The 115,470-nt window shown below is 33.1% G+C and overlaps 15 protein-coding genes and 1 pseudogene across 26 annotated transcripts in view; 9 read left to right on the top strand and 7 right to left on the bottom strand.

Annotated features, from left to right (window-relative positions):
* The first annotated feature begins 8,722 nt into the window (after positions 1–8,722).
* On the top strand, positions 8,723–10,144 carry LOC110623992 (lectin-like protein At1g53070). The gene has a single exon (XM_021769029.2). It carries the CDS (start codon positions 8,938–8,940, stop codon positions 9,967–9,969), a length of 1,032 nt encoding a protein of 343 aa, XP_021624721.1. The 5' UTR covers positions 8,723–8,937; the 3' UTR covers positions 9,970–10,144.
* Positions 10,145–27,522: 17,378 nt separating this feature from the next.
* Positions 27,523–31,374, top strand: LOC110624966 (proline transporter 2). Of its 2 annotated transcripts, XM_021770444.2 has the most exons (8): positions 27,523–27,633; positions 27,796–28,046; positions 28,459–28,683; positions 28,823–28,917; positions 29,080–29,269; positions 29,653–29,777; positions 30,572–30,787; positions 30,874–31,374. In XM_021770444.2, exons 2-8 carry the CDS (start codon positions 27,950–27,952, stop codon positions 31,249–31,251), a joined length of 1,326 nt encoding a protein of 441 aa, XP_021626136.1. In that variant the 5' UTR covers positions 27,523–27,633; positions 27,796–27,949; the 3' UTR covers positions 31,252–31,374. The 2 variants fall into 2 exon arrangements, with proteins under 2 accessions (XP_021626136.1, XP_043817177.1); XM_043961242.1 differs by having other exon boundaries at positions 27,541–28,046.
* Positions 31,375–33,393: 2,019 nt separating this feature from the next.
* On the bottom strand, positions 33,394–37,207 carry LOC122724899 (probable sugar phosphate/phosphate translocator At3g11320). The gene is made up of 4 exons (XM_043960986.1): positions 36,401–37,207; positions 35,880–35,983; positions 35,526–35,754; positions 33,394–33,948 (listed from the first exon to the last, which is right to left on the bottom strand). Exons 1-4 carry the CDS (start codon positions 36,839–36,841, stop codon positions 33,802–33,804), a joined length of 921 nt encoding a protein of 306 aa, XP_043816921.1. The 5' UTR covers positions 36,842–37,207; the 3' UTR covers positions 33,394–33,801.
* Positions 37,208–41,632: 4,425 nt separating this feature from the next.
* LOC110624957 (60S ribosomal protein L35a-1) lies at positions 41,633–43,107 on the bottom strand. Its single transcript, XM_043960987.1, has 5 exons — positions 42,959–43,107; positions 42,785–42,820; positions 42,109–42,337; positions 41,975–42,017; positions 41,633–41,813 (listed from the first exon to the last, which is right to left on the bottom strand). Exons 1-4 carry the CDS (start codon positions 42,988–42,990, stop codon positions 41,976–41,978), a joined length of 339 nt encoding a protein of 112 aa, XP_043816922.1. The 5' UTR covers positions 42,991–43,107; the 3' UTR covers positions 41,633–41,813; position 41,975.
* A 1,270-nt stretch (positions 43,108–44,377) lies between these two features.
* On the bottom strand, positions 44,378–48,954 carry LOC110625347 (syntaxin-81). Of its 2 annotated transcripts, none has more exons than XM_021770967.2 (8): positions 48,730–48,954; positions 48,236–48,346; positions 47,819–47,902; positions 47,534–47,638; positions 46,960–47,103; positions 45,798–46,040; positions 45,512–45,643; positions 44,378–44,690 (listed from the first exon to the last, which is right to left on the bottom strand). In XM_021770967.2, exons 2-8 carry the CDS (start codon positions 48,311–48,313, stop codon positions 44,547–44,549), a joined length of 930 nt encoding a protein of 309 aa, XP_021626659.1. In that variant the 5' UTR covers positions 48,314–48,346; positions 48,730–48,954; the 3' UTR covers positions 44,378–44,546. The 2 variants fall into 2 exon arrangements, with proteins under 2 accessions (XP_021626659.1, XP_021626660.1); XM_021770968.2 differs by having other exon boundaries at positions 48,236–48,324.
* Positions 48,955–49,469: 515 nt separating this feature from the next.
* LOC110624750 (immediate early response 3-interacting protein 1) lies at positions 49,470–52,018 on the top strand. Of its 2 annotated transcripts, XM_021770034.2 has the most exons (3): positions 49,472–49,735; positions 50,441–50,689; positions 51,692–52,018. In XM_021770034.2, exon 2 carries the CDS (start codon positions 50,446–50,448, stop codon positions 50,677–50,679), a length of 234 nt encoding a protein of 77 aa, XP_021625726.1. In that variant the 5' UTR covers positions 49,472–49,735; positions 50,441–50,445; the 3' UTR covers positions 50,680–50,689; positions 51,692–52,018. The 2 variants fall into 2 exon arrangements, with proteins under 2 accessions (XP_043817019.1, XP_021625726.1); XM_043961084.1 differs by lacking the exon at positions 51,692–52,018 and having other exon boundaries at positions 49,470–49,735; positions 50,441–50,870.
* Positions 52,019–53,201: 1,183 nt separating this feature from the next.
* On the top strand, positions 53,202–55,048 carry LOC110624749 (aspartyl protease family protein At5g10770). Its single transcript, XM_021770033.2, has 2 exons — positions 53,202–53,426; positions 53,525–55,048. The coding sequence occupies exons 1-2, from the start codon at positions 53,366–53,368 to the stop codon at positions 54,808–54,810; spliced, it is 1,347 nt and encodes a 448-aa protein (XP_021625725.1). The 5' UTR covers positions 53,202–53,365; the 3' UTR covers positions 54,811–55,048.
* Positions 55,049–55,489: 441 nt separating this feature from the next.
* Positions 55,490–59,755, bottom strand: LOC110625139 (LIM domain-containing protein WLIM2b). Of its 2 annotated transcripts, none has more exons than XM_021770685.2 (6): positions 59,613–59,755; positions 58,768–58,965; positions 58,039–58,138; positions 57,912–57,946; positions 57,696–57,785; positions 55,490–55,943 (listed from the first exon to the last, which is right to left on the bottom strand). In XM_021770685.2, exons 2-6 carry the CDS (start codon positions 58,900–58,902, stop codon positions 55,734–55,736), a joined length of 570 nt encoding a protein of 189 aa, XP_021626377.1. In that variant the 5' UTR covers positions 58,903–58,965; positions 59,613–59,755; the 3' UTR covers positions 55,490–55,733. The 2 variants fall into 2 exon arrangements, with proteins under 2 accessions (XP_021626377.1, XP_021626376.1); XM_021770684.1 differs by having other exon boundaries at positions 59,348–59,714.
* Positions 59,756–65,376: 5,621 nt separating this feature from the next.
* Positions 65,377–69,286, top strand: LOC110624457 (uncharacterized protein At2g39910). 2 transcript variants are annotated; one of them, XM_021769615.2, is made up of 8 exons: positions 65,377–65,533; positions 65,613–66,153; positions 66,260–66,346; positions 66,967–67,061; positions 67,707–67,902; positions 68,203–68,267; positions 68,724–68,825; positions 68,926–69,286. In XM_021769615.2, the coding sequence occupies exons 1-8, from the start codon at positions 65,454–65,456 to the stop codon at positions 69,023–69,025; spliced, it is 1,266 nt and encodes a 421-aa protein (XP_021625307.1). In that variant the 5' UTR covers positions 65,377–65,453; the 3' UTR covers positions 69,026–69,286. The 2 variants fall into 2 exon arrangements, with proteins under 2 accessions (XP_021625307.1, XP_021625304.1); XM_021769612.2 differs by having other exon boundaries at positions 66,871–67,061.
* A 1,762-nt stretch (positions 69,287–71,048) lies between these two features.
* LOC110624458 (uncharacterized protein At2g39920) lies at positions 71,049–75,152 on the bottom strand. Of its 5 annotated transcripts, XM_021769618.2 has the most exons (7): positions 75,012–75,131; positions 74,757–74,795; positions 74,343–74,444; positions 73,746–73,903; positions 72,939–73,386; positions 72,335–72,535; positions 71,049–71,481 (listed from the first exon to the last, which is right to left on the bottom strand). In XM_021769618.2, exons 4-7 carry the CDS (start codon positions 73,813–73,815, stop codon positions 71,268–71,270), a joined length of 933 nt encoding a protein of 310 aa, XP_021625310.1. In that variant the 5' UTR covers positions 73,816–73,903; positions 74,343–74,444; positions 74,757–74,795; positions 75,012–75,131; the 3' UTR covers positions 71,049–71,267. The 5 variants fall into 5 exon arrangements, with proteins under 5 accessions (XP_021625310.1, XP_043816846.1, XP_021625309.1 ...); XM_043960911.1 differs by having other exon boundaries at positions 74,757–75,147; XM_021769617.2 differs by lacking the exon at positions 74,757–74,795 and having other exon boundaries at positions 74,796–75,147.
* A 459-nt stretch (positions 75,153–75,611) lies between these two features.
* Positions 75,612–80,967, top strand: LOC110624737 (annotated as a pseudogene). The gene is made up of 10 exons (XR_006352278.1): positions 75,612–75,927; positions 76,028–76,162; positions 77,646–77,861; positions 78,006–78,188; positions 78,475–78,696; positions 79,126–79,242; positions 79,332–79,475; positions 79,861–79,962; positions 80,112–80,170; positions 80,359–80,967. The product of XR_006352278.1 is annotated as an adenylosuccinate lyase-like (transcript).
* A 582-nt stretch (positions 80,968–81,549) lies between these two features.
* On the top strand, positions 81,550–84,733 carry LOC110624738 (sedoheptulose-1,7-bisphosphatase, chloroplastic). The gene is made up of 8 exons (XM_021770011.2): positions 81,550–81,819; positions 82,131–82,250; positions 82,339–82,524; positions 82,913–82,994; positions 83,107–83,328; positions 83,877–83,977; positions 84,095–84,166; positions 84,264–84,733. Exons 1-8 carry the CDS (start codon positions 81,718–81,720, stop codon positions 84,546–84,548), a joined length of 1,170 nt encoding a protein of 389 aa, XP_021625703.1. The 5' UTR covers positions 81,550–81,717; the 3' UTR covers positions 84,549–84,733.
* A 153-nt stretch (positions 84,734–84,886) lies between these two features.
* LOC110624050 (transcription factor DIVARICATA) lies at positions 84,887–86,980 on the top strand. Its single transcript, XM_021769110.2, has 2 exons — positions 84,887–86,115; positions 86,246–86,980. Exons 1-2 carry the CDS (start codon positions 85,733–85,735, stop codon positions 86,703–86,705), a joined length of 843 nt encoding a protein of 280 aa, XP_021624802.1. The 5' UTR covers positions 84,887–85,732; the 3' UTR covers positions 86,706–86,980.
* Positions 86,981–90,513: 3,533 nt separating this feature from the next.
* On the top strand, positions 90,514–93,400 carry LOC122724903. Of its 2 annotated transcripts, none has more exons than XM_043961012.1 (2): positions 90,514–90,978; positions 93,288–93,400. In XM_043961012.1, the coding sequence occupies exons 1-2, from the start codon at positions 90,529–90,531 to the stop codon at positions 93,342–93,344; spliced, it is 507 nt and encodes a 168-aa protein (XP_043816947.1). In that variant the 5' UTR covers positions 90,514–90,528; the 3' UTR covers positions 93,345–93,400. The 2 variants fall into 2 exon arrangements, with proteins under 2 accessions (XP_043816947.1, XP_043816948.1); XM_043961013.1 differs by lacking the exon at positions 93,288–93,400 and adding an exon at positions 91,179–91,460.
* Positions 93,401–93,472: 72 nt separating this feature from the next.
* Positions 93,473–97,860, bottom strand: LOC110624754 (coronatine-insensitive protein 1). The gene is made up of 3 exons (XM_021770040.2): positions 96,770–97,860; positions 95,110–95,581; positions 93,473–94,647 (listed from the first exon to the last, which is right to left on the bottom strand). The coding sequence occupies exons 1-3, from the start codon at positions 97,267–97,269 to the stop codon at positions 93,832–93,834; spliced, it is 1,788 nt and encodes a 595-aa protein (XP_021625732.1). The 5' UTR covers positions 97,270–97,860; the 3' UTR covers positions 93,473–93,831.
* A 12,758-nt stretch (positions 97,861–110,618) lies between these two features.
* LOC110624400 overlaps positions 110,619–115,470 on the bottom strand; it is a 5,399-nt gene continuing 547 nt past the window's right edge. Inside the window, exons 1-4 of the mRNA XM_021769517.2 lie at positions 115,428–115,470; positions 115,048–115,163; positions 112,426–112,669; positions 110,619–112,099 (exon numbers count right to left, since the gene is read on the bottom strand). The exon at positions 115,428–115,470 is cut by the window's right edge and continues 547 nt beyond it. Of these exons, the coding sequence (XP_021625209.1) occupies positions 110,795–112,099; positions 112,426–112,669; positions 115,048–115,163; positions 115,428–115,470 (1,708 nt within the window). The 3' untranslated portion in view covers positions 110,619–110,794. The remainder of the gene's footprint in view (positions 112,100–112,425; positions 112,670–115,047; positions 115,164–115,427) is intronic.

Raw genomic sequence — 115,470 nt, 5'->3', positions numbered from 1 at the left:
ATCTTAAGTGGCAACTTGCGATGTGGGTTTTCCATCCAATGGTTGATATTACGTAGTTTTGATGTTGCTGTTGTAGCTAACACGCATCTGATATATGTGCATTCAGCCAATAAAATTTTAACTTATTTATCATTTATTTTATCAATAATGACTGATTATATAGTTTCACTTGGAGTTTACAAGCTTGGGACTAGCTTGATATGCCTCTCTTACCTTTTCTAGATAGAAACCAAAAATATGTGATATGTATATATACAATAGAAAAAATAAGATATCATTGAAAGGTAAAAATTTATTAGAATTTATTTTATTATTGGAAATTTGAATTTAAGGTTATAAATTTTATAAGGAATTGAAGGTATAAAAAACAAATCATGAATTTTTACTATAGATTTGATAAGTTGAAAATGTGATTCAATTCAAGGAAAAAAAAATCCGAACACCTCAAATATCAATTTTATATTAAGACTCGTAATTCTCTAAATTGGACGAGTTTTGGCATAAAATTATCGTTATTAAACACGATCTATTGTATTTTTATTACACCTGTAATTACAGTATTATTAATCTATTAGTTATTAATATCTCTTATCAAATAACTAATCACATTATCGCCGATTTATCAAAAAATTATATATTTATTTCTACATTCTTATAATATAAAAAAGGGAATAATCACAAAATCAAATATATACTATTTTTTAATATAAATATTCTCACTTTTATATTCATTTTATTTTTTAAATTTAAATTATTGACTTAGCGTTGAAGTGGCTGAATTAGCCCATTTCCATTCAAACCACATTATCATTTTAGTTCCTGTAACATCAAAAATATTATATCGTATGGTATCACATGTACATCAAAGACATAAAATTATGTCCTTAGTTTGAGGCTACGCACCCATTTTTTTTTAATTATTAACTCCTTTAGTTTTTATTATAATAAATTTATTGAATTTAATTAAAGCACACATGGGAAGTACTTTTTTTTCCTGTTTCTCATTCAATCGCAATGATCATATCTTTGTTCCCAAGCATACTTATATTTTAGCACTCTCCCAAATTTATAAGGCTTTGTTTGTAAAGAAATGGATTAAATTCTCATATTTTTTTAAGTTAAAAGAATTAAAATTTTTTATTATATTTTAAATTAAATATAAATATTAAAAAATTAATTAAATTAAATTTTTATAAATCTACAATTTCCTGTTTTGGTGGCACTCTTTTAATCATTATTGGAAGTTCTGTCTTTTCAGCGATTCTCCACCGTTGACTCCTCACCAAAAATATTATAATTCCACCATTTTAATTTTCACAAAATTAAATTATTTTTTTTCAAAATTGCAATGAGTCAAGATATATATATATCACAATTTAATTTTTTACAAATTATATATAGTTTTATATCATAAAAATAAATATTTTAAAATATAAAAATTAAAAATTTAAATTCACAAATTCACTCTACGTGAAAAAAGATTAATCAAACTTAGTATGGAAAAAATTATTACTAATAAAATATCATTATTCCATGAATTTGGGATTAACAACCTCAATCAAGTGATGAAATTATGGCACATTACCTTTTTTAAATCACTTTCACCTACAAGAAAATGACTAAATTTTTTAAAAAAAAAATCACTTGAGTGTGTTATTTATTTATTTTGGTCAACTTAATGTTATAATTTTAAAAATGATTTAAATATACTTAATTAAATTTATTAATTTAATAATATTTAATTTAATTATTCATGTTTTTAAGAAGTTAATTTTTTTTTATTACAATAGTGTATTAATAAAAAAATCTCCACAACTTCATTTATTTATTTTATAATATTATTTTTTATAATAAAATATTTAAAAATAAAACAAATATTAACATAATTTTACGACGAAGAAAATTCATATTTATAATTTTATTTTGTTTATAGTGAAAATTAAGAAGATTACTTTACATCAACAATTATTATTTTGTTGAGCAGTATTCGGTTCAAATCGAAAAATCAACCAAATTGAATTAATTTTAAAATTTAGTTTGATTTTTTATTCAATTTAATTTGATTTAATTTTTAATTTTAAAATTTTCGATTATTTCGATTTGGTTCGATTTTGATAAAAAATTAAAAAAATCGAACCGAACCGATTAATGATAATAATATGTTATTTTCAATAATATAGAGAAATTAAATTATATTAAGATTAAAATATTTTAACTAAATTTTAAAATATTAAAAATAAAGTGTAAAAAATAAAAAAAAATTATTAAAAATCGAAATTGATCAAATCGAACTGAATCAGACCGGTTCAATTTGATTAGATTTCTGACCAAAATCGAATTGCCTCCATTGAATGGAAAACATGTGAAAGGATTTGAAAATCTCAGTCATATTAATAAATGAAGGAGGTTAAGTTCCATACTCTTCATTCCCTTCATACCCACAAAAAACAAAAAAAAAAAAAAAATCAACTAAACTATACCTAATTATTATTATTTTTTAAATAGAAGTTCTTATGATGACAGCTCTTTTCCAGTAAAATCACCTAGTTTGTAATTTCATGGCAGATTTTATTTAATCTTTATATGAACGAATGACAGCTAACATTTTGTTTGTTGCTAATAGTGAGAATCAAACCTATTTTTGCATGCATGTGAGCCTATATCTTCTAGGCCCTAATTTGAATGGAACCTATTTAATCAATTTTCTTTTTTTTTTTTATCTAGAAATTATTGAATATAATAATTATATAAATCACAAATTTAAGTTTTGAAAACATGGGTGCTTGAATTAATTTCTATGCTTGATTTATTTGAATTCAACTAGGTTTGAAGACCACTATTAAGCATTTTTACGTTTTGGTAAAAAAAAACCATTTTTTCTCTTTTTCTATGCAAATATTAATCATAATAAAAAAATTTAAATTTTAAAAATAAACAATAATATTTTAAAATTCAAAAAATATGATTCACGGATAAATTTGACCTAAAAAGATCAGGTTTCTTTCATTTTATTTCTGTTTTTTTTATCGGCTAGTGATGTCTAACCGTTTCACTGCTACTGTAACAGCCCGCTTACCGGACCATCACCGGCACTAGGATTCAGATCGGCTTAAGGCCGCCGGGACCCGTAGTAAGTCTACTGTCAACTCCGTGTACCTGATAAAGCTACAGAGTCATTTTTTTCTGTCATTACGTACAGCCAGACGACCATTTAATTCTCTCAATGTGCATGCTGTAAAGCTATTTGGCGTAGAGAGGAAAATTCGACGGTCATCAAAAATAACTTCCTCAGCAGTATTTCATATACAAAAATAAATCTAAAAACGTTCTAAAATATTAAAAACTAATAAAGAAATTAGTGATTGTCCATCTTTGACCATGCTTGATATAAGCCTAAAATTCCTAAATCTTGGAATGTTTTTGGATCCACTAAAGATATAGTTTTAGTTCAATCCTATGATCATATCATTGACCTCAAAAACAAATAATAAATAATAAAATCAATGTAAATTTCTTTTTTTTTTTAATAAAAAGGGAAATTGGGAAAGTATTTCTTGTGAAATAAGCATAAAAAAGGGGTTTGGTGTAAGAAAGGGAACATGGAATGGACCACATGACCTTCACAAAAATAATCAAACAACAAAATAAAAAACAATAAATATTGCCACCCAACTTGTTGGGGGCTATTTCTCATAAGAGATAGATGACCCACTTCTGCAAAAAATAAACCCTTTTTCATGTGTCTTGTTTGTTAGAGTAAATAAATATCTTTTAAAAAAAAAAACATTTCCTATATCCAAAGGCATAATAATTAATACAATTTCAAATACTATTAGAAAAAAAAGTTAAATTCATTTTTTATATTTAACAAAACCCATAATTTAATTAATTTCTAATATTTTAATAATAAATAATTAAATTTCTAAAACTTTATTCTATTAACAAAATAGTTACAATAAATTAGGGTTCTTTTAATATTTTAAGGAGGTTAAGAAATTTGAAATTTTAGTCATTGAAAGAGCACTCAAAGTCTCTTTTATATTGAAGCCTCTCCTTCATCTCACTTTACTCTATAATAAAGAGAAGATAGAGAAAGAAGCAAAGGACATGTTCTTGCTGTTCCAGTTCTACTCCTGCAACTATAGGAGACATCCAAAGGGATCGCATTGATCCTAAAACTCTTCTCTTTCATAATTTAATCTCTCTTTTGGATCATGCTATCCCTTTGGATTCCTCCTTTGGTAGCTTCTATAAACATGCACCAGTCTCTTATCATGCACCACCACCACCAACTCGTTGCCATGTATCAGATGGCGAAAACTCGCCGGAGAACAACCCAGTTTTCAAGTGTATGGAGAGAAGATAATGCAAATATTGATAGATCAGTAAGTCCTTTGCCTTTGTTTTTTTATATGATCTTTATTTTCTTTTTTAAACTAAACAGATGATTTTATTGATATTTGAATGAAACCTGCAATTTGAAAACTAAAATCCCATGTGAATTCATTGGATCTGATCTTAGTTACAGTATGCAATTTCTCCTAAGAAATGGAGAGAGATCAGTTCCAAAAGGTGAAACAAAGGATTTATGCATAATTCCATATTTTAGAAACTTGCATAATTTATGTATTTTTGAGGAAATATCTGCACAAATAGGATCCTCAGCTGATCTTCTTTTTCATTTTTCTTTAATTTTTTTAAATATTTACAGAAGAAAGAATATAGGTGGAATTAATATTTTATCTTTGGTGGAAGTTCTTGGCACTTATTTCACTCACCTACACTTTGCACTACACCTTATTTTCTGTGAAACCTGCAAATGAAGCAGCAGCTCTTGGGAATTTTTAGTGTGATTTTTTTTTTAAAATTTTTTTAATGCATAAACACACATTTTGTCTCTTTCAAATGGGTTTGGGGAGTTTTCTTTGAATGAATCAAATGGAAGCTAATAACTATTTGATAAAACAGTGACCCCATTTAAACAGGCTTTGATAAGAATTCAATTCTCCCATTTCTGGAAACTTTTTTTATCATTACATACTTCCAACAAATTGATTTCACCTTTCCCAAAAGCAGCCTTTTTTTCTGTTCATAAAAATGACTTAAAATACACAAATTAATTGCAGAAAAAATGCAAGTTTTTATAGGTTTCTGTGATTATGGTACTTTCTGCTTGCTTAATTAGCCATCCCTAAAAAGCTATGAAAGTTTGGTTAAGAGGTTAGAGCCATGGCTCATGGCTGGTGTGGCCATGGGGTCAAAGGTCCAATAAATAACATGGGTTTTTGAGGACTTTAATTAGAATCCAAGGCAATGAAAGATGATAACTAAAGGACTTGTTTTTTCCACTTTGGGTCTCAGACTGAGTGTCCCATGGGCAAAAGAATCATCCTATATAAAATAAATAAATAAAGAAGAAGAAGAAGAAGAAGTCCTTTAAAGATTTGCCCTAATTTTCAAATAAAAGAGTCCCTCCCTTTATGATGCATTTTTTTTAGCTAGCACATGACACCAACACCAATAATCTCTCTTACCCATTTGATGATCACTCTTTTATCACATGGCCTCAACCTTTGAGCATGCATAATCCTACTTTTTATCACCAATCCCTAGCATTTCATGCATATCTTATTCAATAATTAGAACCCAAATCACTAAGCTTATGATAATAATTAATGGTAAAGCTTCTAATCTTGTTACTTTTTCATATGCAAATTGTTAAAAAAAGAATTCCATGGAGATATTATCATCATGCAAATCTTAAATTTCACATTCATTACTTACCGGATGATCTTAGAATCTCTCTCTACCTATACTCTTACAGATGTTGTATTATGAATAGGTATCCGATTTTTATCAGTTTTTTAAGTTAGGTATATGAAAAAGATTTAAATATTCTATATATTAAATTTTTTAAAGATTTCTATATAATAATATTATGTAGTAGGCAGGCCTAACATCTAGGTATATGATTTTTAACTTTTAAAGTTGTAAATAGAAAATATGCAGTCTAATTCTTCAACGAAATGAATGGAAATATATAAAAGAGAAGAGATAGGATTGTAATTAAGGCTGAGAGGTAAGAATTTTTTGGACAGACGACAGTACAAAATGTCTTCAAACGTGAAAATATGCAGTCCTTAATGTCTCCTTCTTGGACAACATTGGCTCTATCAAGGACACATAAACTGCCTAAAACGTTAAAAAAAATAGTTTATAAATATACAAATTAAAAAAATTAGTGTAGATGATTTTGATTTTCCAAGTCCTTATCAAATTGGAATTGGATGCTCCTTGTCTGGGGACCCATTTTTCTTTTGTGAAAATCATTCATAGAATTAATGGAATCAAAGAGGATTATATTGAGATTTATTAGAAAGTTTGAGCTTTTCCTTTTTCTAGTAAAACTGAGAGATTAATCATGGAAAGTTTTTTTTTTTTTTTTTTTTTTTTGCATAATCATGAAAAGGGTTTTGTCATGTAATTAATTCACCTAATTTTATCATTATAGATTTTTAACATTATATTTCATGATTTTTTGCTAATTAAAATTATGATACTAAAAACTTTATAAAAAAAAATAGTACAAATTATGTCATTTGTAATCCTAACTGAAATCTTCATGAAGTTATTTCCTAAGCTCTTTATAAATTAATAAAATTAATTTGCTCATAAAAAAGGCTTGATTGAAAAAGGGAATAACTAGGGCCACCCAAAAATGATTGAAGTTATTGTTCAACAAATATCCCAGAAGTTATGGTGGTTTTGCATCTTTGTTGGTCCAAGTAATGAGAAAAACATATACTGTTCACTGACTTTTATTTTTTATTTTCTAAAAAATTTCTCACTTCGAATCTATCCTCCAATATTTAAAATTCATCTAACATTTAAAATTCATTAATTCAAATTTCCGTTAGATAAATTTATCAAAAAAATAAAGTATATTCTTATAAATTTTAAGTCCTCTCTACTTAAACTTTAAACTTAAAATATCTCGTTAAAGAAAAAAATATCGTATCATTTCATCTCATTTATTAGAATTTTATTCCAACATAGTTAATATATATATGGAATCTTCTCTACCATTATTTTGCATTTGACAATAACTTTTCCATTGTCACCCACATATCCATTTCTATTAAGCACACAAGTGATGATTTTGTGGGAGCTAGCAAATTCATGGCCAGGGAATTAGAAGCCCCACACCTAAACTTCTAACTTGGTTTCCATTTCCCCCCTTTTTTTTCTTTTCTTTTCCCTCTCTTATTTGTATATATAATTAATACGAAAGTTAGTTATAAGCAATTAAGACTAAGTAAAATTATTACTTAATACGTAATATGGAAAAACTTATTAATTAATCTTTCGATTTTGAAAATGCATTAAACGTGAAAAATTTATTAATTGATCTCTCAATTTTAAAAATAAATTAAAATATATTTGATATTTTAAAAAGTCCACTAATTAGTCTTTCTATTAATTTTAACCATTTACTATGTGGTTTTAAAAAAATTATTAATTAATTTTTCATATTTTTAAAAAATATACTAATTAGTTTCCTTTATATTTTGAATATTTTAAAATTTTTATACTACGTAATAGTTCAAATTAAAAGAAGACTGACTAATATATATTTTTTTAAATAAAATTAATATATTTTTTAAAATATTTTTAATATATTTTTTAAAATAAAAAAACTAATTAATGATTTCTCCGTATTATATTCCTTATAATTAACTAGAGCTGCAATAATTTTTTATTTTTTAGGGTTTCAATAGAATTAATTAAGACCATATGTGTTCAACCTACCAAAGCTTATAGTCTAGCTATGGTAGAATAAAAATTATGGAAGGGTATGAAATAAAATATAAAAGAAGTTTAATTAACTTGGCCATATAAAAATAATTGAAGTAACTGTTAAAAAAAATTTATTGATATTCATGTTAAATTAATTTTAAAATATAATGAATGTCTGAATCTAAATATAAATATTAAATTTATAATTCATTAATTTTTTATTTAGTAAAAAGTTAAATTTGCTGAATAACAAATTAGTAGGCTAAATACAAGAGATAATCATTTTTGTTCATATCATAAAAATGAATAACATTAAAATAGATGAAGAGATTTTGAGTTTCCTATTCTCGATACTTTAAAAGTGAAGAAAAATTAATTTAATTATTGGCATATTTATTATTTTTTTAAACATTTATTTTTATAAACTTTTTATTTGAAAGTTAAAAATTTAATATAATTTCTGAAATTTAAGCCTTTACTTTTTTAACAATAAATAATTTAATTTTTAAATTTTTATTTTATTAATAAAAAAGTTATTATATTATATTTATCATTAGTCAATTATTAATAGACTAAAATTAAATAGATTAAATTTTAAAAATTAATTATTATAAATATTAAGATTATGAAGATTAAATTGTTATAAAAATAAAATTTAAATTATTAAATGATTATAATCTAATAATAAATTTTAACAAATTTTGTTAATAAAATAAAATTTTAAAAATTAAATTATTTCTTATTAAAATGGTAGCAACAAAACTGTGAATTTTGTTATATTTAAGAGAATATATTATAAAGAATGTAAAATGAGGATTTTAAACTAATTTTCACATTGATTAGTATTATATTTTTTAAAATAACTTTCAGAAATTTTTTACTTCACTTTCATGCAAGGTGACATGAAGCAAGAATTCTCATACTTCTCCGTATGATAGCGATTCCGAGAGAATTTTTGTGAATCCAGTAAAATTAGGCCCAAAAGCTTTGGCCCAACTCTAATTTCTTCTGTATCTGAGTAGGGCTCGAAATTTAGCCAGCTTTCTTCGCCAGAGAACCCTTAAAAATGGAGTCTTTATCAAAATTTGAATCACAACATCACTTGTAACTTTGCTCATTCTCAAACATTTCCTTCTAATCATGGCTACATTACACGTTTTCAGGTCTGCAATATCTTTTCAATTCCTGATTTTCCATCTTCTAACCCTATATTCCATTTTTGGCTATTCATTTGAGGTCCTAATCACCGGCAACCCCAAATTCGATCCCCAAATAGCTCTCCTTGGCGACGCCAGGATCTCCGATGATGGCTCTCGTGTGCAACTCACGAGCCCTCATGCCTCAAGTTCTGGTCTTCTCTTATGCAAGGATCGCTTCAAATTTTTTGGTTCCAGTCGTAAGAAAACGTCGTCGTTTTCCACGGAGTTTGAGTTCTCTTTTACCGGTAATGGGGATAATCTCTCTCTTGTTATGGGTCCCAATAATTTTGCATCTGAATTTCTGGGTCAAGGTCCGTTTGAGGTTTCAAGTGAGAAAGGGTATCTGGGTATTGAATTTGGTGCTTCAATGGATGGCAATGTAGGTGATTCTAATACTACTCTTGTATCTGTTAGTGTTAATAATGAACTGTTCACACATTCTGTGACGAATAGTGGAGAGTCATTGAAGTCTTGGATTGACTATGATCCTAGTTCCAAAAGATTAGAGATTAGGTTAAGTAAATCAAGTGGTAAAAGGCCATATAATCCCATTATTGCATATTCAATCGATCTGTCAAAAATGTGGGAAGCCAATGAGGTCCATGTGGCCTTAGGCTCAAGAAATGGTGGCAACTTATCAGATACATTTTATGTGTATTCGTGGAGATTTAGGTTGAGGAACTTTCCAAATTGGATGCATTCCTTACCAGTTGATCCACATGGATCTGTGGATAAAGGTAATGAAAGTTTAAGGGTGCACAGTAGAACATTTTGTCCTTTTACTGTTCTTGCTGGGATGATTTTTGCAACTGGATGTGGAGCATTGCTGGCATTTATGGTACTATTTGTGTGGGCAATATTTGCCAATAAGCACACTGTGTTTCCAATTGAAGGTAATGTGCAGCCAGTGGATTTCAGGTACGAAAAGATCAGTGTAGTTGTGGAGAAAGGTGGGAAAGTGGTTAAGAATTAGAATATATGAACTTTCTGTTATGAATTTATTTGGCAAGAGTTTTTGTAGTATATGAAGTTCTGTTATGAAGTATTATGTTGTTTGTATTTTTATCCTTGTGGTACTGACTGATCTAATGAATCATAGAGTTCCTTGTGTGCACCTGACATGTATGCAATGAACTCTTTTTGTATCAGCTTAATTTGATCATTAGTTCACATGTACATATCTTACTATTCTTTTTAATTTATCTACTTCTATTATTATTACAAGGCACTTTATCAGATAAGTTTCTGCTTGATTATCCAAAACCAGATAAGCTTGAAATGGAGCTGCAGCTGGTTTGCTATGAAGAGTGTTCATGGTGTTAGGCATTTTGTGGATAAGGAATTTGATTGTTTTCCTAGAAAATAGTTAGAATCCTGGCTTTAGTAGTGTCTTCTTCTCTCCTTCCCTTGTCTATTTACTTACTTTTCTTGAAGATGCAGAATGGAAGAAAATGATCCACACAATGAATTCAAACTAGTTCAGAACAAAAACGTAGTTGACTGGTTAAAGCTCTGTTATCTACGACATTGTTTACTAATCTAAATATTGCTTATTGTGCTCTAAATTTTATAAAATAACTTGCAAGTATGTATTTGGCCTTTCAATTTTCTGAAAGCTTAAAGCATCAAAGTCATTAACAGTATGGCCACTTTGTGCTTTATTGTTATTTTTTTTATAAATTCAAGTGTTGAATAGGTTTTGATTATAATTAAAATCTTCAATAGAATATAAGGTACAAGAATGTATTTGGCCTTCCGATTTTTCAAAGGCTTGAAGCATCAAAATCATAAACTAATGCAGGTCTTTCCTTGCACCTTTGATTTAGAGGATCTGGGTTCTTTCTTGATGTAAACAAGTGATGCTCTTGAATTGTTATCAGATGGGCCTAGCTGTATGGATTTCTGTAGTCAATTTGGCTGTGGTTGATTTCTAATATAGCTTAATTTCTAGTGGTTGGATTCAAGAAATTTCTCTCCCTAGATATTGGAAGTAAAACATAAGACAACTCCAACAAGTGAAGTTCGGGAACAAGGTTGAGATTTGGAGTTCAATCCTCACTCTCTATAGTTAGCCTTTGAACTTTAAATTCTGTAAGTATTGTAATAAAATAAGGCTTATTGTACAAAAAAGTGAAACCTTTATCACCTTTTATATTTATATCTTAATCTTAAAATTTTAAATAATAAAATTAATTATTTTACATTTACTTTAATTTTAATCATTTATCTTTGCACTCACATATTTAGATTCTGCACATTCGATTTCCAGTCCTCCTTTTCAAAAAAAAAATCATTTATCTTTATCAATTTTAACAAAAAAAAAAAAAAATTAGTTCACGTGATCATACCAAAAGAAAGGATAAGGATAAAAGGATAAGGATACCAAAAAAAAGAGAGAAGAAGACACTAAAGGAAGAAAATTTTGTATAACCAAAGCTTGCTTTATTAATATCAATTTTGGTTCAAAGTTCCTAGAAAATAGTTAGAATGTCTTGCTTTATTAATATTAATTCTGACCAAAAATTTGTAGTATAATTAATTTATATTTATATTAAAATAACATTTTTTTAAACTTATTATAATTATAATTAAAAGGATTAAATTGAATTTAAAAAGATTAAATTGAATCTAGAAAAGTTTATGGCAATTTGTAATATAGTATTTAAAGTTTTAAATTAATAAATATATAATTTTTTAATTTAAATTTTATATTAAAAGTATATTTATTTTATATTTATTAAATAAATATTTATTAAATAAATATTTATTATAAATAAATATTTATTATAAATAATTTTTTATTATATAAAATATAATATATAAATATTATATATTAAAGTATTTTATTAAAAATTTACGTTGACCATTATAAATTATTATTTACTTATTTTTAACATATAAAAAATAAATTATATTTTATATTAATAATATTAAATAAAATAAAATATTATATTAAATAAAATGAAATGTGATATGTTTTAGTATTGAAAATTATTTTCTTTACAATTTTTATTAAAATTTAAATATATTAATTGTATTTTTAATAAATTATTTAAGATATTTAATATTTTTATTTTGTATATTTATATTTTATTTTTATTGTAATTTCACCTTTTATTTTTATTTTTTATTAATTAAAGTCTATATTTTTAATATTTAACCAAATATACTTACCGTTGATTTTACTGTTTAATACTTATAAAATTATCAATTTACTATTTTTTATTATTAAATATATTTAAAATTATTATTTATATTATATTTATTTTTTTAATTTTTATTAATAATTTTATAATAATAATAATAATTTATCTTAATCTTATAATAACTAAAATCATTATCATCTATTTTTCTTAATTTATTTCATATGCTTATTATTTAGTATTACCTTTAAAACTATTATTAAGAAAATAATTTTATTAAATATATTAGTATAAAGTATTAAAAAAATAATTTAAAATAATATTTAATATAATATAATTTAAAAATATTAAAAATAAAAAAATATTTTTTTTAAAAATATTTTTTCTTAAATTATTCTTTTTAACTCTGAAGTATAATACTAACTCATCTCTTTTTTTTAAATTATACTAAATAAATGAATTTTAAAAAATTAATAATATATAAATTAAATATTCAATTATCTAGCCTTATTTAATTAAATATGTAAAAAAATATTAATTGATTTGAAATTATAAATTTAGTTTTTATTTTTCTATTTCCTAAAAAAATTATTAATAAAATAAATAATTATCAAAAATTATATAATTTTACTTTTATTGTAATTTTATTTTAAAATTTTAAATTATTAATAATTTTCACTTTTAAAATTACTGACATGTTATGCTGATATAGTATTTACATAGCGAATAATAAGATATTTTCATTAGTTTTTATAGCTGAAGGTATAATTGAAATAATTTTAAAAAATTATATTTTAATTAATAAAAAAATAATAAATATTTAAATTTATTTATTCAATTGACCACAAAATAATAATAATAAAATCAGTGGCTAAGGTTGTTTTTGATGTTTGAATGGTATTACGTTGTTTTGCTTGCTTCACAGGAGAAGACAACCACCACCTCACCGATGTAGGCCTCCCGCCCACCAAATTCTAAGATTTTTATTTTTTGACGTCTACATCATTTTTTTGAAATCTTTTAATAATGTTAAATGATCAAATTTAAAAAATGCACTCACTTCCACAACTTGGATATCTTCTGAAATTTATAAGCAGAAAGTTAGAGATTTTATTTTTTTTAAAAAATAAATAAAAATTTTAAAAAAATTATATTAAAAATTAAAAATTTTAATTATAAATAAAATAATTATTAAAAAATAAATTTAATTTAATTTTTATACAATTTTTACTCCAAATAAAAGATATGTTATTAATTTATCTTAAAAAGAACTATGAGGCGTTGATTTTTTTAATAAAAATTAAATATAAACATTCATTTAATATTATATATTTATCCAAACATATCAAATATGTAAAATTAGTTAATGCAATAGCAAAAATAATCATGCAACCGTTAATCTCTAATTAAAATTAATTGAAAATTTTTAAATATCGTATAAATTTTAATCGCTAAAAACATAAAGAGATAAAAAAAATTAATTTAAATATTTTTTTCTTATATATTTTACGTATGTTTTAAATAGTAAGAGAAATATATTGCATAATAGTTGAGAATCCGATATAAATTTTTTTTTTAAAGTTTGAATCCAACAATTATGCAAATCCCTGCTGGCTATTTGAAATCCAACTTAGACAACTCCAACAAGTAAAGTTGATTGGTAAATTGCGTTTGATGTTTGAATTGGTATTAGGTTAGCCGCTATTGCTTTGTCTTGGCTTGCTTCAGCAAGAAGACAACCACCGCTTCATCCGACGTAGGCCTCCCACCCACCAACGTCGGAGATTTTTTTGGCCTGTCATGCCTTTTACACAAATCTTTCTGACCCCAGAAATCTCTTTTCAATACTAAATCATCACATTAACTTTTCTTTCAAAAAAAAAACTCATCTTGGATACCTCTGTTTAATTTTGTATATAAATAAATATTTTTAAAAAGTTATTTATTTAGTCTTAATAATTTTTTAAAAATAACATTAGTTACTCTATGAAAATAGCTAAGTTTTTTACGTAAAATTTGTTTATTTCATTTATATTTTTTATTTAGAAATTAATATTGGTATGTATGCTATTATTAATCTTTCTTTAAATTAATAATATGGCTGATTTTCTTTTATATATATTTTAATAAAAATTATATTGCACTAATATTAAAATAAATGTTTAAGCATAAAGTCATAAATTAAATCACTTTTTGTATTTGAAGATTAATTTCCTTTTCCACTTAATAAAGTTGATTTATGATTAAATGTCGTTTTATTGTCACCACTCAATATAAACATTATGAATATAGATGTTAAGAACTGAACTTTAATTACAATCTTCATGCAATTTGCAATTTTTCAATAAAATTCCACTAAATCTCAAATTGGAATCCTTTTTTTCTTTTTATATTTATTTTTTTTTTTAAGAAAAAGGAAAAAGAGTAAAATTCTTTAGAAAGTGGAATGGTCAAAGACAAATATCTCCATTACAAAACATCAACCCACTAAACACCTCATATAATGGGTTTTGGGAATCTATTTGTAGAGCCATAAAGGAAAAGGGAAAAAGAAAAAGTTTCTTCACCTTTGCTTTTTAAAACTTCTATTATTATTTTAAAATTGTGATAATTTGTAATATATTCCCTACTTAATTACCCAATTTTAAAACCTAAAATTCCAAATACATAAGACTATATTTGAATGGGACAAAAAACTTGATTATGATTCTATGATTTCAGAATCAATAAAATTTCTAGTCTAAATACAATATTTAACCATAGATATATCTTATTTAATCTCATTAAATTTTGTAGACCACTGAATTAAAATATCTTAGTTTCAATAATGTGATCATACTTTAATTATTTCTCTTTTTGTAATCATATTTTATTTTTTTAATAGAATTATTACTGATCTAGATATTAAAATTTTATCCATCAAAATAGATTCTATTTTATATAAAGTTATAAGATTACGATTAATATCTAAATTTGAAATCACTGTTTATATATATATATATATAGATGTTGTCTAAATAAAAAATTATCAACAAAAGTGTTCTACTTCGTTGTAGATTCTTATTTAAAACTTTCAATGTTTGATGATACCATATGAATTGTTATAAACATGTATAATGTATGACTTCAATAACAAAAGTTGTATAAAGAGATTGAAGTAGACTACTGTGATAAAAAAAAATTATTTTTAAAGAAATTCAATTTAAAACTATTATATTTTAAGTTTTAACGTCTGTCCGTAGAGTTAGTGCGATATTAATTTGATAAAATTTTATTGTGATAAAAGAAAATAAATAATTAAAATATTTAATTTGAGATAAATAATTTTTCAGAATTTTTTTTTTAAAACCAGTGTGGCTTTGGAGAAATTGCACTTTTTTTAGTGGCCTTGTCGGGTTGTTGAATGGAAACTTTTTTGTTTAGAATAAAATTCGATCAAATAAAAATTAATTAAATCAATTAATAAAAGGATTTTTTTTTTTAACAAAAGCTCTCAAGACACTGATAGAGCCTTTATTTGTTTGTTGAAAAATATTTTTTTTTAAAAAATAATTTTTAATGCGTAGAGTATTCAAAAGATTTAGTTAATAAAAAAATTTTTTAGTTAAAGTAAAAAAATAAATAATTTTAAAAAAGAAAGTGTTGGTAGAAAACAACTTAATGAGATAACTTATTTTTTATTTTTTAATTTTAATTTAAAAAATAAAATTTATTAATAAATTGATATATAAAGATTTTAATAAAAATATGAAGATGTGAAAAATAATTTTTTCTCAAAAGAGAGTAAGCCATTTTCTTATTTTTTTAATTTTTTAAATATTTCAAATGTCAAAAAATATGAATATTTTTTGAACAAAATAAAATGTCATTTTTTATATTTTGAAAATTTTATTATGATCTCAATACGTAAATTTATTAATATATATATTTTATATATATAATATTTTTTAATATTTTTTAAATATAAATTATTTAAAAAAAATGAAGTTTAAGACATAATAATTACTATTGTATTAATAAATTTAGGTATTAATAATTTTATAATTTTAATATATTATACTGCTATTTAAATTTTAAAATATAAAATGTATATATATATATATATATAAGTCCACCATAATAAAATATTAAACAAAAACTTCCTCCCATTGACAAATAATTCAATAATTGCATATCTTTTCCTTTGGTTATTAAATGAATTTAGTGGATTTTTTATAAGAAAGCAAAAGCAGACACCAATAACTAGGGTTTTCTTTTAAATATCCAATAATATATTCCTAGGAACAACAGCAATTGCAAAATTTCTTATATTTTGTTTGGTTAGCTTATCAGACCTAATACAAATCTGAAATGAAATTCCAACTTTTACAATGAAAAAGACAAAGCTATTTTATTAATTGTTGAAAATGGACATTTTTATTTCACGGAAAACAAGAAGAAGAATCCTTATCACTGTCCACTTGCAAATCAATTCTTTTGCTTTTCAATGATGATTTGACATCGAGAATGAGGTGAGATTTAGGTGAATTTGCTCTCTCTTTTATTTTATTTTTTTTTTATATTACTCAATCGTGTATAACTGTGATTTTATTAGTTACATGATTTTATTAGTTACATGACACATGTTGCTATCATATAAAAACACCCGTACAGCATATGTATACATTCATTATCGCCAAATAACTATTTTGTAATACCCGGCTAGACTTCGGTATCGGAATTCCTACCGTCCGGTGGAATCTCGGATGTCGGAGACCTCTAGAAGGGTAGAATCATGTTTTAAAAAAAAAAAAAAAAAATGTTTTAAGGTATTTTATGATTTTAAGTATGAAATTAAATGAGTTTTTACATGAAAAGTCCTTGGAGGAAAAACCCAGGTTCGACCGCCGAAAGTCAAGTTCGGCCGCCGAACATGCATGCGTTTTGGAGGCACGTTAGGCCCCCGAAAGCATGAGTGAGGGAAGTCAAGGTTCGGCCGCCGAACCTCATGTTCGGCCGCCGAACATTTGCATGGTTGCGGAGGCACATTCGGCCCCCGAACGTGGTCTGGCCAGCCACTATAAAAGGGTCCCTTAGCCTAAAATGGGCGAGCTTTTTCTCCCCATTTCGGCCAAGGTGAGCTTTCCGCCGTCTCTCACCCATTTTTGATAATCTTCCTCTAAATCTTTCGAGATTTTCACTTGTTTTCACTTGGTTGTGAAGATTTAAGCTTTTGAAACAAGTTTTGGAGCTTTGGGAACTCAGGAGCTCATTTCCGTGGATCTCCAAGTTTAGGTCGTCTCCCTCTCGATCTTCAAGAGGTAAGAGCCAATCTTAAGCTCCTTATGTGTTCTAAATAAGTTTTATGCAAGATCTAAGGGTAGAAATGCATGCTAGGGTATATGTTGAGTTATGGGTATATATTGATGTTTTGAACAATGTGTGTTGTTTGAGTATGTTTGAAGTGTTGTAGATGGGGTATATGCATGTTTGAGGCCCCTAGGAACTTGTATGCATGCTTTGGTTAAAAAATATGCATGTTTGGAAGGTTTGGAGGCGAAATGTGCAAAGGGAGCCAAGTTTCTGCCTTTTGGCAGAAACCAGGTTCGGCAGCCGAAGGTACTTTCGGCCGCCGAACATGGCTGGGGAGGCAGGCCTTTCGGCTGCCGAAGTTGCCCCCGAAAAGAGACTTTCGTCTCTGTCTGGCACTTTCGGCCGCCGAAGGTGCCGCCGAACCTAGCTGAGTTTCGTCTCTGTCCAGGACTTTCGGCCGCCGAAGGTGCCGCCGAAAGTGCCCTGTTCAGCCATTTCATGCATATTTTCTGTGATGTTTTCATGATGTTTTAGAGGGTTTTTGGGGAGTATATTAGAGTCATGTTTATATATGTTTGGTCCCTCATTTGAGTCCACCTGTGTAGGTTCGGACCCGAGGAACCGAGGACCCCAGCAGTGAGTTCAGCTGCTTCGGTATTGTCAAAGTCAGCCAGAAGTGAGTGGAACTAAACTCAATCTTTTAAATTAAATGTTTTATCATGTTTCATGCATCATGATTATGTAATAGGATGATTGCATTAGTTTACACGAATATGCCGCATTGCATAAATTGTTGTTGTTGTGGGTGAATGTTGGATGACCCAATTGGTCCAAGACAGGAAGACCAGGACCCCATGCTACGGCCTGGCACAGAGTAAGAAAGACCAGGCCCCAGTCTACAGGCCTGGCACAGAGTAAAACACAGTTATGGGACTCGAAGACCAGGAGCCCAGAGGAGGCCCTGGAAAATGGTAAGTAATGTATGTATGACAGGAAGACCAGGACCCCATGCTACGGCCTGGCACAGAGTTAACTTGGACTATTTGGTGACAAGTTCACCCAACCCTTATGTGAATTGGTTGTGTTATGATGCATTTCATAGAGCATAGTGTTAACGTGTTTTAATAGCTCTGCTCACTGGGCTTTTAGCTCATCCCTCTCCCTTTTCCCCAGGCTTACAGGTACAGGATATAGTACGGGAGTTCGGATAGAGTGAAGAAGTCATGCTTATGTAATAGATAGCAATGGACATGATCAAATTGTAATGTAAAAGTACAGTATAGTTATGTAATGAGTTTTATGGATGTTAGTGTGTGCTTGACCATAGACTGTTGTATCCCTTTTATACATGATCTTAGAGATTTTGTTGATGATTATATAAACCAACTCAACAGATGTATGTTACCCATTGAGGGCATAGATGAGATCCCACAGAGGGATCAAAGTTATGTTAATGTTATGCACAGGTTGAGTTTGGTTGATGTTCAATGGAAAGAAAAGTTTTAATTTTTATGCATGTTGTTGATCATGTATGGGATTATACAGGTTTACAGGTTTTATGTTAGGCTTGCTACGGGTCCCGGCGGCCTTAAGTCGACCCGGATCCTAGCGCCGGTAGCGGTCCGATTTTCGAGTCGTTACAGAATGGTATCAGAGCCCTAGGTTCATATGGTCGGACCTAGAGTGTCGGGCTCATAGAGGTTATAGAAGGTCAAGCACAATAGGAAAAGATCATGTCCACTAGGATAGGATGTGGAGTCCTGTCTTGCATGATGATGTGAAATGCCATGATTTTATGCATGTGCATTAATGATATGCTATGATATGTGATGTATGTGATGAGGGTTCATGTGTGCCCACATGAACCATATGATGCTAATGTTGCTTGTGATGTGTACTGTTTTTCAGAAAACAGGATGAGAGGAACCCGTCGATCAGCAAGATTGACTGGAGTACCACCTGAGGATGAGGGCATGAGCGCCCGTCCTCCAGCATTGCCTAGGGCAATGTCTAGTAGGTCCAATAGAGAAAGAGCAGCAAGAGACCCTAGAAGGTCTTTGGATCTGGGTAGAAGCAGATCAGTCAGAGGGACAGTTCAGGGAGGAGCGTCAGAGGATATGGGGGATGACATGGACATAGAACAGAGGAGGGATGGCAGTTTGGGAGTCAGTATGTCAGAAGAAGGGATGGGAGAGTCCCAAGGAGGCACTCAGGCCTCAGAATTTGTCCAGCCACCTCACTACCCACATTTCTCACCACATCCCGGGTATTCGATGGGAGGTACATCGGATTACCCTAGTTTCACCCCTTATCCCACACAGATGCCATACCCACCATACTACCCACCATACTCTCAGTATCCAATGTATCCACCTCCACCCTACTATCCAAATCCAGCAAACCCTACCTCAGAAAATGTTGCACCACCTCCACCACCTGCAGAACCAGCAGCCCCAGTTGCTCAACCATCTAGACCTAGCTTAGCCAGTGGGAGCAAGGTTAAGATGACCGACTATATGAAGCTGGGTGCTCCCCAGTTTGAGACCGGTGATGATCCGTTCGTGTACTTGGAGCGGGTCAAGGCAATTACAGATGAGATAGGGGCGGATGACAGTAGAGCCATTCAGATGGCCGGGTTCACGCTTAAGTGCAAGAAGGCACGAGAGTGGTTCAAAAATTATGTGAACCCGAGAGTGGACAGCATGACTTGGGAAGAGTTTGCAAACGAGTTTGCAGGATGGGCATTCCCTGATAGTTCAAGGGAATTGAAGATGATAGAATTCGAGCAGTTGAGGCAGACTGATGACATGAGTGTAGACGAATATACCGACAGGTTTATGGAGTTGCTGCCATTTGCAGGGCAAGACCTTAGCACAGACCAGAAGAAGTCGAGGAGGTATATCATGAAGCTCCATCCCAGGTATTCCTCCTTGGTACAGTCAGCAGATAGAGAGAGTTTTCACGCCATAGTAGACATGGCTAGGAGAATGGAGGCTAGTGCCATCATTCAGGGGACAGTTAAGCAGTCAGTGGCACAGTCTTCCGGTTCTAAAACTCCGGGTGGGGGAAAATTAGATCCCTCTACCCTGAGTGCAGCAGCTTCAGGCAGTAAAAGATGGAGTAAACCCAAGGGTAAGAAGAACAAGTTCTGGAGTAAAGTCAAGTCCAGTCTGGGATTTGGGAGTGGCTCAAGCTCTGGTGTGGATAATGCAATTTGTGCAAGGTGTGGTAGGCCACACAAGGGAGTATGTCGGTTTGGGACGAACACCTGCTTCAGATGTGGTCAGGAGGGGCATATAGCTCGAGACTGTCCAAGAGCGGCCCCAATGGCTCAGTCCCAGCAGACAGCTTCAGGCAGTGTAGCGCAGCCAGCAGCTCCAGCCATGACTCAGGCCAGTGGCAGAGGCAGAGGGAGAGGGGCAGCCTCTTCTTCAGCGGGTTTTAGAGGTGAAGTTCCATCAGCCCCGGCACGGATCTTCACAATGACACAGCAAGAGGCAGATGCATCTAACACTGTGGTGGCAGGTAACTTAATTATTGGTTGTTCAGATGTATATGCCTTGATGGACCCTGGTGCATCTCATTCATTTATTGCTCCGAGAGCCGTCCAGAGGTTGGGGTTGATGATCTCTGAGTTAGAGTGTCCTCTCTGGGTCAGTGGACCCAAGTGTGATCCATCAGTGGCAGAGTCAGTCTGTCAGTGTAGTCCAGTTTTTGTTGAGGGGAGATGCATGTCCGCCGACCTTGTGGTTCTAGATTTGACAGATTTTGACGTCATTCTAGGGATGGACTGGTTATCTACCCATGGTGCTACCTTGGACTGCAGGGACAAGGTAGTCAGGTTCAGAGGTCAGGATGGATCAGAGGTTGTCTTCAGAGGAGACAGGAGGGGTACACCCAGAGGTATGATCTCAGCTCTTCAGGCTCGTAGGTTGCTTAGGAGGGGATGTCAGGGGTATTTGGCTCATGTGAGAGAGCTTAATAGTCAGGTTAGAGAGCCCGCCTCGGTGCCAGTGGTTAGAGAGTTCTTAGATGTGTTCCCGGACGAGCTGCCAGGTTTACCACCTGCTAGGGAGATAGAGTTCGAGATTGAACTGATGCCTGGAACCCGACCGATCTCTATCCCTCCCTACAGGATGGCGCCGGCAGAATTGAAGGAGTTGAAGGAACAGTTACAGGAACTGGTAGACAAGGGCTTCATCCGACCGAGTACCTCACCTTGGGGTGCTCCAGTTTTGTTTGTGAGAAAGAAGGATGGGTCCCTTAGACTTTGTATCGACTACAGGCAGTTGAACAAAGTCACTACCAAGAACAAGTACCCCTTGCCAAGGATCGACGATCTATTTGACCAGCTAGCAGGAGCGGGTTGTTTCTCCAAAATAGATCTGAGATCGGGGTACCATCAGTTGAGGATCAGGGAAGAGGACGTACCAAAGACAGCTTTCAGGACCAGATATGGGCATTTTGAGTTCCTTGTGATGCCGTTCGGGTTAACTAACGCCCCTGCAGCATTTATGGATCTCATGAATAGAGTGTTTAGCCAGTACCTGGATCACTTCGTTATTGTCTTCATAGATGATATCTTGGTGTATTCCAGGAATGCAGAGGAGCATGCCCATCATCTGCGATTGGTACTACAGACCTTGAGGGAACATGGCTTGTATGCCAAGTTCTCTAAATGTGAGTTCTGGCTGAGGAGCATTTCGTTCTTGGGGCATGTCGTGTCAGAGAATGGTATTGAGGTAGATCCCAAGAAGACAGAGACTGTGGCTAACTGGCCTAGACCCACTTCAGTGACAGAGATCAGGAGTTTCTTGGGTTTGGCAGGTTACTACAGGAGGTTCGTACAGGACTTCTCAAAGATAGCAGCTCCTCTAACCAGACTAACCAGGAAGAATCAGAAGTTTCTGTGGACCGACCAGTGCGAGGAGAGTTTTGAAGAGCTCAAGAAGAGGTTGACTTCAGCACCAGTTTTAGCTCTGCCATCTAGTGGTGAGGACTTTACAGTCTTTTGTGATGCGTCCCGAGTGGGACTGGGTTGTGTGCTTATGCAGAATGAGAAGGTGATTGCTTATGCTTCTAGGCAACTGAAGAAGCACGAGTTGAATTACCCCACACATGACCTTGAGATGGCAGCAGTAATCTTTGCACTCAAGATGTGGAGGCACTACCTCTATGGGGTAAAATGTGAGATCTTCACAGATCATAAAAGCCTGCAGTACATCCTGAGTCAAAGAGATTTGAATTTGAGACAGAGGAGATGGGTAGAGTTGCTGAGTGACTATGATTGCAAGATTCAGTATCATCCGGGTAAGGCGAATGTCGTAGCAGACGCCCTAAGCCGGAAGTCACTAGGCAGTCTATCCCACATCACGGCAGAGAGGAGACCGGTGGTGAAGGAGTTTTATAAGCTCATTGAGGAAGGTCTACAGTTGGAGTTGTCTGGTACAGGTGCCTTGGTTGCTCAGATGAAAGTGACACCCGTGTTTCTGGAGCAGGTGGCTCAGAAACAGCATGAGGACCCAGAGTTAGTAAAGATTGCCAGGACTGTTCAGTCGGGCAAAGACAGCGAGTTCAGATTCGACAACAAAGGGATCCTCCGCTATGGGAGTCGTTTATGTGTACCAGATGACATAGGGCTAAAAGGAGACATTATGAGAGAGGCTCATAATGCTAGATACAGCGTTCACCCCGGAGCCACCAAGATGTATCAGGATCTAAAGAAGGTTTACTGGTGGCCAGCTATGAAGAAAGAAGTGGCACAGTTTGTGTCAGCCTGCGAAGTTTGTCAGAGGGTGAAACTGGAACATCAGAAGCCGGCTGGAATGCTTAACCCGCTACCTATTCCAGAGTGGAAATGGGAGAATATAGCTATGGACTTCGTAGTGGGGTTACCGGCGACGTCCAACAGATTGGACTCCATATGGGTGATTGTGGACAGACTCACCAAATCTGCTCACTTCATCCCTGTCAGGAGTGGCTATTCTGTGGACAAGTTGGCGCAGGTGTACGTAGATGAGATAGTCAGACTGCATGGGGTTCCTGTTTCCATAGTGTCAGATAGAGGGCCCCAGTTCACCTCCAGGTTTTGGCGGAGTCTGCAGGATGCCATGGGTACCAGGTTGGATTTCAGTACTGCCTTCCATCCACAGACAGACGGACAGTCAGAGAGGACCATCCAGACCATAGAAGATATGCTGAGAATGTGTGTGCTGGACTTTGGCGGTTCTTGGAGGCAGCATCTACCTTTGGTGGAGTTCGTCTACAATAACAGCCATCATGCTAGCATCGGGATGGCTCCATATGAAGCTTTATATGGAAGGAAGTGCAGATCACCTGTTTGCTGGGAAGAGGTAGGAGAGAGGTCCTTAGCAGGACCCGAGCTAGTAGAGATCACCAGCAGGGTGGTGCCCATGATCAGAGAAAGAATCAAGACAGCTGCAAGCAGACAGAAGAGTTATGCAGACATCCGCAGAAGATTAGTAGAGTTTCAGGAGGGGGATCTGGTATTGCTTAAGGTGTCTCCAATGAAGGGAGTGGTTCGCTTCGGAAAGAAAGGTAAACTAGCCCCACGATACATCGGACCCTTTGAAATCTTGCAAAAGATTGGGAATGTATCGTACAAGCTGGATTTACCTGCTTCAATGGAGAGAATCCATCCGGTTTTCCATGTTTCTATGTTGAGAAAGTTCGTGTCAGATCCGGGCAAGGTTCTTAGTGAGCCTGATGTGGAGATCCAAGAGGATCTCACCTATGTTGAGCAGCCAGTACGGATCCTAGACACCCAGATCAGGAAGCTGAGGAACAAGGAAATCCTGATGGTGAAAGTCCTTTGGAACCACCACAATATTGAGGAGTGTACCTGGGAGACACGGGAGTCTATGCTCCAGCAGTACCCTCATCTCTTTTAAGGTTAGATCTTTATGTGTTTATGTATGTATGTTATGTTGATTGCTATGCATGTACTAGTTGAGGAACATTCGGGGACGAATGTTCTTAAGGGGGGGAGAATGTAATACCCGGCTAGACTCCGGTATCGGAATTCCTACCGTCCGGTGGAATCTCGGATGTCGGAGACCTCTAGAAGGGTAGAATCATGTTTTAAAAAAAAAAAAAAAAATGTTTTAAGGTGTTTTATGATTTTAAGTATGAAATTAAATGAGTTTTTACATGAAAAGTCCTTGGAGGAAAAACCCAGGTTCGGCCGCCGAAAGTCAAGTTCGGCCGCCGAATATGCATGCGTTTTGGAGGCACGTTAGGCCCCCGAAAGCATGAGTGAGGGAAGTCAAGGTTCGGCCGCCGAACCTCATGTTCGGCCGCCGAACATTTGCATGGTTGCGGAGGCACATTCGGCCCCCGAACGTGGTCTGGCCAGCCACTATAAAAGGGTCCCTTAGCCGAAAATGGGCGAGCTTTTTCTCCCCATTTCGGCCAAGGTGAGCTTTCCGCCGTCTCTCACCCATTTTTTATAATCTTCCTCTAAATCTTTCGAGATTTTCACTTGTTTTCACTTGGTTGTGAAGATTTAAGCTTTTGAAACAAGTTTTGGAGCTTTGGGAACTCAGGAGCTCATTTCCGTGGATCTCCAAGTTTAGGTCGTCTCCCTCTCGTTCTTCAAGAGGTAAGAGCCGATCTTAAGCTCCTTATGTGTTCTAAATAAGTTTTATGCAAGATCTAAGGGTAGAAATGCATGCTAGGGTATATGTTGAGTTATGGGTATATATTGATGTTTTGAACAATGTGTGTTGTTTGAGTATGTTTGAAGTGTTGTAGATGGGGTATATGCATGTTTGAGGCCCCTAGGAACTTGTATGCATGCTTTGGTTAAAAAATATGCATGTTTGGAAGGTTTGGAGGCGAAATGTGCAAAGGGAGCCAAGTTTCTGCCCTTTGGCAGAAACCAGGTTCGGCAGCCGAAGGTACTTTCGGCCGCCGAACATGGCTGGGGAGGCAGGCCTTTCGGCTGCCGAAGTTGCCCCCGAAAAGAGACTTTCGTCTCTGTCTGGCACTTTCGGCCGCCGAAGGTGCCGCCGAAAGTGCCCTGTTCAGCCATTTCATGCATATTTTCTGTGATGTTTTCATGATGTTTTAGAGGGTTTTTGGGGAGTATATTAGAGTCATGTTTATATATGTTTGGTCCCTCATTTGAGTCCACCTGTGTAGGTTCGGACCCGAGGAACCGAGGACCCCAGCAGTGAGTTCAGCTGCTTCGGTATTGTCAAAGTCAGCCAGAAGTGAGTGGAACTAAACTCAATCTTTTAAATTAAATGTTTTATCATGTTTCATGCATCATGATTATGTAATAGGATGATTGCATTAGTTTACACGAATATGCCGCATTGCATAAATTGTTGTTGTTGTGGGTGAATGTTGGATGACCCAATTGGTCCAAGACAGGAAGACCAGGACCCCATGCTACGGCCTGGCACAGAGTAAGAAAGACCAGGCCCCAGTCTACAGGCCTGGCACAGAGTAAAACACAGTTATGGGACTCGAAGACCAGGAGCCCAGAGGAGGCCCTGGAAAATGGTAAGTAATGTATGTATGACAGGAAGACCAGGACCCCATGCTACGGCCTGGCACAGAGTTAACTTGGACTATTTGGTGACAAGTTCACCCAACCCTTATGTGAATTGGTTGTGTTATGATGCATTTCATAGAGCATAGTGTTAACGTGTTTTAATAGCTCTGCTCACTGGGCTTTTAGCTCATCCCTCTCCCTTTTCCCCAGGCTTACAGGTACAGGATATAGTACGGGAGTTCGGATAGAGTGAAGAAGTCATGCTTATGTAATAGATAGCAATGGACATGATCAAATTGTAATGTAAAAGTACAGTATAGTTATGTAATGAGTTTTATGGATGTTAGTGTGTGCTTGACCATAGACTGTTGTATCCCTTTTATACATGATCTTAGAGATTTTGTTGATGATTATATAAACCAACTCAACAGATGTATGTTACCCATTGAGGGCATAGATGAGATCCCACAGAGGGATCAAAGTTATGTTAATGTTATGCACAGGTTGAGTTTGGTTGATGTTCAATGGAAAGAAAAGTTTTAATTTTTATGCATGTTGTTGATCATGTATGGGATTATACAGGTTTACAGGTTTTATGTTAGGCTTGCTACGGGTCCCGGCGGCCTTAAGTCGACCCGAATCCTAGCGCCGGTAGCGGTCCGATTTTCGGGTCGTTACATATTTAATTTTCGTTTAATGTTTATATTAATAAGGTCGTAGTATAATTAATCTTACTCTCCTATTTCGATCATGTCAGATGAACTAGATTCTTCTCTGACCCTTCAACCATAAATTGTATTGTGTGTTAATGAGTCAATTTGCATAATTAATTCTAATAGATTTTAAACCTCACTCTTTTATGAGGCTCGATTTCGGTCTAAGTGCGAATGACCCAACAATCATATATATATATCATGAAAATTAATAATTAAATTAAATTTTTATAAAATTATAATTTCTGAATAGGATTATACTCCATTATTGTATTTAATTCATATTTCTCATACTAATTTTTTTAAGTAGAAAATCTTTGAAGTGTAATAATTTTAAATATTTTAAATTAATAGAAAAAGGTTTATTCATTTTAAAAAATTTTATTGGGAGCATGTAGTCTGACGTGGAAAATAGCTTAATTATAAATAAAATAGACTCTACAATTTAAAATTAATAAATTATTGCAATTTAAATAGTATATAAATTAATAATATAAAAAAAAATTTTATGGTTACTCCAATCATTGGAGCTGTGATTTCCCAAGATTTTTTTTTATTTTTTAAAATGCAGAAAATATTTAAAAAAGAACATATTCTAATCAAGTAGCAATAAACAAAAAAGAAGGGCACTTGTCATTTGCTTATTGGTTATTGATTCATTATCCTTCCCCTCCATTCATTCTAAGACCCCACCAACTCTCCATTCCCATTGTATAGCATAGCAAAAATTTAAAATTAAAATATTATAAAGTTAATATTTTTATTATTTAATTATGATATTAATTTTTTAAATAAATTTAAGTATGAAAAGGAAATTATTTTTTATTTTTTAAATTATAAATATATATATATATTTTTTTTGCTTAAGATCTAAAAAAGATTTGGGTTGGGTGTTTGTAATGAAGAAAGACTTGCAGAGGGAGAAATAAGAACACTTCAAATTGAAAATCCCAACAAGTGTTCCAACTGTAAGAGGTTTCCAATTTCAATACAAACCGACCAATCTGACACCCACAAAAATCTATGCATTAATGATTTTTATTATTTAATTTCTTTTTTCAAAAAAGGCAACTGCTTTTGATTCCTGGCTGTAATTTTCTTCTGAATCTGATTCTTGGCTGTAACTTCAGTTCTTTTTCCCCTGGAGAAGTATATAAGGGAAGCAATAAGCTGGCTCAGAGGCAAATCATTATTGAGGAAGCGAGCGTATCGCTTTTAGTAGGAGAAACTGGAGAAGGAAGAGAGAACTACTACTACTCCAACCACAACCAACAGCTGAGATTAATGGATGGGAATAGAGAGGATTCTTCGCCCAGAAAGGTTCACGATGAGGAAAAATTGGCTGTTGAGATTCCTGAGACTGCTCATCAGATTAGCAGTGGTTTGTTTTGTTTCTCATTTCTCTTCATTTGATTATTCTTCTTGTTTTCATGTATTATTGTGGTTTGGCAGGTATTTCTGTTTGGGATTTCCATTTCTGATTTAGGGTCTTGACAGATATAAAGAATCTCATAGACAAAAGTGTGTATGAATGTTTTTAATGATATGGGATTCTTGTAAAATGATGTTTTTGTTAATACTCATTTTTCATTGATCATATTAATGCTGAAACAACCTTAATTTGGGTTGGAAATTGAGTGTTTTGGTTGGCCTTTGAATTTCTAGATTCAGACAACGGAATTTGTCAAATGTTTCCCAACAGTGTGTTTGGGTAATTTTATTTCCTTTAGCAGAGTTTGATGTTTATTAAGTTGTTGTTTGCTTAAGCTCATTTTTATTTATGCAATTTACAGATTCATGGTTTCAAGTGGGATTTGTGCTCACAACTGGTGTTAACAGTGCCTATGTACTGGGATATTCTGGGACCATAATGGTTCCTCTGGGTTGGATATTTGGTGTAGTTGGTTTGATTCTAGCTGCTGCAATATCATTGTATGCAAATTCTCTTGTTGCCAAGCTTCATGAGTTTGGGGGGAAGAGACACATCAGATACAGAGATCTTGCAGGATATATCTATGGTGAGCGAAGACGAAATCTAAAAATATAAACAGCTATAAATCGATTACATTCAACTCTATAACATGTAATCAATTATTGGATTTTATATTTCATTGATTATTTAGCCTGCCTATGGTTGATAGAAACTTTTACTTCTAGGTAAGGAAGCTTATTCTATTACGTGGGGATTGCAATACGTTAATCTTTTCATGATTAACACTGGATACATTATTTTGGCTGGTCAGGCTCTTAAGGTGAGATCACATTGGGAAAATTTGCTGCCTTTTCCTGCAATGGAAGGACAGAAACTGTATGCTAAAAGTTTGTATGAGAGGCTAATCAAGTATTTTCATTTGGTTATTTTTTCCTTCGACAAAACCCAGTCCTTTGCTGATTCTATGTATTGGTTTATGCAGGCTGTCTATGTTCTTTTTAGGGATGACAATGAAATGAAGCTCCCATACTGTATTGCCATTGCTGGTGTTGTATGTGCTTTGTTTGCCATTTCGATTCCCCATTTGTCAGCTCTAAGAATTTGGCTGGGAGTTTCGACAGTCCTTAGTCTGATATATATCATTGTAGCAATTGTTCTTTCGCTTAGAGATGGTAAGTCAATACGCTGAAAATTATTGTACTGGAGTAATTTGAATTTTACGTGCATATTTCATTTTTTGAGATCTATCCTTGATGAAGAATTGGAGGATTTTTACCAAAGCCTTCTCAGTACTTGGGATTAAAATAGAAAATGGCATCTCTTGAATGAGCTAATACTTTATGCAATAATTATTCTGTGAACCTCGCATGCCTGTATCTCTTATTCGTAATCAATAATGTCAAAGGGATAGTTACCATTCTAAGATAATTGTAATCAATGACAAAATATGACACAAATTTGCTGATTCTTCCAATACTTCAAACTTGGCCGTGGATGTTATGTTTCCATTATTAGTATTGTGCTGAATTTGAAATTGATAACTATTCTACTGTAGGCCTCAAAGCACCACCGAGGGATTATAGCATTCAAGGAACCTCAACATCTAAGATATTTACAACAACTGGGGCTGTTGCTAATCTTGTTTTTGCATTTAACACAGGAATGCTTCCAGAGATACAGGTATGAGAGAAATTGGAATCATTTGAGTTCTTACTGATCTTGAGCAAGTTCTCAACCTGTCTAACAGCAAAATAATGGATTATAAGCAATTATTGTTGAATAGTTACACATCTGGCTTCTGTTTACTTTCTTGAATTCAGACGCACTGATAATACTCCCCTTTTATGTATTGTCTTCGACAACAACTTTGTTTGCTGGCACAATTCTGATTACTCCCAATGAAGTGCTTATGATGCTACTTCCTGAAAGACATTGGTTGATAATGTGGGAATAATCAAGGATGCCTGAACTGACCTATACATGCACCCACACACACAGGAAAATGGGGACACCAACATAAGTATGGCTGGAAAGTTACTCTGGCATGGAACCTTTGATCCTGGAACCTTTGATGGTTCAAACAGCAACATGAACTCGGTAAAGTGGAGGAATGAAACCAATTCAATGAATGAAGTGCTTGGTGGGTGTGAATGGTGAAGAATGCCGTTGGGGGATGCTAAAAACAGATAAAGTAAAGAAGAGAAGAAAATGAACACATTTAGATGCTCTGACTATCAATAAATCTTTATTGTTCTTACAGATGAACAACTTGTTGTCTTTTACGTTTAGATGCTCTTTAAAATAATAGAAGTTTCCCCCCTTCTTTTTCTGAAGCTCTCCTTAGGGCTTTAGACTAGACCAAGAATTAGGTCTGATGTCTCCAAGCTGATATGGGGCTTGATTATTTATCTTTGGCTAGTTGTTTTCTCTGTATGCTTTCAACTGCATGACCATTGCTGATAAATTTACAACAGGCAACAATAAGGCGACCGGTTGTTAGTAACATGATGAAGGCACTCTACTTTCAATTCATAATTGGAAGTTTGCCGTTGTTTGCTGTCACTTGGATTGGTTATTGGGCCTATGGAAATTCAACAACTACCTATTTGCTTAGCAGCGTTAGTGGTCCGGTTTGGGTGAAGGCTATGGCCAACATTTCTGCATTCCTGCAATCTGTCATTGCTCTGCATGTAAATTCCTAAACACTAATTCTTCTGGAAATCCTTTTATAACTTGCTTCCAAAAATCTTAATTTAACTCTTGCTTCTTGCTGCAGATCTTTGCAAGTCCAATGTATGAGTACTTAGATACCAAATTTGGGATTATAGGCAGTCCATTAGCGATTCGCAACTTGTCGTTCCGATTAGGCGTAAGAGGTGGCTACTTAAGCATTAACACATTAGTGTCAGCTCTTCTGCCCTTCCTTGGAGATTTTGAGAGCCTCACTGGGGCCATCAGCACCTTCCCCCTTACATTTATCTTAGCTAATCACATGTACCTGAGAGCAAAAGAGAACAAATTGACCAATTTGCAAAAGCAATGGCATTGGCTCAATGTTTGTTTCTTTGGCTGCATGTCTCTTGCAGCAGCAGTTGCAGCTCTCAGGCTTATTGCTGTAGATTCCAAGACTTACCATGTCTTTGCAGATTTATGATGATTTTGGGGGGGATCAAATAAATCCCTTCTTCAGAAAATGTGTCCACTGTGATTTCTTCTTCTATTTGGCTTTAGCTTGTAGCTTTAAGCATAGAATAAAAATTGAGAATTTTAATATTTAGTCCCCAAGCTTTATCACAAATAATGAGTCGGTCCTTGTATTTTGCAATTAGTTATAATTTCATCTATCTCTCCTCTCTTCCAAAAGTGAGAGATATAGAAAAAAGGAGAGAGACAGAGAAAGAGGAAGAGATAAAAGAGATGAATGGAGGGATGAAATTGTAACTAATTACAAAAACAAGGGACATATAATAATAAATAATTACAATATTTAAGGATTTGGTAGTAATTTAACTTTCAACTAACTGAAAATTGAGGGAAGGACTTAAATATATAATAAAAATAAAACTGGAGGATTAAATAGTCTAATTTTTAAATAGTAATAACACTTAATTAAAGAACAAAAAGGCAAGTTTCTCAATAAAATATTGTGATTGTCAATCATTCTCTTCTTCAATAAGCAATCCATGAAATAAGTAAGAAAGCTTAGTCTTGTTTTTATTATATTTATATATTTAGTCTAATATATTTTTTAGGTAAATTAGTCTTTGAATAAATTAGTCATTGAATTTTAAAATAATAAATGGATCCGTTCTTATATTTTTAAAATTTAATACTTAAATTTATCCATAAACGATCCATTCAAATGGGAGGTCCTTCCATTAATAATTCAATTAGTCAACAAGCCAAAAGAATAATAAACATATCAAACACTTAAAATATCCTCGTATGAACACTTAAATGATAATGGATAAAACATTTTATATTGCGTAAATTATATTTTATCCTTTGAGTTTTAAGTAATTGACTTATTAATTCTTGTATTTTTAAAATTGAATCTTTAAATCTCCTATATTCCATTCATTTACGATTACAGTTTTTTTTTCCATTATATATATTAGTTTAAAGTTAATGGGTAGTCAATTTTTAAAAGTATAACGGTTGAAATTGTAAATATTTTTAAAATTTTTAAATTATCGAGTATTAAAATATTTTAATGAATGAAAATTGAAAAATTAAAAAATTGAAAGTGTTAAAAATTAATTGAATATAATAATTTAGATAAAAGTTAATAACTTTAAATGTTTAAATGAAAAATAAAATATCAAAATGTTTAAATTTTAATAAATGAGAGAGAAAGTGGATGAAACATGAATTTATTAATATTTTTAATTTAAAAAGGTAAAATAAAAACATTTTCACTTTTAATTATAAATGATTAAAATTATTGGAATTTATACGGAATTATTATAGAGAAAATGGATGAAATCTGAAAGTTTTGAAAGTATTATGTTTGAAATTGTAAATATTTTTTAAAACTTTTAAAATTATTAAGTATTGAAATATTTTAATTGAAGAATAAAAGCATTACAAATTAATTGAATATAATAATCTAAATAAATAAAAGGTAATGAATGTTTTAGCGTTGTTTCAAATGAAAAATAAAATATTTAAATATTTAAATTTTAATAAATGAGAAAAAATAGATAAAATTTCAACTCTTTAATATTTTTAATTAAAAATAATAATAAAAATATATTCATGCTTTTAGTTGTAATAAATGAATGAAAATATTAAAATTTAATCAGAATTATTATAAAAAAATTTAAATATTTAATTTTAAAAATATAAAATTTAATTCATTAATTATAAGATTAATGTATAATTTATTCATTTAAAAAAAAAGATATTTTTATATTTTTAACAGTAAAAATAAATAGAATTACTTTTTATTTGAACAAAATAATTATAAAGTAATTTCTCAGTTTCAAAAATATAAAAATTAATCCATTAATTATATTAAAAACTCTGAAACTAAAATATAATTTATCCTATTTTTAGTTATTTTTAAAAGTATCCTTTCATGAATAAAAGAAAAAAAAACAATAACATAAAAATATATGGAGTAAATAGTCATCTAACTCTTTAATAAATTAGATTCTATAGCGAGTACAGATCATAGAGTTAAACCACAGCAATGAATATAAGCAAGCAATAAAATGATAATAAATTGATGCAAAATAAATAAGAAATAGAGCAAAGCATCAATCGCTGAAATTATAAGATAATACAGATGGCATTAAAATAATTTTGACCCTTTTTTCCATTAATTAATCAATATGAAAAATATCAATAACAAACTGATTCTATAGAGAGCCAATTCTACAATCATTTCTTCAAAGAATTAACCAAAAAAAAAAAAAAAGATAAAATGAAATTCCTCTACAACCCCTATCTGGGACTAGTAGAGATAAATCAGTCGCTTATTTGAGTTTTCTACTTCTTGCTAATCCTGAACTTGTTGCTGATACAAATGGAAACCAATCTCCAGGTTTCACTGTAAAAAAAATAGAATTTAGAGGGCAAAATCCACAGCACCATTCACAGCCCAAACTCCCTGCCTAAGAAGGTCGCTTCATTCCTGGCACTGATGGAAACAAAATATATATTTGGAAATTTGCACCTTGTGCTTTCAGAGATTTACCCATCATTTGCTCCGTTTCTTGGCTTCACTGTATAGGATGACTCCAAAGACTGTAAGCGTGTAACCAAGCATTCCGGTAACGGAAACTGGATTTCTGAAAATTAAAATAGAAACCACAACAGCCACAGCCCCTTTTGCATTTCCTAGAACCTGGAAGATCAGCAACACTTTTAATCATAATGCTAAAGCTGGCCTTGTAAACGAATTAACTTATAGATGATGGGAAAAAAATGCAGAGTTGTCAAAAATAAAAAAGGAACATAGGAAACAGATATCTATGTAGTGACAGCAAGTAATTCAGTTGAACTTGAGACTTTAAGGTAAAGATAGTTTGTATATACCTTTTCAACTAGACAGACATTGCTCTACATTCTAAGTAGCAAGAAATTCATAAGCACCAAAGATAACCAATAACTAGTTTGATATCATAGTCGCAACATGATACATTCATTTCTAAAAGTGATTTGAAAATTTTCCATAGGCAGCAAAAGAGACCCCATGACATTATAACTTTGCTCAACTGGCAAATATTTGGTCATGCTCTTATTCTATCCTTCCCTTCAACTTATGATAAAACGAGTTCCAGTGGTACAGAAACATTAGCATTTTGTTTTGCACTTTCACAGTCTGTTGGTGCTACCTAGGGCTTCCCAAACAAAATTGGTTCATCTTTCCATCTCATCTTCCAATGGACCAGTCAGTAGAGTTCATCAAACAATAACTAACTTTTACTCATAGCTATAACCAGTCTAGTCCAACAAGCTAATACCATAAAGACAACTTTTGTCATTGTCATTACATTCCTCTTCCATCTACAGTAAAATTCAACTTTAAGTCTGCAACAATCCCAAATTCATAAACAAAATGATCACTTGGTCAAATCAATAATTCCTGATTGGGTATGGTGCACTGTTCATAATTAGATCTTGAACCAAAGTACCAGGAAAGAATGAAAGATAGAAACACCGAATGAGGGAAAACCATAGGGAATAAAATCAGAAGTCTTGCAAATTTTTGAGGAGAGAAGTAGGATCACAACAGACAAGGACAAAGAAGCAACTGAAATTGCTGGCTGATAAGAACAGCTGAAAATACATAATAATAACAATGATTGTTGATCAAATGCAATTTTTTTTATCCCTAAAAGTAGTAATAAACATGCTACATCATATCCCACAAGTCACAACATTCAATAAGCTTCAGCAGATGAGTTGTTAGTCAGGTTTACCAAATAAAATCCTCTAGGACAATAGGACGTGTTCCATCAAAATGACTCCAATGACATCAAAAACAGTTGTGATACTAAATTTTCAATTGACTAAAGCACTTCATACTCTCTGGATTGTTCCTTGTCTCATTACCTTAATAACACCAATATGACTGACAACATGCAAAAATCATGTCCAATCCTTATAATCCATAAATGCTTCCTTCAAAGAGTTCAAAACTTTTGAAGAAGCCCAAGAAACTGTCTATTCCATAAGCAGCAAATGGGGAAAAAATGTAACAAAAAAGTTCTTCAAATTTATCTTAGATTCTTCCAATTTCATGCTTCACCATAGATGAATTAAATGCCCTAAAAAAGGCACTCTGCCTTCTTTTTCAGGTAGAGCGAAATCACTGCTTTCTTAAAGACCAATATTCAAAGCACAAATAAATAATATAATCCTATGGCATCATCATGCATTTGGAGGAAAAAAAATCACGTCTATGAGAACAAGCAATACCTGCAATGTCAGAGCACTGGTGTGTTTTGTGACCAAAAAATTGGTCAAATTTACAAAATATGCTAGCGCTGAGTTGAATAGCAGGTACCAGACAATCTTGACATCGTCTCTGGCAAGGGCCAGTGTAATACCAACCACATTTTTTTCCATAATAAGAGTTGCTGGGAGTAAAAAGACAACAGCTATAGGAGCCATATATAGAAGGAGGTTCATAGAATTCAGCTTCTCCCTAGAAAAAGGTTACAAGCTTTTCAGCATTCATTTTGATTTTCAAATCATTTAAAAGCATAGAAGAATTTAAATCATTTCCAATTGAAAGAATGATACAGAAAACAAAACACCAAAGATCCTTACCCCTCAGAAGAGAGCAAAATCCCTTGCAACACTGATTTGAGTGCCCTTGCAGCCGTAGCAGAAATGCACATTATAAACCCAAATAGATGAAAACTTGGTTCACCCTATGGCCAGAGAAAATAGCTGAGTAAGTGTTTAGTTCCAGTGAATCATCTGAACGGAAAAAAACACTAAACAGATCTCATTAAGGAGCCTTGAATCCTACATTTCACTTCAACTCCAGCTGCTAGACAAAACAAGTCACTTTTTTCTTCCTTACATGTTTTTATTTGTAATCTCACGGGCATTACCAAATCCCATTAACAAATCAAATTGGAACTAGTTCTCTGATATCTTCGCCAACTAATAGAAATACATAGGAAATGCAATTCAAAACAACTATAATTCAAACCAATCCTTTGTTAAAAATCTACTAATTTAACACCAATAAAAGTAAACCCATTTCCACAATTCACATCACAGAAAATCTAAAAACACCAATAACTTAAAAATGGGAAAAAATAATGAACGTGAACACATACCCCACTGGCAATAATTACTCCAGTAACGACGGGAATCAAGGTGACATAAGTAAGCCAAGCTTCCCTCTTAAGGGTCATCAAATAAGCGAAAACAGCAGTAAAAAACGGTGTCGTAGCACCAACAGCCTGATTGAAAGAAACGGGAAGGAACCTCAAAGAAATGTTACCAAACACAACGGATACACAGAAGACGAGACTCAAGGCAGCGATCTTGAAGAATTGAAGGCGAGAGCGAATTGTCTGCATAGGTACCATCTTCATCCATGCAATGGCGATATAGCTAAGCAAACTACAAGCAGTCATATGACACATGGTAAGGAAGATCGGGTACTTGAACCCGTAATTGCTTAGCAAGTACTTGTTCAGTAACAGAACCCCGATATTCGAGGAGTACCAGGAGGACACTAGACCGATCGTGAACAACCGGGATGGGGTCTTCATGGTGGATTTTGGTCAATAACAGCCGGCGTGGATTATGTTTTCTGATCGGACGGCCAAAAATTGAAGAGGTAGGAGAATTTATGTGAGGTGAGGTGAACTGGGTTGGTACGGATCTGGAAACAGAGATGAATTAACAGAGATTAGAGGATCTTCCATGAATCTGTGACATAGAGAACAGAGTTTGAAACAGAGAGAGAGGACAAGTTGGAGGGAAAAACGAAAGCAAAAGGAAGGATTGGGAAGGAATGCAAGTTTCCTGGAAATATAGAGGAAAGAAAATGGAGGAGACGGGGAGGAAGAGGAGGAGGAAGGAGGTCGTAAACGCGTGACGGAGAAAGTAGGCTGTTTTTTTTTTTTTTTTTTTTTTGTATAAATTGTTTTTATTTTTTTATTTAATTTATATTGATTTGTTATTTATTTGGATAAAAAGTCAAATTGACCTAATTTATTGATAGCATGGTTTAATTAATACAAATAAATTACCATTTAGTCTTTAAAATTAATGAATTAGATCAATTTAATACAAATTTTAATTTACTCTGAATTATATAAAAACTCCAATTTAATCATTTTTCTCTATATCCTTTATTTGTCAACTTTTCTTATTTTGGCAAAAAAAAATCTTTTCTAATTTAGAAGAGTTTAAATTAATCTAAAGGGAGAATAATGGATTGCCCAAAATACTCATAATTAAATTCTCTATTTACAATTTTTTTTCTTTATTTAAATTGGTTAAAAACTATAATTTATAAAAAAATATTTAATTGGATAGCTTAGTTAGATTATTTTCTTATTTAAATTAAACTCTATTCTATTAATAATTATCTATTCGAAAAAATTTTATAATTAATTTTAGTTTTATTTATTAATAAAATTCGCTGTTAATAATTTTCAATACTTATATTTTGTTTAATAATTAAATTTATATCAACTAATTTTAACATATTATTTTTTTAATTTATAATAACTAAAGTTATAATAGCATTCAGATAAAATATTAAAATAAAAAATTATTAAACTTTTAATAAAATTAAAATTTTATGAGCAACAATTTTTTATTATCTTAAAAAAGAAAATCTTTATAAATAAAGAGACTAATAATAAAAATTATATATGCCAAAAAAATTATCCATAACTTTCAATTTATAAATAATTAAAGTAAAAAAAAAATACTTTTATGTAAAATAAAAATAAAAATTATTAATTTTAAAATTTTTATTATATTAGAATAAAATTAATTAGGATAAATGATTCACTTTATTTCTTAATTTATGAAATTTTCTACATTCTTCATATAAGATTATAAATGTCTTGAATTACTTAACTTTATATTTAATATTTATTAATTAAAAGTACTAATAGTTTAAAATTCAATCTCTCTATTTTTTACATAAAATATTATTATTGCTAATAGATAATAATAAATTAAATTTATTAGTTGAACTTAACAAAAATAATTAACAATATCATCTTATTTATTAAAAGATGATAATAACATATCCAGTAATTTTATTAACAATAATAATAATAATAATTAAATATGAAATAAATTATTAACAAACATTTTTTAATATTAAATAATTTAAATAAGTATTATTAATAAATATTTTAGTATTAAATATATTAAAAATTAGTAAAAATACATATAAAAATAAAAATTAATATTATTTTAAAATTCTTAAAATACAGATGGGAAAAAATGTTTTTCTCATAGCTTTCAAAATTTATACTTAGTTAATATAATTTGTGAATTTTAAGGGCTAAATTGGTAAAGAAATTTTGATTGGTAGATATTAAATGTAACTCCTAATTTGGATGGTTAAGTCTATTTTATTTTATAATAAACTAATATTTTTAATAATATAATAATATAATATTTGTTTCATTTTTTATATTTATATTAAAATATATGTTCTATTTCAAATATAGATTAAATAAATAAATTTATAAACTATTTATTATTAAATATATCTATTTTTTATTTGACACTTATAAACATTTTAATCAAACATATAATTATTTAAATTTTTAAAAATTTATAAATTTCAAATAACTTATAAATATTAAGTACTGTCAATTTTAATAAATCAAACCAAAATTAAAAAAAAAACTTATAATATCAAATATCAATAGAAAAATGAGTTATATTATCACATTTCACTTATAAAAAAATCATTATGAGTGTTATAATTTCAAAATAATTAAATATATGTTCTATTTTATATTATTAAAGAATTCATCTAATAGGTAATACGTGAAAAATGAAAAACTTAAACTCTAAAAAAAAATATTTTAAGAAGAGAGGAAAAAAAAACTTTAGAAACCCTAATATTGAAAAATATAATCCATACCTGTAATAGATTTGAAATTTATTTAGTTATTTTTTTTTTGAAAAAAAAAAAAGAAACCACCTGTGAATTTTGATGGGAAAATTCAAGGATGGCCATTAATAAAAAGAGAGAGAGAATGAATGGGCAGTAACCTAAAATTTTATGTTCCATTTCAATGGTAGTTGGGAATCAATTCTCCTTATTCTAGTCAACTTTTGTAGAATTTCAAACGAAGCCTTTCAAATATATATATATATTTATTTTTATAAAATTTATATTATTTTAAAAAAAATTATATGCTTAAATAAATTCTTTCCAAACCGAACAATTAAATAAAAATAAAATTTCATTAAAAATTCTTAAAAGTTTTAGATTCAAACAGAGGTAAGTCTCCACAAATTAGAATGGAAAAAAAAAATCTCTGAGCTCATCAACTTCTTTTCAAAATTCAAATATAAACTTAAATTGATTTTTTTAATTAAATGAAATATTGAATTCTATATTTAATTTAATAATAAATATTTTGTTAAATATGACTGTTTTAGATTTAAAAATAAAATGTTTGATAAAAATGTGAAGAATGCTGAATAAAAGATGCGTCGGTGGAGCGGAGGAATGAAGAATGAGGAGACGTGAAGGCCAATTATTTTCACATCCTAATTCCACTCATCCTGTACTATTTTCTTACTATAATTTGTCGCAATCAATACACAATTTAATATCCAAGTTAACATCGTGGCTTACCAAGTCTCAATATCAAAACATACCCATTTCTTCAAACCTCCAAAATTTAATGCATGCTTGATTTAATCGATAGCTTATAACTAATAGGATTTAATTATATAAAAATATATATTATATAATTTATTTATTATTAAAATATACATATTATCAATAATTTATTATATCATCCGCTATCAGTTAATAAAAAAAATCTGATAAAACATCTATCAGCTATTAACTACTTATTTAAAAAAATTATCAAATACTTAAATAGACTATTTAAAACTCATTAGGTAAATCAAATCCCCTCTTCACCGATAATAAAGAACCTCAATCTCCTTCAAAGCCACAACCTTATCTTTTAAGGAAAAAGACATCTAAACGGGTTTATATAAATTATTATTAATAAATAATTAATTAAATTTATAAATATCACATAAAAATCTTAAAACATAACATTAATTCATGGGTTGATCCATCTAAGACCCGCAAGCCCCCATACCATTGCTCTGCCTTCAGTCAGCGGTGACCACACGAAAAGGCGTCCACATGCAAGTACACGTCGTCGCTCAACCAGTCGCAGTCATGAAAAGGCCAACTGGCACCCTAAGATTAGCAATCAGGGAAACGGTCACGTTGGCTCGTTGAAAAGTGGTCTCAACGAAGGCTGCGTGGCGGTAGAATTTGAATGCACTGTTGCATCAATTTTTTTCTTTTTCAAGTGGATATTATTTATTGTGATTAATTTATTTACCAAGCCCATTCCGATGAGTAAATTAATTTCCCATGATTATTACTCGGACATGCCAATGGCAACCGCAGAACTCCAAAATCGAAGTCCAATTTTCATAATTCATTTACCCTCGTGTACTATAAATAATTTTGTAAAAAAAAATTATATAAATTTTTAATTTTATAAAAAATAATTTAAATAAATTCTTACAAAATTATTTATAATTTCATTTTCATACATATAAAAAATTTTTAATTTAAAATATTTTAAAGTTTTGTATTTCAAATAAAAATTTTACTAAAAAAAATTTTAATTCTTACGAATTAAGAAAATCCTCACAAGAAATGGGCCAAATGAGTTTATATATGAATTCAATTCTGTAGAAAAAAATCAAATCCTCATCATCAGCCCAAACCGGGGAATTCTTTTTCCAATTATTATGGTAAAGTGAAAAATAAAAAAAAAGTACTTTCATTTGTAGTTTAAGATCTTTTGCACATTAATTAAGAGAATAAATATAGTAAATTTTAATAAAAATAAAGATAAAAATAATATATATACCCTTCAATTAAAATTCCTATACAAATATGATGAATTTAATAAATATTTTAAAAATATCCTACAAGGTCACTTCTTTGAAAATATTTAAAAAAATAAAACTAGCGTCTATAAGAACACTATATTGAAACACACAATGGATCTCCGAAGTAATATACAAAATTGAGGTGTTCCCTTCAACATCAATGCCACATAAATGAACCCTAAAGGCCAATATGATATTTATTTCCAAAGGTATATATTACCTGTAATAAACACACTAAAGCTTGCAAGACTTTTCACAGGCAAACACAACGTCGAAACATACTAATAAATTATGGGTATTAACAAAATAAATCAAAAACCTAGCAGCAGGTGATGGGAAAATTGCTTGCCTGGAAAGAAGACCAAAAGGATAATAGGACTGAAAATATAGCTCAAAAAACTCAGTATGCTCGACAACAGAAGTGTAAAAAAATCCTGACTCAGATTAATAAGGAGGCAAAGTTATGTTCATCCAGCATTGTAAACATGCAATAATAACTCACTCAAAACTGAAAACCACATAACTAGTTTAAACTTAGCTTATAAAACAAGCAACACATAGATTGCTCCATCAGCAATGAACCAAATCTGCAATCTTGTGACACTGCAATGACCAACAAGAGACAAGATTCAGAACCACAGCACAAATATTGAACCTAAAAAGAGGAATGCTAAACAATAGAAACCAAAGTACAACATCTGCAACCGACCAAAGTACAACAGCTAAAACCAACCAAAGTACTATGGACAGAGAGTGAACTATACCTTATATGTTACTGGGGTACATGAAGACTCTAACCCTAGCTCCCTGCAATGATCCATAATACATTTTAGTAAGAGAACCTGACAATCAGAAGTCATGGGAAACCAATCACACGGGCTGTTATTTTCTACAATACCATTGATATTGGAGGCAGATTTGACTTGAACTTGGCTCGTACGACACCACTGTTACCATGAGGCCTGGTGACCTTGCCCCAAATGCAGCGATAGTGTGATCCATTCTTCTTTACCTTGGCCTTGTAGATATAAGCCATGCGCTTTCCAGCATACCAGGCAACCTCTTCCTTGGTATTCACTCCTTCAATCTGGATTAATGATGTGTTTGGGAACTGGTTTGACTTGGACCTAATAACAAATTAAGCATTTTTAATCCTAAAACAACTCACAGACAAAGTCCCAAATCCTCAATTACATTTCTAAAAACAGTGGCCCATTTAAAATAGGAGATGCATGAAATTATCATTTCCTTTCTTCAGGACTCCAAGTCACACCAAAGAATCAAGTTGCTACCTATGGAAGTTAAATTTCGTATGCTCAAATTAGTTCTCAGAAAAATTAAAACAAATATTACAAGCTCAATGCACACAACGTACTTGTATTTGAAATCCTCCTAAATAAAACTCAAGTAACTATCAATAAAAATAAAAACATGAACTGACCAACTTCTAAAAATTTCCATTTAAGATTATTAATTTCATTTCGTTCTTTTTCTATTCATCTCTCCCAAAAACCAGAAATCACAGGCAACACCATCAATAACTTGAATAAATAGAAAATAGAAAGCTTTAATACCTCTTGTATCCGAGGATGGTCCCTCTCACGTACAGTCTACAAACCAGAAAGATCAAAGAAAGGAGAAATTAAAACAAAAAATTAGTTCATAGCTGGAGATTTTCAGTTCAAGTAATGGAAAATTCAGAGCAAGGGCTTTAGAGAAGACAAAAGATAAAGAGATCAATGAAAGACCTGACTCGCTCTCCTTGGCGTCCCTTCACCATTTTCGCCCAAGCTCTCTCTCGCTGAAAGTGGCTACACTAGAGGAGCTGCGAGAAAGATAGCTGCAACCCTAATCGGGTGGATCTTTGCTTATATAGAAAGAAGAAAAAGTTTGCAAGTTATAGAGGGTAGCGAGTGGACTCAAAGCCCAACTATACTACATTGTAATTGGGATCGTATTAAGCCCATTGTAACTTTTCAATAATAAGTTTTCGGCTCAACGCTGGTGTGGGGGCTTCCATTTCTTCTATCAAAGCTCGGCCGTTGCTATTAAATTTAAAAAAAATAATATTTTAAATGTAATAATTATAAATACTTAAAATTAATTTAAACTTACTTTTAATATAATTTAATCATAATATAGTAAGCTAATAAGACAGTTTTTATCAAATTATTTTTTTCAACGATAATTAGAATGATACTTTTATTAAAAAAATGGTTTTTTTTGACCTTCTAATCTTAATGCCTAATAAACTATAAAGGTATATATATATATAATATTATCAAATTATAAAACATAATATCACATATTATAAAAATATTATTTTTTAAATTTTAGTTGGTTGAATATGTAAATTAATTTATTATTTTTTTTTTAAAATAGAGATTAAAAATTAAAAGAGTAAAATCTGAAATCTCTCTCAAACTTATTAAGATGCACGGATGAGAATTTTTTTTAATATATTACTTTTTATCGAAGCACATTTTTTTTTTCTTGAGAAAGAATTAAAAAAAATAAACTACACAACTGAACTTATTTATAAAATATATAATTTAATTTATATTAAAATAATATTTTACAATATTAAGTGGTTAAAAAAAATTCAAAAGTCCTCTCAATACGGTTAATTAATATTTAAAAAAAATATATAAACAAATATCACATAATTTTATTAATTTTTAATTTAATCTGTAATTTAATTTATATTAAAATAATATTTTATAATATAAATAATTTTAAAAAATAGTAAAATAATAAGATTAATTAGTTCATAATTCGATTTATATTATATTATAAAGTATAAACGATTTCTAAAAATAATCGTTCGCTAAAAGTTCCACTACCGCGAGATAGTAACTGTTTATATTTTTTTTTTTCCTTTTTCCTTTTTTTCCCTTTCATATTGATATAAAAAAGAATGGTTCAATGCTTAACCATTTGAAAGCTGATTTTATCGAATCATCGATTAATTTTCATCCACTCTTTCTGCTTCTTTCCTTGTGTAAGAGAAAACAGAACTGAGAATTGGCATTAAAGCAAATGTCAAGTAAATCGAATATTCATCCTCCACATAAAATTCAAACTATCCTCTCAGAAAACGACCGTTGGCATAACAACATGTTCACTGAAAAAAATGCTCAGTTGAATGAGATTCAAAGCAACCAGAATTTGCTAAGACCAAGTCATTGCGTCAAAATTACTAGAAAATGCCAAGACCAATTTGCTCCAATTTCAATCTATCTTCACTCCTCTCTTTTTTTTTTTTTTTTCGTCAGTAGAACAATAAGGGAAAGCACTAGTCTAAATGTACATGATATGGGATGATACAAGATCCCTTTAACTATACCAATCAAGAAAGAGGATTGAAAAAGTAAGAACAAACAGAAAAAGCAAGAGAAAGGTCCTGCTACTGCTATTCCGCTGTATAGCTTGAGACAACTCTTTATTACCAAGCTCAACATTCTTCGTGGCTTCAACTGCCTGTTGTAAGAAACACAACACAATAAAAAAATGGAATTTAACAAGGAATTTTTTTTTAAGCATTGAAAATCTGATTATGGAGAGTTAAATGAACAAGACAGACTATAAAGTTAATCTCTGAACAGCAGCAGAATTTGCATGTCAAAGTAAACTTTGATTTAAAGCAATAAATGGAGGAATGAGAAAATTGGTAACTGTTTAAAAGAATCTAAAACATTAATGGAAAAGCAGAGAGGGCCCTAATCTGCTGCCACTAGGCATTACAACCCCATTTATATGGCTCCCCTCCTAGTGTCACCATATATACTCAAATCCTAAATCAATAGGATTAAATTTTCTTAGCACAGGCAGGCCTTATCATATCTTATACTCACCAAAGTGCATGCTTGGTAATTGGTAGAATCTAATGGAACGTAATGTAATGAAATGCACCTCTACTTTATTCTTCTAGTAGCTTTTTGTTTTGCTGCATTCTTGAATTCCATAAAAATTAAGGTATTGCAGTAACAGATAGGCATTCATCTGAAATGACTGCATACTACCTCTGGTAACTTGAGTCCATAATGAGTTAGTACATAGAGACTTGAATTGTCTAAATAGCTGGATGCAATGATGTAGAAGCAGAGAAACTTAAATGGGATTGATGGATTTTTACAACGAAAATGACATTCTGCTCATAATACATGGACAAATGTAATGATGCTGCAGTCAGCAGGTTATAAAGATAAAAAGATTAAATTATATGAGGTTAGTAGCATTGCAGAAATGCTAGCAAGATAACAGATGGCAGCAAATATAACCATGCTGGATAAATTCCTAACCTGTTCATAAAGAAGCTCTATCTGCTGTGCTTGTTGTAGAACATGTGTGGACATTAGATGATTCAATGCAGACATCTCCACCATTTTAGTTTCAGTTTGTTGAACCGCATCTAGAAGACTGCTCAACTCTACCTGCATCACAAATAAAGCAGCAGTCAACTTCAACAAGCTGCTCAAAGACCAAGTGTATGGAGGACAAGGTGACAGAAAGATAACACAAACCTCACCAAACAACAAACATTTGCTTCTACATCATAACACAAACCTCACCAAATATGCAGTTTACCTGAAGTGCACGAGTTTCATCATCCAATAATTGCTGCTGAACTCTAAGAGGCTCTGATTGAATTTCATCAGGTTTCCCAAGCTCTGAATTGTTCATTTTAGATGAATCTGTGGAACTTGGATTTGCAACTCGGTTAGGTTTTCTTCTTGGCATCCTTTTATTAATAGCATCTTGGAACCGTATGGCTCTTAGTTGATCAAACTGTGCTGTTACTGAATGGAGTTTCTCGCTTAGAATCAAAACCTGCATATACAAAGTACCATAAAAGTAAATTAAACCGGCGAAAAATGCCTTTCATTTCACTCCAAAAATAGGTGATGTTATGCTGTAATTTTAAAATGCAAGGTTATGTGAATAGCCAGTCCCGAATCAGCAAAGGTAAAATTTACCTCAGGAAAGACTAACAAAGACAAGTAACTATGATGAAAAGAATAGGGTTTGCATCAGAAAACACATAGAAGCAAAAGATATTCCCTTCAGTTAATGACTACACTAGCAATCATGATTCAATTAATGATTACACAAACATTCACAATGGAACTAGGAACTGTAGTTAAAACTGGGTTATAAGACATTTGCATATAATAGTTACTTTTATAGCAAGTCAAGCCCTGTTCTTTGAGTATAAAACTAAATATCCAGTTAAGAAAAATATTTGCCAAGCCACTCCAAGTGTGAATGCCCTTAAGGTAGCATCAAAATGGTATGCCTCAGATTTCCAATATCCACCCTCACCCTCTGCCCCCAAAACAAAAGCGCCCCCCCCAAAAAACAAAAAAAAAAAGTGCAGTAATTCACTACACAGGTGATGGCCTAATGATTCAGAATAAGGATGAAGCACAAACCTTAATTTAAATTTTAGCCAAAACAATTATAATCAAACAGCATAATAACATTTATTCATGCATTTATCTGTTTTACTAATATATTCACAAATTACGATCAAAAGCCAGAAGACAACAATTGAATTTTATTCTTACTACAGTTGACATATAGAAGATCATACTTATACAAAATAACAATCTTCATTCATACTCAGTTATCATAGTAAAGGGAGAAAAAAGGGACGATTTGCCAAGGCAGACAAACATTCCAGCACTTGACCAGTATATTTTATAAAGTTGATAAGCATAATAAAAAAAAATTAAGAAATGCATCTTACCACCCCATGCTTGTGTGCTACAGTATCAGTATTGGCAATGTGGCCTCTAATGCCAAGCCAACCCTTAGTGTTTGCTTCTTCATCATTTATGCTATTTTTAAGAAAATCAATTTGTTCTTTACATGCTTTGATAAATGCCATAACCTGCAAATATTGACATAGCAGAAAATGCATTTGCAAATATCAACATAAAGGGACAAAAAGGCCAAATCAAAAACTATAAACTCAGTAAAAGTAAACAAAAGTTAGCAAATTGCTAGCAAGCACAAATCTTCAGAGAAGGAAGCAAACCTTTTTTGCATTCACTCTGGGCTTGTAAGAATCAACCCAGGGAATATGTGAAACCAGAAATTGCAATTCCCTAAGCTATCACCCAAATAGGGGCTAACATGATAATTCCAGGCAATAAAGGATTGGAAAATTTAAAAACCAAGACAGAGGGCAAAAATGGTCACATACAGATCATTTACTTCTATTATCAAACTGAATTAAACATTAACAGTCATTTCTCATCTGGCACATCAATGATGTCTACAAACACAATAGCCCAGAAAGGATATGTTCCAGAACTTACTTCATGTTCAATACTATCCCTCTCCTGTTCAGTTGTTCGGTGGAGATCCACATAATCTTTCCGATGCTTTATTATAAACTGTTGCAAGGTTCCAATGCTTTCGAGCTAAAAACCAGATGACAGAAAAATCCATATATTAATGATGCACAATTTCTTTCAAAAGTCAAAAATAATAGAACTTTTTTCAAAAAAGAAAAAATAACACAAACACAGACAGAAAGTTGATTATGATGTTCACCAATCACTTCTAGCAATCAGAAAGGAATTATGGCACCAGCAACATACCGTTGTTATTGCAGCCTTGGTAAAAGGTAAGTGCTGTCGAGGTTTATGAATAATGAAAGATGCCAAAATGGCTGCCAATTTTGACTGTCAAAGGACATCATACCACACAGAAAAACAGAAATCAGGAACAACAGATGAAATCACTTCAGTATTTAGAAATATCTGTTTACATGCAACAACACACACACATGAATGATTTGTAAATGTCTATAAACAAAAATGTAAGGTAACCTAATTTCCAAAACAAAATATTAGGAGAGGAATGATGACTGCAAAAAGGCAAAAATCAACTGCAGAGGTTTTTTTTTCTTTCTTTTTAGCTTACAGATTCTGTATCTAAAAGAAACCAGTATATTAAACCTACAATTTCACATGCAACACAGTTTGAATTCAAAGAGAGAAAAAGAAAAAGATTACCTCATTGTACCCCAAAGAAACAGCAGCCTGCCTCACTGCATCTTTAAAATCCTCAGTCCTATCCCTGACTTTTGTCATTGTTTCACCATCTAACAGTAAAGACCATCACAACTGATTTTCCATTCAAATAAAATAAATAAATAAAATTTAAAAGAAAATAAACAAGTTAAGCAGCGCAAGAATAAAGGTGAAATCATAGACAAAAAAATTGATAGCAAAAACCATAAGATCTGCTGAAATGAATTTTGAATTGCCAGAGGAATTGAACTTCAAACATATGTCAATTTCAACCTAAAATCAAGGATATGCAAATGCAAATGGCACTTGAAAATATCTACTTTGTAAATTTACGCAGGAAGGGACCTACAAATGACTTCGTCTTAGATACAGAGGCAGAACTGGGCAATATATGGCATCAAATGATCAATAAAATAAACATTACTCGTATATTTGCCAACGAATAAGAAGCACATGAAGGAGAAGCAAAAACATACCTGATCTTTGGAATTGATGGGAGGATTTTGATATACAGAACAACCAAACTTAGCTTTGTTTCATAATTTCTGTTTTTTGCTGCTGCTGCGTTTCTCTCGGCCACCGGATCTTCTATATATTATTAGGGTACTCCTAAGAGAAGATTACAGAATGCAGATGGGAATCTTGGAAAGAGTACCGTGGAGAGCTCTCCAGTAGGGTCATGTACACGGGTAGGAAGCCCCGAAAATAGGCTATTGGCAAAATTAAAATAATCAAATTGATTTAAATTAAAATTTTAATTAAAAATTAGTATAAACTATCCAGATAAATTTAATTATTATTACTTAAATAAAATTTAATTATTATTAATTGAATAAAATTAATTTTATTTAATTTTATATATTTTAATTAATAATTTATAGAAAAAATATTTTTATTAATAATTTTAATTTAAAAAATTTTATATTTTTAACAACACATTTTAATTTTAATTTTAAATAAAATATATAAAAAAATTTATAAATATTATTATAAAATATATATTTTTATATTAAATTAATTATTTATATAAACGAATTAATATTGTAAATATTTTATAAATAAAATTTAAATTCAATTTAAATTTATTATATTATTATTTTTAAAATTTAAATTTATTCTAAATCTAATTATAATTAATTAAATCTATTTTATTAAAAATCATACCTAAAAATATCTTACCAATCGTCATCCCTAATATCGAGTCTCAACAATGTGGGAGAGAGAGTCTCGGGGATCCAAAATCAAATTCTGTCAGATTGATTTGGTTGTTTCGGTTCAATCTGAATTGTGAAAGCCGGGTCCAAATTGTATGGGTTGGCCCAAACCTGAATTTAAGAAAGGGCCCATCTACTTAGCTGGAAAGTGAATCTGGCGGTTGCTTAAACAAAGACTTCAACTTTGACACTCAGATTCCGGTTCTCGTTCGCCGCTACACTTGCTCCCGTTAACTCTTCTGCAATTCTAGTAGCAGCAACTCTGCAGGTTGATTATATTCAAGCAACTTGATTTCCAAGTTTCTGTCTTTTTTTTTCCTTCTTTGGTTTGATCTAGTTTGTCTCTAATTTTCCTATAGTTTCTTTTACTTGGCATCACTAGTAATGTTCTCCCTTAACCTTAAATCTGATTTTTCGACTCCTTCATTCTATGCTTTCTTAATGTTTGACAAAGTTTAATCTTAGAAACTTGAAAAATCTAAAATGGGTATCTGTTACTTGAATGATCCATGCATATTTCTGATTTCTTTTCAATTTTCATGTCCTTTTCCTTGGATTTTATATATAATTCAATGTTCGTTATTGTGCTTTTCTGGAAAGCAGACACTATTGCTTGGCGATTTGCTCTTTTATGCCAGTTCATTGGAAATGGGTTGTTGATACTAGCTTTAGTTCGGTCATTCTATTGAAGATCCTGTTTAAATGATATAGCTTAGTCTTTTATGCCAGTTTATTGGAAGGGTCGTTGATTCCAGCTTTAGTTCGGTCATTCTCTTGAAGGTTATGTTTAAATGATACAGCTTGGTTATGAGACAATATGAATAATACCTAATAAGTGCATTTCTTATTAGTGTCTTGTTTTAAATCACAATGAAAGGAAAACATTGCTAAATCATATATAAGATTTATTGATTTCTAAGAGGTGATACAATAGAACTACACATTGTTAATTAGGGAGTTGCTTATCATGCAGGGAACATGGGTTTATGGACATTACTGGAGGGCTGTCTTCTTCTTACAAATGCCCTAGCAATATTAAATGAGGACCGGTTCCTTGCACCAAGAGGTTGGAGCTTCTCTGAGCTATCGGGAGGTCGAACAAAGTCTTTCAAGGGGCAGATTATGGGGCTTATTTATGCAACCCAGTACATGAGAGTTCCTCTTATTATACTGAATGTCATTTGCATTGTTGTAAAGCTAGTGGCTGGATGATGCCACTAAGGTAATAAATGACCATATGGTTATATGTTTATATCTATTCAATGATTGGTTATGCTTTGTCTGAATGGTAACATGTCAAAGTGTTAATGGAGAACAGAGAGGGTAACCTTCCCTAGAAATGGGACCGAGTGCTTATATGCTTTGTTTTGAGTTATGTTATTAGCTTGCTGTTGTTTGACAAAGATCGGATGGTAGATGAAAGGATCATTACTAGTTAATATTAACTGTGAAATGCTATTTAGCTGCATAAACATATATATAGACATTTGTCACATGTTAATATGCTCGTCTCCTAGATATGGTCTCATGTGGTACGAGGATTCAACCATGATATTGCAAATGACACTGTGACAAGAATCTTTTTCCCTCTTGATCTTCCCCTCTGGCCTGCCTGTGGAACCCCCAAGTTGAGAATCTATTGCAAGGGTGTTTACACCTTGTTCTAACGTATGCATGCATGTACGCGTTAATCAACCGCAAGGATGGTCAACATTAAAATAAGAGAATGTGCAAATGAAAATGGCATTTGAAAAATCAATTTTGTAAAATTTGATTACAAAGGGAACTGCAGAGTACTCTGCTCAAAATAAAGATAGAACTCGGCAACTAAAGGAACATATAAAATCAATCATAAAAACTTGCCAAGCTGATGGCTGAATGGCTATGTCTCTATCTTTCATTCCCAGATACAGATAAGGAACTAGTTCATAGGTTTCCATTCCTCATCCTGTGTTGTCTAATCTTAAATTGCTTTTGGTTCAAGAGTTGTGGAATGCATGTTTGTGTATCAGACATTTTTTTCCCCCTAGTTTGATTTAATTTGCTGTAGTTTTTATTATCATTCTTATGGAGTTTTCATCTTCCCTTTTGTCTACTATATTTTAACTTGCATTGGATAAATGTATGTTTCTTTTTTATTGAAAAAATGGGGCATTTGTTGGCAGTCTGACTAATCAAGTTTTTTTTTTTATTTTTAATGATTCTGATGCTTCATTTGCTGCAGGCGGGATTCATTTAGTTGCTCCTGACTAATAGGACTCAGCAAAATGAATATTCTTTCGAGTGATTTATCTAGACTGCAGTTGCTCCTGACTAATAGGAGTCATTTAGTTGCTCCTGACTAATAGGAGTCAGCAGGCAGAAGCACAGAAAATTCACGAAAGACTGCAGTTGAAAATCTCTGTTGTGTGATTTATCTAATTTAAGGTTGTATCCCCTAGCATTAAAAGCATGATCAGTTTTGCAGATGAGAATATCATATTTGGGAAAAAATTTTATAACATGGTGTTTGTTTTCTATAGAAGTTCTTGAAATCGAGCTTATATACGACAATTTTGCTGTTCTGCTAATCTAAATATTACGCCAGCGTTCTCGACCATTGCTGAGTTGTGTTGGAAATGGCTTTACTTGAGAAACATACTTTTTCCTTAATGATTCAGCAAAGGTGTACATGAATGAATTGTGTTGGAAATGGCTTATCTGCAGACTGTATTTGCAGGTTGAAAGGTTCATGATAACTAATGGATGTAGGAAGTAGATTCAAAATCAAATTTAAGACTTGTTCGACCTTAATATTTTCATAATCTACTCGTTAACTTTTAATTACTACTGTTTTAAAGCAATTAAACTTATGTGAAAGAAAGATTAGTTTTCTAGAATGATGAGTGTTAATCTTTGACTTATAAAGCATTTCTCTCTTTCTTTCTTTCCTCCCTACTTGATAGAGACAAATGCCAATGAGAATTAAACAGCTTGCTTGCAAGGTTTATGGCCGTGGTCCCAGTGAGTAGAAATTTATATTTTACAATTTTCATGAAGTGGGTCTCTTTTCATCAATTCCTATTGTTAGTCCCCCACCACCATCCAAATCATTTGGCCCACTGCTTTTGGCATTGCAGTGTGAGAATGATCCCTTCACTTTCACTGCCATAAGAATGATGCCCCCATTTTTGTATTGCACGGTGGTTTGGAACCCACATCTCATAAATTATTGTCTGTTGATTCAAACATCACACTAAGGAAAGATTCCATATGTGGAGCCACTCTTGCCCAACTCAAGATAGTCATATTTGTGGCATCTACCAATCTGATATCTATTTCGAATTTGATACTAGCTAGTTTTAGTTGTTATCAAGTGTTTTTTATTATTTAATTTATGTAGTATTGAAAAATTTATTAATTAATTTATTAATTTTATAAAAATATTTAGTAATTAATTTTTATATTAAGGATATTTAGTTTTTATTTGTGAAGCCACTTGTGTAAAGCTCAAAATGGGTATATATGATATTTATGAGTTTAGTATTTGAGTTCAAACCTGAGATTTCACACTTTATCACTCCTTCTATTGAGCTGAAGTTCCTATTATTGGTTGTGTATTGTTAATTTGATTCTGGAAAAATGGAAAAATAAGGGAAATAAGTAAGTATTATTGGAAACAATCTCTGATGGAAAAAGATCCAACATGTCACATATATGATAGTTATAAATGCACCACCCATCTCCTCAACTTATTCAATGACTCAGTTGGTTGGCAGATTGTGACATTTTCCAAATAATAATTTCTCCTCCACAATTTAACATCTCTATGAGCTTCTGGGTTTCTTTATATAATCTACACAGACCATAAGCAAGAAAAAAAAGAAAAAAGAAAAAAGGAAAAGAAATCCCTACAGAGATGGAGCTGGCTTGGTTTCTTGCTTTCTGTCTCCTTGCAACATCACTGGCTGAACTTCAAGGCATGTAAAATTTTCTCTTTTCTGCAAGCTTTAAAGTTCTGTGTTAGCAGAAATATTTATTTCAACAGGCTTTTGTATAATAAATGAACATTTTGCAGAATCTAAATCTAGCATACAGCTCAACTTGTATCATGTGCATGGGCCTGGCTCCTCTCTATCTCCCAATTCTTCCATTTCTCTCAGTGATTTACTCTCCCGTGATCAACAACGTGTCAAGTTTCTCAGAACCAGGCTACTGAACCGTGGGGTACAGATTGGCTCCACCCCACATAACAAATCGGGCAATCTCCTGGAACCAAACTCTGCCAGTGTCCCATTGAGCCCTGGTCTGTCCATTGGCTCTGGTAACTACTATGTGAAGCTAGGTCTTGGTTCCCCTCCCAAATACTACGCCATGATCTTCGACACAGGCAGCTCGCTCTCGTGGCTTCAGTGTCAGCCTTGTGTTGTTTACTGCCATAGCCAAGTCGACCCTGTGTTCGAGCCCTCTGCGTCTAAGACCTACAAGAGATTATCGTGTAGAACCCCTGAGTGCTCTTCTCTCAAGGCTGCCACTTTGAATGACCCCATTTGTGCTGCTAGTGGTGCGTGTGTTTATACAGCCAGCTATGGTGATGCATCGTATTCAATGGGCTACTTGAGTCAAGATCTTCTGACGTTAACGCCATCGCAGAGCTTACCATATTTCACGTACGGCTGTGGGGAAGACAACGAGGGATTGTTCGGAAGAGCTGCTGGTATTGTCGGGCTAGCTCGTGACAAGCTATCAATGTTAGCTCAGTTGTCGACGAAGTTTGGTTACGCCTTCTCCTACTGCCTTCCGACCGCCACTTCTGGTTCTCCCGGTGGTGGTTTCTTGTCCATTGGAAGCATTCCTCCTTCGTCATATAAGTTCACTCCCATGATAAGAAATCCCCAGAATCCCAGCTTATATTTTCTGAGGATAGCTGCAATCACCGTCGGTGGTCGGCCTCTGGGTGTCGCCGCTGGTGGGTATCAGGTTCCCACGATAATAGACTCTGGAACTGTTATTACACGACTGCCAGTGTCCATTTATGCTCCATTGAAGGATGCTTTCGTGAAGATCATGGGGTCCAAGGGATATGAACAAGCTCCTGCGTATTCAATACTCGATACATGCTTCAAGGGAAGCTTGAAGAGCTTGGCGGCGACGCCGGAGATTCAGATGATTTTTCAAGGAGGTGCAGGGCTTTCTCTTGGAGCTCAGAATATCTTGATTGAAGCTGATAAGGGGGTGACATGTTTGGCTTTTGCAAGAACTAATCAAATTGCAATTATTGGAAATCATCAGCAACAAACATATAATATTGCCTATGATGTCTCCTCGTCGAGAATTGGGTTTGCTCCTGGCGGCTGCCATTGATGATCGGCTGCTAATCCTCATACCTTTGAAGATTGAGAAGATGTGGCTACATGGCGCTCTCTTGATTTATTTTTAATTTATTGTTTTAAGAAATAATGTGAAAATATTGAAAAAAATAATAATATGAATTAAAAATAAATGTGAAGAATAATTAAAAAATAAGAAGTGAACAAAATGTATATAAATAAATTCTTAGAAAATGAAGATTATCTTTAATGAGAATTATTCTTTTAATTAATTTAAAGTTTTAATTTAAACTTTATTATTTTGTTTTGTAGAAAATATTTTTACTTCAAAAAATAATAATATTTTTCTAAATTTTGAGAATTTTATTAACACAATTATATATAAATATATTAATATATTTTATTTTTTAAATTACAACTAAATAATGAAAATTAAGTTAGCATAAATTTTTATCAATATGTATTGATATTTCAGCTTAATGAACTTGAATATTGAAACATTTATGGAATTAAAAGAAAAAAAAGAAAGATCTAAATTGAGTATCTATAATAAATATATAAGGATGAAATTTAGCATTAACCCAATAAAACTCTTATAATAATTATATTTTTGAGAAAATTCTGACCTACCACATGAATTTCAATGACTTCATAAACAACATATAATCTACAAGAAAATCAAGAAGTTATACCATGCCTATTGTGACAGTCCATAACAGAAAATGAAGCAGCATTGTAACTTCCACATTTGCATATAAAACTCCTCCAGAGTTCATTTTACAATTTGTGAGAATCCTATCCATCAATCAAACACAAGAACATGCCCAAGAAACTGAACCAAAAAAACAAAAAAGAGGCAAGTTTTGCCAATTCCTCAGAATGGAATTCGGATCCGAAAGGAAAGCACACTGAAATAGTAAAGAGACACACATGGATATCAAATTTTGGACAAGGTATTCAGGCTTCTGGCACAGAAGCTGCAGCTCGTTTCATCGATGCAGACTTGATAAGATGATTGTAGCTTCCTTTCTCCTTGAAAAGTTGGGAGAAATGATGTTTGCAATACAAGACACCCTCAAGGGCTGCATAATTTGATGGGGATAAGGAACAGCCACCATGAGAACATTTGAAGCATGACTTGTGATAGGCCTGGCTCTCCACTGTTACCTGTAGTTTTAAGGTAGAACAAACCCACATTAGAATTACAAATTACATTTTTCAGATAGCATCCAACGGGAACTCACTAGAAAGACGAATATATAGACATATATATGTACGTATGTATGTGTATGATGTCAAATGAGTTTGAGATAAGCCACCATTTCTTTCATGCTGGGAATAATTCGCCCACAAACAAAAAATTGATTAACAAACAATATTTCTTCATTGAAAGCAACATTCTCTCCCAGTTTCAAGGAAAATTACTTTACAGTTTTGAATAAAAGTCATTTGCTGGACTTCTACAAATTCATAAAAGGAGAAATTCATTAAATGTTCTATAATCCATTACTCATCAAACCACAGCAGCCTGCCATGGACTATGATTAGTTATTGTTGATAGCTATTAAGCTGAAATTCACCATTTATTATGTAGTTAATCATCTACTCAAATCGATTCAAACCAACAACAAAATTGATATAAATCCAAAGTTCTCATAGTAATTTTTGTTGAAGGAAAAGAATTCTACTTTAATCTAATTAAAATGCCAGGAATTGATTTCTAGGTGGTTTTCATTATTATAACATAACTAAATAATAGAAAACATTTAGATGGTTTAAATGTTGTTCGAAGAAAATATTTCCGAACAAAATATTTCTGTTAAACAAATAACAATTTGAAAAAACAAATCAGAAAAAAAATATACAATTTGTTAAACCAAACTGCAGCTTTTTATGTAAATATTCCATTCTACAAAAGGCATCCCCAATGAACAAAGCTCCTCAGTTTGTGATAGGGAAGGGTTGTCTTCCCTGGTTTCCACATAAAACATGTGACCGGAAGAGCAGCCTTACTGTTGTGCCAAGGTTTGCTCTCTGCAGATTGGATTCTGCGACCCTAAAATTCAATCCTAACTTTAGCATAAGGAATTTAAAGCGATCTAGTTCACTTCATAGGATGCCTACATCTTAAAAGGGACAAATGAACCATGAGAATCTACTAGGAAGAGGACTGTGATATTAACAACCCCTCCAACCAAGGCAGAGAACAGGGGCTTACACTACAAGCAGCGATCTACCAAATAGTTGAACAACTTAAACAGTCAGTTAAGTTCTAATTGAAGTGTGCCCTTAAACTATAGGAGATGCATTTATGTTTTTCCAGATCTTTTAAGCAAGTTAACATGATCTTTCCTTTTTTAAATAACTAGGTAGCCCTCAATCAATGGGCTTAAATTGTAAAGGATATGCATGTTGTTATTGTCATTAGGAGATGTATTATTCAATCTTCCTGTTGCCAAAAGTTGCTAAATCCATTTCTTCCCTTGCCCATCCAGCTGCACACTGACACACAGCTCCCAAGTCCCAACCCCACAAAAAAAAAAAAAGAAAAAGCAACTGATTAAACAATTAAACCAAAAAAAAAAAACCTTAAAGAGACTGATTCATGAAGTAGTCTTCTCTCCAAATTAGCAATATCAATATGTGGGACCAAATTTTTCTCATGATAGTGTTAAGCATTAAGATATATGCATATTTGTACATAGCCCTGTATATGTTTGTGTTGCCCAAACATGTGATCTCTCAAATAAGCCCTACATATTTTGTCCTCAATTGTTATTCTTAGTTAGACTTCATAAGCTAGCAATTCAAGAGAAAGCCTCACTCAACCAGAGAAAATCTTGAAGTAGTGAAAACTTTCACGCAACTATACATGCACAATATCAGAGAATATAAATTTAAATCTTAAACAAATCATACCTTCTCAAGTGGATAAGCTGTTTTACCACAAGTTGCACATTTTTCTTGTGTCCCAGAAAACATGCTAGCAGCTTTACTAGGTGACCTTGTCTGAAACCAGAAAAAGCTATTGAGGATTAAATTCCAAGCAACATATCACAACCCATGTGCAGAAATACACTAATCATATATAATCAATTAATTATATAAATGTATGAGTGTTTGAGGAATGTTTACCAGTTCAGGAGTCAACTTCTCAGCTGACTTTGCAGCTGTTCAAAATGAAATTACTTGCAATTAAACAAGTTACAACGATAATGATTTTTTAATCAATTAAAAAATTTAGCCTAGCAAAGGTACTTACGTGATTGAAAATTCTTGTTGAAATTACCCGTCTCCTTGAAAAGCTGCTCAAAGTGAGGCTTACAGTAGAGTACACCTTCCATTGAGGAATAATTGCTTAACTGAAAAAATATGATTCACAGAATCTAATAAGCTAAAAAACGGACGCACATTATATAAATCATCCGTTAGAATCTGAGTATATAATATCAACAGTTCCTTATAACAAAAAAAAGGTTCCAAAAACTTGGAAAAATGCTATGAACTCTAATGTTGATAAAGCCATTTATCAATTATAAACAACTCTTCCTGAAGTTGATCTCTCAATGGTTTATGAGAAATTAAAGAGGAAAAGAAATCAGATCCAATCATGAATCACTTTCACTAGCGTACTAGGTTCTAGTAGCTTGCTGAACAACCAACCATATCACCAATGTAAATGACCCCAGAAAAAGAAGAGAAGTAGGATATTTCCCTTACTCTTTATTCAATTCAAACTGTTTTATTTTGTTAAACCCCATCTATTATTTATTTTATATTTATATAATAAAAAAGTTATATCGAAATAATAGCACTAAAAATAATTATATTTAAATAATATATAACTAAACAATTATATAAATAAATATATAACTACTTAACTATTTAAACTGAAGAAGAAGAATGTGGAAGTTGATATGGACTATGTTCACCATTACAATAACAAGAAAGCAGAAAATTAAGCTAAGACAAAGATTAAGATTGTTAGTACCTTTAAAGTGCCTTTGCAGTGAAAGCACTTAAAGCAAGACTTGTGATAAGGAACACCATCTGCGGATAGAAGTTCCATGGGATATACAGTCTTCTCACAGGCCTTGCATTTCTGCTGGGTACCAGTAAAAGACATACTAGCTTATTAACAACACTACACGTCTTAGATCTGACTGTTCTTTTACCTCTCCAAGATCGCCTGCAAATATTAAAACCCATATCAGTTTTACTATAACATTTTTCTCGAATACCTCCAAAAAAAATTCTCAAACGATATTCATTCTTCCAGTACATCAAATTAAAAAAACCAAGAGAGAAAACTAGCAAAAGTTGTGGATTTTGCGTTGAAATTGATATTATTTGGGATTCGAAGATAAAGTGTAAAGATCAAGATAAAGTTTAGCTATCAATCTAAGAACCCAAAAGGGAAAAAATGTAAGCCGTAAAATTGAAAATAAATTAGCTAAATCCCAAATAGTCGATCTAATGAGAGCTAAAAACACACAAACAAAAATGGGTTAAGATCTGAAAATATATTTTAAAAAATGAGATTAAAAAACCTTAATTGAAAGAGTGCATACCCAAATGGAAGAAGAAGAGGAAGAAAACTTGAGCTGAAACAGTCGATCTGGGAGTCAATGGAATAGAAAGAGACCCAAAAAGAAATTAAAAAGAAAGAGTCGTAGAGGGCTTAAACAGTCTTCAAAGGAGAGGAAAACGGAAACGGAAGTACAGAGATATATATAGAGAGGAGAGGAGATTGAAAACTTCTTGCAACGAAGGTGGATGATGATCTGAGATAGAAATGTATAAGTATTTTGGGTGGGAGGAATTGGGGTCCACAACCTTAACCAAAATTACTATTTGTATGCGCTGTCTGGTTCAAGGATAGCGAAGCTTTGTTCTTCTCTGTGTCTGTTTGGTTTGAATTTTCCACCTTCAGTCCTCGCTGTTCTCTAAAACCTCCCCCCGCTTATTGGAATATGGAAACCGCGGATTTATTTTTTTTAATTACGAAAATCTTTCTGGTTAATACTATTATTCATAAGCTTTTTTCGAAATTATTATTCATATGAAAATTTTTACAAGTATTCAGTTAATTTGTACATTGACCTAATAAAAAATTAAAATTTCATATTAATATATAAGTTAACTATATTTTAGATTTTTTTTTTCATTTTAAATTATATGTCTATATTATATTAATCGGATATATACATTTGGACATATGAAATAATTTTCTTTATTTTAAGTTAATATTTATATTTTAAAAATTATTTGTTCCTCACCTTTAATTTGTTCATATTTTCATTTTGATAAAAATCTAACAATTATACAATCTAAAAATTAAATACAAAAAAAATTAATACAAAATTAATGTGATTCTGTCTAAAATTTTATTACTTTTATGTGAGTTTTCGAATATTAATATACCAAAAAATACTTTAATTGTATCGCCGGAAATTTTTAATGATTTATGTTTAAAGGATGTTTAGAGAAATTTTTAATGATTTATGTTTAAAGGATGTTAAGAGATGAGAAAGAATGAAGAGTATTTTTATCAAATTATTTTATGCAGGGGTTTAGACAGTCTCTTGAGCAGTATTCTTGCCAAATTATTCTATACAGAAGTTTGATTTTGAATGATTATAAATTTTTATTAGACTTTGATATTTCTATTAGATGAATTCATCGTAATACTACTCTAATTATTTATATTTTAACTAGAGATCTATTACATATAATCGTGTCTCTGTTTGGGATGATATCACTATTTATATATATTAAAAAAATATTTAATAATTATATGTTAAAAAATATAAAAATAAAATAATTTTAAAAAAATTTACAACTATAAATATACTATAAAGTTATTAATATATTATTAAACATCATATCTTAACATATATATTTAGTGAATAATAATTAAAAAGTCCCTCTCTAAGTATTTTAGGGAGAAAATCTTTTCACTATTGGATTTAATGTAAATAAATTTTTGTTTTGTTTTCATATTAGTGGTAGTTATTTTAAGAGCATTTTGATAGAAAATTCGGGTTATTGGAGGACTTTAGTTGACATGTTTCTTTTTTTATATATAGTTGTTTTCTTCTTTTATGCATAGAGACGATGATTCTCAAAAAAATGCTTCATTTCATCTAAGTCTATTAGCATTCACAATGATGAGGTAAGCTTAGAAAGACATGGGGGTTGCCAAAAAACACACACTCTTCCAACTTCCACAATTATCATTGTTAGCTTGAAACTATCTTGTATGTTTAATTGGTAATTTTTTCGAATTTAGGTCTTGTTTAATTGGGAGTAAATAGACTAAAGATGTGACACTTCCCACTAAGTGAAAAAACTCTTTTATTTAATTCGTATTTTAAGTTAATTTTTACAAACTACTTTTCTCATATAAGAAAAAGTAATTTATTTAGATAAAATTTGGTACACTTTTCTATTTAAATTATATTAAATTTATCAATTTATCTCTTAATTTATTACGTTTAAAATCATATTACAAACCTTATTGACTTTTATCACTAAAAAATAATTTTACTTTTTAATAAGTTAATTTATATACAATACAATTGTATTATACTTTCCAACAAATAAATTTCTTGAGAGCATATTTCTTAAAAAATATATTTTCTAACGAATAGAAGATTTTAAACCAAACAAGAATTTAGTTTTATTTTTTATGGCAATAATTGATGCGAGCAAGATAGACGGACCAATGCAAATCCGACCACTAAGCGGCAACAAGCGTTTTGACTATAATTTTGACTATAAATATCAGAATCGCTATTAAAACTCTAATTCAAAAAATTCGTTCAGAAATTTATAAAATAGCCTATTATAAGACCTAAAAACGGCTCTGAAATTTTTATCAATATTTTTTAAATTTTTTATATATTTATTTTAAACCGCCGTCATATTTTATGAGAAAACTTATTTACCATTCAAAACTAAATACTTTTTTCTTAAACTTATTTAAGGTTTACATTTCTAACACTTTTAAAGTTGCGTGAATAATAATATAGGATTGATGGGTTTTCAAGCTGAAATTAAATTGATTTTCTTATGTGCTTTGTCTGTATATTTTTTCTTACGGGCTTTATTATATATAATAGAGCCTCCACAACTATCAGATTTCTAAAGTATCTCAAAATTTAATTGTAATAAACAAATTTAATATTAAAATTACTAACAATTTTTGAAATCCCTTGATATCAATCAGTAATTACTAATAGATTTTAAAATATGTTCGATAAATTAGTAACAAATTTTTAATATCGTCAATAATTTGTACAAAAACTAATTGGTTTTAAAATTTTTTGGGGTTTACTAAGTGAATTTTCAAAATTATTTGGTAATTTAAAACATTTTTTTTCACTTATAAATTATGAATGGATTTAAAAATATATTGATAAATTTAATAGGAAAATTCTTACTTTTCTATTTTAATCTCACATTTTTTCCATTATCATTATATTTCCATATTTGGTAATTTATTAAAGTACTTTTGAAATTGTTGATAATCTTTTTTCAAGAATTAGCAATAAATTTACTAAATTCATTGGTAATTTAGGTTTCTATATTTATAAATACCATTTTTTTTTCTTTAACCATTTTATTCTTATCTATGTAGCTTTCATTTTATATTATTTTCTTACTTTTTTTTCTCTTATTTGTTATATTTTTATTAATTTTTTTATCAACTTTCTCTTGTTATCTTAATTTTAAAACTTTCTTTGATTTTCAATTATTTCTTTTCTTTTCTTTTCTTTTCCTTGCTTTTGATTTTTTTTTCTTTTTTTTATTATTTATATTTTTCTATTATCTATTCCTTTTTCCCCTTTTCTTTTTCCATCATTTTTTTTTAATTTTTGTCTTTTCTCACTAAGTTTTTTTTTTTTTAATGTGCTTGCATCTTCTTCTCCTGTTGCATCATTTCTTATATTTTCTTTCTTTTTCTCATTTTCTCTCATTTTTTTATCATTTTTTATTTTTAATTTTTCTCTCATTTCATTTCATCATTTTTTATTATTTTTTAATATATCATTTTTCACTTTTAAAATGTAATTCTAATAATTAGTAGATATAAAATAAAAACACATTTATAATACGAAAATAACTTTAAATCTTAAAGTAATCTAAAATATTTATAGAACTTAGTATTTAATTGAATATAATTTTATTTTTTAATTTTTTTATGAGTTATGGGCTTTTTTTAAGGTGTATAACAATTATGCAGCATATGAGTTACATCCCAAATGAATCTAATATTATATTCACTATGTTCTATAATTTTTATATATTTTTTATATATATTAAAAAAATAAATTTTTTATTATTAACTTTTCAATTATACTGTAGAACTAATATTCAAATTCTTTAAAATAGTTATAATTTTTTAATAAAAATAAGAGAGAGATTAGACAACCTATAGATGACATGTCAGATGATCAAACTCAAACTTATAATGTGGTGTGACGACCTATTGACGGGGTGTTTTGCTAAAGGAAAGACCTGCAAGAAGAAGGGCCAACTTGTCTAATGGAAACAAGGCTGAGTAGGCCTGATAAGAAAAGGGCTGAATGTCCAGGATGCTCGCAGGACTAGTAGAACCCAGATGCTCATCAAGCCATGCCCGGTGTTTAGAAAAGTTTGGATACTTAGAAGCTTGTAAAGCAATAAGGAATCCAAAAGGAAAGAGATCTGGTCAAATAGTCCAGAAGGGAAAGAAGTAGAGAGGCCTCGGATCAGATTCTAAAAAAAGTGATGTAGGAGAAGACTGTTTTTGGGATCTGGAGACTTCTAGATAAACTTTACTTGAAATAATTTTTACCTAACAAAATGTACCTGATGTAGAGTGTCTCAGACTGCAAGATGGAAGAGGAAAAGACCATTGAGGAGAACTTAGATGTTTTCGGGTTTGATTCAATAAAAAAATCAATAAACTGAGATGGGTTCAATGGGGAGTAAATACATGAAATGAGAGTTAATGAACTAGATTTAGAGTTCATACAAATTAAGATTTCTTGAGAGAACAAAAATGGTGAATTCACTGAATTAAGAAATATTTTCAAATTTACGTTGTGTCCAATCTATATCGAAGTGGGTCTTAATTTAAAAAGACTGATCAAATGACAAATATGTGGCTCGAGAAACTCAAATACTTTATATATTATCCGTATTGTTAAAAAAAAAATCTATTAAGATAATATTATATATAATTGAGAATTAATAATGTGGCAATTGCATATTACTTTTTGATGCGAAATAAAATGAAAAATAAAGATTAAAAGCAACAAAGAAAATTTCTATTAGATTCAAGTTATATGATTTTAAATTTAAATTAAATTTAATAAGAAATACAGTTATTTTAATTTCAATTTTATATATGAATGAATTTAACAAGTTAAACTTTATAAATAATTAATTTAAAAGATAGTATATGATTTTTGCATAAACTATGTAAAAACTATATATATATATATACAAAATAAAATTAAAAAAAAAAAAATCAAAGTGAGTGGACCAATGCAGAGGACGACTGTAATTTTGACCAATGCTTAAATTGCAAGCTACCAGGGAATGCACTTGAAGCCCAATGATGAAGAAGAAAAGAAGAAGCTTTTTATTACATCTAAGCACGTAAATTATTTGGTCGACCATATTACTGTACACTGCTCATTTTTGTCTTTTTTTAAAGTGATTTTTCTTTATTCAAAGTAATTTCTCACTGTTCTATTTATTAAAAAATAAAAAAAGTTTGTTAGATCGTCTTCAATTTTTGTTAAAACGGTGGCTAACAAATCGTAGCTTTTAAACTTGAAAGCAAACACTCTTTTTGCTGCAGGATTATGGCAGTATTAATTCTAGATACAACGAAATTTGAATATTTCATACAATGATTTTTACAATTTTTTTTTAAGAATTTTTTTATTGAGAATGGAAATGAAAAGAAAGAAAAGGAAAGAATTAAAATTTTCATGAACTTTATCGTTTATGTATATGAATAATGGCAGTTTTTAAACTTTTGCTTGGCACCTGATAAATAAATTGTGAAATTATATGCTTTTTAATATAAATCAGGATTTAGTTACTTGTAATTATAAAAAAATTATTATTTAATCTCTTTAATATAAAAAAATTTATTAATTAATATTTTAATTTTAAAAAATAAATTAAAACGTTACTATATTTTAAAAAATTTACTTGTTAATTTTTTCGTTAAAGAAATTTAAAAAATCTTTAATATATAAGGATTAATTAATAAATTTTTTAAAAATTTAAAGAATTAATTAATAAATTTTTTAAAATTATAAAAAATAAATAATAAAATAATTAATAGCAAAATTAATGAAATAATTAATTAATAGATTTTTTAAACATTCAATCGAGCGGATTAATAGCAAAAATATGATTTTAAAAAATTCTATTTAAAAAATTTTGGCTGGGGCTATTTTGAGCCCAAATTCAACTTTTTTGACTAATTTGTACTAAAAATAAGCTAAATTCTACCATTTTCAGTAAATATAAGGGTGAAAATGAATATTTTCTCTTTTGTTTTTCCCTTTTTTTTGTTACTGGGCCGCTCTGGCCCGGCCGGCGTCTGTAGCGTCTTGATGGAATTGATTGTCGTTTAGCCATCGTTAAAAACCATGAAACCGTTCAAATATGAAAAATCAACCGGGCGTTGTAATTGAGAGCCATAAAATGTCAAATTCGCTCTCAGTTCTCCATAATCATCTAACTCAGTAAGCTCCTTCTCTGTTTCTATGGAAATTCTATGTCCGCAGTGCTCTTTTTTACTGAAAATTTTCTCTTCTAATTCAGGTTATCGGATGCCATACTGGACCTTCTCTCCACAGTAAACTACACACCTCGAGAAGGCTCCAATGTCTCTACCAAATCCATGCTTGAATCTCTTCTCTCTAGCCAAAACTTTAAGCCTAACCCTGAAATCACTGAAACCCAATTCCACAATTCAATCAAGGACTTCGCTTTAGCTTGTGCCTTACTGTCCTCCTCTCAGACTTCGACCCATGAATTGCTTTTGTGGATACCCAATGAACTCTCGGTCATGGCTACCGAGGGATTTAAGGAATTTTCGAGGATGTATTTCGGGAGTGTTTGTGGGAGTAGAAATGAGAAGAGAGTTTGTGAATTGTTGGGTTTGGATTGTGGTTTGTTGAGTGAAGAGAAGAGGTTGGTGGTGGTGTTGATGCCTGAGGTTTTGCCTGAGTTGAAAGGGAGTATTAAGGAGAGTTGTATTGATAAGGGCACTGATGGGGATGAGGTTTCTGCTGCCTCAGCTCGGGCTCCGGTTGGATTTGCCATTGTGGCTGCCTGTCAGTGTAGATGGTTTGTTAGTCAGGTTTGAAAGATATGGGATTTTTTTTTTCCGTTTGATATTTTGTGCTTTGGGTGTGTATTTAATTGGTGTTCTTGATAAGCCTGATTCAGTTCTTATTTTTTGGTAGGTTGATTATCCACATTTGGGAAAAGTGTCTAATTTGGTGATTCCTTGTGGGTTGACTGCTCTTGATCACTGGTCACCGGAGGTGAAAGTATGTGTTTTGCTTCAATGCAATCTCTTCTTACTGTACATAATTGCTTGTCTTTAGTTGTTTTAATTACTTTTATAATTGATATAGATTGTTAGCTGTTTGATATCATGCGCATGTTCTATATTTTGGTTTTCAGTCCAAGTGCCTACCACGTGGATTTCTTTTGCCTGATTTGATGTTAACATTATTCTTTATTGATGCGTTGAGGATTCTATTTAGCTGTAGAGTGACTGCTCTACATCTGCTTGATTGAATGAGAACGTACATGTGTACAAAGGATTGGATGGGGACAATGAATTGGAGGGGAAGTAGATTTTGTCTCTGGTTAAAAGCACGATGTGTTTTCCCAAGCCATTTCAAAATATTTCTCTTCCCGTAGTTGCTATTACAATCAAGCTGTAAAATCCTCCCTTCAACTGTATTGGGATTTATGAGAAAGTATGACATTGAGGGGATGTAGAACTATTAAAAAAATATTTTAGTAGTATGGTTGGGAAATGCTCTTTTTATCCTTGATTTTTCAGGGACAGGGCATGATTAGCTTCATACATCTTGCAAAAAATTTGAATGCTGCTGAGTTCGGTGTTTATGAGGATGTGATTCTTGATGCATGCTGCCAGAATATTGCTTCTGCTGATGAGATATGGTATCAAGTAGTTGAGATGTCGGTACTTCTTGTGACATGTATCCAGCAAAGCAATCCTCGTAGTCCATGGTATGCATCTTCTCCACTTGATTTTTTCCTGCTTTTTTTTTTAATGGTTAGATTTTTCCAACAATTAACTTGTGAATTACCATCTATCATTGTATCTAAAAGCTGCGAAGGTACGAGTTCTGAAGAAACATGGATGATATAATGATGGATAGTTATATTTTCGCAGGAAGGTTGCAGATAAGGTTAGGGCATGAATTAAATTCGGACTATGGTTTAAATAATAAGAAATAGATATTAGATTGCAAAAGGAGGAGATGCATATTATTATTCCTTGCTCGAATTTGTGGAGCAGGCTTGTTTTGCTTGCTCTTTTTTCTTAGTCTTGATTTTTCTTTTTAAATGTTTCATATGTAATTTACCAGGTTCCTCTATTATTACTGGGTGGATTTTGCAGTTTTGGCCAATATGTAGTTGTGATAAAATTAGATAATTGTAGTTGTTTGGCTCAGTTGTTTAAATTTAACTTTCCATGTTAAGTTTGTTGGAATAGGGGGGTGCACCTTGTTAGTTGCTATAGTGATTCCTACTGATATGATAAGCTATACTTCTGTTTTTAGCTTGCTTACTGTTTTTCCAAGTACATCACATTTGCATCATGCAGCCATGTTGCTTGTTCATAATTCCTTCTGTTTACCCTTTATGTAGGTTTGAGAGGATGCTCAATGAGATGTTAAGTCACTTGGAACGCCAACCAAGAAATAAGGATCGCCGCGTTGCATGGCTTACATTTATAGAACCACTTCTCCATTCTGTTGGTCTTGTGTTATTAGCTCATTTTAGGCGGATTTTTCCTCTTTTCTTTCAGTGGATGCATGCTGATGACGATGAAACTGTTCTACTGGTAAGAATTGTTGCATGTCTTGAACTTCTTATTTATTAACCATTGATTGAAAATTTAGTATGTATTGTATGCTTTTTAATGTTCGTCTCAGATAAATATTCCATAGTCATTGCTTGAGCTCTTAGATGAACTCTGGTTCTTTTTGTCTACTCTATGTTGCTTTGATTCCTCTTTGTGGGCTTTTGTTCAGCACTGTGTACCATTGAATTAGTTTGTTTACTTTTGATGCAGAATTGTTTGAAAATTTCATGACCATTGCTTTAAGGATGTATGGTAATACCAATTTTGCCCTTGGTGCAGGTTCTTAAAAGGGTCCAAACGATTATAAGGCTAACATGGATAAGGAGCACACCTTATGTTGAAAGGTAACCTATTACTGTTTTACCTAATCCTAGGCGGCATTTGAAAATCTTGGCTTTCATACTGTTGTTGTAAAATTCAGAAGCATAATAATTTACAGGATTATTTTGGAATGGCCTGTGCTTTACTTAATCTACTTCAAAAACTAAATTTTGTTTTAGTCCGCTAAGCCTTTCTGTTGGACCATTTGCAGTCACTTTAGCGAAGGTAACAAGTTATTTTCCTTGATGTTTCTTCTAACAAACCTCAGTACTTTTAAGATTCAATGGATAGATCCCATAATCACATACCAGAAGTTTTTTCTTTTTCTTCTTCCACTTCAGTTTGTGGCTAATTTTTGCCTTGAGCATATGATAACCTGGGCTTCTGTTCAAAACTGAATCTCAAGTCTAAGCATATAATTTTCTATGAAATTAAGCTACTTCCAGGTTTCAATTTCATTCTTCACATCATTACTTCAGATTGGTGGATGAACTCGTTGTGCTATACAAGGAAGCGGCATTGAAAAAAGCTCGAGAAGAAATTAGAAAACATGTTCTTGAGATCCTGGTCTTGCTCCATCAGTAAGGACCACTTTATTTCTTCCCTACTTCTGTACACAGTTTAATTTACCCTTTGATTTATCTTTATCTATTTATTTATTTTTTCCTTTGTAATTCCAAGCTGCAAGGGCCTGCAATTTGAAGCAACCTGGGAAAAGCACAGGGATGATCCAAATTTGACAACCCTTAGTTCCTCATTGAGGGAAATATATTGTGAATAATGTTGCTGGCCATGCAGAACTGTTGCAGAGTTATCGCTTAAAGTGCATCTGCTTGTTCAATATCGTGTTACTCAATTTTGAAGGGGGAAAAAAGTAGACAAGATTGAATATTTTCTCTTGTTTTTCCATGATGTTCAATCCTGTCTAATCCCACAAAACCTTAGTAAGCAGTGTTTTGTATCTTGTTCCTCAATTACAGTTTTTTTAACTAAATTCAGCACATATTTTAAAATTATTACTAACCTTTGCTCTATATGGTCATTTTTATCCATCCATGAAATTATTTTTCTCACCTTGTTCGTTGGTCCGTTCATCGAAGGGCAAAGGGCTTTGTTTAGCAATTTCTATTGTACCAGGAAATGAATCAGGTCAGCTAGAATTGCTCCATTTCAAGGCCAAAATAACTGATGACCCTCTTGGATTTATGCACTTACTGAATGCTAGCACTCATTTTTGCCTGTTGCATGGTGTGACATGTGACCTCCAGCACCAACTAGTTGTGAGCTTGGACCTGAGTCCCTCATAGCTTGCTGGTCCATATCACCCCACCCCCATTGGAAATGTTCTGGGTATTATAGCTCAAAACAATAGCATTGCTCAATAAAATCTTCATGAATCGACTATTTACCTAGATTGGAGTGTTGAATATGTAACTTTCCTAGATTTAACTATATACACTTATCGTTGGATTCAGTTCAGAAGTGCAAATATTCCTTTTTGGTTTATTACAAAGTTACAGGAACCAATGAGTTAAAAAAAATTATTGGTACTGAAGTCGTCTTTAGGAGTTAAAACAATTATATCAAAAAAATTACAGGAGATGTATGTTTTTTTAGAAAACCTGCACACACCTCTAAGTGTTAAGCATTTCTAATAATAATCTTGTGACTTGAAATTTTGTGCTCCTTGACAAATGCCACCACCAATTTGCGGCTTGTAGGAATGAACTTCACCAACTTTGAAGGGATTTTGCCTGTATGCATAGGCATCTTCTCAGTCACCTACAGCAAGTAATTACAGGATATTTGGGAACATTCCAGCTGAGATCGACAATCTTGTTAAACTTCCGAGACTCGAATTGCAGGATTACCAACTTTCAGGTAACATCAACCCTGCAACTGGAAAGCTCCAAAAGCTAGTGTATTTGCGGTTACAACTAAACAATTTCTTTGGTTAAATCCCTTATTCTTTTGGCAACTTGAAGCTGTTAAACCTCTCAGATTTTACACAGATATATAAGGGATTTACCTTTTTAGAGACTTATATTGATAAGGGAAATATATAGACTACATATAATAGCAAAATGATTCTTCATATGCTGAATATATATATATATATATATAATGCTATTCAACTGAAAGTAGTGAGGGATATTCTTTCGAGTTCTAGAGTGGTGATGAATGTAGGTATTCTTGTTACAGGCTGAAGGAACTCCAGTTAGTTGACAAATTGGATTTTGCATGGGAAGAACCAATCATAGTCAGAACCTCCTATTCATTTCACTACTGAGATTGCCCGGTTCAATCCTTTATATTTTCAGTGTTTTTTTACATGGCTGAATCTTGTAGCAAAGTGTTCTTCTTACCTAAAGTTGAGGCATGCAAGTGTGTGGACAATGGATTCAGTGTATCTCGATTCTCGACCACTTTCAACTTCTTTTGCTTCATAAAACCACTGAGATAATTGGCTACGGGAAACGATAAAACAAGCGAAAACGGCATCCAGCCGTGAGTACCCATGGCCGGCTGTCTGGACTGGTTTCGAGCCAAGATCACTAGTTTCAAATCGAGTATCAAACTGAAGAGTTTGCACTCCGGTATAATTTGATCAAATCTAGTGATTTAAATTCTTTTTATTTTCTCTTTCTGGATCGGACATCAAATGATTTACAAGTCTTAAATATCACGAACTTAGATGAATAGCAACAACAGATCTATGTAGCCAATCCCAACTAGCTTGGGATGCAATATCTGCCAGGAATAGCAATGGCATGCAAGCAGTTTTAAATTGAAACCCAGAGCTGTGATTTAACAATGAAAAGGAAATGTCAAAAAATATATTGCACATTATATGAATGATAATTGTGATTAACTCAATCAAACCAATCATATCAATATCTATATACACAAAATACTCGAGCAGAACCCAAGTAGTCCAGATAGACGCTGAGCTGATATTACAGAGAAACTTTAAAACTACTTATGCATGAATGACAAATCAAGGTTCTAACAAAAGAACCTGATCATTTTGGTGCATACAAGATCTCCATCGGATGATGATCGAGAAAATAACACATCGGATTAGGAAGCTTAAAAATGCGCTGTCCTGAAAAGGGGCCTGTAAATACATCCATCTGGCTGCTAATTACACCTGAGACACGAAAGCCCTTTTTCTGCATTATCATTCTTCGTCTCAAAATATATTCACGACTATCCATTTCCATGTCATCATTCAATCTGCAAGAATGATAATAATCTTAATCAACTTACAAGTATGGTGTTCTTGCCCAAATATGCAGAGCAGGAAATGGTATTAAAAATGGATACATAGCAAGCAATAGAAAGGCAGTCATTAAAACAAAAATGATTGTGTTTTATGGGTTTTTCCAGACTTTGGGATTTGGGTATAGGGGATGATATGAACCTGGTGATGAGAACAAGGAAAAGACAACCAAGAATTATCTCTAATCAATTATTAATTAGAAAGTGTAATAGAGAAAAATAGAGAACTTATACGAATAGGAAAACAATGTAGATCCTAGAATAATATCAAAACTTTAATCTTCATACATTAGAAGGCTCAAAGCCTTGAACCCTAAATATATATATATATATGTTTGAGAAGAAACAACTTTCAAATGCCCTTTTCTTGGCTGCATTACCTAGTCATATCAAAAGAAGAAATTAATATGATATAGCCAACCATATGTGAAAGCCCAAACAATGGATCTTTTGGAACAGCATAATCATGCGAGGAGCCGACAACCAAAGAAAATTGCCAAAGATCATGATAATATCTAAAGAAATATTCCATTCTTCAATTATGGTATTGCTCATTTTCAATGGCTTGCAAATAAAAAAAACTATTGAAAAATTTTCTATGTTGCTAATTAGAAAACCATTGCCGAAGCACAAACTCACTATAGATTCTTTACGTTTCAACTATATTTTAGCCCCATCACTGCATGTAGCAAATATCAGCTAGATCAAACCCCTAGTATTTTGCCATAGCCCTATTATTACAATATCCAAATTGCCAATAAAGAAATCATGCACTAGATGGAGAGAGAGAGGCACAGGGAAAGAATACCTCATAATCACTGAATACCAATTTCTGTATCCTGCAGAAATAAGGTGCTCTATGGTGGCATTTTGTAGCGTCTCTGGCTTTCTTGATAACAAAATGAAAGACCACCCTTTAGCTTGAAGTTCTGTATATAATCTTAGAAAAATCATTTCCTTCAAATGTTTTGCTTCTTCAAAGCAATACTTACAGCCATACTGATTTAGTCTGTATCAAACAGCAAGAGGATTATTTTTTTCTTCATCTAAAAAAGATCAGTCAGATAATAATAGGAATACAACAGTAAAGTAAGTCCAAATAAAGCTATACATATATATATAGAAAATGTTCCTGTCATCTACAATATTATTTAACATTTGCAGAGTAAATGTTCTCCCCAAAAAAGCATTGACAACTGTCATTGAGTTTATGATTATTAATTACTATTTAAAGAAAGACATAGGCCTTCCAGCCAAGGATGAGCTAACTTGAACAGTCACTTTTGAAGCAAAACATAAAAGTTGAGAAACTGCTTTGGTGATTGAATATGTTAAACACATTAACAACTTTGCTATAAGATGAGAGTGAAATAAACAGCCAGGCATTATTATGAAGGTAATAAGGAAATTACCGGTTCATCAAGGGATGGTCGTATTGAGGATTTGAAGGAAGAATGTCATCTATGTCCATCAATACCACATCTAGACCATCATCTAATGGAACAAAACTGTCAAAGTATTTCTCAACCAATTGCATAGTACTGTTTAATTCTCTCTCATATTGACCTCCTTTGATGTGCTCAATAGCAAGACTCCTGCAAATTGAAGGGAAATCCTCCAGTCCCAAGTTGTTGAACTCTGCATGCAGAGCAAAAATCTTGCAGTAATTGTAATCATCATTTGGTTTTTGAATCTCAATAACACCTTTACTTCTATTCTCACAGGTTTGCAACATTACTGTTAAAGCAATCAGCAGAGTGATGAATAGAACTCCAACAGTTACAAGAGCACCAATGAAGATTGTTGCAGCAAAAGAAGTCATGTAGAACCCTGACTCTATCACATAATGGCTTCCCACCTCTGCAATAAAGGACCAGATTATAATTCCTAGTATAAGATTTCTTACAGAAAATCTGAGAAGAGATACTCTGATCTTATGACTTGACGCAGTAAAAGTACAATTAAGATGGCCACAGTATCCCGTCGAGTTATATTACATACAAGTAGACCAAAGTTCAATTAATCGGCCAGAATCAATCTATAATTTTTTCAGCAACAAGTCTGGCAGTTGAAATATAATAAAGAAACTTGTGATCACAACTGCATGATGGTGTACTTCACTATAATATTTTCAAGTTTCCAATCTAAGTTTCATAAAATCTGTCCACTAGCTACGCATCAGCAATTTGATAGCTTCAGAATTAATAAGGTGTCCTTACCAGATCCTCCTCTACTTGAGAGACTCCGAGCAGAGAACTCCCTCTCCATTTGATGTGCATAAGCTGACATTGTATTGATCTAACCAGAAATTACCAGCTCAAGTAATATGGTGCAAATAAAAATCTCCAGTCCCCTTCCGAAACGATAGATGGATCACCTAAAAGGGCAAAAAGTAAAATTCACCAGTAAATAACCCACAATTTAGCCATACCAGCTCAAGTAATATGGTGCAAATAAAAATCTCTAGTCCCCTTCCAAATTGATAGATGGCTCAAAGAACAAAAATTAAATTCACTAACACAATTTCTGCAATTTAGCCATGTCACCTTTCACATAAAACAAAACCAAGGCAAAACCTTGTAATGAGATTGAAATTCAAAACTTGTATTAAATTTCAAAACTTTCAAGCTGACGCATCAGCCCTATCGCAGCTACTAGTACTGCATTTTCTCACTTATTTTACGATCAAATTCATTCAAACACACAAGAAAGGGGGTAAGTCACCATTATGTTCTTAAACACTCTTCAGCGATTAATTTTCCAAGATCTGCATATTCCAGTTCTCGACAACAGCTAAAGTTGACATAAAAAGTTACTCATTAAAGCCTACTCCTTAGTTCTGCTTCTGCTGACCAACCCAACGTCCAACAAGATCCAAATCTAGCTAGCCCGCAAAGAATTCGATCAGCTTTCACAATCTATTATCAACAGATCAGCCAATCATCCACCAAGTATAAAAAAGCGAAAGAGTATCCACAAATCTCGCAATGATCAATCCATTTATACCGTTAAAATTATGCAAATCAGTTCAGAGAATCAACCCAGATTGATTAACAAACCCAAGGAAAAAAAAAGTTAAAAAACTAAGCAGGGAGACCAACTCAACAGAAAAGGGCATTGACGAAACGAAAAGAGACTGAAATTCGCATATTAAAAAGCTGCAAAACTCAGTCGGAAAAAATAAACAGAAAAAGATAACCAATCAGCACTGAACAAGATGAAATTTTTACCATTATCGAGGCTCCCGGAGATAGAGAAAGAAACAGTACCTGAGTGAGACATGAAAGAGATCATAATATCAGGAATTGGGTAAGAGAGAAACACACAAAAGAGCACTGCAATGCCAGGAGACAACTAACTCTCCATCAACTTTTTGTTGTCTTTTTCTGGAGGAAATTTCTCGTTTCTTTTCGAAGAAGATAATAAAAAGAAAATGAAAGAGACACCCGATATTTTGGTGAAGTTGTGGGTTTGTGGACCTGTACCGGGTTCCTTAATCGACGATGTCTGAAGCAGACACCATCTTCATCTACGATTGCTATGGCGGGGCGGACGCCAGAGCCAGCCAGCTTATTTCAATGATAGCTGACAAGTGCCTACACAGGAATTTTCATACATTTTCTAAACCAGCATTATTGGGTTTAGGTTTCTCTTTAAAGAAAAAATATTTATTTAATGGGTAAATTACCATCAAGTCCTCATATTTATTAAAATGAATTATTTAGTACTTACTTTTTTTAAAACATTTTTAGTACTTACTTTTTAAAATTCAATTAAAAATCTCAATTTTTTTCATTTTTTTAAAAATACTTTTAATTCTTCTATAAAAAGTCATTTTTTTATTTTTTAAAGAATATATAAATAGATATTGGAGAGGCTTAATTTTAAAAATAAAATTAAATAGTTTAATTTTATCAATAGTTTAAAAATAAAATTCTTAGCTAGATTTCAAATTTTCTTACTATTAAATCTCAATAGCAAAACAATTAAAATAACAATTAAATCTAAAACGTAAATGGGCTACATGGGCCCAATTGTGTAAGCCAAATCCAGTAGAACAGCCCAAAGATTCCATAGCGTCAAATTAGGTTCTCATCGGAGAAGAGCGAGGAAGTGAATAGACCGGGAAGCACCAACACTCCACACTTGAGCTTCGGCTCTAGTCTGTACTCTTCTGCTCTGCTCTTTTGCTTGTTCATGGAGTTTACGGCTGCTGCTTCTTCTTTGTCTTCTAGGGTTTTAAATAGCACTACCCAGTTCTCATGTTTTACAGCACCCAGACTTCAAAAATCAAGCTTTTATATTCCTTCTAATTCTTCACTTCATTTCTCTGCACCATTTTTTGGCGGAGATTTCTCTTGCAGATGCACTATCAAAGACACCGTTACTTCTATCCCTAAGGTCTATATCAACTCCATTTCCCCGCAGTTCTTCCTTTTTTTCCCTTAGTATTTGTTTAGTTTAAATATTTGATCGGTGATTTTCTGTTTTGATGATGAAGATGGCTACGCATGATTTTGAACTTTCGAATTTGACGGCGCTGTCGCCTTTGGACGGTCGGTATTGGGGTAAAGTGAAGGACTTGTCGCCTTACTTGAGTGAATACGGGCTAATTTATTTTCGGGTTCTGGTTGAGGTACTTTTTCCCCACGAATTTTAATGGTTATTTAGCTTGATTTTGTTTGGTGTGTAATTTATTTCTATCAGAAAGGAAGTGCCTTGATAATCTAAAGTAAGCTTGTTATGAAATTTAGTATTTTCTCATGCACATGATTTTGGGGGTGTGGCGAATTAAAAAGATACCAACTCTGTACTTCATTTGGGATAATGATCGTCTTGGGAGCTTCCATTTAAGATTGGTATTGCGAAGTCTTGAATCTTGTTGTTGGGTATCACAATTCATAGCTAGAACTTTAAGTGTTTAAAGTACAATAGCCTATTGGCTTGAATCAATTCATAGTATGATAGTAAGTTCTTGATAAAGGTTGTCAGCTATTGTACGGTGAGGTGCATAATGTCCCTGGTTGAATGGGATTGTGAAAGAACAGTTTTTTTTGGTTAAGCAAGATATTTTATTCCAAACCAAAGTAAAAACAAGATGCCACAAGATACAACTATCCAACCGTAACAACTCCTCAAAATACCCTGTACATAAAGCGATACATTAGATAAGACTCGATTCAGTTATAAGGGGTTGTTTATCAGTTAACAGCATTTCTCTCTATCTAAATGAAATAAACTGCAGTGTCGAAAGCCATTCTCCTACACACAGACAATTATGTTTCAACACCATTTAGGCATGGTTGGCAAATAGAGTTATCGATAATTCTCTATCTCATCAATCTTGTTTTAACAACTAACTCGTTTATCAAAGCTAACTATGTAATAAAACTATACCTTGGAACAACAAACTTACCGAAATCAATCGACACCGGTTCATCTTATTATTTGGCTCCCTTATTGCCTTCCAAGCACTAGCAATAGAGAACTTACCTGAGGGAGTTGGCTTTCATAAAATGGCACTGACCTGGTTATCAATAATTCTGTAGTTCCTCACCTCCTCCCAAGCTGCCTCAATAACCATGTTACTAGGATCAGGTTGCCTCTGATCTCCTTGCCTCCATAAAGAATAGTTTTTTATTCCACAGTGAATGGATAATAATTATTAATTATTTATAGGCTTTCCAATGAAAGTTATATTCTTTGACTAATTGAGAGTGAGCTGACAAATGACAATTAGTTCAAATTTGATAACTAGAGGCTTTCCTGGTACATAAATATCTGCAGCAAAATGTCTAAAGGGACAGCTACATGTCATGGGTATGAGCTGTTCTGTATACTGTGGGCTCCAGCCAATTGGTTTACATAAATTATGTGATGACTTAAGTTTTTCAAGTAATGGAACCGTAGTTGGTTTTAGAACTGGTGGTCATCAGGAATCTTCTTTGAATTTTATGTTGTCGTATGATGGCCTTTTCCATTTGCTGAGAGTTCTTAATTCTGTTGTTCTAATATCCTTTGATGCCTTTCTTCACCCCCCTCCCCACAAAAAAAGAAAAAAAGGGGAAAAAAAAAAGAAGAGAAAAGTTTAGTGTTACAATCTGAATCCATTCTTTCAGGTTAAATGGTTGCTGAAACTATCACAAATTCCTGAAGTCTCTGAGGTTCCCAATTTTAGTGAAGAAGCTCAAATTTATTTGCAAGGATTGATCGATGGGTTTAACATGGATGACGCCCTGGAGGTTAAAAATATTGAGAAAGTGACAAACCATGATGTAAAAGCAGTGGAATACTTTTTGAAAAGGAAATGCCAATCACATCCAGAGATTGCTAAGGTTGAACTATTACAGTAGTTGCTTTATACAGTGGAAGTAATTGCTTCTATCCATCTGGTTATGATGTCATCCACAATTATAGAATTGCTGTTACAATTTTAATGGTTGCATTAAAAATATCTTTCTTTATCTCCTATACTGCAGGTGCTTGAATTTTTCCATTTTGCTTGCACTTCTGAGGATATCAACAATCTGGCCCATGCATTAATGCTTAAAGAATAAATGAACGAGGTCATCTTTCCTGTAATGGATGAATTGATCACAGAAATTTGCAACATGGCTGAAGATAATGCTTCCACTCCAATGCTTTCCCGCACTCATGGACAGGTAAAATAGCTATCCTTGGATGGGATGATTATTGAACTGTAGTTTTGCCATTAGCCAATAAGGCTTTTTATGAACTAACTTTAGGAAAGACATCAGACACATTGTTGAGACAAAACTTATCCTAAGGTGTTGATCCATATCTTGATTTTATCTTTTTAAATATATTTCTTTTCTTTTTTGTCAAAATTGTTGGTTTATATATTTACAGCCAGCTTTTAATTTAGTATTGATTTGACATAGCTCTAGTCATAGATGTTTGACTTCATTATTCTTTATTCTATTATAGCCAGCTTCTCCTACAACTTTGGGAAAGGAAATGGCAGTTTTTTCTGCCAGGTTAAATGAACAAAGGCATGAAATTTCTCAAGTTAAGATAAAGGGGAAGTTTGCTGGTGCAGTTGGAAATTACAATGCACACCTTGTTGCATACCCTGGTGTCAATTGGCCTCTAATTGCCAAAGAATTTGTGGAATCTCTGGGATTGTGTTTTAATCCCTATGTCACTCAGGTACATCATTTGAGCTTAGTCTTCTTAATAAGATCTTAGTAGAGTTGGTTTTTATCTCATAGAGTCTAAATGATGCAGTCAGCAGGCTGATAATTTCATTTTAATGCATCAATACATGCTTATTTACTGGTTCAACTGTTCTCAATGTATTGATGCTTAATATGCTGCTGAGGAATCTTTTCACAAATTTTTCAATCTAAATGCAACTACTTATGTGGAACTTCAACAATGAGTGGCAGATGATACCTGAGGTTTGATAACCACTCATGCAAGCTGCTGCTTATTCTTCTTCTTTCCTTATTTTCTTCTCCACAACTTTGGTTCATGTTCTTAATGATGCCTGAATGATTGATTTTTGATGTTGCCATTATCAAAATAAATAATACCGTTATTTGTTACTATGACTATTTATTCATATGCTTTTTGCAGATTGAACCACATGATTATATGGCAAGACTTTTTCATGCCATTATGATATTTAACACTGCATTAATTGATTTTGATAGAGATATATGGGGCTATATATCCTTAGCATACTTTAAGCAGGTAGGTGTTCTGGTGTGAGATGTACACCATTAAAACAGTTACATATTTATATCTCGCTGGAGAAGTGACTATTTCACAATTTGAAGCAGATAACTAAGGCTGGTGAAATTGGGTCCTCAACAATGCCTCACAAAGTAAATCCTATTGATTTTGAAAATAGTGAAGGTAATCTTGGTAAAGCCAATGGAGGTTTATCTCATCTCAGTGAGAAGTTACCTATTTCTCGTTGGCAAGTAAGACATAATTCTTTTACTTAACCTTTTCTTTTGTGTCCATCTCTGCTAATTCTATTCTTCAAGTTGTTATTTCTAGTTTTTATGGGTGTATGTGACATTCTAAAATTTTTTAGAGTTGTGTTGAAAGCCTAATTGTAGGAAGCTGCTGCCCGTACTGTATGTTAACATAGTTTACAAAGTTCAGAAGTGAGCAAGTGTTTTTTGCTTATTAAATCCACAATTTTTTTTCTCTTCCTGCATCAGTTGGGTCTTAAGGGTTTCGGTATCTGCTGTATTTTTATGTACCCAATACATGGATGATAGGCATTGGCTATTTACAAATTATTTGTTTTTCTGTACAACTTTATTTTATTTTATTTTTACATGTATTCTACACTTTCAGCGTGACTTGACTGACTCAACTGTTTTGAGGAATATGGGTGAGGGCTTGGGACATTCTCTTCTTGCCTACAAAAGTGCATTGCAGGGAATAAGGAAGCTTCAGGTATGTGATGCTTCTTATTTCCTAGGGTATGGATAGAAAGCAGTTACTTCTCTGCTACATATATGCAGAAGAATTCAGGAATAAATGTTAAATCAAATGTTTTGTGTAGGCATTGATTGGTATGTATCTTATGTGTGTGTTCTATTTAGGTAAATGAAAGTCGCTTGAGTGAAGACCATGGGAAGTACTTGCTGAACCAATACAGACAGTATGTACCTTATAATCTTTTGATTGCTTTATCTTCTTTGTAAGTAAGTAATTATTTCTTGATTTTGTCAGATGAATACGCTTTGAATGCCGAAGCTTGAACATTTGCGCATCCAACACTAAAAATTTTCGTGCTTCCTTTTTCCAGATGTTTGCCATGCATATTTATTCTCGACTAATTTTGTATAGGTTATGCGTCGATATGGCGTTCCTGAGCCTTATGAGAAGCTAAAAGAGTTAACCAGGGGAAGAGCTGTTACTAAAGAAAGTATAAGAGAATTCATTGAAGGCTTGGCATTGCCAAAAGAAACAAAATCCTACCTTTTGCAGTTGACACCCCATACCTATGTTGGAGCAGCTATTGAATTGGGTAAATCTGTGAATGCCACTATGAATTTAGTAAATGGGGTGAGAGCTTTATAACCTGATGGCTGAAAGTTTCCAAAGATAATAACCACATTGTATGATGGCCAGGTAGAAAAGGATGCTAGATTTCTTGCATAAAGGAAGTTTTTTTGCCATTGAAAAGGGGATTATTATCTCGTTATATGCAACCCCACTGAGAACTATTAACCTCTCATATATTGTCTTGGTCCTGTAAGGGAGTAATTGAGGGAGTTTTACCTTTCAACCCTTCCTAATAGCATCTAGGACTCAAACTGGTCGTTTCTCGTTGCAGCACCTAGATTCTTGCTGTTGTATTAAACAGCGACCCTCAGGAGAACGAGGGCTGAAATTTTGTAAATGATAGTTTATCCTCTTGAGCTTATATTCAATTCTTTGATTCAATTTTCAGTATCCTTTAGTGTCTGAAGCAAGTAGGGATGGAACATGATATCATCTCATTCTGGTAAAGTGTTTCACTTTCCAGATTATTAGGTGTTGAACAGATTTTAAATTACTGGTAATTTGGTTACAAATACATGCCTATTGAAATTAACTGTAAAGATGCAATTACGTCAGTGAAATGGGAAATGCGACTGTCAGATTGAACCAGAGAAACTTCATATGCAGTTTTATTTTTTTTTTTCTTTTTTTTTTTTAAATATAAAAATGAGATCGAATTAAGCTCTGCACCTACCTACTGGTGCCAATTTCTATGAAGCGTGGAGATGCGAGCTTTGTGCTGAGTGATTATATATATGTCTATCAATTCGTAACGCATACCAAAAGGACAAACCAACAAAAACCATTCTCATCGTATATGGACTTTAATATAATACAAACTTTATGAATATATATACTGGTATTTTGGGATTCACATAAACCAGTAAAAGTATGGGAAGTTTGCTTTGCCTGGCTACCATATCCCTGGAATGAGAGCAGAGCCACAAATATTTGAGCGATGGTAATTAGCCTCATCCAGTTGCCTACTTGATCATTCCATCTTTTGAGCACCATCCACGTGGCATTACACAGTTAACTGCATATCTAGTCTCCGACACTTCATTCCAAGTTTCCTTGCCCAACCAAAAAACATTAGCAGACTAAAACCGCTACCCACTAGCAAGGGCCAAGCTTTCAAGTAAATAACCAGCTGAACTAAACATGGAGACTGGCATAGCTTGCTGTGCTCGTGGGGCTTTGTTCCCTGGTGTTTCTTCTCAGCACTCTAAAGTTCTAGCTTCTCCATCCTCCTCCATCTCCCGGGTATGTCAATTATTTCAATTATTTAACGCCTGGTAATCTTATTTATTTATTTATTTATTTTTGGTTCATGGAAACAAAGAGTGACATGTTGAGCTGGAGGCCCATCAAGTTACTGAGCCAACTGCCTATGCCTGTTCTGTTTTCATGTCAAGCTTGCAAGATATAAATGATGACCATACAGTATTAGACAATTAGAACTTGCATGTTTAAGAAGAGAGGAGCTTGACAGAATATGATGTTACAATTTCAAATTTGGATGGTCTGGAGAATTTATGCTGAACTTGAAAATGGATATCTAAAATGCTTGGCAGAGTCTGAAATCAAGCTCTCTGTTCGGGGAATCATTGCGGTTAGTGCCAAGATCATCCCTCAAAGTTTCAAAGACAAAGAATGCTTCCCTAGTGACCAGATGCGAGATTGGTGAAAGCTTGGTGAGTTAGATTCTCGTATGTTTCTTTCATTGGTTGTATTTAGTTATAAACTGAATGACTTTATATTATAAGGTTTCCGTGGTTGTAGGAAGAGTTCCTGACAAAGGCAACCCCAGATAAGGGACTTGCTAGGTTGCTGGTGTGCATGGGGGAGGCATTGAGAACCATCGCATTCAAGGTCAGGACGGCTTCTTGTGGAGGAACAGCATGTGTCAATTCCTTTGGAGACGAGCAGCTCGCTGTTGATATGCTTGCGAACCAGCTCCTTTTCGAGGTTAGTTCAAAGAAATGATCTAAACTTTGTTTTTTTCACTTCTTGCTTAATCTGTGTTCGACTAATTGCCAAATCGAGTTCTAATGTCAATTCCTAACTGAGAAAGCAGAATAGGCCCTTGAGCTTTTTCGGTGAATAATGTTTAATGTGTTGAATCCATGATTAAAATCTGACTCACTCTTAACTCTTTCCATTTAAAATTCTTTCACAATCAATTTAGATTCAGAGTTTCACCGACATTATTAGGTGTACCAAAATCTGAAACTTAGAGTTCATGACTTCATGTATGAGTAAGCAATTTCTCCTGAATGCTTCTGCATGCACTCCTTAATTACTTTCAGAATCTGCATTGGAATGTGGAACTAATGGTCTTAGATTTGACGTGTAGGCCTTGACTTACTCACACTTTTGCAAATATGCTTGCTCTGAAGAAGTTCCTGAACTGCAAGACATGGGAGGCCCAGCTGAAGGTCTTGATGTTCTACAATTTGTTTCAGATTCTGGTTTTGATATCAGCAAACAATAAGCTTCTAGACCTCTAAGAGGGAAACAATACTAATGTGATTCTTGCAATATGAACAGGTGGATTTAGTGTTGCTTTTGATCCACTTGATGGCTCCAGTATTGTAGACACAAATTTCTCTGTGGGCACCATCTTTGGAGTGTGGCCAGGAGATAAACTAACTGGAGTGACAGGAAGAGATCAAGTTGCAGCAGCAATGGGGGTTTACGGTCCAAGAACTACATATGTTCTTGCTCTTAAAGATTACCCTGGAACCCACGAGTTTCTTCTTCTAGACGAAGGTGTGGCTTCAACACTATCATTCTAACATTCAACTTTTGACGTTAGAAAATTTCTGTTACTGTCATGATCATCCCAAATTTTTCATGAATGTGAGATCTTGCTGGTAACAAAGCAGTTTGTCCCTTTTAAAAGACACTAAACTGGGGTTACTATGAGAAATATGGGATACTTGCATCTATTTCTCACTACTACAAAAATGAGTCTAAGGCAACGGCCGAAAATTATTGCCTTATATATTTAAATTGTAACCATAACCCAACAATAATAGTTTGTAATCTGCTGCATCTGCTTTGGTTGCTTATTTTTTCATAATGAATAAAAAGTGCAGTGAAAAGTATAATTTTATTAAATATAAAATAATCATTTATTAAAATATATTACTATATACAGTGAAAAATTTTTTTTGTAATAATTTTAAACTGATGCTAAATTATTGCGTTAGTGGTATTAAAACAATAATTTTATAACCGTTACTAAGATATTGTTGTATAAACCCTAAAATAGTAGTGTCTATCCTTCCATAATGGTTACAATATGCATTTTCCAGGAAAATGGCAACATGTCAAGGAGACTACAGAAGTTGGTGAAGGAAAACTATTCTCTCCTGGAAATTTGAGAGCCACATCTGACAACCCTGACTATGCAAAGGTTTCTTATATAATGTTTCCTATTCTATTGGATGGAGGAGATTTTGTATTGTTTTTCATTTTTGTTACACTGTAAATCTATCTGATTTATAATGTCATTTTTTTTATCATCCAACAGTTGATCAACTTCTATGTGAAAGAAAAATACACCTTGAGATACACAGGAGGAATGGTTCCAGATGTTAATCAGGTAATTACAACTTTCCTGCGTAATAAATTTCCAAATTTTTGGCATGTTCTTGGTGTGGCTTTAAGCATGAAAGGATTTCGGACGTCTTTGTCCTCAGATTATTGTAAAAGAGAAGGGTATCTTCACCAATGTTATCTCAACATCTTCCAAAGCCAAGTTAAGATTATTATTTGAGGTAGCTCCTCTGGGATTTCTGGTTGAGAAAGCTGGAGGCTACAGTAGTGATGGCTTTCAGTCTGTGCTAGACAAAGAGATAAAAAATCTCGACGAAAGAACTCAAGTTGCTTATGGATCTAAGAATGAGATCATCCGGTTCGAAGAAACTTTGTATGGGAAATCAAGACTCAAAGCTGGTGGAGTTCCTGCTGGAGCTGCTGCCTGAACTAGCTTCTCATGCAAAATTTTTTCTTTCTTTGAACGAAGTAATCTTGTATACAATCTTTATAAGTAGCGCCTGAAACATTTGTATCCGAGACTTCGAGAGTTAAATGGTTGAACTTGTGTTGAAATTAGAAGGAAAGAAAGCAGGAATGTACGAATGAATATTTGGAAGAGTTGGCGGTTCAACCTGGTGCATGAAAAGCATATTTACTCATTGCATTTTATATTTTAGTGGGTAAAATATTTTTTAATTTCATTAAATAAACAGAGACTTATTTGGATTCATTAAGATAAAATTGCACATATGCTTTAAACTTTTTTAAAGAAAAAATTTCAGATAATTAAGCCCTCAATTTTTCACATTTCCCACCAATTATATCATATGAACACAATATGCAAATGCAGAAAAATTTTCGAACTGAAATTTAAGTTTAGATTAATTTAACATAATTTAAATTGCAATAACAAAAAAACTTTATATAAAAGACACTCATAATTAATGAATTAGACCAGACAGGCTATAAAAATGATTAATAAATATTAGTAATATTTGAAAGAAAAAAAAAATCTGCTTATGCCCATTCTCTGTATAATATTGGGTAAACTGTGTCACTAGTGCATGCTCCAATATAAAGCAGCCACCTTTCAAGTTTCAAGTATCCTTTCCTCTTTAGAGCTCCTCCCATCTCCTTTCAACTTGCAACACCCAGAAATTAGAATAATTCTAGCTTGATTCATCTCTTTTGATCCTCACTATCTTGTTCAATTCTCCTTTTGAAGAAACCAGTAAAGAAGCTATTTCCCCTGCTTTCTCCTCTTGGTCATATTTTTACTCTGCCTCTTTTTCACAGTTCCAAGTGTTACAATTTCTTGGCTAGAAATTATCAATTTCGAGATTATTTCCCATCTGGGTTTTGCTTCTTTCAATCTCAAGTCTCATTTCTGGGTGTAAAAATTCAGAATTCCATCTCCTCTTTTCGAGATTCTGTTGGATTCATACGAGGTGGGTTTTTTTTTTAGATTCCAAGTTTTTTGCTGCTAAGAAGAAAAAAAAAAAAAGGAGATTCTTGATCCTCTGTATGTGATTCTGAAAACTCCATAGAAAATTAACTACCTCCATCTTTGCATATACTGTTTCTTTCTCTTTCCCTATCCTTCAATATGAATTTTTAAGTATTCACAGCCATGGAAACTCTATATCCATCTTTGTACATGTCCAATTCCAATTGGTTTACACAAAGCACAGAGTGGACAAGGGAGGAGAACAAAAAATTTGAGAGGGCTTTAGCAATATATGATGAGCATGAGCCTGACAGATGGATAAAAGTGGCAGCCATGATCCCAGGGAAGACGGTTTTCGATGTGATCAAGCAATATAAAGATCTTGAAGAAGATGTTTGTGACATAGAAGCAGGGAAGGTAGCCATTCCTGGTTACCTTAGCTCAGCTTTCACTTTAGATTGCTTTGAAAATCGCCATTGTGATGCTTATAGAAAGAGGCCTTTGGCTACTAAAAATGGTGATCATGAGAGGAAGAAAGGTGTGCCATGGACTGAAGATGAGCACAGGTAAAATTTATATTAAAACAAGTTTTTGCAGATTTTCTTGTTCCAAATATGAATTTTCAAGTTTTGGGTAATTGATTTTTATGTGTTGTTGATCTTGTTTTCTACACTGATTGATGATGATGAATTGCAGGAGGTTTCTTCTGGGGCTTCTAAAGCATGGAAAAGGTGATTGGAGAAATATTTCCAGGAATTTTGTAGTCTCTAAGACTCCAACTCAAGTTGCAAGCCATGCACAGAAGTATTTTATAAGGCAGCAGCTTTCTGGAGTGAAAGATAAGAGAAGGCCAAGTATCCATGACATCACAACCGTTAATCTCACTGATAATTCTTCATCAGACGGTAATAAACCACCCTCACTAGATCAGAGTAATGCCCTTTTATCACAAGACCAATCTGCTATGTTGATTGATTGGAACCAATCAAAGCATGGATCATTTATGGTGTTTGATTCAACTCATGGCAACTTCTTTGTGTCATCTCCCAGTGAGATTGCTTCCACTAGCTTTAAACTTCAGGAGCAAAATCTTTATGCTGGTGCTCATATCAACCCACATAACTTGGTTTTCCAGAGACATCAAATTCATGGATGAACAAGGCTTGTCTTTGTGTTCAGATGAATCTGAAGCTCTGAACTGAATGATAGTGTTTTTGCTGTGGTTTCTGTGTGGTTTTGTTAAATGGGTAGTTGTGGAAGTCATTGTTTTTGAACATAAACAGAGATTCTAAATCATATGATTTCTGAAATTTGTATGCCCAGATGAAGGAATTGAAATGTAAGACTCTTGAATGTGCAATCTTAGCATGTATTGCATAAAGTTCCATGCCTATTGACTTATTTATCAGATTCTAAGACAAGTTTTTATCATGGTTTATGAATTGTTTCAATCCATTTTTAGTTTTCCAATTTGATTCAGACAAAATCTTGATGATCATACAATGTCTGAAAAAAAAAAAAAATTCTCTGCAATTCTTAGCTTTATGCTTCAAGAAAAATAGAAGAATCTATGAATCAGATGATGCAGATTTCAAAAGGGTTATGATCTAGCCATGTCAGAGACCAATGTGGCCAAGTTAGAGGCTGACTCATTCTGCACTATTTTTGAAATTTTCTGATTGCTTGCCTTTTTTCTCATCAGATCAGACTCATTGAGCCATTCTTAGCTTTAAGCATTTTAATACCAAATGATGGATGATCACCATCACTCAGTTGCATCTGAGTTTGCATTCCACTTAATTTGAGAACATCACACGCTCTCTTCAATCCATGTTTTAGATTTTTCTGTGCAATCATCTTTTTCTTTAACCAATCCATTTTCGCTTTTTTTTTTTCTTGGTATTTCTCTTTCTGCCAAACCCCAATTGTCAATAGTGGCTAGTGTACCTCTCCTATCACGTTTTTATTTTTCGTATGCAAATGTGATATACTATGTACCAAAACACTTAGATTAGTGAAATTTTTTAGAAGTAGAGTAATTTTTACCCACCGTCCCTCAACTTTGAAAGTATTTTATCATCGTCCTTCATAGAGTCATACTTAAGAATATATATAAAAAGATATTATTGTTTCTATAATGATTCGGATTTAAAATTTATAACCTGAGAGAAAAAATAGTAAAATAAGGTAAAGTATGTTTCATGTAAGGAGAAATTATTTTTCAAATGGTTTTCATCACGGTTGCATCTTTATATGAGCAATTAATCAAAAATTTCATTGGAAATCGATGAGAAACACTTTTGCTTTACTTAAATTAAAGTTAGAGCATTTTTGTGATTGAAATTAAAGTTGAGTGATGCTGAAATATTCATGTTTGGATGGCGGCTTAATATTAGTCTCATGAAAATCTTATATTCTCGAAAAAGGTTTTACCACGTATAAATTATAAAATACTATTTTAATTCTAAAATAAGAAATCGATGAAATCACGTGGTAACAACTTATCTAGGAGTTGTTTCCATATAAGTCTCATCATCATTAATGATTTTTTTTTTTTTTTTTGGCTATTCAACAATTAACCCAATAGCAAAAGCTTCATAATTTTGACTATATTATGCAAAGAAACAAATGGGAATCTATCTTCAAAATGAAGCATTTTCTGTTCTGAAAGGAGTAGCAAGATAGGTACTCTTGTAATCTGCATCAAAAAGAAAACTTACTGTTCCTCATCACAACTAATCCTATAAAAAGCAAGTCACTAATTTGCAGATGAAAAGAGGGACAATGTGAATTGAATAATGGAATTATTTTCAAATTTTTTATTAAATGGAAACAAGATAAGGTCATGTTCATGACATTAGTAGAAACCCAAATCTCTCTTCCCTTCCCTTCTCTGATCTCCAGCTGTCTAATTTTCTTACTAGTATTGGAGGCCTCTAGAAAGATTTTTTTTTTATATGAAAAAAAAACACGAAATGATTCCTCAGATGCTGTTACTGTTCTTATTTTTATTTTCCTTGAATTGGTATTGTGGGTTCTGCCACACCATAGTTGCCTGCTAAATGAAAAGCCTAATGCCCACTTAATGTCACTTAAAGCTCCAAAGCAATGCAGAATAGTATGATAATTGTTTTCATTAACCTTTTGCCACTACAAGACAAAAAGCAATCAGCTTTGTAATAATTTTCTTTAAAGGAGCTGCCTTTCTGGAAGTTACATAAGGAAGCACTCATCCCCACTTTTCTCTAATTATAATCAAACAGCAAGATTAAAACCATCATCTTTCAAAGTGCTTTTGAGTCCTTCCCCTTCAACTCACTATTAAGAAATAATCAAAACATTAAATTTGCACAAAGGAAATGGGAAAAGGGTTAGTAAAATTCTAGAGGCATCATGTGAAAGAGTAGAAAAGCAGGACTAAGCTTTGATCAATCAACTAAAATCCTTCTGCACTTTCAAGTGCCTACTCCATTTACGTCTCTTCTGATTGGCCAACATTTCTAGTAAAAAAAAAATCTCTTCCCATTATTTTCATACCATCTGTCAAATCAAATTCCTAAATTCCATATTAACATTTCAAATTCTGAAAGGAAAACTTGTTGAAAAATCTCAAGAAAGATTCCAAACATCCACTTCAACAAAAAGCCTAGTATCAGATTTATTTCAAATTTATTTTGGTTTGTGAAGCCCAATTCATTTGTTATTACACAACTGGGCTACAACCTTGTGAAGCCCAATTGTCACTTGCCATTCATTCTTCCGAATCCACTTGACAGTTAGGATTTGTCTCACACTCCAACAAAAATGGCTGGTTTCACCGTTGTTTGTAGATCTCCCATAATTTTGCTGATGTAATGAGCATTACGTAATGATAACGGTAACTAGCTAACGGCTGTTATCAATAATTCATTCCTTCCAAAATTTTTAGGATCCCATACTTGTGGATGGTCCTTGTGCCAACTCATCAGATGATAATTTGGTCTAGCTTCCAATAAGGACCACTAAAGCTTCCACAAAATTATAGCCAGAAAAAACCAAAAAAAAAAGACATAAACATTTTCCCTGAAATATGTCCTCAGATGTTATGCTATGCGCTAACCAACATGTCAAAATTTGTAAGATGCAATTTTAATTGTTTATAAAATAATAGTTGATATTTTAAAATTTAAAAAATAAGGTTTGCGATATGCGTGTAATTTTGAACAGAGAAAATTATGTTTTTTTCCTTTTATCTCTTTTTATTTTATCTACTAGTAATGTCTAACTACCTCTCCATTGTTGTTATAGTGTCATCTGTCTCTGTCACTCAGATCAGTACGTACGAATGCGTCAGAACATCTCTCTCCGCCAGGCGGCCATTTAATTTCTCCGGCATGTATACTTGCAGAGCTGCGAAATGACTAGACTTGCTTTCCTTACCTTGTCACATTATTGAACTAAATTTTTCATTGATAGGCCCATGCATGTAGTCAATCCAATTCACCTCTCATCACATGCGTGTGACTTGATGGAATAGAGCCTGTATTTTTCTCCAGAATCAAGTCAGGTGTCTCGCCTCTAGTGAGAGAAGTCGACGTTCATCAATAGTCTAAGTGTGGTTAAATAAAGAGATTTAAGTGAAATATTAATCTATTTAAGCTGATAATTGTACCTGTGATCTTTGCTCGACACCAATTACTTAAACTGCTATCAATTTATAGTGATACATTAACCTAATGATAAAGGTAAAAATGTCTAAAAATCTTTTTGAAAAATCTCAAATCTCACTACCCATCAGTAGGGGTGAGCACTGTTCGGTCAGAACCGAAATAACCGACCGAACCGATTTGATTTAATAATTTGGTTCGGTTTTAAAATAAAATCGGTTCGGTTCGGTTTTAATTTTTGAAAATTTCGGATTGATCGGTTCGGTTCGGTTTTAGAGACAAAATAATTCGGTCGAACCGAACCGACCGAATCAGCCTTAAACGTTGCGTTTTATGATAGGGTTATATCACTTAACTTCGTCACTTTTCCAAGTTCCCATCCCGCTCCCGCATACAGGCAGCCACCTACCTACCTCCCTCTCTCTCAAACCTCAATCTCAGTTGAAGCACGCTGACGGCAGCGAGAGTCTCCTCACCTTTCTCGTCCCTTCTCCGTTCTCGTCCTTCAGTTCAGTCCCGCAGCCACGGCCACCCACCCACCCAGTCGCCAGTCCCGCAGCCACCCACCCACGGACTCACCCACTCGCGAAAGCCAGCCAGAGTCTTTCTCTCCATCCTTCGCGTCTTCAGTCCCGCAGCCACGGCCATCCACCCACCCAGTGGGATATTCCCTTTCGCACTGCAGATTTTCAGAAGATGAACAAGCCCTTTACATTGTCATTGACTGTCGTTTTATCTTTGGTTCTGTTATTTGGAGAGGCGAAAGCTATTGATCCTTACAAGGTAAATTCAATTGATTCCATTCTTTTGTTTTTCTAATGGTTTTAAAGAAAATTTGTTGCTGGTGTGGATTCTCATTGTTCACCATTCTCCTTTTGATGTATGTTTAAATCAATTTCTTCGCCTCCTAAATTTCCTCTACATTTGGGGGAAATTTTGAACTTTATATTTCCTGAGTAAAATTGTTGGCTTTTGATGTTCAGTTAAAGCTGATTGAATCTCATCTCGGCTTTTGCTCTGAAATTTGAAGCCTGTATATGAAGCAGATGATCTGTTAGTTTCAAATTTGTGAACAAAAGAATTTGCTTCGAAATTAAGCTAACTGAAAAGATCAAAAACCGATTTCGAACCGAACCGAACCGAACCAATTCGGTTCGGTTCGATTCGATTTATATCTTATTTGGTTCGGTTCGGTTTACAATTTAAAAGAATTCGGTTAAATCGGTTTTTGCCGGTTCAATTCGGTACCGAACCGAACCGACCGATGCACACCCCTACCCATCAGCCTTCTCTAGTACTAAAATAATAAGAGAAAAATAATTTTTAAATAAAAATAGATGAAAAATATTTGAAAAAAAAGAAAGACATTTACTTTCTTTTTCATTAATAATTTTAGAAAAAATAAAAAGAGGGTTTGAGAATATATTTGATCACTCTAAAACTTGAATGAAATTACCTAATGCGTATTTTGAAATTTATTCAAATTTCAAATACTTAAATAAATTTTAACACAAAAATATTAATAAAAAAAATTAAGCACATAAATAGAAATTTTATTTTTGATTATTATTTCTAAAATGAATTAAAGTTACCTTAAAATGGTATGAATTGTAATGACGAAACGATGATGTCACAAATCTAAATTAATATTTTCATTTTTAAAAAATATAAAAACATAAACTTGACTTTGTCTCATCAATTTAATATGAGATTATTATTTTTTAATAAGAAAAAAAATAAATATCTTTCGTTGTATAATTTAGACCTATTCGGTAATATTAATTTTTTATTATTTAATTAAATATTTTAAAAAATGACTTTTCATAATGAATTTTCTCATATTTTAAATATTAATATTTTATTTTATTCAAAATATTAAAGATTATTTTTAAAATTATTAACTAACAAAACAATAATAACTATTACAAAATTTATTAAATATTTTACTTTTGTTAATTTAAAAATCTTTTTAGTTTTAGATGGTATGTAACGATCTGAAAATCGGACCACTACCGGCACTAAAATTTAGGTCAACTTAATGTCGTCGAAACTCATAGCAAGTTTACTATACATTCTATCCAGTGTACCTGATAAAATTCTATTCATAAATATACATTTTCATAAAAATTCAGAAATCGAACCGCTACCGGTATTTATAAATGCTATTCGAACTCATTGATAAAATTATAAATATTTATATATATTTATTAAAAAATTAAAATCTGTATAATTTACATGAACATATAAAAATTTAAATAATTATATTTTATAAAATCTAAAAATTAAATAGATATATTATTATAAATACTAAGCATTAAGTAGTAATTACGAAAATATCAATATTCTAACAAAGTTTTTATGTATTTTTCAAGGCAGTGACTCAATGATGGAACAATACAATAACGAAGTGCCACATTCTTAACCACAACTATCAATATCTACTCATCCACCTGCATTAAATCATTTGTTTATGAAAAATAAATATATTAATTTTGAATGTAAAATTCAATAATAAATAATTCATTTCACCATTTTATAGCTTTTATATGTTTATAGTCACATGGTGGTATTCAAAATGGTTTTATAAGATTAAACTGTTAAATATAGTTGATGTCAATTTTAACAGCAGAGAAAAAACAAATCAATTTTAACGAATTTATTTTACATGTTTAATGAATTTGCTGTTAATATAATTATTTTTATGCATATATATTATTATAAAAAAATAAATATTATTACTAATTTAATCTTTGCTTTTAATATTTTTAATTTATTTATCATGTCTTACTATTTAAATAATTTATTGATATAAAAATTTAATTTAGATGTTATAAAATTAATAAATTTTGAAAAATAATACTTTTTTTTTGAATTGCAAATAGAGAATTCGGGGAGTAGAACTGAAATTTCTTAGATTTATTAAGATGTACGTGCTATAGATTAAGCCTGTGAGTGTGAAAAATAATATGTTCTATTTATTAAAATGATTTAAAATGTAATTGATAACTCTTATATCCTAATTAATAAATCTTATATCAGCTGTTTACGTAACTGAATTTACTGTCTAATTGGAGCTACGTTTAACCTTGCAGCGTGGGCTCCCCACAGTTCTAAAGAGGATTCCAAAACGAATCTCGGAGCTTGATTGAATCAGCCAGTGGAAACTAACTTTATCGAGTTTGGATATGGTGAGAAATGAAAGAAAAGAGAGGTTCATTAAAAAGAGTAAATTGTGAAACTGAGAATCAAATCCAAGAGATTATTCAGAGGAAGTGAATTGAAATGAGAACGGTCAGAGGCATTGATTCCAAGTTTCAGATCGCAGTGTTAAAAAAAAAAAAGTTTCAGACGAACAACACTGAATCCTGAAGACGACGTACAAATCTCCAAACGGTTAAGCTTCTTCTACTTGGCCCTAAACAACAGAACAAGAAAGTACCCGAACCAAGTGTACAACATGGTTTCAAATTACACTGGAAAATGCTAAAGCTTATTACAGGACAAAGGTCCACAAGTAAAATTAGAACTGAAACCCTCTTACCCAAAATGAAAAACGAAAAGATTAGGTAAATTTACAAACAGCGCATCACTGGAAAAAACCAAAAAGAGAAAAAAGAGGCAACATCATATACAGCTCTATGCAGCAACTGGCCCCACCACCAAGGGGACAACAGTGCTTGGACAATCTCTTCTTGGTCCAGCAAGGGAGTAATATGCAAGTATATGAGCTGGCTGCTCAACCACAACATCCTCTCCAACCTGATTAACCATCACCACCTTTCTAGGAGGAATCAACTCGATGTTCCAAAAGGGGCGAGCCATCGCTAAAAGATCGCGGCCATTAATGGATGATGCTCTATAGCCTTGCACCCACAAGTACCTCAAAGACGTCAGTTGCATAACAGCTCTAGCCAGTGCACTCTCAGTGAAGCAACAGCCCCTCATTTCTAGTTTCTGTAGACTAGGACATCCATTAGAAAATGCCAAAAGCCCTTCATCAGACTCCCCAACATAACCCAAAAGCATCCACCTCACATTTATACTATATTGCCCAATATAACCAAGACCAACATCAGTCAATCCTCCTGGTCTAAGATACAAAGCAAACCTTCGGAGTTTACGTTGCCTCAATAGAGATCGAACGCCATTGTCCAAAGGTAGATCTGTTATCCTCTCTTCTCGGTCAAGCAAGACCAGTCGAAAATCATTCAATCTCTTTAAGTGAGTGCCAATGTGTTCTAGAGCTGCATTTGTGATGTCTGAAACATAAATAGCCATGTACTCCAGTTCCAGGCAGCCCTGGGCCAAAGCAATTAGTCCTCTCTGTGAAACTACGCCTTCTTCATCCTCCATTCCCTGCTCATCAGCACCACGCTCAATTCTAAGCCTCTTTAGTCGCTTACAACTTGAAGCAAGAACTTCCAACCCTCGATCTCCAATAACATTTCTCGTCTGTCAATATAAAATAAAAAATAAAATAAAATGATAAGATGTCCTTAAACTATATACATAATCCACACAGAGTTCCACAAACAAACAAGCACAGGGACCCTTAGTTTCCTAAAATATCTGCCAAATTCTGCAGCTATTTAAAAATAAATAAAAAAAATCAAAATTCTCTTTCTTGTAAATCAATAGAAGATATTTACTACCTCAAGAGTCAAGAGCTAGGCTAAGCCACATAATTATGCAAGACAGTACAAGGTAAAATTCTGGGGATTATGCACTATCTGAAACTAAAGCAGCAATTATGATAATGATGTAATTTTTTTTCAAAGAAGAAATGGAGAGAAAATATTACCCTAGCGGATATCTATGCTCTTTAGAACTCAAAGAAATGGAAACTGACAAAGTAGAAGCAAATAATAAGAACTGTATTACAATACTCCATTTTAGAGAGGAATCAAGTCCTACCTCAAGAACTTCTAAGTTGCAGCATTTTTGAATTAGAAGACAATGGTCCTCCGTGTCAAGCAACGCATATAGGAGATCCAACTTTTTGAGCATGGATGCAAAAGGGAACACTATAAGCATTTCATTTTTCCCCATATAGCTTAGACCCAAACGACACAGTTTTCGGGGAAATGTTACAGCAGAGTACTTGTCTGGTGCATCATTAAAGGAACCCCCACAAAATTCTTCTAAACCAGCTGCAGCATGAAAGAAACCAACAAGATCCAAAATTTCACAATCACTAATCTTCACAGAGACTAAATTGCGACAGTTTTTGGCTATCAGCTCAAGGTCTTCAAATCTGATTTTGTTGAGGTCCGTCATGTAAAAATTCAAAGTCTCAAGAACTGTATTATTCAAGGCAATCTCATGTAGCCAGTCACCATCTTTCTCAGTAATAGAGTTCTCTTCCAGAAATAATGTTCTCAATTGCCTGGGGAAACAAACAATAGTAGTCAACAAAAAGCACATTATATTATGACTGCAAACCAGTTAGAATTAAAGAGAGACGGGAAGGGCAAGTAATAACCAAGATCAAGTGACATGAATGCCAAGCAGCAGAAAAGTGGGAAATGCTTTCATTTCGGATCAGATTTAAGGCATAATGACCGTTAACCATATTACAAAAGGGAAATGCAACCGGAAGAAAATTCCATGACCAGGCCAAAATCTAGAGTCTTAAGAGACCTGGACCATGTGGAAAGGTAGGAAGAAAAATAAAACTGCCGTCTTCAAAACCTATAATTTCATGACTAACAAGTAATTCAGGTGTAGGCTTTTAGTGAATGGGATAGCAGGGACCAGGACATGCAGCTTGCATTCTACCTATCAACCTATCTGGTCCAAATTTACTTTCTACATTATACACCTGAAAAGAGCTAAATTCACAAAATCTGCGCAAAGAAGATATCAACTAGACACAATAAGGTGATATGAGCATCAATTCTTTCTTTTTTTTTTTCCTTTTTTGTAGGAACATATGAACATCAATTCTAAAGCATACAATACAGTTACTCTCATGACGTCCCAAACAGTAAACAAATCTTTTCTTCCCAAGATATGGAACTAATTATACAGCTTTCATGTATGATACTTCTCTCCAGGAAATGAAAGGAAAATAAGGAGATGCAACTTGCCAACATCGATAGGTCCTGAAAGACATTAGCATCAAACCAAAGGAAACAACCTAGAACTAACTAAAGATACTAAAGAATTAAGTAAATATCCATCGCTCATGCAGACATTGAAGCTTAGACGAAAAGGCAAAAGGTCATCCAACAAGATTTTAAAGCTGAAAAGAAAATAATCCCAAAGAAGTAGAGATATGAAGCAAATCTTCAGGCGCATCGAATCCCTCTACCCACACGTAAGTGAAAACCAAAGTTCCTTTTCAATGTTAAGATATGTCTCACCAAACATCTAAGATAACACCCCGTATCAAATAAAATTATAACAAACTTGACAAAATCAACGAAAGAATTAAGCAAAAACCCATCCAAATAATTTATGACAATATTTGTAATAAATAAACGATCAAAAACGAAAAGCAAACTGACAAATCTCCTAAATAATTTTTGGTAAGACCCAACATTTGTCACCGAACAATTATAAGCAAAATTACCTGCAGAGGCGACCCACGTGTAAAAGCCCATCAGTAGAGAACCCAGAACACTTTTCAAGCTTCAGGACCTGCAGAACCCGGCCGCGAGACTTAGCTAGGCGCTCCAGATCCGAATCAGTCACAATCATGCGTCTAAAGTGAAGTGATTTCAAGCAATTAAACGATTCGGCAATTTCATTAACCCATGGAGTGACGAAACCTCCCCAATCCTCAGGTATCAAATTAAACATAGCAGCCCTTGGTTTCCCTTTGAGCATCAAGGATTCAAGGTGGTTGAAGCGACGTCGTAGTCGATCCGGGCTTGTAGTATAACATAAAGCGATGGTTACATGTTTTCGTGTAAGGGCGTCAAGCTCATACCAGCGGCGGCAAACAAGTGAAACGGCGTCTCGGTCGCGTGGGTCATCGATATACGGCATCACACAGCCTAGAACTACGTCGGGCATGCCGCTACTGTAACTCATTCTATTGATTTTCTTGTTCTTATTTCCCTCTTCCATCGATCAAAATTTACAGATTTGCAGCTACTCCTATCAAAACTGATCGTTCAAAACTTTCCAAACTCAGCTTTCAGGGATTTGAAGCTTCTCAAATACACTAATTTCTTCAAAATAAAAATTCAAACAATACGAATCTTCAAACACCTACCTATCAAGAAACAATACCAACTCAAAGAACTAAACCAAAACTACTCAAGCTATCCCGGTATGGATGAAAAAACAAAGAAAGATATATCAAAGAAACACCAGAATAAACGTAAAAGAAGTAAAAGCAGCGATGTCAAGTCCCAGCACGATGAAGCCTGCGGGGATTCAAGCGGCGGAGGCTCAGAAATCGATGCAATCGGATCGATACTTGAGCATCAGATCGAGCAACCGAGAGTAGGCGGCAGCCACCGCGAACAATCATGGAAACAAATGTTCAAGTGAGCAGGAGGTGAGAAGAAGAAGACAATTGGAGAGACGACGGAGATGCAGCGGAGAGTAATCCAACGGCGACAGTTTAAACAGTTTTTTTTTTTTCTTCCTTCTCTCTCTATTTTCTGTGGGATTTATGGATGAGGGACGATGAACCAGTTTAAAAGAAAAAAAAAAAATAATAATAAATAATAAATGATCAACTGAAAGAGTGTAAGAGCGATGAAATGATAAAGACAAAACGACAAAAGTGTAGTGCGTCAACCAATCAAAACGCAGATATAATATAATTATTTTATTTCATTTTTCTTAAAATTTCTCTTTCGTGCATCTCATGATGTGGCGCCGTTTTAGACGACGTCTATGTTCGTTGCTAGTACTGACTATAGTAGATCATAATTGCTTTTAATTAAATTAAAAAAAGAGCAAGTTGTCTCTAATATGCTTTTTTTTAGAATTGATTATTAATTATACAATTATGAAATCGGGTCTCGTTTTTTTATAGTTTTCTTGTGATTTTCTTTTTTTTCCATTTACTTGTGTTTTCATATTTATCATGTTTATTTCACGAAATATTTTTATTCTATAATTCTTTTATTTTCATTTTATTGCTTACTTAAAGTAACGTTTTGAAATTATATTTGTATATTGCATAAAGTAACACCTTTTTTAACCTTTGGAAAAATATAAAAATTTGAGACATTTAAAACAAATTTTGATTTATATTATAAAATTAATTTTTATAATTTAAAATAAAAAGAAAAGATAAAACAGGAATATCTTTTACTTTATATTTCAATAACTATTACTAAATCCACTAATTTAATTTAATAATTATAAAAATAATTATAATTTTTTTCAATTATAATAAAAGCTCAGAATGGACAAAAATATAAGCCTACAGAGTATTTACAGAATTTAAAATTAAAAAATTCATTCTGCCCAACACAATCGCTCCCCTAAGAAACAAAAAAATATCGACTTCCACTGTTTCGTCCACCGTTGACTGTCGATAACATCAAAACTGCCTTGACATGCAAACTAAAAGAAATTCAGAACAATAAGTAAAGGCGGCAAAAGAAATCTATCAAGATAAACCTTGACTCACAAAATAAATGGAAAATAATCAGAAAATTAGACATACCAATCACACAAAAGAATGCTACAATGGCGCACCACTGAGCAGCATTACACAAGAAAAACTATACTTCTTAAGGCAGATTAATAATTAATTTAATATTAATACATTAATAATAATTTATACACTCAGAATAAATGATAAATACATCTAAATAAATTTAAAAAATATTAAATTTTATTTAATTAATATAATTTTAGACTTTATAATTTAAATAATTGGATTCTAATTAAATTTAAATGTACTGAATATATTGATTGATTTTAAAATTTTAATTATAATTTATATATTTTTATTATTTTATTATTATTTAAATAAAATGAATGCTTGATGCACTCACAGGTTTAGTCTGATAGTAAGTACATCCGAATAAATATGAGAGATTTCAGATTCAAATCCCCACTTTTTATTTTAAAAAAATAAAAAAAAGAGATAGAGTAAATTGTTATACATACATTTATCTTTGTTTAATTAAAATATTTCATATTTTATAAAATTAAACTCTATAATTATTTGAATTTAAATTTTAATATAATTTCTCATTATTTTTTTATAAATAAAATCTAAATAATTTCTTCATATTTAATAAATTTAATATTTTTATTTTATATCAAAGAAAGAAATAACTGAAAAACAATAAAAAATTTTGTTTTTAGCTAAAATAATTATCAAATTTTAATTTGTAAAACAATACAATAAACAAAAATTATGGCACATATAAATTATTAGTCTGATATTTTGGAAATGGCGAGTTACGTAATTCAAAGTAAAAATATTATTGAAAAAAAAATGTATGCCACGTTGCAAAACTTTGCAGGCATTTATCGAGTGACAGCTGTAAGGCATAGACAGGTGTTGTTAAAGCCTATAGCCTAGGGTCTATAAGACCTATTATGGAGCCATGTAAACCTCACATGCTGGTGACACGAAAAAACACTTTTTAATCTCACCCTCAAGTATGTATTATTTGATGCGCATATTAATCACGGAGAATATTCTCAAGCTATTGAGAAGTGATAGCCCAACCTTCTGTCAGCATTAAAAAAAAATATTTATATAAAATTATATATTAAATATTATTTTTCCACTAAAAAAATTAAGAATTATTTTTATTATTACCAAATTTTTGTAATTTAATTCGTAATTAAGTTGACTATATTGAGTAAATTTGTTGGCCTGCATTTATTAATGGACATGATATATTAAGCTTTTCTTCAAATTTTATAAAAATAAAAATATTTTCAAAAAGAAGAGAGAGATCAGCTTGAACATAAAATTTCCTTTTCAAATCAATCCAAAAGGTAAAGATCCTTTGTGAACACTGTTGAGGGACTGTTTGTATGAAATTGTCTATTGCTAATTGGGGAGAAAAAGACACCCTTTTAACTTAAGATTTTAGTCTTCTTTATCTTTTTTTCTCTACTTAATTTGAAAGCAAAACAAGGTAGCAGAACTAGGAAATTTGCCTATATTTTAATTTGACATGAAAATAAAAAAATAATAATTATATTTTAATATGATATTTTCAGAATTTGATATATTTGTTATTTTTTTTATTAACTTCAATAATTTTATTGATGTTTTTAAAATGTTTGAATTTGAGATTCATTCTGTTTGGCATTATCCTCGCTATTTAAGAGTAGAGTTGATCAGTATTCGGTTTAAACTGAAAAAATTGATCGAATTAAATTAATTTAAAATTTTAATTTGATTTTTTATTTAATTCTTGCTTTTTTTTTTTTTTTTGCAAAAAGATTGTGCTCTGATGTTTTTGTTTTAAGTTTTAATTATAATAGATTATGTGCTATCTTGAGATTTCAGAATGTAAATATTGCGTTTATAAAAAAAAAATCCTTTTTCAAAATGAATATTTTAAAATAAATATTAAATAATTAATTATCACAGTAAAAACAGGTTATGTGACAACTAAAATAAAAAAAAAGACCTTAATACTATAATATCTGAAAAATGTAAATTTGAAATTCAGGACAAGTATTATAGGAGACCCACTTGTACTATTCCAAACAATTGTTTTTGGCAATACGCTAATAAAATAAAAATAAATAATAATAATGGAGTTAGCATTTCATTTTCCAACTCAATTATTTTTCAAACCATAGGCACAAGTGGTTATCAAACTATTAATTTTTATAATATAATTAATTAACAGCCAACCCAATAAAATAAACTTTAAATCATCTATAAGTTTTATAAATTAAAATATTTGCTGATATTTTTATTATTTATGTACGAAATCAAAATAAATATTTAATTTGAAAGTCATTTATCTCACCAACGTCTGTATCTATATTTATATAAATATATAATAAATTTTATTTCCAAATAAAATAAAGTTATAGCATAAAACTGAGTAATTATAATAAAATAAAATAAATTAATGATAAATAAAATAAAAATAATTAATGGATGTAATAATGACATATAAAAAAATTCTCAGTAATAATTATATAATTTTGATGAATACAAAATAAAATTATTGCAAAATAAGTCTACAGAATTTTAGTATATATAAATCTAAAATTATTGCAAATATTTTCAAAATCATTAATAGAAAGTTATTTTAAAATGACGGACAAGAATTTTCGCAAACACTGAGGAAGGGTTTTTTTTTTTTTTTCCATATTTTACATTTTTAATATTTTTTAATTTAAATTATATTTTTCTTAAAATCGAGTTAATAGCACAAATAAAATGAGTTAAAAAATAATTTTCTTTAAATTCACAACTAATATAATAATTTTTTATTAAGGAGAAACTTTTTATTTAGAAAATATTTTTTTTATCTCATTGTTTAAAGCGGTTTGTCCTGATTTATAAGTTAATTAAGTCTATTTATAATTTTTAAAAATAAATTGATGAATTTGTATATAACATTCTTTCCTCTTATCAAATTTAGCTTATAAATTTTTGAAAAAACTAGATCCTAATTTTTTTTAGTGCATATGAGCGTAAAAATTATTAGTTAATTTCAATAAATAAGTTGTATTATTCTTATTAATGTTGTTAAAAATAAATTGATGATATGGTCGGAATGAAACTGTGTTATGATTGACTAAACTGATAAAACAGAAAATGCAAAATCAGTAAATTAAAGAGAATGACGAGTATAATATTTAGAACTCAAGAATTATGATGTGGGAGAATAGCGTACCTTTATTTCGGTGATCTTTCTCTTTTTAAACTATAACAAAATGGAGATACATACAATATTTTCTGATAATTAGGCAATGATGTGGCTGACTGCTAGATAAGGGATATTGCCAGCGGATAGGTCAGTGATCTCAAGATTATAGGCGTAATGAGGATACGGTGGACTGTAACTATTAATGGTAACTTTCTTATGGAGTATCGCCTGAAGTTAAGAGGGCGAGTCTTGTCCGACCTAAGTGTAATACCCGGCTCGTTCAGGCATCGGAATTCCTACCGTCCGGTGGAATCTCGGATGTCGGATTCGTTTTAAGGGGTAGTGCAAGGGTAAACTGAAGTTTTCTACAAGGTTTTCTAACATGTGTTTAAGTGTTTTATGGTTTTGAAAGGGAAGGAAATGAGTTTTGAAGAGAAAAGGTCAAGGAGGGAAAAACAGAGGTTCGGCCGCCGAAGGTATGTTCGGCCGCCGAAGGTGGTAGAGTTTGTGCCCCCGAAAGCTAGGTTCGGCCGCCGAAGTTGGCTGAGGTGCGGGTGCAAGTTTGGCTGCCGATGTAACGACCCGAAAATCCGGACCGCTACCGGCGCTAGGATCCAGATCGGCATAAGGCCGCCGGGACCCGTAGCAAGCCTACTATGCATCCTGTACAGTCGGTATAATCCCAAACATGAATAAACATAAGCATAAACTTTAAAACATAAAACTGTAAACTTTTTCTTTAACCCGTTTGACCTGTGTATGCACTATGACTGAACTCATAGAACCCCTAGGGTCAGCATACCCTATGTCAAACTCGGTCCATCACATGAAACAACATAAAATAAAACTCATGTACAAAGGGATTATCCAACTTGGGCCAAGCACAATACTATAACTCTGAACATATAACATAGTGTCATATTACAACATAACTCTTTTACATCCTTACACAACTTTACGTTACATCATGTCCACTGCTATTCTATTACATAACATGACCATAGCCATATCCTGACAGCTTCCTGAACTACCTCTGGCCCTGCAAACCTGGGGTTAGGGGAGAGGGGTGAGCTATAAAGCCCAGTGAGCAGAAACCAAACAAGAAAACAGTTCATTTTAAAGTGTGCTATCATGGAATGCATCACATCACAAACATATCACATCAAGGATGAATTTGTCACCCCTAGCCCTCTATGTATCGTAATACGTCCAACTATACCAGGGGCGATGAGGCCACACCTAGTATTCGCTTACTTAACTCATATCATAACATGTCCAACTACACTAGGGGCGATTAGGCCTCACCTAGTGTTCGCTTTCATAGCATAGTACCAGGGGCGACCTGGTCTTTCTATCTCATATCATACCATGGCATATCATATCATTTCATATCGTACTGAGGGCTAAAGGATCATTCAAGATTCATCCACATCAACAACATATATTATGCAATGCATCATATTCGTGAATACTAGTGCAATACAACCTATTACATATCATGGCATTTTATGATGCATGAACATGCTTAACATTTGATTTATTTTAAAACATAAGGTTTAGTTCCACTCTCCTCTGACTAGCTCTGGGCCGACTCTGAAACGGCTAATACTGATGGCCTCCTCGGTCCCTCGGGTCCGATCCTACACAGGTGGACTCGAATGAGGTGCCAAACATACTCTAAACAACTCATAAACAACTCCCCAAAAACCCCTAAAGCATCACTTAAACATGCATAGAAAACACTCATGAAACGGCTGGACAGGGCACTTTCGGCGGCACCTTCGGCGGCCGAAGGTCCCTTCCAGAGACGAAAGTCAGGCAGGTTCGGCGGCACCTTCGGCGGCCGAACTCTCTCTCCAGAGACGAAAGTCAGGCACTTTCGGCGGCCGAACATTACCTTCGGCGGCCGAAAGTCTGCTTTCAAGCCAAAACTCAACTTTCGGGGGTAAGGTTAGGCGGCCAATCCATGTGTCCTCAGGCAGGTTCGGCGGCCGAAACCACCTTCGGCGGCCGAACCTGAGTTCATTCAGAACTCAGCCTTTGTGCATTTCAAGCCTCCCAAACCTTCCATACACCCCAAAACAAGCATCCAACTTCTCAAACACATGCATACATCCTTAACCATGCACAAAGGAGCTCAAACAAGCTTAAACTCCCAAAAACAACATCACATGAACATACATTATCATACATTGGGCATAAAACCCACATAAACCCTAACATGCATATCTACCCATACTCAACCATCAAAACCTCTTAAAGCTCACTTAAAACTTCATGAAACGTAAAGAAAAGCATAGATCCACACTTACCTCTTGAAGATCGAGGGTTTGTGCGAGCTCTAACTTGGAGATGGGAGGAAACTACTCCTTGGGCCTCCAAGTTCCCAAAACTTGATCTAAGCTTGAAAACTCTTCAAAACAACCATGGAACTCATAAAAATATGAAGGAGATGAAGAGAAAACATGAAAATGACCAAAGGAGGACATGAACACACCTGAGCTCGAGAATGGGGAGAAAACTCGCCCATTTTCGGTCTGAGGGGCTTTTATAAGTGGCCAGCCAAACCTCCTTCGGCGGCCTAACGTGCATGCAAAACACGAACTTGAGGTTCGGCGGCCGAACCTGGTTTGTTCAAACATAGCTTTCGAAGGCCAAAAGCGCTCCCAAAACCAACTCATGTTCGGCGGCCGAACTTCACTTTCGGCGGCCGAACCTGGCAAAAACCTCCTTGGTCTTTTCTTTTCAAAACTCAAATCTTTTTCATTTAAAAACCATGAAATCAGTAAAAACATTTTAGAAACCACATTTTACCCCTCTAGAAGACTCTGGCATCATCAAAATTCCATATTCCAACGGAGATTCCACCGGAAAGTAGGGATTCCGATGCCGGAATCTAGCCGGGTATTACAGCCGAAGATGGTTGACCAAGCCACCTATAAAAAGCCCCTTAGGTCGGTTCAAGAGGTAAGTTTGCTTCCTCTTCCCACCCAAGGTGAGCTCATGTCCTCCTTGAGATGATTTCATGGTTTTTGCAAGTTCTTGCATGGTTTTTAATGAGTTTTATCCTTGTTTTGAAGAGTTGTGAGCTTTGAGCAAGGTTTTGGAGTTTGAAGCTCTTGAAGCTCGGTTTCTCCATGTTTTGATGTTAGGATAACACCAACTCTAGGTCTTGAAGAGGTAAGTGTTGATCCTTATGTTTTATGGTGTTTTAAGCAAGGTTTATGGAGGGATAAAGGGTAGGTTTGCATGGTTTGCATGAGTTGTGCATGAAGGGGTTTATGCATCCTTTATGCCTTTGTTTGCTATATGTGGTTATGTGATGTTGTGTGTGGGAGTTTAAGGTTGTTTTAAGCTCCTATATGTGTGTGTAAGGGTTTGTGCATGGTTTTAAGAGGTTATATGCATGTATAGCGGGTTAGGAAGGTTTAGGGAGGCTTGTTGGTGCATGGATCTGGGTTCTGGAGGAACTCAGGTTCGGCCGCCGAAAGGAGTTTCGGCCGCCGAACCCTTGAGGAGGTGGGATAGGCCGCCTAAACTCGCCCCCGAAGGTTTGGACTTTCGGCTCTGGAGTGGAGATTCGGCCGCCGAACCTGCCGCCGAACATGCCTGACTTTCGTCTCTGGAGAGGACTTTCGGCCGCCGAAAGTGCCGCCGAAGGTGCCCTGGTTTGCCTTCCTTTGCATGTTTTTCCATGCATGTCTATGGTGTTTTAGGGGGTTTTTGGGGAGATGTTTTAGAGTTATGTTAGAGTTGTTTGGCACCTCATGTGAGTCCACCTGTGTAGGATCAGATCTGAGGCGAGGTGTTTAGCTCCAGTGTGAGAGTTGGCCCAGAGGTAGCCACAGCTTGGCTTCAGGTGAGTAGTTAGTGCATGTTTTAAAGCTAATCGTTAAGATAGTGACAGTATGAGCATGAGACACGCATCATGGATGCCATATGATACTAGGTTGTACTGCATTAGAGATCACGACTCTGCTGCATTGCATTGTTCTTGTTGAGGGGTTGGACCAAGGCGATCTCAGTAGCCCGCTACCTGTTATGTCTAGATAAGACCTTTGGGAGCTCCGCAGTTAGGAGCCGGGCTCTAGTACATGTAGTGACCTGGGAGTCCATAGGGGCCGGGCACCGACAGAGGGAGTTCTGGGATCATGTCTAATCCGAGATGTGATATGTTTGTGCTATGCCACATGCCATGAAAGCATGTAATGAATGAACTGTTTTATGGTTTCTACTCACTGGACTCTAGTAGCTCACCCCATTCCCTTAACCCCAGTTTTGCAGGGCCAGAGTTCAGCAGAGTGAGCTATGGGAGAGCAGCGTTTACGCATGGGTTGCCGTGTTTGGCTGTAATAGCATAGCTAGGTTGTGATAGGTTGTGATAGAGTGGCATGTGGCATGTATATGTATAAAAGAAGCTTGATGTATATGTTTATGCAAGACGATGTAAAGATTAAAGGATGATATGTTATGTTATGTTTGTTTGTCTAGTATAGTAGTGGACATGGTGTATGGACATGATGTTTTAGCATGATGTATATCCAGGTTATGCATGGAAAGAGCAGGTGGTAAAGAGAGAGAGTATAAGGAGATAATGTCTAGAGTTGTGCTTTGCCCAGTGTATGCTGAATCCCTAGTGTATGCATGTATCCTGTTTTACGTTTCTTGATGAGAAATGTGTCAAACTAGGCTGAACGTATACTGTGTTTATAAAACTCCAGTGATCAGGGAAGAAAGGGTATAAAACCCCTTGACCCATCTGAGAGGGAAGAAAGGGTATAAAACCCCTTGACCCATAACGGAAAGTCAGACTAACCTGTGATATGCTGACCCTGAGAGAGTGGGTTCTATGTTTTGACATAGTGCATAAAGGTTGAGTGTGGTAGTAGGTCACTTGTGTAGGCCTTGACGGCTGTGGTTTTAAGGTTAAGCCTGGTGGTTTTACAGAAAATGTTTTAACAGCTAGTGTTCTAGTTGGATCATGTCTGGGATTGATCAGGTACACAGAGTTCAGTTTAGGCTTGCTACGAGTCCCAGCGGCCTTAAGCCGATCTGGATCCTAGCGCCGAGCAGTTTGGAGCCGTTACAGAGGGGTATCGGTTTCCGGGCTGTTACACTAAGGGTGACTTGTCCTGAAGCGTCCAGGTCTCATTTCTCTTAGTTTCGGCACCATGGTCGTCCAGACCTTCTTTTCTACGGGTAAGACCACATATTTGATTTATCATACCCTTGTCACGTGGCCTAATCTTATAGTAATAACTAACTATCTACTTTGAGCGAGTCTCATATAACATCAGAGGTTCCCCACTAGTGTTTGATTCTTTAGATTTAAAAGGAATAGTTGTATTCATAATCTGGGTCATGTGACTTGTTTATCTGGGCATTTTTCAGCCTTGACAAGCTTTTTGGCCTTTTTTAGTCTTGATGAGTTTTCAGGTATTTTTCTAACTCTTGCGAACTTCTTGGCCTTTTTCCAACCTTGTCTAGTTTACGAGCTCGGGCATTCTCCAACCTTGGCGTGCTTCCTGGCTTTCTCTAGCCCTGATGAGCTTTTGGGCATCAAATGCCTTTGTGAGCTTTTGTGCATTAAATGTCTTAGAAACTTCTCATGAAGCAGGACTAACATTTGATAAGTCGGCCTGGCGTGTATCCGTCTTAAGACCTGACATCAAATGCCTTAGGAATTTCTCGGGACTAACACCCGGTCTTCCAGCATGGTGTATACCCGCCTTGAAGCCTGACATCAACTGCTTTAGAAACTTTTCGTGAAGCGGGACTAACACCTGGTAGGTTAGCCTGGTGTGTACCCTCCTTGAGACCTAGCATTAAATACCTTAGGAATTTCTTAGGACTAACACCCGGTTTTCTGACTTAGCGTATACCCGCCTTGTGGCCTGATATCGAATGTCTTATTGTGGGGGACCCATACCCAAATGGCCTTGCAGCCTTTTATGAATTTATTTATGTGAACCAATGCCCGGATTATAGCTTGGCATGAGATGCCTTATTATGCGAGACTCATACCTAGATGGCCATGTGGCCATTTTTCTTCTTTTTCTTTTTGAATGTGTTTCCATGGACCAACGCCCGGATTATGACCTAGCGAATGCCTTAGGCCTTTTTTTTTTCTTGTCTCCATACTTTTATCTATCCAATGATTTTGATTTTCCTATCAAAAAAGGAGTTTGAAGAATGCAACTAGTTTTATAAAATTACCATAAATCACAAATATTTTTGTAAAGATAAAATAAAAAACTTGATCGTCTGACTTGATCATTTTTAAGACTCAAAGTTTGACTCAAGAATTGGACATCTGTGATATTCTCCTTATTGTCACTCCTATTAACGCTCAGTTCTCCTGCAAATACATGAGTAACCCCCACAGTTTTACTGTCAGAGATGGTTTCGGGAATTGTTATCTTGCGCTCGGGTCTCCTATCTCTTTTATTCTTTTTTATGAACTTTCAAAGTGTGCCTTTACTTATTAATCTCTCAATCTCATCTTTCATGTGCCGGCACTCCTCTGTTGTATATCTGTAGTCTTCATAAAAATGGTAGTACCTGGTCCTATCTCGTTTTTCGGCTTTCTTAGATTTGAGTTTGAGAGGCCACCTGATCTCCTTGTCATTTTTTCCTAATCCACATTAAAATATGTGTTCTTGAGTCATTCAATGAGTGTAATTCTTATACTTACTTTAATTGTCCCTCATTCGAGAGACTGGGTAACTTTTGTGTTCTCCCTTGTATTCTTGCTTTTCTGGCTTTTGGTCTTGTTTGTGGCTCGTTCTTTTGTCCTCTTCCTGTCCTCCATGGCACCTTGGAGCAACCCGTACTAGCTTCCAATTGATGTCATTTGAAGCATCGTTTGATTACTCCTCTTCTTCGAACTTGTCATTCCCTTTGGTTCGCGCCTGAATTGCCCCTGTTCGAGGCCTTGAGGTATCACTGGGGACTTCTTCCCTTCCCCTGGGAGCTACGAGTAATGCCTCTTCTCGAGCTTTGTGTTGCTTGAAAATAACCTGTAATCTTCTGACGTACTGAAGTATTTGCTCAATGTTCAGATCGTTGGGGTCCGCTTTGCTGACCATAGGGGTATGTCTTGCCCACTGCCCGGAGTGGAAGAAATAATAGCATTCTCATCGGTAGCAACCTTAACAGCAACTCAGAAATTATCAGTCATTTCTAAAGATAAAAGAGAGGTTTATTTTTAAGAAGAAAAGGATAAGAGACCGATTTTAATCCAAATGAACAGAGAGAATTCAATCAATCTCCCGACAGCGAAACCAAATAATGTTGATGAAAATAAACTAATGATGTGGCCAAAATGGAGCTACGCTGTGGCTAGCTAGACATGTAAGAAAGAGAACATGAGGTGGTAGGTGCTCACGGCAGCAATTCTAACGCTCAAGTTAATAAGTTAAAGATAAGGGCGAGTATAATCTTTAGAATTCAAGAGTTATAGTGTGAGAGAATAGCGTACCTTTGCCTCTGTAATCCTTCTCCTTTTATACCGTAAGACGATGGACATAAATACAACATTTTTTGATAATCTAGCGATGATGTTGCTGGTTGCCAAATAAGGATATCATTAGCGGATAGGTCAGTGATCCCATAATTATAGGCATAATGGGAATACGCTGGACTATAACGGTTAACAGTAACTTTCTTATGAAGCCTCACTCTGAAGTTAAGAGGGCGAGTCTTGTCCGACCTAAGGCCAACTTGTCCTAAATTGCCCGAGTCTCATTTCTCTTGATCCTAGACACCATTGGCGTTCATGCCTTTCTTTCTATGGATGAGATTGCATATTTAGTTTATCGTATCCTTGTCACTTGACCCAGTCTTATAGTGATACTTAACAGTCTATTTTAATATTTTGGTACATATTTTATTTAATAGATTTACTAATAATTTTGATAATATATGTTATTATAAACTATTTTTGTTACCATTTATACATATTTTAATTAAACACACATAATTATTTAAAAATTTAAATAGTTACTAATTTCAGAACTTATAAACACAAAGTAATAAGCTTATTTTTAGTGTTTTTATTAATTACTGATCCGATTGCCCTCCCTGCCCTCTGGAAGGTCTCTTTAATTTTTGTTGTAGTTTAGTGGTGATTTTGGTACCTCATGATTTGGCTTGCCTCTCCATAGATCGGATGGCCATTTTTCGTTTTTCTTTTGGGGTTTTGGTCTATAGATCTATATGTTTATTGGCAGAAAACTTCTTTCAATATTCTATAGCAAGAGATTTTTCTGGTGTAGGTTTAGAGCTTTTGTTTGGTAGAAGGTCCTATGAATGCGGTTGATGGCAGCATTTCGAAGAAGTCATCGGCCATCCGTTCTGGTGTACGTTTTTAGAGTTTAGCAACCTTTCCTCTGGATTGTACGGGTCGGACTTTGATCATATGGGCATTTCTGGATTGAGTTTGGTTTATATGATTTCTCAACTTTGTAACGTGTGCCTATACCTTTGTTTAACCGAATTTGTCCATAAGTGTGAATTATACTCTAATACTCCTTAAGCTATTTAGCTTTACTCATACAAATTTGCCTCCTTGATATAGAGATCTTTTACCTCACGACAAGAAATGCTTAACAAATACACATATATATACAAATGACACAAACAAAAACATATTACTAAGTTCACTCTTATCAAATAACTGGAAAAATGAAGGAATAACATAACAAAAGCCCCATAAACGGCAGGATTTGCGCTAATTACACTTCAAAAAGCCAGGGCGTCTGCGTCTACTTATCTACAATTTTTTAGTGACAAAAGCAAAAGCAAAATTCAAATTGATGACTGCATCAAATGTCCCCTTCTTTCGGAGTTTTATTATCATCATAACATGACCCATCCAAACCACTAGGTCCATCTTCCAACACAGTATCACAACTGCCCAGTACCTTTGCATCACCATGTCTTACAAAGCCCAAGCCAATGCCAATAGTCTCTATGCTAGCATCCACATCACTGGATCCAGTGTACAGTCCCCGGCTTCCAGTCACATGAATGCCATGTTTCTCATCGGTACTGGCCAACATCGCAGGCAAGACATCCATCAACTGAGGGTTACCTTGGGTTGAACTACTAATGAGTAGCCGCAGAGTCTCTCTCGCGCCCTTCTCTACCATGGAATCAGTTTCAGGAATCAATGGGCTTACGAGCTTTGGATGCAATGGTGGGATGGTGCTTGACATAGCAGGACCAGCACTCACCAGGTAGCCTTGACCTGAAGAGCAAACATCAATTACTGGAATATGAACAATTGGATCGCACATTAACGGGGTAAAGGTTGGGATCTGCTGAGAACCAGGTATTGGCAATCGAATCAAAGGGTCTGGCAGCAAAGCAGGAAAATCCATTGAGGGAACATCAGCCAGACTCAGAGATGGTGTTGGAGTTAACAGACTAGAGGACCTGGCGGCTGACAACAATGAAGAAAGTGGCGGAAGTAATGGGGATTCAATTGAAGAGGTAGCAAGCTGTGGAGATACGGAAGGATACTGCATAGTTGGACCCTGTGGGCACCAACAATAGTAGGGAGAGACAAGAGGTGGACTTGTGAAAGTTGCATGGGAGGCTGAAATTGGAGATGGGGAGATGGACAACTTCCCTAGGGATTCAAGAAAACTTGATGCTGACATAGGATAACTCTTACTCACAGGCTGTTCTTCATTTTCAGACTGATTAGAGGTAGTAGCATCATTGTCATGTGGCAATGCAATCATCAGGTTCTCAACTACTGAGAGATGGCTATCCCCACGTCGCTTCAACTTTTCTCTGGCAGCCGCACCTTTTAAAGAAGAAAAACTTCGAGGTGGACCGTCTTTGAAAGAGCTTGATCTTGGACTGAGGCTTCCCTGATAAGATGAATTTGCTTTCAAAGTCTGGCTGCCAACATGTCGAGAGCGCAGGGGCTTGGATGATATGGAAGATGTTGCATCAGAGAGGTCATGGTTGGTGCCTGACGAAGAGCCAGGGATGCATACTACACTTTCTCGAGTTCCTAAAAGATAGGAGCGGAGGTGAACTGCAAAGCAATCAAGTCGTGACTTGCTAATTCCAGTTAATTCTGCTATGGATGGCCTGCTCTTGAGTATATCTTTCATCTATGATTTAGAAGAAAACACAACCATAATCAGAGATAAACAACAAACAATTCCATCAATAATTTCCAAAAAAAGGGGGGAGGGGGGAAAGGAAACGTTCTTCTGCCCGGTTATTAAGATCTTAATAAAAAAAGGGGGAAAATGATACCTTTAGAAAAAAAAATGTAATGATTATACAATGATATTTTGCCATTTTCTTCTAAACAAATAATGTAAATGATATTTCAATTATTATGAAGTATCAAATAAACAGTAGAAGTTACAACCCCAAATTTCTCGGGCACCAGTAAGTGTTATGAACATGCATGATTGATCTTCAAACATACCTTGGCAACCAATTCAATACCCAAGAGTTTCGACTTCTCTGAGCACCAGAAGTAATAATCTCTACCATCTGCTATCTTTATATGCAAAGATCGTCCAGAACTGTCTGCCAGGATCTCCTCAACTGTGACAGCAGGACTCTGTGATTTATTGCTTAGGGTGAATAGTCTTTCTGTATTACCATCATCTCCAATGAATGAGAAACGCAAATCAGATGTTGGCAACATTGTAAGATTTAAATTTCCCCTGAAACATGTGGGAAAAGCATAAATTACTTAGAAACATTGAATAGCAAGAACTGAATGACAGAGCAAGAAGCATAGCAAAAACTGAACCAAAAAGTAATAGTAACATTTTTTATATGCACTATCCTACTGTTGAAAGATTTACGTTATGAAACCTATGAGAATAACTATTACATCGTTATCCAAAACCAAGAGCAAACCTGAGATTTTTAATATTATAAACAGAAAAAACAATTCAAATAAATTAATAAATAAATATCAGAGCCTATATATATAGCACATAAAAGATGCCTCTGGGCATGTTACAATTAAATACTGTATGGATTTAGCCATATGGTTTCATCTATTTAATGCTTAGCCAGATAGAGAAGATTTACCAACCCAAATATTCCAGTTTTCTACATAAATTGAGAGCAGGAAATACTACAGCACAAACATTCCTCTATTTGAACTGCCAACCAAGGGAACACACAACTTGATGATGGCACACAGAATCTAGAGCTAGACATACTCCTAATGCCTATCCAGAGCAGATCTTTTCAATTACTCCAAGTTGTCAACTAAAAGCATGTCTAAATAACCAGTCATAACAAAATATTAGATAAGTAAAACTAACTGTATAAAGAATAAACTTGAGATAAGTATTAAGCTGTCTAAAAAATGGTCTTGGCTTCATCCTATTCCATCGTTAACTATGTTTGGTAAAAGAAAAGGTTCTAGCTTAGAAGTTCACATTAATAAACATATTACAAAAAAAAATACATGGATAAAAGCCCCAAACAAATACACAAATTCAATACCACATAACAAGGACACTTAAGAAGGAAAACATGCATTGAGAAAATATAATGGAAAGATATGAACAAGAGTACAGCTGAAAAAATAAAGAACATAGATTACAACACGAGATTATCCTTTCAGATACAAAGAAAGACCCTTTACACCCAGCTCCTACTTAAGTTAAAAAGTGACCCTATCAATTCAAAAAGCAGCAGCAATTTACATAATCATATAATGTAGGAGATGAAACTACCTTTACTTCCTCATAATTCAGAGATCATAATAGAATACGCCCACTTTACCTACAAGTCAAAAGATATTTTTACTTGGAAGCATGAACATTATCACCATTAATAAACTAAAATATTGAATCCTGCAATCTCTACGATTCATACACAATGACAGTATATACGCTTTCCACCAGTAGCGTTTACAAGTGTTGACTATGGGAAGGTCACATCAATTCATAGGAAATCTATCTAAATAAACTAACAATGAGAGGTAACAAAACCATTTCCGTTCATGACCAAGAAAAAACCAGTTGATCAATCTTCAAACTGTCTCCTGGGCCCTGGCACGATGATGCACCCCCAGCCATGAAAAGAGGATGCAGAAGCAGCGATTAAAAGGAACAACTATATTTAATACATCAACAACAATTTCATATTATTTGAATCTTTACATTAAATCCCAAATGAGTTCAAAGAACGAGTACTCAAGAGTGCAGAAATTGACCTCAAATAAGATGATAACATACAAGTAGTGACACACACAACCAATAATACACAAACACATCTGATCTTAAAAAGAAATAAAGAGAACCACTACATCTGATACAAATATCTTCAAACTTACTGATACATTAACATTGGTGATATACTGCAAAACATCAAAACATCACTAACGTCATGTATAATCTAAATCAGCTCCTGCACAGAATATTGGAGTTGCAACTGTTGGAAATATTATTCCAATCAGCATCACATAATCGGAGTGACTTACATTTTACACCAAAGAAGGAAAAGATTGAGCATAAGTTGCCTAACACGTTTGGACCAGGGGTGGATGTACTACCACAAATAGGAAGTCAACTACCCCACTTATTTTTAATTATTCTACATATATGTGTCTAAATTAACCTCATATATTGAATTACCGAACCCTCTTTTTTGATGAGGGATTTGTTTCTGTAAATGAGAAGTCAATTGATCCAGTTTATACTGAAAAAAATCTTTTTATATGCTCTCTATAAGTATGATTCTTGCTGGTTTCAGAAACATTTTTTTTTGGATCCACCACCATATAGGATTATATAGTTATGCAAGTCTGATCAAATATAAAAACCAAGCATCAAAATGTAATCAAACAAGTTAAAGAATTGAGATGATACAATCATTAAAGAAGTGATGAAAGTAACCCAGAGTTAAAGTGATGCAAAATGATTAAAGTTGTTGACTATAACTTTCTTTTAGGGCCAAATCCCATCCCCATACTTTTATTTATGCACGTTCGAATCCAATTAACAAAATTACATAAATGCAAGTAAACAAGTCAACATGTCAGCAAACAGGCATAGCCATCCAAATAAACCTCAATTACCTTGTGGCAGTAGGACAAAGTAGGGTCCCCCGTTTGTTAATCTTGCCAACACGAATTGAGACCAGAGGTATGCAGAAACATCTAGCAAGCATGCCAACTTCTGATGGCTCGAAATGCTGATCATAGAAGCACAAAAAAAAAAAAAAATACAAGATAAAACCTATCAGCAAAATATAACTGCATCACATCATGCCAAAATAAATACTAAAAAATAAAATAAAAAATTTACCCCTACAGAAATAGCAAAACTCTCAAGTCAACATCTAGAAGAAATTTAATTTATAAAACCCGAAAAGAGCTTCTAGTTTCAGAAGCTTAAGCTTCTAGTTTCAGAAGCTTAAGCTTCTAATTTCAGAAGATTTGTAAACTTAAATACATACCTGACTCAAATGAGCCAAAAGGTGATCTTCAGCCATCCCACTA

This window comes from Manihot esculenta, chromosome 10 (genome assembly GCF_001659605.2).
Source record: "Manihot esculenta cultivar AM560-2 chromosome 10, M.esculenta_v8, whole genome shotgun sequence".
In the NCBI taxonomy this organism is placed as follows: Eukaryota; Viridiplantae; Streptophyta; class Magnoliopsida; order Malpighiales; family Euphorbiaceae; genus Manihot; species Manihot esculenta.
The sequence above is the reverse complement of the archived record's forward strand: the minus strand, read 5'-3'. Positions and strand labels throughout refer to the sequence as shown.

Excerpts from the sequence above, each read along its gene's own strand:
- LOC122724903 (XM_043961012.1), top strand. The coding sequence starts at position 90,529 with ATGATAGGGTTATATCACTTAACTTCGTCACTTTTCCAAGTTCCCATC. Across the intron at positions 90,979-93,287 it reads AAGCTATTGATCCTTACAAG|CGTGGGCTCCCCACAGTTCT; the intron begins GTAAATTCAATT and ends TTAACCTTGCAG.
- LOC110624754 (XM_021770040.2), bottom strand. The coding sequence starts at position 97,269 with ATGGAAGAGGGAAATAAGAACAAGAAAATCAATAGAATGAGTTACAGT. Across the intron at positions 95,582-96,769 it reads CACGTGGGTCGCCTCTGCAG|GCAATTGAGAACATTATTTC; the intron begins GTAATTTTGCTT and ends TTGTTTCCCCAG. Across the intron at positions 94,648-95,109 it reads GCAACTTAGAAGTTCTTGAG|ACGAGAAATGTTATTGGAGA; the intron begins GTAGGACTTGAT and ends TTATATTGACAG.
- LOC110624750 (XM_021770034.2), top strand. The coding sequence starts at position 50,446 with ATGGGTTTATGGACATTACTGGAGGGCTGTCTTCTTCTTACAAATGCC.
- LOC110623992 (XM_021769029.2), top strand. The coding sequence starts at position 8,938 with ATGGCTACATTACACGTTTTCAGGTCTGCAATATCTTTTCAATTCCTG.
- LOC110624966 (XM_021770444.2), top strand. The coding sequence starts at position 27,950 with ATGGATGGGAATAGAGAGGATTCTTCGCCCAGAAAGGTTCACGATGAG. Across the intron at positions 28,684-28,822 it reads TCTTGCAGGATATATCTATG|GTAAGGAAGCTTATTCTATT; the intron begins GTGAGCGAAGAC and ends TTTTACTTCTAG. Across the intron at positions 29,778-30,571 it reads GAATGCTTCCAGAGATACAG|GCAACAATAAGGCGACCGGT; the intron begins GTATGAGAGAAA and ends AATTTACAACAG.
- LOC110624050 (XM_021769110.2), top strand. The coding sequence starts at position 85,733 with ATGGAAACTCTATATCCATCTTTGTACATGTCCAATTCCAATTGGTTT. Across the intron at positions 86,116-86,245 it reads TGGACTGAAGATGAGCACAG|GAGGTTTCTTCTGGGGCTTC; the intron begins GTAAAATTTATA and ends GATGAATTGCAG.
- LOC110624749 (XM_021770033.2), top strand. The coding sequence starts at position 53,366 with ATGGAGCTGGCTTGGTTTCTTGCTTTCTGTCTCCTTGCAACATCACTG. Across the intron at positions 53,427-53,524 it reads ATCACTGGCTGAACTTCAAG|AATCTAAATCTAGCATACAG; the intron begins GCATGTAAAATT and ends AACATTTTGCAG.
- LOC110625139 (XM_021770685.2), bottom strand. The coding sequence starts at position 58,902 with ATGTCTTTTACTGGTACCCAGCAGAAATGCAAGGCCTGTGAGAAGACT. Across the intron at positions 58,139-58,767 it reads ACTGCAAAGGCACTTTAAAG|TTAAGCAATTATTCCTCAAT; the intron begins GTACTAACAATC and ends ATATTTTTTCAG. Across the intron at positions 55,944-57,695 it reads CAGCTTATCCACTTGAGAAG|GTAACAGTGGAGAGCCAGGC; the intron begins GTATGATTTGTT and ends TTAAAACTACAG.
- LOC122724899 (XM_043960986.1), bottom strand. The coding sequence starts at position 36,841 with ATGAAGACCCCATCCCGGTTGTTCACGATCGGTCTAGTGTCCTCCTGG. Across the intron at positions 35,984-36,400 it reads GAGTAATTATTGCCAGTGGG|GGTGAACCAAGTTTTCATCT; the intron begins GTATGTGTTCAC and ends CTCTGGCCATAG. Across the intron at positions 35,755-35,879 it reads ATTTTGCTCTCTTCTGAGGG|GGAGAAGCTGAATTCTATGA; the intron begins GTAAGGATCTTT and ends ACCTTTTTCTAG.
- LOC110624738 (XM_021770011.2), top strand. The coding sequence starts at position 81,718 with ATGGAGACTGGCATAGCTTGCTGTGCTCGTGGGGCTTTGTTCCCTGGT. Across the intron at positions 82,995-83,106 it reads CATGGGAGGCCCAGCTGAAG|GTGGATTTAGTGTTGCTTTT; the intron begins GTCTTGATGTTC and ends CAATATGAACAG. Across the intron at positions 83,329-83,876 it reads GTTTCTTCTTCTAGACGAAG|GAAAATGGCAACATGTCAAG; the intron begins GTGTGGCTTCAA and ends TGCATTTTCCAG.
- LOC110625347 (XM_021770967.2), bottom strand. The coding sequence starts at position 48,313 with ATGACAAAAGTCAGGGATAGGACTGAGGATTTTAAAGATGCAGTGAGG. Across the intron at positions 47,104-47,533 it reads GGGATAGTATTGAACATGAA|GTTATGGCATTTATCAAAGC; the intron begins GTAAGTTCTGGA and ends CAATATTTGCAG. Across the intron at positions 46,041-46,959 it reads TAGCACACAAGCATGGGGTG|GTTTTGATTCTAAGCGAGAA; the intron begins GTAAGATGCATT and ends TTGTATATGCAG.
- LOC110624457 (XM_021769612.2), top strand. The coding sequence starts at position 65,454 with ATGAAAAATCAACCGGGCGTTGTAATTGAGAGCCATAAAATGTCAAAT. Across the intron at positions 66,154-66,259 it reads GTAGATGGTTTGTTAGTCAG|GTTGATTATCCACATTTGGG; the intron begins GTTTGAAAGATA and ends ATTTTTTGGTAG. Across the intron at positions 68,826-68,925 it reads ATCCTGGTCTTGCTCCATCA|CTGCAAGGGCCTGCAATTTG; the intron begins GTAAGGACCACT and ends TGTAATTCCAAG.
- LOC110624957 (XM_043960987.1), bottom strand. The coding sequence starts at position 42,990 with ATGGTGAAGGGACGCCAAGGAGAGCGAGTCAG. Across the intron at positions 42,821-42,958 it reads CGCCAAGGAGAGCGAGTCAG|ACTGTACGTGAGAGGGACCA; the intron begins GTCTTTCATTGA and ends TCTGGTTTGTAG. Across the intron at positions 42,338-42,784 it reads ACCATCCTCGGATACAAGAG|GTCCAAGTCAAACCAGTTCC; the intron begins GTATTAAAGCTT and ends ATTTGTTATTAG.
- LOC110624458 (XM_021769616.2), bottom strand. The coding sequence starts at position 73,815 with ATGTCAGCTTATGCACATCAAATGGAGAGGGAGTTCTCTGCTCGGAGT. Across the intron at positions 72,536-72,938 it reads GACCATCCCTTGATGAACCG|ACTAAATCAGTATGGCTGTA; the intron begins GTAATTTCCTTA and ends TGTTTGATACAG. Across the intron at positions 71,482-72,334 it reads TGGTATTCAGTGATTATGAG|ATTGAATGATGACATGGAAA; the intron begins GTATTCTTTCCC and ends TCATTCTTGCAG.